Source organism: Stegostoma tigrinum, chromosome 27, assembly GCF_030684315.1.
Source record: "Stegostoma tigrinum isolate sSteTig4 chromosome 27, sSteTig4.hap1, whole genome shotgun sequence".
Taxonomy (NCBI): Eukaryota; Metazoa; Chordata; class Chondrichthyes; order Orectolobiformes; family Stegostomatidae; genus Stegostoma; species Stegostoma tigrinum.
Window position 1 is genome coordinate 32,273,260 of NC_081380.1, and position 114,129 is coordinate 32,387,388.

General features: G+C 40.1%; 1 protein-coding gene across 3 annotated transcripts; it reads right to left on the reverse strand.

Moving 5' to 3' along the window:
• Positions 1-2,861: 2,861 nt before the first annotated feature.
• LOC125464528 (carboxypeptidase D-like) lies at positions 2,862-66,742 on the reverse strand. 3 transcript variants are annotated; one of them, XM_048557006.2, is made up of 21 exons: positions 66,036-66,741; positions 62,871-63,128; positions 45,730-45,872; positions 41,252-41,418; positions 39,455-39,801; positions 38,365-38,556; positions 37,398-37,565; positions 34,646-34,755; positions 30,420-30,522; positions 26,125-26,267; positions 23,959-24,128; positions 22,496-22,798; positions 21,461-21,656; positions 16,170-16,305; positions 15,151-15,300; positions 14,208-14,303; positions 8,560-8,621; positions 7,817-7,948; positions 7,088-7,273; positions 5,276-5,378; positions 2,862-4,779 (listed from the first exon to the last, which is right to left on the reverse strand). In XM_048557006.2, the coding sequence occupies exons 1-21, from the start codon at positions 66,643-66,645 to the stop codon at positions 4,553-4,555; spliced, it is 4,002 nt and encodes a 1,333-aa protein (XP_048412963.1). In that variant the 5' UTR covers positions 66,646-66,741; the 3' UTR covers positions 2,862-4,552. The 3 variants fall into 3 exon arrangements, with proteins under 3 accessions (XP_048412963.1, XP_048412962.1, XP_048412964.1); XM_048557005.2 differs by having other exon boundaries at positions 8,560-8,624; XM_048557007.2 differs by lacking the exons at positions 2,862-4,779; positions 5,276-5,378 and having other exon boundaries at positions 7,135-7,293; positions 8,560-8,624; positions 66,036-66,742.
• Positions 66,743-114,129: the final 47,387 nt, after the last annotated feature.

Here is a 114,129-nt window from a genome sequence, read left to right on the forward strand (position 1 = left end):
AGGCCCGAAACGTCAGCTTTTCTGCTGCTAAGATGCTGCTTGGCCTGCTGTGTTCATCCAACTCAAAAATTAGTGATAACAAAGTGTAAAGTAGCTGTTAGCAGTCATGGGAAGTTCCCTTGTCATTCCCACCACAAACTTCAAATGGGATACTCACTTCAGACAATACGATCGGTTAGCACAACGATTAACCATCAACAACAGTCATTAACCTTGACTGTTCATGGCCCATAAATTGCTCAGGCACAAATTCTTAAACTTCCACAAACAATATAGAAGCTTTACATAAAAACTAGTAACAGGAGTAGGCTATTTAGCCCCCAAGCTTATTCTGCAATTCAGTGAGATCATAGCTGAACTGATTATGACCTCTACTTCACTTTCCTGCAACACTTGTACCCTTTGACTATCAATCAAGAGTCTACCTTTGCCTTGAAAATATTCAAATACCCTATCTTCTGATCTCTTTGGGACAGAAGTTTGAGAGATTCATGACCTTCGGAGAGAAACAAACCTCTCTTATTTTAATCCTACTTATTTTAAAACTGCATCTCCTAATGCAGGTAACTATAGGCCAGTTAGCCTAATAATCGGTTGTTGCGGAAATAGCAGGGTCTGTTATTGTGGAAGAAATAGCAAGATATTTAGGAGAGCTTAACATAACAGAACAGTCTGCATGGTTTTATGAAAAGCAAAACATGTTTGACAACTGTGTTAGAGTTCTTTTGAAGATATAACAAACAGTCGATAAAGGGGGACTGGTAAATGTAATATATTTGGATTTTCAGACTAAATCATATAGGGGGTCACATAAAAGGTTAATGCACAACATATGATCTCAGTATTGAGAGCAACATATTATAATGGATTAAGGATTGGTTAACACATGACAGTCAGCTGGGTTAACGGGTCTTTTTCAGGTTGGAACAACAAAAATAGCAAACAGGCATCGTGATCAGTTCTAGAATCTCAATTATTTATCTATATCAATGACTGGGGGTGGGGAGCAGGGTGTAATGTATCCAAATTTGCTGAAGATACAAAAAAAAAGGTGGGAGGGCATGTTAGGATGAGGAGAGGAGGAACTGCAAGGTGATAGGAGTAGGTTGAATGAGTGGGCAATGGAGTTTAATGTCAGGCACTATGAAATCAAACTTTTGTAGGAACAATTAAAAGACAATTACTTAAATGGTGAAAGACTCCAAAGGAATACATTTCCAGAGGGATATGGGTTCTTTTTTGCAATGAACAAGGTTAGCTTGCAGGTGCAACAAATAATCAGCATGACAAGAGGAATTTTGGCCTTATTGCTAGGGGTTGGGAGTTTAAAAACAGTGCAGTCTTGTTCCAATTGTACAAAAGACTAGAGAAACTACATCTGGAGTATTCTGTAGTTTTGGCTGCCGTATTTAATAAAAAGACATACTGGCATTGGATGTAGTTTAAAAAAAAAATCACTGGGCTGATTCCCAGGACAAAAAGGTTGACTATCAGAAACAGCTTTTAATCATTAGAGTTTCAAAGAATGAGCTGTGATGTTATTGAAACTCAGGAATGTGAGAAAGTACGACAGAGCAGATGCTTCAATGTTTCCACTCATGGGAGAAATCAAACCAGGAGACATTTACAGAAAATGGGTGCTCTCATTTAAAAATGAGATGCAAAGGACTCTTTTTCTCAGAGGGTACAGAATGTATGGAATTCTCTATCCCAGAGTGTGTAGAGGCGAGATAAAGATATATGTTAGCAATATCAGGAAGTTAATGGCTATGCTGAGTTGGCATGTAAAGGGAGCTTCGGCTTGGGGCAGATCAGCCATGATCTTGTTGAACAGCAGAACTGGTTTCAGGGGCCAAATGGCCTCCTTGTGCTCCAGTTAAATTTCTACGTAAAAGACAACATACCATCAGCATTGCACTGAACTTCAATTTCAATAAATGTTTAAAAGCTCAAAACTTGGCAATATAATAATACTGACAGTTTGAAACTGGTTGAATTAGATAAAGGGTATGCAACTAAAATTCGATAGGAGTGCAGCAGATCGACAGCACTTTATACACTCCATCCAATTTCAACAATGTTATAAAATACACCAGTTTATTTCTCCAGTTTAGCTTCAGTGAACAGCTGATCTAAAATTACATTGAAACAAAAGGACATATTATTCATTTCAGTTTACTTGGCGCAAATTATTTTTGGATCAATTTAGACTTTGTTTTATGATCAAAGATATTACAGTATAAAATCAAGGTGAAAAAGGTCAGTTTTGAAAAAAAACAAAAAGTACATGAAAAGAAATGACACTGTCTCTAGAGCACCTGATTGATCAAAGGACAGTTTTAATCCATAGCTAGTCTGCATATTCTGATTTTATTGTGTTTGACTTATAAAATTGTATAAGAAATAGAATTGAAAAAGTAATGCTTAAGTTATTTGTAAAATCTACAAATATTACTATAAAACAGAATTTGACCAATAATTCCTAATTAGTGTTAATTTAGGATCAATGTAGTTGCAGATTTTTTCCAGCAAAACACAGAAAAGTTCTAATCATGCCTCGCAATAAATATCCAAGTCAATAATTCATTTTAGGTTCCTTGAATCAGTTGAAACAGGTGGCTTTTCTTAAAAAATGATTTTTGATACTTCATTATTGGAGATATTTTCTCCAATTGATGCCATGTCACAATAATAATGATTAGACAGTACAAAGAAAAGCATTTATGACTCAAAGTCTTCTCTGCTTTGTAATCATGCACTTTGTTACTTTGCTAATTCCATGTGAAATTTATCAAAAGGGAACTAAGTGAAAGATGCCAGCATTGTTTAAACATTGTGTACACCACCATAAACAAGACATGTGCTAGATAAAGCATTTATTTTAGATGCCAAAACCTTTCACTGAAACCCAGTGACATCACCACAAAATGAAAGAAATATGAAAAATTTAAGGCATCACAGCATATACTCAAGTACACAATATTGATAAAATGTCCTGTGCAAAAAGTACAAATGAACATGATACTAACCTTCTGAAGTGATCTTCCAAACACAATGGAGCTGACAAACTCAAGTACAATGAATCATTTCTTAATAAATTGAATAATATCTAATATGAATTAGGTGTTTTTGGCAATGCTGTATTTCTGGTGATCATATACTGTATTTAGGCAATTCAGGTGTACATTCAGTGGCACACACTGAAAACACACGTACAAACATTCACACATCTATATAGAGTTTTATTATTCTATGACCCTTTACCCACATTCAATGCATCTCTACAATATGTTGAAAAAAATTTACACCAAGATCCAGACTATAAAAACTATGAAAAATATGCTTCAAACAGCATATGATAGGACCATAAATTCTCATTTCAATTCTCAGTAGTGACCTCTACCATCCTGATTCAAATTAAACAAATTCACTGCCTCAGTAAAGGTATTTCATAATTTATATAATAAAACAGCACCTTGAAAATTAGATGTTCAGTTTTCTAACATTTTGTAATTCCAATTGAGAAGTCTCCAACCGTAAAATTATCCAGTGTGCATTGAGAATAAATTCAAAAATAAAAGGATAACCAATGACAAATTTGAAGATGCCATTTTCATAAATGGCTGATTTGGTTTTTGTGCCCTCTGTAACCTCTGCCTACTCGTTGTATACTCCCACCCCTTGCCAAAATTGTCTGCTTCTTAAATGTATATAGCCTAATGGTAATTACTGAGACTGCATTTTATGTAAAAAGGACATAGCATTGACAATTTTTTTTTTACATTAGTTATTCAAATTACAAATATCAATTACATTCATTTTATTTGCTTGTTGTATTTTATGGAGGAAAATACAAATAAAAAAGGGGATATCAAATTTTTAAATTAATGTCATACATTTTTGGAGAGGGATAGGAAGGCAAACACACACAGCACTTTCCCTCATTTGTAACACTGGCAAGATTCAGGTGCAACAAAGCTGCAGCATACCTTCGGTTTAAAAAAAATTGTCCACCTTTTAAAATTAGCATGTGCAACCCAGACAAAATGGCACAGTAGCAGCACTGCACAATTTGCCTTCACTCAACTTCTTTTGGGAACTTTGTTCATATAAGATACAGCAAAAATAAATGAACAATTGTTTTGAAAAGGCGGATTAAGCACACACATTTTTCTTCTTAAAAGTGGGGAGGTGAAAGGTATATTGCATCTTTAAATGTTGGCACAGTTTTTAAGTACTGTCAGGCAGAGGCACAGATGGTAGATATGGTACAATAATATTCTTCATGTAGTTGACCCTTAATCAGAACATAACATCAGAAGTCGGTTCAAGATGTGCACAACAGTCAGGTGATGGTGCAAATTGCCATTCCTCCTTGTAGCATCTACTCTTCCAAAAGGACAACTAAATGTATAAGGAAAAACATCACTCCAATACTTCCCAACGTGCAGCAGATCAGGCAAATCCTCTATTAGGGTTAATGCTTATTTGTTCATTTTACTTGGCAAAAAGGTGAACATTATTGCCAATCCAGCAGAGCTGGCTTGATACGTTAATGTTTATTAATATACAGAGTGTCATCTTCACTCTCTGTTTCATCCTGAAATTCACTGCTAAGAAGTGATTTCTTTGATCCCATTGACATCATTCGGATTTCATCTTCATATTCATCTCGATGCTGCCTCAAACGATGAAAGCCATCTTTTTGGTGATTGGACTTGGCAGAGCAAACACACCAAACGATGCAAGCTGTCACAATTATTGCAGAAATGGTTGCACCTAATGGAAAAGGTTAAAAACATTCCTTGTTTCATTTCCCTCATTTTGTAACATTATGAAAGCTAGAATATCAAGTATTCAACATATACATTCACATATGATGGAGAACAGACACTACTATTGTGTCAAAAATAATTTAAACATTAAATGCAGAGATTAATAGAATATGGAAATTCCCTTGGGTTACAAATTTTAATATAAGCCAAGGTAAATGCACACAGTTAAGCAAGCAAGTCAAAACTAAAACAATTGGCTTGCTAACTTCAATTTTGCCACACTTCCACAATAAACAGTGGAAAAGGTAGACGTTTCACGGGACTGTGGAATAATTTCTAGTGTTTAACTGAAAGGATATCACAAAACTTAAGTTAAGTTTGATCAAATTATTAATCTTTGATGATCGAAATTTTAAATTAGTAGTCTGTACAAACTATAGCTTACTGTTGATAGAAATCTAAGCACAAATAACTCAATGCTGCCTCACATCAATTCTTACCTGCGGCTGTTACCACCAGTTCTCTGGGAAGGCCAAATAATTTATTATCCAGCTCAAAAACAATTAGTACAGAGGTGGCAGCTTCGTAAGAGGATACATACACCTATTACATAAAAATTTAATTAATACAGTTTTAATTTTCAAGCACAGCAGAAGTGTAAATTATATTGCCTAAAAGTGAAAAGCACCAGAAAGCAAGTCTCTCCTGTAAATCATGAGGTCATTTAAGGTTTGAATAAATTTTAATATTAGAATATATTGAATGAAAAGGAAAGCAAGTACTGTACAGAAAATCTGAAAAGAAACACGATGCATGTCTCAAGTCTGTGAAAAAGAGACAGTTTAATATTTCAGGTGCAAATGCTCAGATCCTGACAATCAGCAGTTTAAAAAAATACAAACATTCTGGTCATTAGCATCGCTGGCAAGGCCAGTTAACACACTCAGTGCTGTCAAGCAACCAACTCTCGATGCACTGATCTTGTGAAGGAAGTGTGATATCGTTCTTAAATCAAGATGGATTGTGAGTCAGAGAGGAATTTGCTGGTGATATACCCATGTGTTTGCTGCCCTTGTTCTTTGAGGCAATAAACATCTAAGTATGGAAAATGCTATTGAAGCAGCTTTGGTAGCTGCTACAGTGTATCTTTTACGTGGTATACTTTACTGGCAACGTGCAGCAATGGTGAAGGGAGGGTCAATCAAGTGAATTCTGAGGAAGGGTCCTGGGACCCAAACATTAACTATATTTTGTCTTCACAGATGCTGCCAGACCTGCTGAGTTTTTTTCCAGGAAGTTCTGACTTCGGTGTTAATCAAGTGGGTTACTTTGCTTGAATGGTCTCAAGTTGAGTGCTGTTGGAGATGCACTTGATGCAATCACAAGTCAGATTTGCGCACATAGATGCAAGACAGGCTTAGAGTCTCAAGGTGAATTACTTGCTGTAGAATTTTAAGTATTTGACCTTTCTCATAAACAAAATGTTTAGACGGCTGGAAACCCCTCCGCTACAACCTGCTGTGATTCAAGACAGCCGCTCACTGTCACTTTTGAGGGCGATTAGGGATGGACAATAAATGCTGGCCCTGCAATGAAACCCACATTCCATGTCTTAAGAAATCTGTTGTCTAAGAGCATCTTGAGTAAACTGAGCTCAGCAGCTATAATTAGAGAAAAGCGGATATGGCTTAGTGGTATTATCGCTGGACTGTTAATCCGGAGACACAGATAATGTTCAGGGACCTGGGTTCAAATCCAACCATAGCAGATGGTGGAATTTGAATTCAATAAAATATCTGGAATTAAGAGTCTGAGTCAGGAACACCACCTCCAAGCTCCCCTCCAAGTCACTCGCCATTCTGACTTTGAAATATATCGCCGTTCCTTCACGGTTGTTGGGTCAAAATCCTGGAATTTCCTCCCTAATAGCATTGTGGGTCAACCCACAGCAGGAGGAATGCAACAGTTCAAGAAGACAGCTCACCATCACCTTCTCAAGGGCACCTAGGAGATGGGCAAGAAATGCTGGCCAACCAGCAATGCTCACATCCCACAAAATGATTTGAACAAAAAAAAATGATGACTGTGAATCCACTGTAGATTATCAGGAAAAACCCATCCAGTTCCCTAATGTCCTTTAGGGAAGGAGATTGCCATCCTTGCCTGGTCTGGCCTATGTGTAACACCAGACCCACAGCAATGTGGCTGACTCTTAGCTGCCCTCTGAGCAATTAGGGACGAGCAAATAAATGCTGCCCAGCCAGCTACACCCTCATCCCATGAATATATAAAAATAGTCTTAGATCTTCTACCTGCTTGCGCTGATGCTGGTATCCTGCTGCAAGTGCATCAACATGATGTGACCCCGGAGACAGGAGAACATGGAAACGGCCCGTCTCCGAAGTCAGAACTTTAACACCTTCATTCAGAATAATATTTGCATTTGAAATTGGATTTCCAGCTTTATCAGTCACCCTTCCGCGTAAGCCTTTATGAACCTGAGGGAAACAACCTCAGTCTAGAAAATTGACACAAATTACTTAAAATAACCTTCGATTACATTAGGAAAACTGAAAACTCTAATTGGAAAACAGCTAAACATATTTTTTCCATAATTACACTTAAATTTATCATGCTGTTAATTTATATCTATTGAAACTGGAGAATGTATTTTAAAGTGATTGTGGATATTTTGACAATATAATTTCCCTCCACTATATAAAGATGGGAATACCCATCCTTTTTCCTTAATGGACTTCACATTCAGGTGTACAAATTCCATTTTCGTATTAATTTATGTAGATCACAATTGATGCCAACATATTCAGGACACTTTGGCATGCAATTTAATTAACAGAGACAACTGCGCTAGCTTAGCACATTTTGAGAACTGCCAAGACAAATACTGAACAGAACAGATCAATAAATAAGAAATACCTGTACAAACAGAAGCGAATGTCGCGGGTTGAATCATCAGTGGTTGGGGCAGTATGGCAACAGATACCCCTGAATTGATGAGGTATTGGGCAACAGACGCTTACCTCAACAAGCATACTGAGTAAAGATTTCTTGTTCTCATTCCAAATTGTAGCAAGCTCTTTGACACGTGGGAAGTTACAACAGCCCGTGTAAACTGTGATTTCAGGACAGTGACCGTATGTTACACTAAAATCCTAGCGAGACAAAAATTAGAAAACAAATCACTTTATGATACGTGTTAATGAAATTATTAAAATGTAACTTCTATCTGAAAACACAAATTCTATTTATTTCTTGCTGATGAGAATTCTAACCACATAGAAGGGAGACACCGGCTCAAACCAACAAAACTAGGCTTTGTAGAATCTCAAATTTCAAGTGTGCTTTTACTATCGGTTGGACTTCATTTGGAATTTTAGCTAGCATCACAATTCCTATTTGGAGAATTAAGTCCATTTTTCTCTTCACAGCTTGTAAGGGAGTCAATTGGAGTAGCATGGACAATTGAATTGTTGTATTCTATGACTGAGAAAGTCCAAAATATCACTTCAAAAGGTTTACACTTTATATTGCAGGATTCTGTACAGTTTACTTAATTTTGTGGAGAACCATGCTTCAGTACTTAAAATAATATCACTGACATAGTTTCAACATGCAACCAGCCATAAGAGGGCACTACAGGAAAACAGCATGGCACCTGCTTCTGCTGAACTAATCAGGTGTTGATTGTAAAACTAGAACATCTGCCAGATCGTCACTTACACTTCTGACATTGGATTAATCATGACTCATACTTAATACCCACCTTCATGCTATTCATGTGACCATGCCATTGTGCACCACGTACAATGCCACCTGGGATGTCTTCTTCTGAAAAGAGATTAAACCAATGAATGCTGTAAACTTCAGATACCAGAAGCAAATTGAAATAAAGTACACAGCTCACCTATCAAATTTCACAATGTTCAGTTTGAAAATTGTTTGAGAATAACTGAAGTGATCAGAAATGAACATTTGTAAGATCACTTGAGTTAGGAGCAATTTATTAGCTTGGACAGAAGACTGGCGAATGAACAGAAAGCAGGAAGTTGGGAGAAATAGATCTTATTCTGGTTGGCAAGATGTAACTAATGGAGATTACAGGATCTGATTGTCAGGCCTCAACTATTTACGATCTACGTTGATGACTTGGATGTAGGGATGGTAAGTACTTTACCTAAATTTGAACAGAATAATAGCACTTTGTCAATGTATTTGTACAGAAAAAAGTGAAAACTTTAATAAGCCGCTAGCACGACACCTAAAGCAAAGGCAGAAGTCATAAGAAGAAAAACAAGTAAAACTTCATCACAGTTCAATTAATAGCTCTTGGGTTCAGGGTACACAGGAAGGCTGGGCTCAAAATGCCATGCAGGGCTGAACTGAGATCGTCTTGGCTATACCATAATTCTGGGCCGCTGGAAGCCACCGCAGTGCACCACATTAAAAGCAGGTAGGGTACCATAATAAAAGGGAAACATTTTTTAAAAAGCATAGAAAGAAAAAAAATAGCAAAGTGGACTGAGTAGATTTGCAAATGGCATTAAAGTAGGTAGGAAAGTAAGCTTGGAATAAAGAAATAAGAAATTTATAAACGGATCTGGACCAGTTAGATGAATTGGCCAAAATTTGGCAATGATGTTAATATGGAAAAATGCAAGATTATTCATTTTGGTCAGACGGATAGAAAGGCAACTTATTATCTAAATGGAGTGTTTTGGTGCAAAGGGATCTGGATGTCCTCATGCATATTCATGGAGTAGTAGTATGCGGATACAGCAGGTAATAAAGAAGGCAAATGAAGTTTGGCATTTATTGCTAAGGGAATACAGTATAAAAGTGGGGAAGTGTTGCTGCAACTGTACAAGGCATTCGAGAGACCACACCTGTAGTATTGTGTACAATTTTGGTCCCTTTGAGGGGGGACGTAGCTGCACTGAAGACAATTCAGAGGTGGCTCACTAGATGGATTCCAGAGATTGATCGGCTTGCCTTATAAAGAGAAATCAAAGAGCTTAGTCCAATATTTTTTGAAGTTTGGAAGAAATGAAACATGTAATTGTGGTATATAAGATGCTAAAGGGATTTATGAAGTCGATGTAGGGGGCATGTTTCCTCATTAGGGGAACGTAGAATAAGGTCATATTATTAGGATAGGAGTAGCAGATTTGAGAGATGCCGAGGAATTCTCTCAAAGAGTCATTAATCTGTCGAATTCACTAGCCCAGAATGTTGGGGATGCTGGGACGCAGTAAGTTTAAGGAGGATACAAACAGATTTTTGATTTGTAATGGTTTGAAGCGTAATGGAGAACAAGCAGGAAAGTGGAGTTGGGGCTGAGATGAGGCCTGACATGATCGTATTAAATGGTTCGGCAGGGTTGAAGGAAAAATTGCCTTCTCCTGCTCCTAGTTCATACTTTCTTGCAGCCTTACCGCAGCAAACTCTTGCTAACAAATAGCCCAGATAATAGCAAATTTTAGCAATGCAAACCTTCCTGTCTGACTCTAATAGGAATTTCCCCTTTGAGTGCATTAGGATTAGCAATCTTAACCTTAATTTAAAAAATATTTCCATGCTTATACAGTTTGTACTAAACCTCTGATATAGAATGTTTTGTCAAGTTTCCAGATCCATCTCAGAATTGACGTAAAGCTTGCATCAATTTTATTGTCTCTGTCATGTAGGGGAATACAATTAACTCCCTGTCATACATCTTTGAATGTAAAACCATGGTGATTGATTTATTTTTCCCCTTGGTGTTTATCAGCACAAAAAATGCAAACTAATCACATTTTATGCCAATCACCAATGTACTGTGGAAACTGGGATTTGAGGAGTGCATCTAGAGAGAAGTTGACAGTGATAACATTTTCTAAATACACTGGGGGATTAGACAGCAATGGAATTCTCTAGGGTTGAAAATGTTGTAATTAAGCTTCTCCCATGGCATAGTAACACATTTCAACAGTCAGACTTTGTTGGCCAACAGTTATCAAATCTCATACCCCATACTGTTTTTTGACAATCATATACAACACGAAGAAGAGCTCTTGTAGCACAATGGTAGTATCCTTAGCTTTGAGTCAGAAGACACTGGTTCAAGTCCCAGCTGTTCCAGAGTGTTATATGACTGGGGAAATTATACACACAGCACAAGGTAAAAAGATTCCAATCATCTTTTTTTTAAAAAAAAAAAAAATCGCTGACGCCAATCAAAAATCACTTTTTGAAACACGGAATCAAAAAATATTCTTTAGATTTTAAGCCCATGTTTACTGGGTAACTAGTTTACCCAAATTTAATTGCAGGGGAACAAACACACAATTTCAGAGGACCACAGAACTTTGAAACACTTTCGCCTTTGTAATCAGTTCGAGTTGCAGAGTCTTAACACCACTCAAAAATTTGTAAATATTCAGCACCAGATTTTCAACATCTGCAAATATGTTGCTTTTGGTTTATGTCAATTTAATTTCACTTCTACAGCCTGCTCTGTCATTCAACAGGATCATGAACAATCTGACATTCCTCACTTTCATATCTTCTCCAAGACCGTTGATTCGCCAACTGATCAAGAATTCCTCAGTTTTAAACATACACAAAGACTTTATCCCCGCAGCTGTCTATGGCAAGGAGTTCCAAAGACAATCAACTCTCAGAAGAAATTCCTCCTCATCTTACTCTTAAATTGACGCTCTGTTATTCTGAGACTATGCCCTCAGGTCCTAACCTCCCCCATAAGGGGAAATCATCCTCTCAGCATTTACCCCGCCGAGCCTCATAGGAGCCTATGCATTTCAGTAAGATCACGTCTCATTCTTCTAAACGTCATTGCATACAGTTAAAGTCATACAGCATGGAAACAGACCTTTCAGACTAACCGGTCCACACCAACCATGCTCCCAGACTAAACTAGAGACCTGTCCACATATTCCTCCAAGCCTTTCCTATTCACACACTTGTCAAATGTCTTTTAAACGTTGTAATCATACCTGCATCCACCACTTCCTCTGCCAGTTCATTCCATACACAAACTACTGTGTGGAAAAAAAAGTTGCCTCTCATCTTCTTTTAAAAATCTCTTTCTCCTCTCACCTTAAAAACATACTCCCTGGTTTTGACCCCCATCCTATGGAAAAGACCTTATCTACACCCTACATAATTTTATAAATCACTATAAAAGGACACCCCCAAAGTTCCAATCAACTTAGCCTCTGCTCATAAAACAATCCTTCCACACCATGGATCATACTAGTTAATCCTCTCTGAACTATTTAATTAATGCTTTGTTCTCCCTTCCAAATGAACAACTTCACATTATATACTCCATTGCCATCTTTTTGCCCACTCACTTAACATACCAATCTCTCTCTAGACTGGAGATAATGGGAACTGCAGATGCTGGAGAATCCAAGATAACAAAGTGTGGAGCTGGATGAACACAGCAGGCCCAGCAGCATCTCAGGAGCACAAAAGGTGACCTAAACCCTTCATCAGAGAGGGGGATGGGGAGAGGGTTCTGGAATAAACAGGGAGAGAGGGGGAGGCAGACCGAAGATGGAGAGAAAAGAAGATAGGTGGACAGAAGTATAGGTGGGGAGGTAGGGAGGGGATAGGTCAGTCCAGGGAAGATGGACAGGTCGAGGAGGCGGGATGAGGTTAGTAGGTAGGAAATGGAGGTGCGGCTTGAGGTGGGAGGAAGGGATAAGTGAGAGGAAGAACAGGTTAGGGAGGCGGGGACGAGCTGGGTTGGTTTTGGGATGCAGTGGGGGAAGGGGAGATTTTGAAGCTTGTGAAGTCCACATTGATACCATTTGGGCTGCAGGGTTCCCAAGCGGAATATGAGTTGCTGTTCCTGCAACCTTCGGGTGGCATCATTGTGGCACTGCAGGAGGCCCATGATGGACATGTTGTCTAAGGAATGGGAGGGGGAGTTAAAATGGTTCGCGACTAGGAGGTGCAGTTGTTTACTGCGAACCAAACAGAGGTGTTCTGCAAAGCAGTCCCCAAACCTCCATTTGGTTTCCCCAATGTAGTGGAAGCCACACTGGGTACAGCGGATACAGTGTACCACATCTGCTTAATATGGAAAGTCATCTTGGGGCCTGGGATGGGGGTGAGGGAGGTGGTGTGAGGGCAAGTGTAGCACTTCCTGTGGTTGCAGGGGAAGGTGCCGGGTGTGGTGGGGTTGGAGGGGAGTGTGCAGCAGACAAGGGAGTCACGGAGAGAGTGGTCTCTCTGGAAGGCAGACAAGGGTGGGGATGGAAAAATGTCTTGAGTGGTGGGGTCGGATTGTAGATGGCGGCAGTGTCAGAGGATGATGCGTTGTATCCGGAGGTTGGTGGGGTGGTGTGTGAGAACGAGGGGTTCCTCTTGGGGTGGTTGTGGCGGGGGCGGGGTGAGAGGGATGTGTTGCGGGAAATGAGGGAGGCACGGTCAAGGGCATTCTCGACCACTGCAGGGGGGAAGTTGCGGTCCTTGAAAGACGTGGACATCTGGCACGTACGGGAGTGGAATGCCTCATCCTGGGAGCAGGACCGTTTCTATTCTTGTCACCTTGTCTTTGTATTTTTGTGTCGTCTGCAAATTTGGCTACAGTGCATTCACTTCCTTCCTCTAAGTAATCAATATATATTGTAAACAGTTGTGGTCTCAGCACTGATCCCCGTGGAACCCCACTGGTCACAGGTCACCAACATGAAAAGCTTATGTTCTAGTGCATTTCTTTCATTTCACACATTTTTTACTGATTCTTTGTGGAATTTCCTTTTGTGCTTACAATATTAGATTGCCGATATTAGGCCACTATATTAGATCCCAAATCTTGCTAGTTGGATGTAGGCCAGGAAACCACAGTGAACAGGAAGGCTGACAGGGTTCAGTAGCCAAAGGGAATATAAACAGGAGAGGCGAGGAAACAAGCTGGATAGGATATCCTGAATTCATACAGACATTCATATAAACGAGGAGCAGGCCGCTGTGATGGTGGTTTTCAACCCTTCTTTTTGCCTACTCCTGATAATCTTTGACTCCTTGGTTAGCCTTAAAAGCATTCAATGGCCTTACCTCCACTGCTCCGAGAAAAAGTTCCAAAGCCTCACAACCCTCAAAAGAATCCCTTCTCATCTCAGCCCTAAATAAGGCATCCCTTATTTTTAAAAGTTGTTTCCCAGATCTAGGCTTTCCCACAAGGGAAAATGTCCTGTTCAATTCCATCAGATTAAAACATTTTAAGATTGTAGGCAGGAAATCTGACTTAAATCAAAGCTTTCTGAAAAAACTTGATCTGGGGTTACAAAATACATGATGGCTTGTCAATATTTTCAATGTTAATGCAAATTTTTTTGATTTAATTTGTGCAAAATGAAAGTAATAGTCAAACCAGAGTTAGATATTGTAGTAAATTCTCACCTGTGTTATTAGGACAACCTGGATGACCCAAATGCATTTTGGGGTGATTGTTAGAATACACAGTTGCCAAATATTTCAGAGTTTCCTCATTTGCCACTATCGAGAAAACAGATCATGTCCAATGCAAGTATTAGAGGAACAATGAGGTAGTTTTCTACTTTTACAATACACAGCAAAATATTACTGACAAAACAAGAATTTTTGCTTTTCGTCTCACAGCCCTTCAAATGGATTTTTATTGCAAATACTTATGAATATGCCATCATAAACGATTACTGATTACAGATTTTTCTGAATGGAAAAGATGTCAGATCTCCCATTTATAACCAGATTTGGCTCCTTGCGCCTCACTGTTTTTTTATTATCACACATTCAACAATGAACCGTAAGAAAATAGGTAATATCGTGTGCCTCATACCTTCATAATTTGTTTTATTCAAATATAATACTCTCGCTAAAGATTGGTTGGGGTTTTGTAGAAAAGATACAAACAAAGTTACAGATTATAAATTAAAATGGTAAACAGTTATGTAGATGGGAAAAGACATTCTGGAACAGAAACTCCAGGACTCCAGCTCTGATAGCTTTGCAGCTAATACATACACTTCAGGAGGAAATTTGGCACTGCATTCAAAGTCATCATACTTCATTTACTCTTCTCACCTTTCATCTATGTAATTTAATTGTGATAACTAGATGAACTCCAGCCAATACTTTTTTAAAAAAAACCTCATTAGCTTGTAGATATTAAAACTAATTGCAACTTTCCCCTATTTCAAACTACTATAAGAGCTTGCCCAAAGTAACCAAACCCAAAACTATCCGGTTTAGTAACAAAATAACTTTACAGAGTTTACACCAAGAGAGTATTCAAATTTTCACTTCTTGGACAAAGTAAGTTGAATTTGATATAGAATAAACATGGGGTATAATAAATACATACCTGTCTGTACAGGCTTATCATAAGGATATGTGGTGAGAAGAGAGCCACCATCCAAAACAACAGATAATACAAAACCTTGGTTGAGGATCAGTTTCTCGACTATCGCTTTAGTCTCAGGTTGCATCTCCGAGAACTTCTCAGAGGAGTTTCCTGGTAAAATGCAAATATTAAAAGATGATTTGTAATGCAGTCTTCAAGATATCCAATTCCTAATCAGTCTGAGAGAAAATGCCACTAGCACTTGTATTTGATTTGATAAGAAACAATGAAGAATCATAGTACCCCATGTATAATATTCAAAATGATGTACTATGAACTAAAGAATGGTTTAAGATAAATATAGTGAATTTAGCACATTAATTTTTGAACAACACAAATGAAAAGCTATGTTAAAATCCAGGATTATTCAGGGAGTTGAAACCAGCAAGATAATTCATTTGGGTGATATGTTGAGTTTAAAATTAAGAATTATTTGGGGTAGATAACAAGTATTTCTAACAAATTAAATTAAATGTATTGAAAAAGCCATCAATTTAGGACTAAGCCTTCATATTTTTTTCCTTCCAAATATGTGAACCCAACCTGTTCAGATAGATTATGAACATAGTTGTGGGTTGAAACTGACTTTGTGGTTCAGAAGTAGGGACTCTACTACTGTGCCACAAGCTCCCATTCTTCAGTTTTGTTGCAATACTGACATGTTAATTAATAACTTTGCCGAATAACAGAAAACATCATTGGGTTAAACAATTTCTCCCTTGGCTGAACTTAAGTTAGTTAGGGTAGAGTAGTGATGAGCAATGATCCCAAAGCAAAACACATCTCCATCCTAAGCCAATGAGCTAACTTTGCTACTTGCTAAACACAAAATATAACAGCATGGATACGTTACAACAATATGGTTATGACAGGGACAAAATATGGTTTGAAACTTTAGTTTCTACGCAGAAAGTGATCCAAAAATCAGTACTCTGAGTCAGTGTTGGGAATAAAACAGCTGCCAGTGCTAATACATTTACCCATGAAATCACTGTTCAAATCTTTTCCATTTACATTGGTCAGCCCAATTTTGGACGTACACTGCCCCTCTTGGGCAACTTCTCTACCATCTGGGTTCACTGAAGGTACAATCACAATCTTTGTCTCTTCAATCAACTGGAGAGAAAAAAAGTTTTAATTTAGCTTTCATTTGCTGAGACAATAAATCTTGAAGTACAAAGCTTAACTCTCAAGCATACTTTACAACAATCATACTTGAAATATGAACAAACTGCAGTTAACTTGTGTTCAAAATTTTAGATTAATAATTGAAAGACAAAAGCCAAGAAATTAAATCTGAAAACTACTTGTGACTGCAACAGCAAGTCACATTACATTTTTAGAAGTTAATACAAACTTGAAATTAAATATATAAACCATCTTTAAATGTTTTCAGAGCTGAACTTTACTTATGTGCACGAACATTCAAGATTCCAGTGCCTGGTGCTTACAGTTATGAAGTGTAACGGTCGCATTCCATAAGGTTTTGTTTCAGTTTAAATCAGAATATTCTAACGTGATTCAGAAACCACAGATAGAATCTAATGGTTTTCACCTTTCACACAATCTTGAATGCACCTGCACTGGCTGCATGGATTTTGATTATTAAACTCAGCTTTAGCTCCTTATATCAAAAGTATCAAATTTTCTTTTGCTGTACACTGGACAATGGCTGTGCTTGAAAGGACAATTATGAACAATAGTATTACATACCATTTTTTATATGTTGGATTCATTAGCACTTTCACCATCAGGGAATATGACAGCGATGGTCACATGTTAAAGGATACGACTGCCGTATTGCCACTGTATACTTCATGTTATCAAGAATTATAAAATTTTGCAGCAGGGGAAGAGACCCTTTTGTCTGGACTGACTTATTAATGCAATTAAGGATGCCTCTATCATCATTAGAGGCAGCAAATCCAAGATTGTTAACATCCTACAAATGAAAAGATTGCTCTTCAGTTTCCCTTCTTTTGTGCTTCAAACTAATGCGGTCTGTGTTGACAGATGGATTGCTGTGATCCCGTGCATCCAAGCCTCTCAATTTTTGATTAGAGTGTATCTCTCCTGAGCCTTAATGTTCCAAAGATAACAGCCCCAGCCTACTCAATGCTTTCTCCTGACTAAAACTTTCCTGTTCTGGCAATATCCTCCCAAAATCCCATGTACCACATTTCTAACTGAAATCACATCCTTCCTGTAAAATGGCAAATCACAAGCACACACAGTGTGCTCTAACTAATGCTTTAGGCAGTTCTAGTATACTTCCTTACTCTTAGTATTGCATGTTTCAGCTAATAAAGGAAAGTACCTTCAGCAACCTTATCTGTGGACACAAAAGGTAACACTGCACTGCTCCTTTACAAGTCTACTGTGCTACTAATTTTGTGTATTCCTGCCCGGTTTTCAATCCTCAAATGCATTTGTTCAGTTCTCAAGTTTTCTGTCCACCTGACCCAGCCTATTGATACCTTCCTGTAGTCTAGGAGGTTTCTACATACAACAGTGCCAATTTTTTTTTAAACTGTCTGCAAACTTGTTAAATCAGGCCCTGACACTTACGTCTAAACCACTGACTGAAAAACAAGCAATTCAATGCAGAATCCCACCGTAAAAGAAACTTTCAATCACAAAAATACCCATTAATGCTCTTTGTTTTCTGCCACTGGACCAACTGTGTACCACTTTGTCACCTACTCATTAATCCTCTGTACTTTTATTTATCTCACTGGCTTTAACAAACCCAAATAAAAGCCTACCTGGATTTTAGGAAGGCTGTATATCAAAGGGATTCTCATCACACAGCCTCAATTCATCTCTCTTGTACCCATTCAATATTACTAGGGGCAGCACAGTGGCTCAGAGGTTAGCACTGCTGCCTCACAGCACCAGGAACCTGGGTTCAAATCCATCCTCAAATGACTGCGTGTGGAGTTTGCACATTCTCCCCAAGTCTGCATGGGTTTCCTCCCACGGACCAGGGATGTGCAGATTAGGTGGGCTGGCCAGGTTAAATTGTCTGTAGTGTTCAGGGATGTGTAGCTTAGGTGGGTTATAGGGGGATGGGTCTGGGTGGGATGCTCCAAGGGTCAGTGTGGACTTGTTGGGCCGAAGGGCCTGCTTCCACACTGTAGGGATTTTATGATCTTAACGTTATTAATGAGTTCATTAAAGTGAACACACAACAGCAACATGAGAAAAAGAGGGAAAAACTGATAATGCTGGAATTAAAAAGAATGAAAGTACTGCATCAGGAAAAGAAAACTAACATCAAAAACATGTTAACAAGTTGTGGAGCTGGATGAACACAGCAGGTCAGGCAGAGAAGCAAAGGTGACGTCTTGGGTTTGGACCCTTCTTCAGAAAAACCTTTCTAACGAAGGGTCCAGAATTAAAAGGTCAGCTTTCCTGCTCCTCTGATGCTGCTTGGCCTGCTGTGTTCATCCAGTTCTAAACTTTGTTATCTCCGATTCCAGCATCAGCAGTTCCTACTACCTGGAACATGAGAAATGTGCCCTCTGGTGCTTCAAAAAAGTATCTGTAAAGAAAAGAATTAAAATGTTGGCCAGCAAACCCTATAGCGAGGGAGCAAGCGAACCTGACAGCCATGTATGTTCACTGCACATCATTCTGACTGTTGTTGCACTAATTATGGTTATGAAATTTGGCCAAATGGAGAGCCAGAACTCTGCTCGGTCATATCATCAATACCTCACATTTCAGTATATTTGTCTAGGTTGGATTCTGTAGCATTACAACCATGAAAATGTGCAAATGACATAAGGGTAATTAGGAGGTTGCATTTGAATCACTTTGGACAATTTGGATGAACGTGCAAAGGCAGGGAAATGAAGTATAATTTGGATAAATGTGAAGTTATCCACTCTGGGAGCATAAACATGAAAGCAGATTGTCTAAAGGTGGATAGATTGGGAAAGAGGAGGTGCATAGACCTGGGTGGCCTTCTATACCAGCCACTGAAAGTAAGGGTGCAGGTTCAGAAGGCAGCAAAATGTACTTTGACATTGATTGCGAGAAGATTTGAGTACAGGAACAAGGATATCTTGCTACAATTGTACAGAGCCTGGGTGAGATAGCATTGTGTGCAATTTTTGTCTCTATTGAGGAGAGATGCTCTGTCTATGGAGGGAGTGCAACAGAGGTTTATCAGACTGACTCCTGGGATGGAAGGACTGACACATGGAGACACTGGATTGTTTAGGATTATACTCACTGGAGTTTATGAAAATGGGGTGATCTCAAAAAAAAGTACAGCATTCTAACAGGACTAGATAGGGTAAATGGAGGAAGGAGGTTCCTGATGACCTAAGAGTCCAAGACTAGTGGTTACAGTTTAAGGATTAGGGTAGGCCATTTAGGACTGAGTTGAGGTGAAATTTCTTCAGCCAGGATGGTGAGCTCGTGGAATTCTCTGTCATAGAAAATGGTTGAGGCCAAACCATCAAATATTTTCAAGAATTACTTAGTAGCTGGTAGTTCTAGTAGCAGTAGTAGTAGTAGTACTCCTTACTGGTAAGGGGATCAAAGGGAATGGGGAGAAAGCAGGAAGAGGGCACTGAGTTGGAGAATCAGCCATGATCATTTTGAATACAGGACAAACCTAGAGGAATGATTGGCCTACTCCTGTTCCTGTTGTGTGTGTTTCTGGGTATAGTAACACAGATAAACAAATTCCAATGATACTGGTGTTCACTGATAAGTGCATCTTGAGCAAAGTGACAATTGTGTAAAAGCCAAACATTTTAACTATGCATATCTTCCACAGAAGATGCACATTAACGGACAGTTTTTCTTGCATGCTGCTTTGAGCCCAACAATCAGCCAAGTATCTTCCACATACACCTTAGAAAAAAAATTTAACAGAATTATTTTTGCATCGTAGACATTATTCCCAGACAGCATTGTAATAAATTTGTGAATAATTTTAAATTGATAGAACTTTCAACAAATGTCTTGGATCTGCATGTAATTGTACTTAAGCCTTGCAAGATGCATTGATGAGATTTTCCTCCCTTCTATTCCTGAAGAAAGCACTTTTTTTGCCCCCAAAGCATTGTATGAATAATTACGATATCTGAATTCAATGGGTCAGCTTTGAGAAATTGGTTTTTACGATGAGCTCTGAAGCACTTCCTTTACAATGAAAATTGGCAATATTAAATTTATTTCTGAGCCATTAATGGCAAACTACAGACACATTAATATTGTGCCACATAACCGCACAGTTAAGGCACATAAGAGTTTCCACAAAGGATCCTGTCCACAAGGATATGTTGGTACATTAAAAAGAGTACATTTTTCAGAACATGCAAGTCATGAAACTTGATAAATAAAGTCTTTATAGCTGCAGAAATTTCAGCATTCAATTGCATAGAAAGGTATCTACAGTTTTTACTTGCTGCCAGGAAATGATATACAAAATTTTAGCAACTCCTGTCAAGATGTTATAGTCACTGGTGGCTATACATGCGAATGGAAAAAAGCAAACATATGATTTCATTTGGGCCAAAGCTCGACTGCCATTGAGCCAATAAGAGAGGGAATACAGTACAACTGTTAAACAGTTATCTAATGCAGAGAAAATATAATTTTTAAAGCATTCTCCTACAGCAAAATATGCTTAACCAAATACCAGTCATTGCTCCATATGTAAAGTAATTACAGTCACCAAGAACTCCCAAAGTCTAAATTCAAATGTAAATTGCTGGTGTAAATTCTACAGTTAATTTTCATTACATGGAGGGCAAACGTCAGACACCAAGTCATACCAGCCTCACTGACAAGACGCATTACCAACATGCTCACCTGGTCCTCAGCAAAGCACACAAAAAGATACTTGCAACAACTTGAAATTTAAATAATTCTGGTGCCTTTACTATAAATTTATTAAAATCTAGTGACGCTAGACAAACACAGCACTGTCTCAGGATTCTTCTGATATGTAGATCACAGTTACTTCCTGCTTAAAAATAGGTTGGGAGGAAAGATTCAGTCAGTCTGGAAATGTGAAAACACATTCTTGATTAAAGTAAAATTATGTGGATTGAGGTTAAAAGCAATTCACAAACACTGGCCAAAGATTCCACAGAAATAACAAGACATATATGTTGTAGTACAATGTATTACTACTAATTTCAGAAGAAAATGAAACCAAAATTTCTACCAATTATCCATCTTTCATAATAAGTATCTGCTTAAAAATAAGTATTGAAGGAAATACTCGAAATGCATGACAGAATATTACCTTTGTAATGGCTTTATTTTTCCCATAGAGAATACAAAGAAACTCTGCAAATGCTAAAAGCAACTCTGTTCCGACAGGTGCATTTCCATGAACTCCGGCAACAAATTTAATCTTTGGCTCTGCAGGTTCTTTTATGCCAGGTTTATCTGATATTTCCAGGGCCCAAATATGGCGGACTTCTACACTTTGACCCAAACTTCGTCGACATGTAAAGTAAACAAAAAGTTTAGTTCATTTTGGTACAAATATACATAGATTTCCTTGTTAATAAATATCCCAAATTGTAAACAAATTTCATAAAAACTGTCATAAGAACTCAATTCATAAGAATTGTCGTAAAAACCTACTGTTCTTTTGGAAAGGAAATCTGCCAACCCACCTGGAACACTACGACTTTAGACACACCAATATGGTCATGACTCTTATCTCTTCTCGGCAATGTACCTAGCAAGCCACTCAAATCAAGGACAATAAGGAATAGGCAATAAATGCCTCATCAGCAACACATACGTCATGAAATAATAAATAAAACAAACGTAAGTTACACAAACATGATAGAAATTCTGATTTGGCCAAAGAATTTGAAGACATCTGTGATTCCAAACAAATATGAAGGAATTAAAACTTTGCCAAATAGAGATTAAAGACAAGCAAAAGGATTTATTAAATCATGAATTTAACTGAGGTATTATGACATTAAATATTAGGACGAAATGAATTATTCAATCTTTGGTCATCAACTTTAGGGTTCCAATTTTAAGCAAACTGGTAGGAAGGATTGTCCAAATCAAAAATACTACTCAATCTTCCCAAACATGTGGCATAGAGAAGTACTAACATATTAAGCTGTGTAGGTCATAACCATAGACCCAAATGATCATAGGCATTAGGTCATCAATATCTCATGCACTAAGTTACAATATTGTGGGCTATGGTCAACAAGAAGAACATTATGGAGGTAAATTTCTACAGAAACAGCATCTTCAAGCCTGCCCAGAAGTTTAATAGAGTACCTGAAAGAAAAATAATATCCACCTGCTCAATTTGGTAATTGTTGGGTAGTTACTCTGTAATCCACACAGAACTTCAGTCAGGTCTTTATAGTTGTGATAACGATCAAGACTGAGATCAACAAGTGCAGATGAAATTGTATGGTTCAATCCTTCTTCAGATGACAAAGTCTTTATAAGCTGTTGAAACTCCTTCCCAGCTTCTGTTGAGGAGTTGGTCAGTACTTGATCTTTATTGTTGGCATAACGATCTGCAATACGTGAAAGAGTAAAATTGACTTCTACAGCCTCGTCCACAACAGTCACATTTCTCGTCATTGGGATATACCTGCAATAAATGAGGAGAATGTAGCTATTAAAACATGGTAGCATCATTTACCCTGGATTGAATTTTTGAACAACGATTCTGTATATTTTCTTTTAGGCTCAACAGTCCTTACCCTGCCTTCAGTATAAGAATCTTAACAAAAACAGAAATTGCTGGAAAAGTCAACAAAATGATCATTGGACACAAAACATTAACTCTGCTTCCTCTCCACAGATGCTACCAGACTTGCAGAGTTTTCCCAGCAACTTCTGTATTTGTTTATCTCTGATTCCCAGCAGCCACAGTTCTTTTGTTTTTGTTTATTTTCTTAAGATGGGAAATCTTGCTAATTCAATATTATTCACGGTTTCTCAAAAATATTGACAAAGTTTTGCAAAAAAAATCCAGCTGAATTTACAAATTACGAAAAATTATAAAAAAATGAACATATATAGCTCAGAAATACTGAATTAACACCTTTCCCCACCGCATTGTAGTAAGACCAAGTTTAGTTTCAGTTACTATATATTGAAGATACTCGCAGTAGATTGGGTACTTTTTAAACTGTTTTGTCTGGAATATGTGCAGATCTCACTCCTAGCAAACACTTCACTTCGATATCAAAAGATAGTTGAAGCACAATGGTAACTGCTTTCCCTGCACAAATATTGGCTCAAATGAAGAATTATGTATGATAAAGGAAGAGTAGGCCATTCAGCCCCTCAAGTCTGCTCCACTACGAAGTTCAAAGCTGATCATTCTGTAATTAATCACCCGTAGTTCTAGATTCACACATAATTGGGAACTTCCTCCCAACATCAAGACTGATGCTCACTTTGTTAACTCCTTCCTTTTTAAAATATTTTAAAAATCTCTATCTACTTTTATATTTCTAGCCAGATTTCTCTCAGAATAATATTCCCTGTCTCAATCTTTTAGGACACTTGATTTTTCTTTAAGAATTATCCAAAAATTAAACTGAAAGGAAGAGAAGCATTGGAGAAAGCTAGCTAAATATATTAGATTGTTAAGTTTCTAAAAAAAAAATTCAAGTGCTATATGATTTCTTAAAATTATAAGTGCTTCATTGCTCACACAATTACATGACATAAGGACAGTAACATCTTTTGTGCCAGTCTTGGCGATATGATTCACATGCAGCACATTTCATTGTATCATACCCTCGAGCAGAAGCAGTAATTTTATAGACACCAGGAACAAGCAGGCGCCAATAATCTCCATCTTTAGCAGACCTCACTGGATGGTTCACTTCTGCCACAATAATGGTAGCATTGTATATCCCTTTTCTGTTAGTGGCATCAAGTACAAATCCCTTGACACCCTTGTGGACCTAATGTTAAAATATTGTTCAAAAAAACATTAGTTTCAGTTCAAAAGGTAGCAAAATAGACAGTTACCAAATTAGCTACTTCAGCCACCAGAATAATTTTCACAATAAATGATTAAATAACAGCTAATGAGGGAACACAAGAATATTGTATGTTACAGAATTACTGCTTTTTAGCAAATGATTTCAGATATTAATATTGCTGAATTACGCTTATTTTGAAGAATAATTTCAATATTTATTTGCCCAAATCCTAGATTAAGCATCTTCACACAAGAATCCAGGGTGCCGAAGACAGATGGCACAAATATTCCAGATGTAGGTAGCAAAGTATTATGCTTTCCATACGTCCCGTCCAGAGTGAGGCACACTAAGCACCTCACCTCAAATCATGCACCCTGGCTTACAGCATCCATATTAAGTGTAACAATTACCAATTCTCAAAGATCAGGACTTGGAATTCATTTTGGTTATGCTCTACACACTACGTTTATCTGCTTAAAAGCAGATAACTCAGTAAATCAGTAACCCAAGGTAACAAAGTGTGAAGCTGGATGAACACAGCAGGCCAAGCAGCATCTCGGGAGCACAAAAGCTGATGTTTCGGGCCTAGACCCTCCTGAGACGCTGCTTGGCCTGCTGTGCTCATCCAGCTTCACACTTTGTTATCTTGGATTCTCCAGCATCTGCAGTTCCCATTATCTCAAATCAGTAACCCATCCTTGTACGTATCTAAATCTTTTGTAAGGCAATACACATACCCATTAAACTACAGGCTGAGGGAATTTTCCATCTATACTAAGTCAATTGCTACAGTGTACAAGCGATAGAGGGAATGAATAACTATTGTGATGGATGGGGCCCTAAACCAGAAGGAAAACAAACGAAGCTGGCTGTAGTTGCTGGAAATGAGTACTTTCAGCTCCAGGGCATCACTGAAAGAGTTGCTCAAGGTAATACCCTAAGCCCATCATCTCAGCTGCTCCATGAATGAATTTCCTTTCATAAAGGCCACAAGTGGGCATGTTCACAGAAGATTGCTTGAAGTTCAGCACCACTCAGAAACACTTCGGCATCTGACAAGTAATGCAGCAAGATACAATATCCAAGGTGGTATTTTTCACTCAAAAGCCAGGCAATCCTCAATAATCTACAGTCACTCCTTGATATTCAATGGCATTCCCATCACAACATCCCCAAGTGTCTACATTTTAGGAATACCACTGAACAGGAATTCTACTGGACTAGCCATATGAACACCATATCTACAGGAAGAATTCAAAGGTTAGGAATATTGCAGCAAGCAACTCATCCCTGGTCCCCACCAAGGCATATCCACCATATGGAAAGTACAAGTATGGGTTGTGATTGGATGATTGCAGTTCAACACTATCTAGGACAAAGTAGCTCCTAATCACATTTTCAGCATCAACAGTATTTTGCTTGAATACACAACTGCCTCCTCAGATGGATGCAAAGTCCTGTAACACTGTTTCCAAAAGTCATGATATTATTTGCTCAACATATTCCTACAACAGTTTCCATATTTCCTACATTCCAACAGTGGAAACATCTCAAAGCACTATTTGACATTCCACAATCATAAAATGTACATGCTCTCAGTGTCTGCTTGTGGTTCCACCAGGTGCTTCAGTTACCTCCCGCAGTCCATAGATGAGCAGATTAGGTGGACTGCCAGTGGTAAATTGCCCCGCACTGCCAGGGGTATGCAGACTAGGCGGATTAGCCAAGGTAAATATGGGGTTACAGGGAAAGGACATTCTTTGGAGAGTTGGTGCAGACCCTAAGGGCCAAATGTCTCTTTCTGCACTGTAAGGAATTCCATAATTCAATTCTATTTTTCTAAATGAGAAAGAAAGTGTATTTATTTATTTAAATTTATTTAATGACAGCATCAGGGAAGGGTGCAATAAATAATAATCAGCTTTGGACCACTACTTCACTTGCATTCAAAAAAAAGTGATCAGACTTGACCTACCTGTTTTATAAACTGAAGGAGAGACCTTTTATTTTGTTTCCAATACTTGGGCAAATCCGTGGCAAAGGGGAATTTATAACAGCCCAATTCAATAGTAACTTCAAAGCAGTTTGTGTGAAGATAATTCCAGTCCTGCATGCCACCTGGGAAGAAAGTATCTCATTTAACTAAACAGCTCAACAGCTTCCAGAAAGAACAACTCATAAGCAAAATATTTCACAACTAATTTGAAAAGAACGAAGTCCCGAATCAACATCTGCAGTCAATTCTTCATTGAATGGAATATTTGATTAAACCAAAGAAGATTTAACTACTTTTAAAAACTGAACCCATTTTAACTGCCGTATGAATACGTTATACAACAGCTGTCTACATTTAAAAAAGATCTAACTGTACCTTTAAACGATGTTTCCTTTGAATTACAAGTTATCACTGCAGATATCAGGAAAGGCTGAAACGTTTTCCACTGGAGTGTGGGAGGTTGAGAAGTGTCCTGATAGAAGTTTATAATGAGAAATATAGACAGTTGATGGTAGTTGTCTTTCCCAAAGATGGGGAATTTCGTGAATGGGGGTATATTTTTAAGTTGAGAGGAGAGAGATTTAAAAAAGACACGAGGCAATTTTTTTTTTTTTACACTGACGGCAGTTGAGGTGCAGAATAAACTTCCTGATGAAATTGTGGATGTGGGTACAGTTACAACGTTTAAGAGAGATTTGGATGGATATACGAACAGGAAAGGTTTGGAGCAGACAAGTGGGATTAGTTTAGTTTGGGATTATGTTTGGTATGGACCAGTTGGAAGGAAGAGTCTGTTTCCATGTTTCATAACTCCAAAATGGGGTAAGGAATGGAGATAAATATATGATCTACCATGAGAGTAAAAATATGGTAAGGAAACCAACAGGGCTAAAAAGACAGTAGTGTCCCCAGAGCCTGAGGGGATCCATTCCAGGGAAGTAATATAATTAATAGATGTAGTCAATGTTAGTAATGTTCCTAGAATCCTTATATTCTGAAAACAAACCCAGAGGACTAGAAAACTGGGAATCTAGTATCTTCGTTTATAAACAAAGATAGATAAAAATATAGGTAACTCAGCTAGTTAGCTTAACATCTGCTCTTGAAAAAAAATGTTACAGTCTACTATAAAAGATGTAATAGCAGATTTTTTAGAAATTTGCAATGATCAAGTAGTGTCAGCAAAGCTTCATGAAGGGCAAATTATGCTTGACAATGATTAGAATTGTTTTTAGCAAGTAACAAGCAGAGTAGAGAGAGGGGAAGCATGTATTTGGATTTTCAGGATGTATCTGGATTTTCAGAATGCATTTGATAAGACACCTTACATTAGACTACTTAGAGTGTGAGATGGTGGAGACAGTATAGTAACATATTAGTTAGCCAGTCTTTTAGCCAAGACAAGAAGTTGGGATGAAGAGTCATTTTCAGAATGGCAATCTGCAATTAGTGGGGAGCATAAGGGTCAGTGCTGGGGACACAGTTAGTTAGGATACATATTAGTAATTTGGATGAGTGAGGTGACTGCGTTATAGTGAAGTTTGGGGATGACAAAACAGAAGCGGGAACTCAAGTGATGAGGAATTTAGGTAAGTTAGGCAAGTGGTCAAAAACTCAGAAGAAACCCAAAAGGTGGGAAATGCAAAGTTATACACTTTGGCAGGTAGAATAAAGGAGCTAAATACTATTTAAATGGAAAAACACCACAGAAAGCCACAGATTTGGGAGTTGAAGCATAAATCTCAAAATGCTAGCACAAACTCAGCAAACAATAGGGAAGCCAAAGGAATGTCGGCCTTTTTTTTAAAAACAAAGGAATGCAGTTTAAAAATAGAGTAGTCTTGCTAAAACTATACAAAGCAGTAGACAGACCAAGGATGGAAAACTAAACAGCTTCTGTATCCTTATTAAAGGAAAAGCTACATTTGTACGGAGGCAGTCCAGAGAAAGCTCATCAGGCTAATCCCAATTATGAAGGGACGTCTTATGAGAGGAGATTGAGTAGGTTGGGCATGTATTTATTGGCATTTAATGAGATTTAACCTTGTTGAAACATACAAGATTGTTAGGTGATTTGACTGATTAGATGCGGGCAGTTTGTTCCCCCTTGTGGGAGAGTATAGGACTAGAGGGATCAATCTTAGACTAGGTGGTTGCCCTCTTAAGGCACATACAAGGAGAAATTTCTTCTGAAGTTAGTGAATTTGTGGAATTCCTTACTGCAGAAGGCTGTAAAGACTGGACTAAAGTATACTCAAGGCTAATCCAGCTTTCTTTGTTCCGCATCCTCTGCAAAAACCGAGTAGTAGAGGATCAGTGGAGGGCCCTAGCCCTCAGGAGTGAACCATTGCAGTCAATTTCACATACTGTAGTTTATTTCGGCACACAAGTGATAAATAGGTGATGAATGCTTTTATCTTTGCATCTATCAGGCAACTGAATGCTGACTAATCATGGCCAGGAGATTAAAGCGATGGATTAGAAATTCACTGAGTCTCCCCACGCAGATACAAATCTTTCATGCTGTAACAGCAGAGTCCCTACCTCTGGGCCAGTGGGTCCAGGTTCAAATCCCACCTGTCTAAAAGGTATGTCCAAACACACCCAAGTCGATTAAAATAACTAAATATCATGCAGAAAGCAGTTGCACAACCTTTTAATTCACCTTATGGGCTCCTTTCCTGAGGACAGCGGCAGCAGCATAGAATACACAACCTTTGATGCAATAACTGAGTCACTGATTTGTAATTGGATAAAATCCAATTATAAAATACACAGGAAGGACATCAGTATTTATAAAGAAAACAAACTGTTTTAAAGTTTTGGATGTGGAACAGCAAACAACTCTGGAATTATTTAGACTCCTGGCCTTGGTCAATCAAGACCATTTTGATGGCAAGTAAATGCATTTGGTTTTATTAAACTGTTTACTATTTTGAGTTAAAAGTATCTGTCAGTTAACAGTTGTATTTTGCAACAAGTTTAAAATATGAAGTGTCTCTTTTTTCATTAGTGTTATCATTTAATTTATGCCATTGTGACTGCCAAGGTAGTAACATTTCAAAAAACAGATCTTTTGTCCCTGGCATAGGCCGTTCACAATGGAACTAGAGTCATAGGATTTGCTCCGGACCCTTAGACAATAAGTTCTGAATAATTAAAAAGAGAAGTGTTTATGTTGGTATGTACACAACGTGTGAATTAGGTTCTATGTCAATATACTAAAGTGTAAAGCAATAGTATGATTTCTTGATCCAAAGAAAAAGGCCATGGAGCCAAATAAGGGATTTCATCTCCAAGTCAGTTTGACATTTACGTAAATGGTTTTTATGAGAATATAGGAGCATGGTTAGTAAGTTTGCAGATGATACCAAAATTGGTGGTATAGCAGACAGCAAAGGTTATAAGATTAAGAAGAGATTTTGATCAATTCAGTCAATGGGGCTGAGGAGTGGCAGATGGAATTTAATTTGGATAAATGAGAGGTATTGTATTTTGATAAAGCAAACAGGCACAGCACTTACACAATTAATGGTAGGGTCCTGGGTAGCGTAGTAAAATGGAGAGATCTAGGGGTTCAGGTGCATAATTTTTTGAAATTTGTATCACAGGTAGACAAGGTGGCCAAGGCAGCATTTAGTACGCTTGCCTTCACTGCTCAGACCTTTCATGTAGGAAATGAGATGTCATGCTGGGATTTTTACAGAACTGTACAGGACATTGGTGAGGCCTCTTCTGGAATATTGTGCGTAGTTCTGATTGCCCTGCTATAGAAAGGATATTATTCAACTGGAGAGAGTTCAGAAAAGATTTACCAAGATGTTACTGGGAATGGAGGGTTTGAGTTATAAAAATAAACCGGAGCCTTTATCACTGGAACGCAGGACGTTGAGGGGTGATCTTACATTTGTTTATAAAATTACAAGGGGCATTGATAAGGTGAATAGTAAAAAGGTCTTTTTCCTCAGGTGGGGGAGGTCAAATCTAGAGGGTAAATTTTTAAAAGGTGAGAGTAGAAAGATTTTAAAAATGGACATGTGGGACACCCATATTTTTAGAAACAGAGTGTGAATAGTGTGTGGAATGAACTGCCAGAGGAAATAATTACAATGTTTAAAAGAGATTTGGAAACGTACATGAATAGGAAAAGTTTGGAGGAATATGGGCCAAATGCAGGCAAGTGGGTCTAGTTAAGCTTGGGAACATGGTCAGTGTGGACTAGCTGGACCAAAGGATGTGTTTCCATGCCATATGATTCTATGAAAGCTTCTTACCTGGTACGTTATACCAATGGGCACCGTTTGTGATTCCTTGAGGAAAATATTCTTCCGGATATATATTTTTACAAGGATGACCTTCAAACATTGGACTGTTTTCCTAAACAAAAATGAAACTGATTAACTAATTAAATGTACTGCAACTGGATCACAAACTTACGAGCTTATTTCTTCATTAAATTTCTCAAAGTTTATTCTTGCCCCAAATAAAATAACCTCTAGGTTGATGGATGGCATTAGACACCAAAACGAGATGTCTAACCCATGGGGAATTTCAAGTATCAATTACTGTCAAGTCAGGTAAAAGAAATCTCAAAAAAAAACACCACCACTATAATTCTTTTATCATTCCCGCTCATTAGCCAGATGATTGGAATGTAATAAAAATTTATCCAAGAAATCCAAATATACTCTTTCATAAAGGATAAAAATAAAATTCAACTTTTTACATAAAACAGAATGTCATTTATTCTAAAAAGCAAAAGCATTACTGCATTCAAAACACTATTATAACCAATGTCAGCTGAAAACTGGAGTACACAGTTGACAGGCCTTGTGCATTAATGCTTCGTTACAAATATTTAGGTGTATTAAAGCAGTATTTTCATGAAAGAGCTGTCCTTTGAAAAATTTCTCAAATAGGGCAGCCAAATCATTGTTTTATTCAAGTAAATATGCAAAGTCCACAGATACTACGCAAATATCACAAAGGGTCAAATAAAAGGAGCTTTTGTCAAAAGAATTGTGACAAAGAATTACAAGTTGGCAAATATTCCAATTTTATGCAAGGGAAATAAATGACAAAATTATCAACTGGTTTGGTAAATGGCAAGTTTCTATGATATGTAAACGGGGATTGGGGGGGGGGTGGAGAGACTGGCAATCAGCATGCTTAATTAATGCTATACTCAAGTTGAAGTGCAGGATTGAACAGACTGGTTTGAAAACTTCAATTCAGATTAAATATATGTCTCCTTGAGGCTCTGATTATTTGACAGAAAAACAAAAATTATTCAATTTCTGGGAGAACTTATCTAATGTTGTGGTTGATTGGCTCGCCAAGCTGGTTCCTTGTTCCGCAGACGTATCATTGCTCTGCTGGGTAACATCAAGTGCAGCCTCTGATGAAGCGCTGTTATGTTTTCCCACCTGTTATCTAAAACTCGGGTGTGCGTTGAACTGGGTTACCTTCGCAATGATCTATGTGGGGTCTAGCTTTGCGTGTTTGTGGATGGTTTTATTAGTGGAGAACCAAGCCTAGGAATACCCGTGCTTGTCTCTGCTTCGCCTGTACCAAGATCCTGGTGTTATCCCAATTGAACTGGTGGCTTTCCTTATCCGCGTGGATGGAGGTGAGTGAATATTGGTCGTGTCTTTTTGTTGCCAGTTGATGCTTGTGTACCAGTGTGGTTAATTTCCTCCTGTCTGCCCAACATAATGTTTGTCGCAGTACTTGCAGCGAATTTTGTACATGACATTGGTGCCGTCCATTGCGGGTAGCCGGTCTTTGGTTCGGGTTAGCAGTTGGTGTAGGGTTGATGTGGGGTCATGTGCTACTCTGATGCCCAGTGGTCGTAGGAATCTTGTGGTCAGTTCAGATGTGTTCTTCATGTAAAGGTAGTGCGATGAATGTGTCAGGGTGTGCAGTATCTTCCTGGTGTTGTTCGTGTAATAGACATTTTCTGCCCCAGTTTTTCAGTTATCCAGTGTCTTTGAATACTCAGAGGAGTTACTTTTTTTGGCATAGTTCTGTGCTGCTGCATTGTGTTGTTGCCCATTTAAACAGTGCTCTCACGCAACTTCGTGAGTGTGTGTGTTAGGGTGGTGGCTGTTGAAATTCAGTACTTGGTCAATGTGGCGGCTTTCCTGTGTACCTTTGTTAGGAATTCCCAGTTGGTCCTGTGTTCCACCGTGACATCTAGGAATGGGAGCTGTTTGTTTTTTTAACCTCTTCATTGGTGAATCTGATCCTAGTGAGGGTGTTGTTTATTAGTTTGTGAGTCTTCTCTAGTTTGGTCTATTCAATAATGACAATGGTGTCCTTCATGTATCATGTGGATAGTTTAGGTTGGATAGTGGAAGGGCCACACTTTTGAATCTCTGCATCACCACTTCAGCTATTAGTCCGGAGACAAATGATCCAATGGGTGTCCCATGGATCTGTTCATATATTTGGCTGTTAAAGGTTAAGTGGGTAGAGAGTCATAGATCCAGTAGCTTCAGCACATTGTCTGTGGTCATTGTGTCACTCGGGTCTTGTTCCTGTTCAAGTAGTTTTGCCAGTGTTTCTCTTGCTAGTGGTACGTCTATCGAGGGGACGAAGTAACGTCAAATGATACCACGGTCTCGCTGTAGTCTATTCTTACAACCTTGATGGAATTGAGGAACTCTTAGGCTGAGTGGATTGAATGGGGTGGCTTGCTGATGAGGTGCTTTAGTTTCTTTTGTGACTCCTTGGCTAATCTATGTGATGGGGTGCCTGGCAGGAAGACTATGGGTCTGAGGAGTACTTCCTGTCTGTGCACCTTCGGGAGGCCACTCTGGTTGAGTCCCTTTAGTGTGTTGAGAATCTTGGTGCCCAGTTGTGGTATCGGGGCTATCTGCACTTGCCAATATGTGTTCTCGAACACTACTAGTGTCTGTGCTTTTGAGAGGTAGTCCTGTTTGTTTAGTATTACCATCATGAGCCCTTTGTCTGCTGGTGGTATTGTGATGTTTTCAGTCATTCTAGGGCGTTCCTTTCTGATGCATTGAGTGTTAAGTTCACTTTCTGGTCAGCATTGGGATCACTGTCTGTCTTATGGCTTGTTGTGTTTCTTCATTCATGCCATTGATCTTCGGTGTGGCTAGGAATTCTGTTTTGTTGATGTCTCTGTGGCTGTAGTTGAGTCCACAAATTGGAACAGCCTTCTCTGTGTCAGTCAGTTTCCTGTCTGAAAGGTTTCTTATCCAGGTGACTGCTCTGTTGTCATTCTGGTAGGTTAGTTTGGCTAGTTTTTCCTGAAGAATCCTTCTTTTCTTGGTTCTTGTGGTCTGTTGACTGATGTCAATGGCTCATTCAAGGTCCGTCATCCAGTCTTGGTTGGTAGTATCTTGGAATAAAGTTTTTTGGTGCGTAATTTGTCAGCCATATCTGTGGAGCTGGTTGTGTGTGTTGTTGATCATTACCTTCACCATTCTGAAGCTGTTGTGTTCTGCTGTCCTCTGAACTTGTGGGTTATTGATGGGATGGGGGGCTTGTACCTCATGCTGCATGGTAATATCTGGTTCCTGAGGGATCCATGTACAGCTCTGTCAATGGGTGTAGCTTTCCCATTTTCATGCCAATTTGAGTGTGCTTCGCCTGTAGGTCTCTAAGGTTTTAGATTAGATTTATAGCTCGAGTTGTGGATGTTGTGGTTGGTTGGATCACCGAACCGGTTTGTTGTTTGTCTGAACTGATCACAAGACTCCTATGACCATTGGGCATCAGAGTACCACACAAACCCACATCAATCCTATGGTCAACTGCTAACCCAAAACAAAGATCCGCTACCCACTATGAACAGTGCTAATGTCATATACCAAATTCTCCGCAAGGACCACAACAAACATTACACATTGGACAGACAGTAAGGAACTTAACCACAAGGGTACACAAACATCAATTGGCAACAAAACGACACAATCAATACTCACTCATCTCCATCCACACGGATAAAGAAAACCACTGGTTCGATTGGGACAACAGTAGGATCCTGGGGCAGGCGATGCAGAGAAAAGCATGGGAATTCCTAGAGGCCTGGTTCTTTGCTAATAAAACCATCCGCAAACACGTAGAGCTATACTCTATATAGACACTCCATTGTGAAGGAAAACCAGAAGGAAGTAGCCCAGCTCAATGCACACCTGAGTTAAATAACAGGCGGGAAAACACAATAGCGCTTCATTGGAGGCTGCACTTGATGCTACCCAGCAAAGCAATGAAAAGGCTGCGGCACAACAAACCAGCGCGCTGAGCCAACCAACCACAAACATCCACAACCCAAGCTACAAGTCTACTCTAAAACCTTAGAACTTATCTAAATATAAATGACATGGTTGTTACATAAATGGGTGTATTCTCAAAAGATACAGTTTGTAATTTTAAGCTTTAAGTACAACTTTTGCCCAGATTTTAGAATTAAATCTCAAAGCACAAACAACCTTTTCAAACATAAAATCATGCTAATTAAATCAGGTACCTTAGCAAAAGAAAGTGCCAACTGCCGGAAAATGGCATCATCCGGTGACTTACTGTATACAATAATGCCTTCTGCATCATCATCATAAGGGTAATTCACTACCAGGGAACCTTTCCAAAACAAAAGAACATAAAATGTTATTGCTCCTTCTAATATCACAAAGTTAGTTCAAATTAAAACCTCAAAACAATACAGTTTGCATAAATATCACAAAGACAACGTTCATAGCAAAAACAAAACAGGTTGTATAATAGCCTGGAACTTGCGTTGATAAAAACTTTTCTCCATTCTAACCTCCACACTACAAAAAAAGTCAATTTTCAATACTTAAACCAATTATTTCTTTGGAATGGAACATTTTTAAATCAAACTAGAAGTAAAGGGTGAAACAAATATTTGTTTTCGCATCTAGTGGCATTTAGTAACTCTGAATTGCCATGATCTGCTATTCTCATTAAAAAAAGTACTTGAATTCCACCTTCAAGGAATGGTATTACCACATATCACTGCATTTCCTCTTCAAGTTTCCTGTTTTTCTAGACTCAGTGAGATCAAATTGTGCACAAATGCTTCTTATCTACCTTTTTCAGACATTTGCAAAGCTTGATAAGATTTTGAAACTTATACACAATCAAGGTTTATGTTAATTAGCTTATGTTAATTAGCTTGATTATGTTAATTAGCTTGATTATGTTAACCTTCAATACATTAAAATGTCAAGGTGTCCAGTTAATTTTAATCTTTTAAGCTAACAATTGATACATCAATGCTACCTTCTACCTGTTAGAGGTAGCAAGAAGTGCAGATATCAGAGTCAGAGACAAACACTGAGCAGTTGGAGGAACACAGCAGGCCAGGCAACAGAGGAGCAGGAAAGTTGACGTTTTGGGTTGGGACCCTTCAGAAATGGGGAGGGGGAAGGGAGCTGGGAAATAAATCAAAAGAGCAGGGATGGGGTTGGGAAAGGGAAGTGCAGGTAGGAATTTGGGGCGGGGGGCAGGGGGGGGGGAGATTGGTCAGTGGGAGAGAAGATGGGCAAGCTGTTTCAGGTCAAGGAGCAGGGATGAGACCAAGGGTTAAACATGGGATGAAGCAGGGCGTGGGGACATTTTAAAACTGGTGAATTCCACGTTTAGGCCATTGGGTGGTGATTCCCGAGGCAGAATATGAGGTGTTACTCCTCCAGTTTGCAGGTGGCATCATAGTGGCATAGGAGGTGGCCCAGGATGGACATGTCACCCAGGGAGTGGGAGTTGGAGTTAAAACGATTGGCAACCAGAGTGTGTTGTTATTTTTCACGTATTTACCGCAGATGCTCTACAAAACGGTCTCAGAGTCTACGCTTGGTCTCACCGATGTAGAGGAGGCCACGTAGAGAGCAATGATTACTGTAGACAGAGTTGACAGATGTATAGGTGGACCCCGATCTTATAAGAAAGGTTTGCTTTGTGCCTTGAATGGTGGTGAGGGGGAAGGCATAGCACTTCCTGTGGTCACAGGAAACGGTGAGGAGTTTAGTGGGGAGCGTGGAGAGAGTGGTCCCTACAAAAAGAAGATAGTTCCCTCTCTGCTCCTATCTCTTTGGTCTTGGGGTCAGATTATAGGTAGCAGAGAATGATATGCTGGATTCAGAGGTTGATGGGGTGATACGTGAGGACAAGGAGGATTCTGTCTCTATTTTTGTTGGGGGGGGGGGAGGAAAGGGGGAAGGAGGTTTGAGGGCAGAAGTGCAGGAAATGAAAGCGATGCGGTTGAGGGAATTTTTAAATCACCAGAGGAAACTGTGGTCCTTGAAACAGGAGGACACCCAGGGTGTCTGGGAGTGGAACGGTCCATCTTGGGAGCAGATGTAGAACAGGTGGGGGAAATGGGAATAGGGGATTGCATTTTTGTGGGAAGGTGAGCGAGAGGAGGGGTAGTCCCGGTAGCTGTGGGAGTGGGCTTGAAATAGATGTCAGTTGAGGCAGACAGGTCTGGGAAGGAGAGGGACGTATCGGTGACAGAATTCACCAGGTTTAAAAATCTCCCCACCCTCGACCTCATCCCATGACCAACCCTCCCTCTCATCCTCATTTCTCGACCTGACACAACCTGTCCATCTTCTCTTCCATCCATGCACCCCTCCCACCTCAGCGACCAATCCCCACCACTCTCTTCCTGCACTCACCTATCACCATCCCACATACCATCCCCAGCTCCACTCCTTCTCCCTCTATTTCCCAGCTTCCTTCACCCCCTGCCCCCCACCCCAATTTTGAAGAAGTGCCCCGACCCAAAGTGTCAACTTTCCTGCTCTTCTGATGCTGCCTGGCCTGCTGTGTTCCTCCAGCTCTACATTGTTGGCTCTACCTTCCATCTTATCAACTTTTCTAACAGTATTTTAATGTTGCTTCCACATGCCAGCCCAGTCTCCCATTCTTTGACCAGATTATGACCAATTAAAACAAACAGTCATCACCTGAACACGTGTACATTGCGGTTTAAGAGTATAGCACTTCATGTGTTTGGTGAGTCTGATGGCATCAATTCTAAGAATTATTTTGTCAGTGGTAAACAAGAGCTGTTTGGACAGAGAACCATATAAACAGAAAAGACAGACAAAGAGCAGAGTGGGACACCAGTGATTAAGCACAATTTTAATAGACAATTGCAATAATTTTTACTGAGTTTTGACATATACTAATAAACTGTCTAAAAAATCTGGTCGAAACTAATCATGCTCCCAACACCAGACAAGAAAACAAGTACCTACCACCATGCAAATTAGCAGACAACACAAACGGAATATTTTGTAGCCAACGCATAACAGCTAGTGTTTCTGGCTGTCGTGGGTCACGGATTGGAAAGAATTGGTCAGGGAAGTTGCGATTGAGATCAAGGTTGTTACTATTATTTCTACCAACCACACCATTCATATCCCCTGCAAGTTGAAGCAGAATTTTTATTATAAGAGATGTGCAAGACACATTTCACCTTTAGTATAATATAATCTGAAATGAAGGCACCAACATTATTGGTTGACTACTGGAACTCAGACCATTTGGGAAAATAGGAAGTTAAAATTGATCTTTCCCTGGGCATGGGAAACCACAATATTAAAGTTACCAGAATGGAAAGCTGTTTCCAGATTTGCTAAGAAACATGAAGTTAACAGCAACTGATTTGTGTTCAATATTTTGGATATGTTTTTATGTTTTGAAAGCGCGAGCTAGTCATATTTTATACATTATAATACCAGAATTAAAATGAGTTAAAAAGTTGTTCACCACTTTCAATAATCTATGCTCTTAAACAGATTTTACAGATACAGGAGTCTTTGAATAAAAATCATTTGCCACAAAGTTTTACCTGAAAATCCTTACAAGGAAAGATGGCACAATTTTCTTGAGAGTAAAATAGTAAAGAAAGCTCAAGTGGGAGCTAGTAAAAACACTTGTAAGAAAACAACTAGGGAGGAAATAGTCTTATTCCAATTCGGCAATCAGAATTAAACATCAACAGTATCATGAACATATATGCAGTTCTTTTAAAACAGAATACTACTGGAGGACGTGGCAAAATAACAAAAAAGGTGAACACTGTAGGTCAGACATTGGAACTCATTACTGAAACACTAGAGATTGGATTGTTTAAATAAATTCAGGAAAAATACATTTAACTGAACATTCCTCCTTTCCCATCCTCCCCCAAGAACTATTGTTTCAAAATCAAAGTATCACCTTCTGTTGCCATCTCATATCCATCAGGATTCATGGAAGGCATGATATGGATTCTTGTATTAGTCACCAAACTGGTCACTTCTGGATCAGTTCCAAAGTTGTTACAAAGGTACTCAATAAGGTTCAGGAGCAGCTCTCGGCCGACAACCTCATTTCCATGCATATTTCCAATATATTTGAATTCAGGCTCACCTAAATTAAATAAAGCATTTATGCACTTTGCATGATTTATTCTTAAGATCACATTTTAAATATATACAGATGTGACAAACATCCTTGCTATAAAAAAAAATTTGCTGTACACTGCAAATGCACTATTAAAACAGTGCAAATTTGACCCATTCACAAAGGGTACTTTTAAAATTACAACCCAATCATGAATGGTAGCAAGAAGTCTGGTTGGAAAGCATTAGCCGATTGTGGGGACAAGCTATCCCAGTTTCTCCTCAAATAGTTGCTAAATTGCACATGTAAAACCCAAGTTAGCAGGGCAGATGGGTAATAAAGCACAAAATACAGCACTTATGTGGATGCAATTAAAAATTGCGCAAAATAATCTTGGGCTCTTCATCAAATTTCTCTTGACAAAGCACATTCAGCGAAACAAGATAAACTTGACGAAATGATCATTCATCCCTGGCAAAGGGCTTGTCAGATTATGCTGACACCTTCTGTTAGAATATAAAATAATTTAACGTAATTACCAAGCAGCTTTCATTTCCAGGTCAAAATAGGATAATGCAATCTTACTTAAAACATATAAGCCAATAGGTATGATGTCAGACAGAGTGGAGGTATGGCTTGTTTACTGGACTAAAACAAATGCTAAAAATGAAACAAACATTCTGAACTTTTATAGTCGGCAAGGGAAGACTCTTCAGTCAGCTTTCACTTCACCAGACAGATAAAGAACTCCATCTTTAAACCTGAATTTGCAGGCAACTAATTAAAAACAAACAAACAAAGGCCTGTGCTTGCTACCAATGGTTTTGTTGTTGGAAGAGCTTTTTTTTTTAAAAAAAGCACTCATTGAGCTTTGAAACGTAGGTACATTTAAATCAAATTTTGTACAATTTTCTTGCAACTATACCCATTTCATGTTTGCCTGGATTGTCTGATATTTCCATGACATATAAATTCCTTTGCTCCACTGATTTCCCAACTGTATACAGATGTGTGATCGTTGGATAGTCTGTGGAATATTTCCTTAGCAGGATCTCCATATCTGCATAATTATGGTGCCTGAAGTTTGAAGGTTCGATGGCTCTGGTTTCATGGTCCTCTTCCATTTCTGATACATTTTGTGTTCTGAATACAGTGGAGGTAGTCGTTTCAATGGTGTGATTATCCACAACTCCTAGATGGTGAAGCGTGAAATTAAGTTGTGTGGCTGGGCCCTCAAGCACCTCAATATCGAAGATGGTAACAGGCATATATCTGCGAAGATATGAGCAATACCGCTAGCATTCTTTTTCAAATTTTTAAATTAATGCCTCAATTATCTTACATTATTCCACTTCCAAAAAAGTAACCGTAAAGACCATGTATTTATTTCTGGACAGTCGATTAAAAAACGGAGATATGATTTTAAAACAAGGAGATTATACAAAGAGATACTAAGAACTGCCGATGCTGCAGTCAGAGATAACACAGTGTGGAGCAGGAGAAGCACAGGAGGCCAGGCAGCATCAGAAGAACAGGAAAGTTGACATTTCGGGTTGGAACCCTTCAGAAAAATTTAGAATTTTTCTGAAGGGTCCCAAGCCGAAACGTCAACTTTCCTGCTCCTCTCATGCTGCCTGGCCCACTGTGCTCCTCCTGCTCCAGACTATACGAAGAGATGGCTGCAGTTTAAAAAGAAAATTTTCATCGGAGTACCCTGATGCTGGCATTTTCCCCGAAAGAGAACACACTAAAACAGATAGAACGCAGCCGATGGTCACTGATCTAGGGGAAAATTGCTTGACAACAACTTTGATTCAGGTGGAATGTGGTTTGTGCAGAAAACATCTAGCCTACAAAGAGCAAGCATCAAAAATCACTCTTTCCTGTGTGGAAGTCAAGTCTCCAATAATAGCTAACTGGCTTTCACTAATATTGCTTTGCAAATTCTCTTGTTGAAACAAAAAAGAGAAAATTATCTTTAAAGATTCTGCAAGGAGCAAATTCTCAACTAGTAGATGAAGGACAGCACTAGTGTGAAACAATCTTATGGCAACAAAGAACTAAACAAACGAGAGAACTTAAAAAAAACTCATCAACTTCTGAGGTCTGGATCGGCATTATCAAACTATCTTCTTTTTTGTGTCTGTCATATCCTTAATGACCATATCTTATGTCTGTTTGTGAAGGGTATGTTTAAGGGACAGAGTTTAAGCTATATAGTTGCAAGGTAGCAATTCCCATTTCCTTTTCACCACTGGTTTAGGAGAAGTCTTTCATACTAATATTACTTAAGTGCAGAAAACTAGTGAGTGTTTTGACCAGTGTTAGTCAGACAATAAGTTGGTAATTTTGATAACTTGACTACGTGTTTCCCATTTGTGACACCACACAACACATGATTTTGTGCTGTACCTGGCAGGTCATGACAGCACCAAACAAAAATGAACCAGGATTTGGAATCAAATTTCTTGATCCGGCCTTGGAGATACATTATTGCACCTTTGTTACCATGAGGTCAATATCTCTGTCCTTAATACTGTTGTAGATATCCTTGCAACACAGACCGTAGTAGTTCACAAAAGTGGCTTTTTATTACTTTTCAGTGTGAATTATGGTTGGGCAATGAATGGTTTCTCACCAAAAGTCTAGCTTTGTTTGGATTATAATTTGATTAATGGATCAAAAGGAGAGAATCATTAGCCTGGCTTTCAACTTTTCTTACCCTTGTGCAACAACCGTTATGTTGTAAGTCCCTGGTACAAGCAGTCTGTGGAAATCACCACATTTGCCTGTTGTAATATTATGATCAATGCCAGCAACTACAATTGTTGCCTGAGAAATCCCCAAGCCAATAGCATCCGTGACAAATCCTGCGACACCAATATGAACCTGCAAATACAAATTTAAAAAATAAAATGTCTAATTAACTATTCTCATTTGATAGAAGTGAAAAGCAGCTAAACAGATTATATCACACCGGAGTAAATGCACAAAATACTTCAAAATCCAAAATTATCTAGAATTAAATAGATAGCACATTTCACTTTTTTTCTTCTTATCAGATGGCAATGAGTAAAGAGAGTTCGTAATGTCAATTACATTCCCATCTTTGTATTGCCTACTTCAAATACAGGCTGAGGGTACTGGGTCAAGTGGAGTGCTCAGGCTGAAACTGACAAAGCAAGGGCAAGAAGATATGGAGTAATGGAGGTAAAATGGGTTTATGAAGGATCAAGAGTGTGTATGGCTATTCCTATACTAGTAACAATCATTAATATATTAGAATCCTCATTGATTTGAGGAATATTTTGGGGCATCTGGGAGATGAAAGGCACTACAATAATCAGAACCTTAACACCGAAGGATACCATTCAGACAGTCATATTTGTCCTGTCTCTTTGAAATACCCTTTATTTTCAGATCTACATTTTGTCTGCAATCCTATGCTTCTGTCCACTTACTATCTTGTCTGGTATCCTGAAGTCCTGGTAACCATCCTTACCACGATCTTTATCTGAAGATTTGATAATGCACCCTGCACTATCAACTTCAAATCACGGAAACATTTTACAGAAGTTCACGCAAGTTTTGTACAGAGAGAGACCATTCAGCCCATTGTATCTGCACCAGCTCTTCAAATGAGTATCATTACCTAGTGCCAATTTCCTGCTTTTTATTTCCACATTCCCTTGCACATGATTTCCATTCAAATAAACATCCGATATCCTCTTGAATCCTGAACTGAACCTGCCTCAACCACGCTTTCAGGCACTGCATTCCATAACCATAATTATTTGCTTTGTGAAAAGGTTTCCCACATTACACTTGCTCCTTTTGCAAATTACTTTAAATTTGTGCCCTCTGATACTAGATGCTTTTCCAAACAGAAATGCTTTCCCTTCATCTACTGAGCCAAACCAGTCACTATTTTGAAAACCTCCTTCAGCCTCCTTCTTTACACGAGAACAGTTTCAATATCTTCAACATATCCTTAACTCAAATTTGATTTTGATTTTGTCATTTGCATTTTACAGTAAGACAATAATACAGCACATTTCAAATAATTCAAAGGAGAAAAAAGAAGGATACAGCTTTGGAGAGAGACCATCAGTCCCATGTCAGCTCATCATTGATGATGCCTGAGCCACATACCTCTGCCATTGCTTTGCCACTGTCTACAAAGGACCCAACCAACATCAAAGTTACTGATTCTCAGGCTCCATCTTTGCTGGTGGGCCATTATTCCTCTACCAACACCTCGCCATTGACTGTGCCGGACCTACCACATATCTCGCCACTGCGCCCGCCATATTGATGTTGCCATGATGCCCTAATGCCTTTGTTGATTGGGCCCAGAACTGGCAATGTTCAGGTGCTATCTTTTCCCAGTGGGCATACCTTGCTGATATCGTCCCTGCTAATTACTCATAGAATCACGACAGTGTGGAAACAGGCCTTTCAGCCCAACAAGTCCACACCAATCCTTGGAGCATCCCACCCAGATCCATCCCACTATAATCCACCTAATCTACATGTCTCTGAAGACTACAGGGCAATTTAGCATGGCCAATCCACCTAGCCTGCACATCTTTGGACTGTGGGAGGAAACCCAGCACCCGGAGGAAACCCACGCAGACACAGGGGGAATGTGCAAACTTCACACAGACAGTTGCCCAAGGGTGGAATTGAACCCAGGGCCCTGGTGCTGTGAGGCAGCAGTGCTAACCACTGAGCCACCGTGCCGTCCTGTATGGAAACACTGATTCCAGGGCTCACTTGAGGTCCATGCAGAGTCTGCAGTAGGCCTGCCCGAGATCCATGCCTCTGGGCCCGGCAACTATCTTGGAATTTCCCATCCCTGGAACCGTTCTCTTAAATCACACCTGTACTCTCTCCAAAGCATTCACATTCTCCCTCTAATGCCTCAAGGATCGGTTTTGTGACAACTGTTGTTTGTCATTTGTATAAATGACTTGGACACAGGCATTGGTGGATGGGTTAGTAAGTTTGCAGATGACACTAAAGTCAGTGGAGTGGTGGACAGTGTGGAAGAACGTTGCAGGTTGCAGGGAGACTTGGATAAACTGCAGAATTGGGCCGAAAGGGTGCAAATGGAGTTTACTACGGATAAATGTGAGGGGATTCACTTTGGGAGGAATAATGGAAGGCAGAATACCGGGTCAATGGAAAGATTCTTGGTAGTGTGGATGTGCAGAGGGATCTTGGTGTCCATGTACATAGATCCCTGAAAGTTGCCACCCAGGTTGATAGCGCTGTTAAGAAGGCTTACGGTGTTTTAGGTTTTATTGGTAGAGGGATTGAGTTCCGGAGCCGTGATGTCATGCTGCAACTATACAAAACGCTAGTGCGGCCTCATTTGGAATATTGTGTGCAGTTCTGGTCGCCCCATTACTGGAAGGATGTGGAAGCATTGGAAAAGGTGCAGAGGAGATTTACCAGGATGTTGCCTGGTCTGGAGCGCAGGCCCTATGAAGAAAGGCTGAGGGACTTGGGTCTGTTCTCATTGGAGAGAAGGAGGCTAAGAGGGGATTTAATAGGGACATACAAGATGATCAGAGGATTAGATAGGGTGGACAGTGAGAGGCTTTTTCCAAGGATGATGACTTCAGCTTGTACAAGGGAGCATAGCTACAAATTGAGGGGTGATAGATTTAAGACAGATGTCAGCGGCAGGTTCTTTACTCAGAGTGGTAAGGGCATGGAACGCCCTGCCTGCCAATGTAGTTAACTCAGCCACATTAGGGGCATTTAAACAGTCCTTGGATAAGCATATGGATAATGATGGGATAGTGTAGGGGAGGGGCTTAGATTAGTTCACAGGTCAGTGCAACATTGAGGGCGGAAGGGCCTATTCTGCGCTGTATTGTTCTATGTTCTTAATATGGTCCCCCGAACTATACACACACTCCAAAGTGTCTTACACAAGTTCAACATCACTTCCTTGCTCTTGTATGCTATCCTCCTATTAAAATACGGCTACATTCTGCTTTATTAAATGTGTAAACCTGCCCTGCCGCATTCAGCAATCTATACACAGCCATCAAGATCCCTTTGCTCCTGCGCCCCTTTCAGAACTGTACAACCTATTTTATAGTCTTTCAATATTCTTCCTATCAAAATATATTGCCATATGCTTCACTACACTGAACCTTGTCTGTCACCTATCCACAACTCCAACATCTTGTCTACATTTTTTTTGAGGTTCTCCTTTTGGAAACTGAAAGTTTTGGACCAAATTCAAAAATTACTCTGGGAGAACAACCCTCTGTTTGAAAAACATTTATCTACTGCAATCTTTTGTTTCTTATCAGGAAGTCAATTTTATTTCCATACCAGGTCTAGCTCTCAATTCTGCAGACTTTCATTTCCTTAACAAGCCTTCAATATGGCACTTCATACAAAGTCCATGTTGGTTTTCAAATGCAAGTCAATTTGGTCTTTAAATAATAGCTTATAATAGGCCCTCAGCCAGTGATGCTGGTCTGATCCAGCCCATAGTTTCTTCCTTTATTACCCCTCTCTCTTAATTGTTATATAACAGTAATCCTCTCGGGCTCCTGCATAAGAAGTATCCAACAAGGATTAAAAGAAACTATGACAATACCTCTGACTTTACTAAATTTTCAGCATCCCACAAGATGCTGTCCACCTGGATCAGGCAACTTACCAACATTAGGCAATACAAATAAGTCTTCAATATCTACAAACATTTTATTATTAAATTAAATTATCCATTTTAGTTTAAACTTTATATTATTCAATTCCTTTTAAATAATTAAACCTTTGCAATGTCCTCTATATTTACATAGCTACTTCCCTTTGGGTCCAAATCTTTCCTTGGCTAACTTAAACTTTGTTTCAAGGTTCGGTTTAATGTGACTTCCTGTATCAATGCAGTTAACTCCAGCTGCACTTTTTTATTCTACCTCATTATTACCTGGATCTTTCTTAAAAGATGTCTGTCCTTAATTTCTACTTTCTTTACTAGTCAGGTTGCATTAACTAGGGTTACACCATTCCCCTTCAATGGAGTACTTTGTACTTGCACTCTCTGCTATGCATGCCCCTCCACTGCTCTGCAATTGCCTTGCCCAATTTTTTGTGCAAGATCTCTTTTTTAAAAAATGAATCACATAAATTTAAATGTGGTCTTTTTCTCATCATGTTCCCTTAAATTACCTGCTCCATTAGGTTTAGCAGAGAATCACGATTTTTCTCCCATTCCTCACTAAGGTTAGAGGCCATTGGGTGTTTGCAGCAGGTAAGTTCCAGTGTGATTTCAAAACAGTCTCCCTGCAAATAGTTGTAGTCTTGCATCCCGCCTGTAAAATAATTAAAATTATACATCATACAATTACTGGCAACAACAGTATTTTACTTCCCATTCATCATCGTCTCAAAGTATGTCTAAAAGGTTGTAGCTTCACCAATTTCAACATTACACTTAAAAATGAGTTGATATTATCAAGTACAACTTTTTCCCACTGTATTATTGGCATTTTGAAAAGTTTCAGAATTGGCTCAATAGTGGTGTTGATTGCAGCCAGTAGAGACTGCTAATAGATTTATTCCTGAAGTAACAAAGCATGATGTAAATTTGGTGCAACCTGCAATTTGTCCACAATCCTTTCTGCTATTACGTGTCTTTCGTCAACATGAATTGGTTGTGACACGACTGATGAATAGGGGAACATTTGTAAAACGTGACCATTCAGATGTGTGTGTTGGTTATTATACAATTCAATCCCCAACAGTTAGGCAAACAATGTTTACACCAGTCTCCGCATTGATGTCACATGTTCAGTTGACTCACATGCTTTGTATAAAAAGTGCTTTTTGAGAGATACTCCGTAATTTTCAGGTTTTTTGGCTAATTTTGCTGTGTTACTCATAAATATGGGAGGACAAAGTAACAAGAATGTTTACAAGTAGCATCCTGGTGATAAAATTGTGGGTGGTGGAGGTAAAAGAAACGCCATAATACTTGGAGAAACTAGATTTATGAAGCATTTTGAATATAATGAAAGAACATGTGATATTGTTTGTGCAATAGGAATAAAAGGGGTCTACATTACACACCACTCAAGACAATGCCAAAAAAATTAAAGGAAGCTGTATTGCTGGAACAAGCCCAAGTGCTAGCAGAGATCACAGCCAAAGGAACTTGAGGAGATGAAGCGGCTAAGTGCATGGATAGAAGATCTAACATAAAACAACATGATCTGGGCACCAGCTTTCTCACCATACAAGAGAAAGCCTTATTAATTTATGAAGGCGTAAAAGAAAAAAAGCTGAAAATCCTGCAAATGTTCCTGCCTTTGGTGCTAGTAGAGGTTCTTTCACTGGTTTTAAGGACCGCTATGCTTTTCATAACGTAAGGTGATGGCAAAACTGCAAATGCAGATGAGGAACGTGTGATGACATTTCCTCCCACAGTGAAAAAAAAAATTGATTAAGGAAACAGGCTATAAGTTAGGAGAAATTTGCAATTTTGATGAGACAGGTTTATACTGGAAGCACATGCCATCGAGAACCCACATTTCTAAGAATGAAGCACACTATCCAGGGCTTTAAGGTTGCGAAGGATCGAATGACTGTGCTATCCGTGGAGACTTAAAGCTTAAGCTTGTGGTGTACCACTCTGCCAACCCGCAAGCCTTGAAAGGTCACCTTAAGTCTACTCAAGTTGTCTACTTTAGGTCAGTCAAAGGAGGTTGGATGACAGGGCAATTTTTTTCTGACTTTATTATCAATGTTTTTGAAGACTTTTTAGAAACTATTGCAAAAAAAAAAGAAAAAATTGGATTTCAAGACTTCTTTCATTCTGGATAATGCGCTGAGCCATCCTCCCACCGTTGATGTTTTCAGAAATCTCAGCAAAGTCCAAACTCCAAACACAGCATTTCTCCTTCAACCCATGGACCATGGTGTAACAACAGCTCTTAAAGCTTATTATTTAAGGTGCACATTGAAGAGCTACTGAGGGGGATAATAATGGCTGTGTTCTTCAATTTCGGAAAAGCGCTAAGATCAAAAATGCTGTTGACATTGTTGTGGAGGGCTATGGCGCTATCAGCAAGGACTGCTTGCATGCACTTTGGCGGGAGCTTCTCCCAGATTTTATGCATGGTTTTAAAAGCTTTGAACTGTCAAGAGTGTTCCGGAATCAAGGAATATTGTGTTGCTCTTGCAAAGCAAGTTTGATGTGAAGAAGGACAGAGTGAGGGTGTTGAAGAGCTGCTCAAGTCACATTGTGAAAACCTCTCTACAGCTTAAGGGACATGGAAGCTGGAGATGAAGACGAAGTCTAGGATGCAACACCACAAGGACTTTCCACTTCTTTTGTCTTCTGTCCTGAGGGAAGTTGAGAAGCAGTTGCAGCTCTTAGAAGACAATGATTATCATGCAGAATGCAGTAGAATAACAGTTTATGGAATAAGGTCATACTTGGCACCCTATGAACATCTTTGAGAGAAGAAAAACGACACAGCAGCAAAAACTAGATGTCTTTTTGAAGCCAAGCCCCAAGAAACAGAGCCATTCACTTCTGGATTAACTGGTGTTCATCCCAATCCTGCAACCACATACGATGTTGATGATGATGACCCTCAGCCCTTGTTTTGACAACTCAGCAACCTCAAAAGCACCCTCCTCCCCCATCAAGTTATCTTCAATTTTTTTTCAACGTAAGAAGTGTTAAACTTACTGTATTATTTCATTACTGGATATGAACTTGATATTTAAACTGTGCTATCTTGTGTTAGGCTAACGAATGGTTTCAATTTTAAGTAATATTTTTAGTGGTCTGCCCCAACCCTATTTTTTCCAATAAGCCCTGTTATTTTTATTGTACCAAAGCACAACGATCGCATTAAAGCAAAAGGGTCTGTATTTCAAAAAACATGATTTTACATTTTCAAGTACTGAAAATAAACAAGCGTCAAATCAAGCCATCTATAATATGAAGCTAAGTAGCTTACCAAACCAATAGAAGTTGAGATTTAATTTTTTTTTAAAAATACAAAAATAGTTCATTTTGTTTACAAAACAAAAAGTGTCAATCCCAAAATTATAGAAACCAAGGTTTCCTAGGCAACCTACTTGCATGTTTTATCAAAGCTTGAAGAGACCACTGTCCTAACATTTTAATTTGACATTTGCCACAGGGAAATGACTTCAGTCACTGTGCCACAGAATTGTGAAATGGGACTATAACTAAGATACAAGCAGTTCCAACACCAGCCAGAAGCTGATTTCTCACCAAAACTATAGTTAATAGCTAGAGAATCACTAGATCATTTCAGTTTGAAAAAGAAACTTCCAGCAATTAAGAAGATGAATAACTGAAAAGAAAAATAAAGTCTGATATCCAGAGATTCTTTTTCATGCAAGAAATAACCCATGGAACACACTTCTAGACAGAATGGTAGGGGAAACAGTATTGACACTACCTTAGAACTAAATGGGAGGAAGATGGACTCTGTCTAGGTGAATTACTGTTAATTACATTAAAAATTCCTTTGTGAACATTGCTCACAAACCATTGGTTCTGATGACCTGCTGGTTCAGTAAATGATTTACAGTTGGCTCTTGTAACAATTGTTGTGACTGCGTGCCAAGATTTCGGAGTTTGTTTTCAGCTGAAGCAATAAACCTCTACATTCCCTACTCTGAAATTCATTATTTGTAGGTTAAAAGTAACTTAATTTTCTCCAGGGCTCATATATAACTTTATCTAACTAAATCTATTAGTCTCTGAAGTAAATAATTTGTACCTTGGTAAAATTTGCAAAGAAAAACACATCAAACAATTAAAATACAGCCAAAGGCAATTATTAAATTACAACAACCATTCATGCATAAAGTGGTGAAGTGGAAAAAAAACTTAAGGTAGAATGCATCAATCAATATCATAACATGCAACTACGTACCACCTAGATTCAGTTAGCTTATTAAAAACGGCGATCCTCAATTTAGTGGGCTTTAAACATCCATAACAGAAAGGCTATAGATTACATTCCATAATTTTCGCTACATGTACAACTGTTCATAGAAAGTGACGAACACCAAAGCACAGGCTCTTTCAGCAGGAGTTCGCACTCTGGTATTATGTTTAACGAGGGAATGGCAAAAATAATCTTAACAATTCACAATTGAACAGTTCAACAATTGAGTGAAGCAGAACCACCATAGGTGGAATTTCATTATATTTTCTTTCATTCCCTGGTGCAGTCTCATTATGCTTTTTTTTTAAGAAAAAGAGAGTTTGGTGATTATATCATAATAACTACAGGGTTTTTTTTCCACCCTTGAAACAAAGAATAAATGGTCATTTACTGTTTTGGGATCTCATCAACACAAATCACCTGCCACATTGGCCAACATATCAGCCAAGGTCACTACAAATTATTAACTTACATATCATAGAAGCATAAGACTAAGCAAACAGCTTGCTGAAAAGGAGAAGCTAAATTATTTTTAATCAAATCGCTTCAGGTCTATTGAAATGGAGGATAACTTTCAAACTGAATTGACAGATACTGCATAACATACAGAAGTAACAAGCCAAACTCTGAGCTATACATGATGCTGCGCAGAAAGTGTTTCATACAGCTTGCAGAATTATAGTCATCCACAGCTTAACGATTATTTATGAAGCATGTAGAAAGTTTTAAATATGACAACCTGCTTGACCGAAAGGTTTGAAACTAAAGATCAAGGAATGTCACTATACATTGGTCAAAATTCCCAAATGTTACATAAAAGGCCAATAGAGAAGTAAATATAGTGTAAAAGAAAATAGTGATTTTAAAACAGTTTTTTAAACGGTTTGCCCCTTCCATTTGTGATTTGTTGTACCTCTATTCCAGGTGTCTTACGTTCACACAATTTTAAATGTGTTTGGGTAAAAACCTACTGCAGATACATGACATAGTCAGTCAATTTCTCATCGTTCAATGAAAAATCAAATGCAAATTCCTTATCTTGCCTCATTCTCACCCATACATTCCTTCAGGAACAATGTAGTATAAGCATGTAGTGTTCACATGGCCAAGCATGGCATTAAATCACAGGAGTGAAAATATTGTTTTCCACCATCAACACTGATGCAGACAATTGTGCCAGGCCTTCGCACTTACTGCAAAATCTGTTGGCATTGACAAATGCACTTCCTTTACATTGGATGCTGATAATTAGGACTGGCATCAAAAGCATCAGTTCGTAAATTGTACTGAGACATAACTGATCAAAATAATGCAAGATTACACTTGATTCTACTTTACTGATGAATAATGATGCAATTTGCCTCTCTGAACAACGATGCAGAGAAGAAAGCTTACAAGGATTTTTTTGTGCGTCTATGTGCAATCAAACTTAACTATCTGAAAATAGAAATCAGTTGGCTCTCCACTGATCGAACTTGGACAGGCTACCCAGCTCTGTGTACTCTAATACAATATTTTCTATTTTGAACAGTGTATTTATTTTAATTAATTGCTCATTTAACCAGGAACAGACTTCATACTTTACTACTCTAATATTCAACAAGTCAGCTTCCTCTACTCCAAACTAACTTTCGGCGCAACAAAATAGCCAAAACATTCTAGGTCAAATCAAGTCCCAGCCATAATTTACCCTTGCTGATAATACAGTGGATCCTGCTCCACATATTGGAAATTTAAAAATGTTATCCAATGATTTTTAACCTCTCAGCGGACTTGCCCATCTCAAACGGTCAGCACTATAAAATTCCCTCTAGCTTCTGTTCTTCAAAACTTTCTCTTTTGTGTTGAGAGATTGTTTTAAAACTTCCCCCTCACAAAAGCTTATTTCCTACCTTTCTGAAAGCACCAATTCATTCCAAAATCAATGAAAACCGCCTTTTGTATCTTCTTCCAAAAGCAAGCCTGCTTGCACGATCTTTGTGCCAAAATACATATCAGGTCAAGTTGGGGAAAAGTAGACAAGGAGGCATCACTCTTAACCCATACTTATCTTATGCACAGATTATATACCTGCAATAGTTAACATTTTTCGTAACATTGACATTTGCACAGTTTGAACATATTGTGTCTCCAGACTCAGTCAGACAGCATGGAAACAGACCTTTTGGGCCAACTTGTCCACACTGACCAGACATCCCAATTTGACCCACTCACATTTACCAGCAGTTGACCCATATCCCTCTAAATTTTTCCTATTCATGTACACAACTAGATGCCTTTTAAGTGTTGTAGTTGTACCCAACTCCACCACACTGATTTGTTTGATTTATTACAGTCACACTTTGTGAAGTACAGTGAAAAGCTCTGATGTGTGCGCAGTACAGGCAGATCATAACACACAAAGATTTTACGGGGATTTAACACAGTGAGGAATACAAATTTTCCTCTGGCAGCTCATCCCAAGCACACATGACCTTCTGCATTAATAAAAAGTTACCCCTCAGATCCTTTTTACATCTTTCCCTTCTCACCTTAAACCTCTGCCCTCTAGTTTTGGACTCCCCAACTCTGGGGCAAAGACCTTGACTATTCACCCTATCCATGCCCCTCAGCCTCCGATGCTCCAGGGGAAGAAAGCCCCAGCCTATTCAGCCTTGTCCTAAAACTCAAACCCTCTTGTCCCAGCAACATCCTTGTAAATCTTTTCTCCACGCTCAAGTTTAACAATATCCTTCCTACAGAAGGGTGACCAGAATGTGGCCTCACCAATGTCCTGTACAGCTGCAACATGACATTACAGTTCCTACAATCAGTGTTCTAACCAATGAAGGCAGGTCTGTCAAATGCCTTCTTCACAACCCAGTCTACTTGTACCTCTACTTTCAAAGAACTATGCACCTGCACGCCTTATCAAAAATGCAACACCTCATGTATCTAAATTAAACTCCATCTGCCACTTGAAACATCAGCCCTTCTGATCATGGATCTGCTGTACTCAGAGGTAACCTCCTTCACTGTACACTACATCTCCAAGACATCTATGATTTTAATTGCTATTTTACTTATGCCCAAAGCATTGTTTTTACATTACACACAAGCACAGGAGGAAGCTAGCCAACTGTACCTATATCAACGCTCTGCAAAACCAATCCAGATAGTCTTACTCTTCTGTGATAATCCTGTAGCCCTAGAAATCTCTTCCCTTGTGGAGCTTACACAACCCTCCTTTGAAAGTATAACTGAATACCCCTGCACCACATTCTCAAAGTAGTGGATTCTAGATTGTACCTAACTGCTACATAAAAGGAAATCTTTCATCACATCATTGTTGGTTTTTCTGCTTATCGCTTCAAATTTATTTCCTCTTGCTCTCAGTCCTTCTGAAAATGGGAACTGTTTCTCTATATCAATCCTATTTAGATCCCTAAGGATTCTTAAGGCCTGTATCAAATCTCTGTTTAAGATACATGCATTTTCACACTTTGGAAGTCAATTTCTAAATGAGATCAATTTCCTACTACTGAAGCATTATCTATACTTCAAGAAAACAAAATAAAAGAATGCAAGATGCTGCTTGGCCTGCTGTGTTCATCCAGCTCTACACCTTGTTATCTTATAAAAGACTGCAAAACACTCAAAGTTTAAATGTTTTAGAGAAAGCGTTCAGACAACAGTAGATCACTTCAATTTCTAACTAAAACAAGCTCAGCCACTTTCAAGGCTGAAATATAGTTGAAGATACTGAAATGGAGCTTTAATACTATTTCAGCATAGGACTAAATTTCTTTCGCTCATTCCATTGATATCTCCCTATCTAAGCATCAGAACCTTAGTGGCTTTTCCCTAGGGTGGGGAGGTTTCAAGACAAGGAAGGTGTATTTTTAAGGCAAGAGGAGAAAGATTTAAGAGACAAGCTGGACTTTTCTTTAAAAAAAAGTGGTTTGTCTGTGTAATGAATTTCGAGAGGAAGTGGTGGATGTGGGTAGTATCAACATTTAAAAGACATTTAGATAAATACATGAATAAGTAATGTTTGGAACAGTATGGGTAAGTGCAGGCAAGTGTGAATAGCTTAGTTGGGGATTATGGTTAGCATGGATTGGCTGGATCCAAGGGTCTGATCAAGGGGCCTGTTTCTGAGCCGTATGACTTATTGTTAAGACGTTCGTAACAAAAAGAGGAGAAAAAAGTATCAACACTTTTTGATTGTTGACTACTTTTATTCCAAGCTGCACAGAGGTGATAGATGGATTTAATGAAGAATGGAAAACAAAAACAGAACCAAAAGATTATGTTGCAGCAGCATAAAACTTCAAAATCAATAGCACAGCTGAGAGGTGTACTCTAGTGAACACTCACATTAAACAAATCAAGGCTTGGATTTGTTATGAATGTGCTGTAGATGGAAACATTACATTTTATAGCACCACAACTCTGTAGCTCCATTCTTCTTTGATAGCATGTTTTGGAGGGAGTGGTCAGGAAGGTAGAATAGAGAGTGAACTCAAAAAATTGTAAATAACAATTTCCATCATTAACCTTCATTTTCAAGTATGACATTAATATAGATGTTAATCATTAAACTTTAAAGAATTAAGCATCAACAGGAAAGGAAGAAAATCAGTTGGCATGAAATAAGATGTTAATTTTTACATTTCAAATTCTAATAAATTTTTATAGCACGTTTATGCTTCTGCACTAGAGATTTCGGGGAATTAATCTCAATCATTAATAATTTTGTCAGTAAGATGAGTATCTGACTCTTCCAAGCTGGCCCATTTTTGAAAGAAGGGTCTAGACCTGAAACATCAGCCTTCCTGCTCCTCTGATGCTGCCTAGCCTGCTGTGTTCATCCAGCTCTACACCTTGTTATCTCAGATTCTCCAACATCTGCAGTTTCTACTATCTCTGGCCCATTTTTGAAAATAGGTTCAGGCTCAGAGGTTTGGGCCATGGTACAGGGTATTCTCAAATGGGTGGTGCCAAGAAAAAGGTAAATCAGACTTAGCAATTGAGTAATCCCAGGTATGCGTTTAAAGATGAGGTTTTTGAACACAAGATAGGCAGATTATGAAAAAATCAGTTCTAAATTTCCAGATTCAGTTGACAGTACTTAATTCAAGGATTCTAAGAGTGTTGATTTCAATTAAGTAAAATGTTAGAAGAACATAGAATAATGTCCTGGAGCCACAGGCCCTGTACTCGCTTACTCCTGGGAGGAGCACCAACCATTGGAGTATTGTTCAAACAAAGGAACCTTGTAACGGAAGTGAGCAACAAGCAAGATAAAAGGGATAAAACAATAGATATTTGTTATTTCAAGGTTTGCCTTTTAGATTGCAAGATTGTTGCCCAAGAGTTTGAGCATGATCCCTGGTTTTGGGCACAGCCTTAATGTTCTATGAAGTGTAAACTCAGCCAGTCATTGACTGGTGAAGATTTATGTGACAGACAGAAGAGATGACAATAAGCAACTTTAATAATATAGGAAATGGGGGAAGATCTATTTGAATTTACAGAATAAGGCAAAGAATATCTATAGTGAAGAATGGTTGAATGAACACATAAGTCAACCTTTCAAGGGACAAGAAATTATTTTTTAGATTTAAAAAAATTTCACTGCTTTGAGAAAGGTCACAAGAGATCAAGATAACATAATACAGGAAATAGATGAGTCACAAAGAATTAAATAAATCAGGCACTGTCAGTATAATGGATATTGGGTGTGCCAATGTATATACTTGTGTAATATTTCTCTAGGACGTGAAGATGCCTGCTGCTCACTGTCCATATTTTTGATGCACACAGTAAAGTAACAGCACTGCCTTGAAGACTTTGAGCTTGGTGCTGGGTTTGGCAGTTTTTGACATCAGTAACCTCATTCCTCAGTTGGCTGACGACTGCACAAGCACTCTGGAGCTTCTGATCAATTTCACCATTAACTCTTTCCCTCACTGAAAGAAATGAGAATTGATCAATGCAGTCCAGTGGCTCCCAATAGATCTTGATAGTTGGGAGACTGCACTGCACTGGAGTAAGCAGGTCGAGGGCCTATGCCTTCAGGACATTTAACCCAAGGTCCATTCTCTTCCAGGCCTCCAGAGTCAAATGGTTCAGAGGTCAGTTTTTGGGCATTTACACCAAAATGTCATCCTTGTACTGCAGCTTAATGACGAAGATTGGTGTTCGTTTGGTTCTGGAAAAAGTGATACAAGTTGAACAGTTTCAGGCTTACTGTGTAGAGAAGCTCTACACTAATGGGGAGCTTCATGCGATAACTCTACAAAATCCTACGAGTTCAATTGCAGTGTAGGCATTCCAAAATCCCCTCTCAAGCCAATACTGATGCACTGGTCAATCAGCTGCATTGGGCAGTGCACATAGTGTGCAAGCCTGACCTGACTTCCAAAACAAGTTCTCTACTCAGTTTTGTCACAGCAAGTAGTTAATTTGAGTGCAGAGAGGACTTCAAGGGTGCCCTCAAAGCCTGCCCAAAATAGTGTAACAACCTCACCAACTCATGAGAACATCTTCTCCAAAAACACCCATAATCGAGCCTAAGTATGCAAACAATGCTCAAGAAGATTAGCATCTGAAATAGGCCCAAGTGGAAGCCAAGCGTAAATAGCAGAAGCAGTCTATGAAAAACTGAGCATCTCAACCACTTGCCTCTTCAAAGACCACCTGCCTCACCTGTGGTAGGGTTTGCAGATCTTGTACTAGATAATTTAGTACCTCAGGACCTACAAGTCTGAAGATAACATTTTTTCCAATCTAGCCTTGAACAACTGCTTAAGGAACAAAAACAAATTTCTAGAAAAAATACTCAGCAGTCTGGCAGCATCTGTGAAGGAAAAAAAAACACTAGGTTAACATTTTGGTCCAGTGACCCTTCTGGAGAGCTGACTGTAGCTAGTAAATCATTGATGTGTGTTGAAGATGGGGGCTAAGTTAATGCAAAGGTGAAGATAGAGTCTAGAGAGAGAGAGACAGAACAACAATTGGGCAGACTGGTGCTCAGGCCCCAATATTATTGAACTCTATACGGGGGCACTCACATTCTAGCTGAAGATAGCTAATCAGATTTAATAAATTTCATTTAAGATGCACTGCCATCCATGTGGATTCAAACATTATTAGAAATCACTTGAACAGAAAGGAGCTTCCACTGTCTACACCATTAGTTAAATTGCAAATATCCTTCAAAGAGTTGCACACAGCTGAACTGTTGCTTAAATCTTAATCTATGCCTTTGTTATTTCCAGACTTGACAATTCCAATACTGCAGAGATAGTAGGAACTGCAGATGCTGGAGAATCTGAGATAACAAGGTGTACAGCTGGATGAACACTGCAGGCCAAGCAGCAGAGGAGCAGGAACGCTGGCATTTCGGGACTAGACCTTTCCATGGCCAGCCCGTCATCTTCTACTGCCATGCGCAAACCTGAGTTTAAATTCAGGGAGAGAAAAGAAGGTTTAGACCCTTGACAGTTTAAGGCAAAGCAGTCAAAGGTAGTGATTAAACCAGAATGTGTGCATAAGAGGCCAGATTTGAAGATTAAAAGAGCTGGAGGAATTTGATTACAGGTGAGGTCATGCAGGGATTTCAAAGCAAGGAAGGGAATTTACAGTTCATTAACGTTTGACCAAGAATACAGATTCTCATTCTTAGCATCTATTAAAGATACTCATCAACACATCGCTCAATGATAATACACATACATGCATTAATATTCCTTCACCTTCACTCTGCCTTTATTCCTAATTAAAGCAGATACCAAGAGGAGAGAGATAATAGGAACTGCAGATGATGGAGAATCCGAGATAACAAAGTGTAGAGCTGGAGGAACACAGCAGACCAAGCAGCATCTTAGCAGCAAAAAAAAAGCGGGCCCTCCACTTCTTCCCCTTCTGCAGGTCCGACCAGTCCCCATCAAGTGACACCCTCATCTGCTTAGCCAAGCCCGTCCTCACCCTCAACAAGTTCTCTTTTGATTCCTCCCACTTCCTACAGACAGAGAGCATGGGCCCAAGCTATACCTCTTTGTAGGTTACGTGGAACAATCTCTCTTCCGTACCTACACTGGCCCTAAACCCCACCTCTTCCTCTGTTACATTGATGACTGTATCGGCACCGCCTCGTGCTCCCAAAAGAAGCTTGAACATTTCATCCACTTCACCAACACCTTCCACCCCAACCTCAAGTTCACCCGGACTATCTCTGACATCTCCCTCACCTTCCTGGACCTCTCTGTCTCCATCTCAGGCAACCACCTAGAAACCAATATCCATTTCAAGCCCACCGACTCCCACAGCTACCTAGAATACGCCTCCTCCCACCCATCTTCCTGCAAAAATGCCATTCCCTATTCCCAATTCCTTCACCTCTGCCGCATTTGCTCCCAGGACGAGGCATTCCACTCCCATACATCTCAGATGTCCTCGGTTTTCAAGGACCGCAACAAACCCAACCCTGGCAGTGGTTGAGAACGCCCTTAACTGTGTCTCCCGCAATTCATCCCTCACACCCCGTCGCCGCAATAACCACCAAAAGCAAATCCCCCTCGTCCTCACGTACCAACCCACCAACCTCCAGATCCAAAGCATCATCCTCCGACACTTCTGCCAGCTGCGAACCAACCCCACCACCAAAGACATTTTTCCCTAGCGAGTTGAGAGAAGATTTGTAGCTCAGGTTGAGTTTCTGGATGTGAGTTTGCTTCCGGTTAGAAGCATGGTATAACCGGAATTCCATCAACAAACACATTGATTTGGAGCCAATCTACCATCCTCTGAGAAAAAGAACAGGAAATGACATCACCAACCCAAGAAAACCTAAACAGATAAATAAAAAGCGGGACATACCACCAGCGCTTCATCGGAGGATCACTGATGTTACGTAGAATGGTGATGAAACGTCTGAAAACTAACCTTCCAGCTCAGCGAGCAAATTCACATCCAGACATTTTTCCCTCCCCACCCTTGTCTGCTTTCCAGAGGGGCCACTCTCTCCGTGACTCCCTCATCTGCTCCACACTCCCCTCCAACTCAACCACACCCGATACTTTCCCCTGCAACCGCAGGAAGTGCTACATCTGCCCCGACACCTCCTCCCTCACCCCCATCCCAGGCCCCAAGAAGACTTTCCACATCTAGCAGATGTTCACCTGCACATCTGCCAATGTGGTACACTCCATCCACTGCAACCGTTGTTGCCTCCTCTACATTGGAGAAACCAAGCGGAGACTTGGGGATCACTTTGCAGAACACCTATGCTCAGTTTGCAATAAACAACTGTGCCTCCCAGTCGAAAACCATTTCAACTCCCCCTCCCATTCCTTAGACGACATGTCCATCCTGGGCCTCCTGCAGTGCCACAACGATGCCACCTGAAAGTTGCAGGAACAGCAACTCGTATTCCGCTTGGGAACCCTATAGCCCAAAGGTAAGAATGTGGATTTCACAAGCTTTAAAATCTCCCCTCCACCTATTGCATCCTAAAACCAGCCCAGCCTGTCCCCACCTCTCTAACCTGTTCTTCCTCTCACCTATCCCCTCCTCCCACCTCAAGCTACACCCCAATATCCTTCCTACTAACCTCATCCCACCCCCTTGACGTGTCCGTCCTCCCCAAAATGACCTAACTCCTCCCTACCTAAACTCACCTCTACTGGCGCTATCAGCACCTCTTTAACTTGTCTGTCTCCTCTCCATCTATCTTCTACTCTATCCGTCTTTGGTCCACCTCCCACTCTCTCCCTATTTATTTCAGAACCCTCTCCCCCTCCCCCATCTCTGATGAAGGGTCTGGGACCAAAACATCAGCTTTTCTGCTCCTAAGATGATGCTTGGCCTGCTGTGTTCATCCCACTCTACACTTTGTTATCTCAGATACTGAGAGGAAACTGGAGGGGAAGAAACTGACTTTCAACCAGAGGGAAGAACTGAAGGAAATACCAAAGTTACAGACTAACCTGTACAGAAATTGACAAAGTCACAGCTGAGGCAACAACCACCAAGGGCTTCTGATAACTCCATTTAAACCTAAAGTTTCTGTACATATTCAGCCAAAGCAGATTAGCTAGATTTAAAGGAAGAACCAAAGTTCCAACTTATACCCCAATATTTTAACTACAAATGTCCCATGGTTCCTCATTTTCTCTCTCCCTCCTTTCTTGAATTATGTTTGCTACTTTCCAATAAAGGGTCATTCTAAAATCTAAAATTCTGTAAGATGAAAACCACTGTATCTACTATTTCAGTAGCCATCTCAAAAGTTTAGAATGTAGGCCAGAGCTTCAACAGATTTGTCAGCTTCTAGCCCAATTTATTTTCCAAGTTATCTTTTTTCAAATTTCTTAATTCTAGAGGTCCGTGGTTCTCCTATTAAGTTTTGTAATGTTTAGTTTTCTACAACAAAGGCTAACGTAAAACACTGTTCATGGCTTTGCCACTTCCTTATTTCCTTCAAAATGCCCCACAGCTACTTTCAATACTTTCTTCCTTTATATTTGCCTAAAGAAGCTTTGCCAATATGCTTGCATTTCTTGCTAGTTTATTCTCACATCCTATTTTCCCTGTTTTAGTATTGTTAGTTGAGGAATAAATACAGAGCACTTCAGGGTAGTGAACACCCCTGCTCTTCAAAAAGTCCTGTAGAATCTTCTGCATCTACTTGAGATTTGAAATGTTAACCAAAAGTTCACCAACAATAGAAGACACAATGGGCACTAAGTGGAGTGTCAGCATAGAGTGATCAACTTACTGAAAATAAAACAACATGCAGCAAAAGTTCAGTGCTTTAGACAGCACTTGAAGAGAAAAGACAAGTTAAAAGTATGGGTGTTCCCTCCCCTTCTCTTTCAGTTGTGATGTTTTCAATTCTGACAAATATATGCAGATAAATTGTCTTTTTTTTAAAACAAAGGTAATTGACTTGTCTATTTCCATTTACAGAGATAACAGCAACCTCACATACAGATTTCCCAAAAGTGCGTCAAGAATCCAGCCTAAGCACAAAATACATTCTATGTATTTTCAACAGGATATCCTGCAACAGTTGTGTGGAAATACAAATGACTCAACTCGCCTCAAGTCTTTTATCTTTGCCCACAATGCACAGTTGTAACTTTGATAATATTTGTTCTCAGATTCTTAAGACTCATTACACACCAGATTACAGTTTAGTCTAGGTATTAGCTCTGGGTTTCAGCAAGTTAATTATTCACTCAAAGGGAACAAGAATAAATTTTAAAAGCAACCTTCTACAATTACCTGCAGGAAGATTGATAGGTGTACAAATGCATAACTTACCTGACTACATTTTAAAGATGTTTTTGCAGAGTACCTGTGACGCTTTCGGAATATTCCTAAGGAATTTATAGCAATGAGTTAAGTTGTGCCAGTGCTGCTACATAATTTTGGAACAAATATTTTTAAAGTATGCATTTTTTGGAGTACAAAGAGATAAACTCCTACAAAAAAGAAGCTTGGTTTCCTAGAAATTCAAACAGTTGAAATGACGTTTACTTTTACAAATCAATGCAACAGATGTAGAATTGATCTGCATATTTGATTCACCAGCAATCCAGTAAAGTAAATCTTGAATTATCTTTTGGACACTTTTTCCAGAGAGCAAAGGAAAATTAAGTAAACTGCATTAAAAGGATGTAGGATGACTCAGTCAGATGTAAGACAGAGTTCCACATATTACAAGTGATCACTGGACTTTTCACTTCAGAGTAGTGAACTCCCCTGATCTTCTTCAAAAAGGCTTGTGGAATCCTTTACATCCACTTGTTATTTAAAATGTTAATCAAAAGTTCACCAACAGTAGAAGACACAATGTGCACTAAGTGGAGTTCAGCATAGAGTGATCAATTTAAAGTCTAGTGTCAGTTCTTCACTGGGGAAGAAATGGGAAAAGGCAGCCAAGATCACTTAAGCACAAGTATATTGGCTGTGATTTGCTGGCCCTGCTGGGACGTTTGTTCACTCAAACTCAAATAGGAGAAAGACAAGACTGCTAGTAGCAATGCAGTATGTGCAAGCACCATTATCCTTTCACATCCAAAATCTAGAGATTATAGCCTATAATCTAAATTGAACTGAGGATTGGATCAATACAGAAATTGTCAAGGAATTTACGTATGCAGTAAATTACCCAAAAAAAACGTCTTTCACCTTGGGTTTCAAGGCAAAGTTAAGGACAGCCATGAAATCACTTCCAGGTTTGAGATTTACATGAACAGCTACAGTTCAGCACAGGTGATCTGACTTTCACAAAACTAGTTCCACTTTACATTAAAGTTGAACAATATGGTGTACCAGTTAGTCAATTATCTTCCACTTACTTAGGATCAAGAGAAGAATTCGGGATTAAAATATTCCCCAAGGGAACTGCATTGTTTTGATCTGCCACTGTCTCTGCACAAAAATGTGAAAAGATGCCATGACATCACTACTTTAAATGAGCAGTGAATTTGTGTGTTTTAAAAACTATTTTCCATTTTTTTGGCACAAAAGCTCCATGGTGTAAACAGGAAAGAAAATAAATCCGCTCAATAGAGCTAATTAGCTGATACTGTTACACCAGGATCCTGTGCAATACTTGACGTAATCCATCTGCCTAATAAACTTTGATCCATACTGAAAATACCTGTAAATACTGTGACAATAATTCCAATGCTTTTCAATTCTTTCTCCCTTCTCTCCTAGACAGATGGAGTTTGTAGTTCCATAGGCACTAGCAGCCTTTGAATATCAGTGAACCAGCAAAACATGAGCAGGCTCCGCAACCACAGGTGTATCACAATAAACTCCAAAAACCTAGATAACAAAGTGTGAAGCTGGATAAACACAGCAGGCCAAGCAGCATCTTAGGAGCACAAAAGCTGACGTTTTGGGCCTAGACTCTTCATCAGACAGCCAAACTCCAAAAACCTGACTGACAGACAGACTGACAGACACAGAGTTATGGGTAGTGAAGAGCAGCGAATTAGTTTCTTTTGCCTTCCTCACAATGTGGAGTACAGAATGTTCCTCCTATATGGTACAGCACAAGTGTATTCTTGTCCACTGAAGCTAACAAGCTTGCTTTGAATACCGTCCTGCCATTCTAGCTCTCATGACGGTATTCACAAATAAGCAGTGAACTCCAAATAATTTGAGAACAGGAAAAGAACAGCAGTGGAATACTAACTGCACTGTAGTTATTGTACCTCTGCCCAAGAATAACCAGAGAGTTTGGAGCTGAATACATCAGTACAAAACATTTTACAGGGTGGTTCTTTTTCTACAGGTTCAGCTGAACCATATTTGAACCATGAAGCACCTCAAATAATCCTCTGTACAGAAAATCAGTATTGAACTCACCTGTCACATCATACCATTTGGCTCCATTTGTGATTCCGTCCTCAAAGGTTTCTCCAGGAGGGTCAATGAGGCAATGTGTCTTGCCAGTTTTCATCACTGGATGCTTGGAAGAATAACTTTTTGCCAGGTATTTAAAAACGTCATCATCAGGGCTCTTACTGTAGTATCCTACTTGCTTGTGAGTTTCAGAACTGTCATATGGATAGCTGGCAACAACAGATCCACCATGGAGATTCCCAGAAGCCACAAACTTGTTTTCTATACGAATAAAAAATTATTAAAAAAATCTTAAAAAGTAGTAAAAGCACCTGCAGATGTGCGAAGTCAATTGCACTGCATTTCAGGGAGTTCAAAACGTAACAGGTAATTGTAAGTGATTTTACTGCTGAACAACAGCTACTTTACCAGATAGCATGTTCCTGTGTAAAATGTTTTTGCTGTTTGCCTTGCATGTTTTCTCCCCGGATTTTTTTCTTTTCATAAGTCAGCTGGAATTTTCACTTACACTTCCTCAAGTAATCTTCTATTAGCTGGTACCATCTCGTACCTCCTATCCCAAGTACACTTGTCACATACTGCTTTACCTTCGACAAGCAACCCTTAGAATAGAGTCACGTTGATTCAGTAGGATTCAGACATTCATATCCAAAGTGAACAGCAATAAGAAAGTGCATTCTCTTCACAGGTAAATCAGTATACTCTAATCTTTGTTCAACCTCTTGAAATATCTTTTGCAGTTTCGTTACCTCTTCTACAATCTGAACTCTATATGGTTGAATAATAGTGAAGATGTACTGGATTTTATCTTGACTATAATTAAATTTAGCATATTTCCACAATTTACTTACATTTCCAAAACCTACAAGACTATAAACATACAAGAATGTAACATGAAAATTCAGACAGGACTTCCTAGTCTAGGTAATCAGGATTTGGCTCTTCATGTCAAAGATACAAACCTCCTGAATATACTTAATCACTCCATAACTACTGGTGTGCTTTCACCCATGTCTCTTTCAGAGTTGACAGCAGCCTTCAAACTGTCAGAATTCCACAGTCACTCCTATCTATATATTTATGCATATATCCTGGTCAAACTGTGCAGGCTTCCTGTGCCATAGATAAAAGAATTCAAAAATTCTTTTAGGAATTGTAATGAATATGCCAATAATCTCATCTGCACATTCTTCCCCTGATACTTTCTCTGCTGCAAGAGACTACTTTCCTGATCCTTACACTACAAGGTCCTCTAGCGTTGTCTCCAAAACCAGCTTACTTTATTATATTACTAACCTGTTCCTGGATTTCTAAAGACTCAGTAAAAAAATCCAATGTCTGGAGTAATACAGTAGTGATGAAACATTGCTGCACAATTAAAACCAAAAATGAACATTCATAATACAGCACAAGAGAGTCAAAACTCAAACTCCTTTTGTTTGTGTATACACAATGTGCTACTACATTTTGTTGATACTATAACAAAGAAATGATCACCTTAAGTGGTATTACTGAACTGAGTCACAAAAACACAGTTCAACAACTAAAATTTTGTAATATTTCATGTACTCTTCACAGCAGATGGCACACAGCATGGGCTGAGTGTGCATAATCAACGGTAATTTCAGTGACTGGAACGAGACCAAGTTTTGAGAAGATTTTGAGAAGAATAAATAGAAAGCGGGACATAACACCAGCGCTTCGTTGGAGGCTCACTGATGATGTTACCTAGAATGGTGACGAAATGTCTGAAAACGAACTTTCCAGCTCAGCGAGCAAACTCACATCCAGAACTGGAACAAGATTTATATTCACCCAACTTCAGTTTATTAAATCACTGTACTATGTACACATATATAGAGAGCCCGTAACAAGTTGCTAGAGCCTTCCTCATCATTATTATTCATCCGATGACACTTGTCCTCTTATGATAGAAATCTGAGGACTTTCAATATTTTACACTGGAGCCTGCCATAAACAGAACAAGAATAACCCATCCAAATCTAGATAAACAAAAACGTCAGCATGCTTACGATAATGATTTGAAAACCAGAGAAGCATTGAGAGAATACAGACAAGCCACATTATAAAATGCAGCCAGAAGACTTTGAAACGGGCTGCACCTTATGACCAATTTGTCTCGTCAGCATCATGTACCCATATAATTGTGCTTTTTTCAATTCAAGAAATGATGGTGTTGCTGGCAAATGTTGCCAGCATTTATTGCCCATCTGCAATTGCCCAATTGAGAGTCAACCACTTTGCTGTGGGCTTGGAATCATATGTAGGCCAGAAGGCGATTTCTTTCCCTAAAGGAGAGCAGTGCACCATTAGAACTTTTTCCCCAACAATCAGTTGTTTCAGAGTCATTAGACTTTAAATCCAGATTGTTATTGAATTCAAATTCTACCATGTGCCGTGGTAGGACTTGAACCTGGGACTCCAGACTAATCATCTAGTGATAATGCCACTCAACCAACACATGCTCACCATATACTTGCACATTACACCTAATGTGGAAACTTCCAAGTGTAGCAAATCATTAATATCAAACTTCAAAACAGAGTGTAACTCAGTTGGATGTTTATCCCATTCAGAGAAATCTATTCTGTGGCTTGTATCATTCAAGATGCACTTTGCATTGGCTTGGTGCCAAACTTTTGCAAAGTGCTTTGGACAAAAAAAAGGTTTCTAAAAATACTAGTTGCCACAGTGACCCCAGATCTAAACAGTGACAACTTCAAATACACGTTTTATACAACATAAATAACAGGATACAGGGTGAAACAGAAAGAGTTTATCCCCATTATTATTGGACAAGTGACCAGGAAGACTTTATCCTGACATGTGGAGGAGAGGGGGTGAGGTGAAAGCTTACTCCCATAATTAAAGAATGAGAGTGAAGAAAAAGAGAATGTGCACATTTATTAGGGTATCACCTCTTCAGTCTGGAGTTGATCCCCACAATTACAGGATGGTGTAGGGGAAATAGTTTAGAACCAGGATAGATGGATCGGTGCGGCGGGGGTGGTGAAACAGTTCAGCAAGCAATTCCAGCACCAGGGAGTTGAGAGGGCTGGAGGGTGACCCCCGAAATTACAGTATGGGGGGGGGGGGGTAGCGTTTACCTACCAGCGACACAACACACACACACACACACACACACACCTTTAATCCACTTTTCCATCGCGATGACTTCGGGCACATCCTCCTCGTCCACGACCACCGACGCGAACTGATCCAAAAAGCTCCTGTTGAGGTCTCGGTCCCTGGCGTTGTTCCTGCCGCCGTGCTCGCCGCTGCAGTCGCCCTCCACCGACTTCTCGAAGCCGTCGGGGTTCATGCTGGGCATGATGTAGATGTCGGTGGTGTTGATCAGCCGGTCGACCCGCTCGTCCTGCCCGTAGCTCTCCAGCAGGTACTCGATCAGGTAGACCAGCACCTGGCGGGACACCGTCTCGTCGCCGTGCATGTTGCCCACGTACTTGAACTTAGGCTTTCCCGGACTGTCCACACCCGGCGTGGTCGAAATCTCCATGACCCAGAGGGAACGGTTCTGGACGCTCTGGCCGATGCTGAAGAGCCTGGTCAGGGAGCCGTGAGCGGCCGCCAATGCCTTCAACAGCTCGGTCAAGCTCTCGTAGTTGTAATAACGGGACGTGTCAATGGCGACCGGAGCCGTCCGTCCGCCGCCCGGCAAGAAGGCAGAAAGCAAAGCCAAGACGCCTAGGCATTCCAGGCACAGAACCCCGTCGAAACGCCGCCGATCACTCGCCATCTTCTCGGACCGTCGCCTGAAACGAAAGGAACGACCGCTCCGACCCGGCCGAAGACGCACAGCCACAACCTAACGCGGCTGTCCTGATTGACACCCCATCCGACCAATCCTCTCCCCGCTCTCCAGCGGGAGCCGATTTCTATTAGATAGAAGACCCGCAATCGCGTGGCGTCATGTTTAGCTGCACCCGCACACGTTCGACGCTAACGACAGCGCGTCCCTTCTCCACACCTCCTGAGCCGGCCCTTTCAAAAGTTGTTCGTACGCATGCGTGTTCCTCCTTTTTTTCTCAGGTAGACGCCTGAGGTACACCTGAGGTGCCCGAGACTGAGTTTCGTTTATCAGCCCAGGGAATAGTTCCCAGCATGGTCTCCTTCAATATCTTATGGCTGTTAAGCCAAGGGAGTAGGTGGAAGCCAATTCCATCAGTCAATGGATTATAGGATTCTGGTAAAACTTGACATGTGCCACATATGTGGTTGTAGGATCCAGATCATCAACCACAGACAAAACCCCTAACTAATGACACAGAATTCCCTAGGGATAATCATGCTCATTAGCCAGTGATCACCGGCGACAACTTTGATAGGTGATTATGAGAAATGTTGTACTCTCAGGTGATTAAAATTTTAGCTCACAGGTGATCATATATTTTTTTTCCAGCAGATGTTGTCAATGCCTGACACCTCTTAATCCAAAGGACTGTATTATCATTTGGGGCAAATTACTGAGATGAGGTGACTGGGAATATTGAGTATATGTTTCTGTGCAAAGTTCAGTATGTGTTTCAGAGATGTTGAAGCAAAGGCGTTTTGAAAGGTAAAATAATCACAAGAGACAACAGACCATCTCTCTATATACTAAGTGGCACGTCATTATGTAGTATGAGGGGAACCACTCAGCATCAAGAACAGGGCAAAGCAAGAAGGCAGCCCTCCATGAACTACCCCAACTGGCACAAGAATTGAATCCACAACACTGATGTTATTCTGCACCACACTGTTGCCATCTCACCAACTTAATAAATTATTCCCTGCAAAAGAGTTTGTGCTGGGATAATTAAGTGCTGCGTATTGACAAACAATACTAACACAAATGTCAAAAAATATGTTGGAGCGAATTAATATGTTTTTCAGTAGAGTATCGCACTGTAGCTTTATAATTTCTATTGGAAGGTCCTCTGCTATCTCATGTACAATGACAGAAAATGGCATATTGAATATTGCAAACTTTCCTTCACAGTTCCTGAAGCCATAGTATCATTCTTTTAATTCCTTTCATGCAGTTTCCTCTAGTACCGTGACATTACATCACATGGAAATTTCAAGGACGGATGTCATGTAACCCTAGGAATGGTGATTCTTTGCTAGCTGAAGCTTCATCTCTAAGGCATCAGTTTTGTCATAGCATTCTATCACTGTTTGATTCAAACTGTGCATTCACTATTGAGTAAGTTTAGGTCATAAATTTGTTCATGAAACCATTTGTTGTCCTCGAAGTTTGTCAGATTTCTGATGCTTAAAAAATCTGATCTCACCATGCAATTCTATAGAGAAATTCAACACATCTCCTAGATATAGTCACCTAACTCCAGAATGATATGGTATTCTATTGCTGATGTTGCAATCTTACAATTGCCAGTATTTCAAGCTTTATATCAAATATAATTTGTGTCTTTAATGAAATATCCAAAACATGAAACATTACCAAAAATTTGCTTCTTTAGACTTGTTGTAAAATGCAGCGAAAACAATTAAACATTTGATTTGGGATTGTTAGTTTGAAATTTGATTTTCAAATTACCACATCCACTTTGATGAATAAGTGTATCAAGAGTTATGGGGTGCACGCAAGCGAGTGGAGCCCAGACTACAAGAGATCAGCCATGACGTTATTGGAAGACAGATCAGGCCTGAAGGACTAAATGACCTATTCTTGCTACTAGGTCTTATGTTCTTAACTCCAGCTGAAGTGCCTTTGCTGTGGCCACATTTGCAGCTCTTGTCCAGTCCACTTTCAATTTCTTTGGAGTTCCCCCAAACTGTAGATTGCACAATCTACTGATGTGTCACTTATTGATGCCAATTCTATGAGCTCCCCTGCTCTCTTCAACTCTGCGAATCAATACTGACAGCTGGATCATGTCACTTAGTTGAATGCTTTCGTCAATTGCAATCCCAAAAGCTGTGAAAGACTTTGCTTTGACAATAGTTGACTGTTCAAACTCTCAGCTGAATCATTGATTCTCTCAGTGATTTTATTTCTTGGGAGGTAAAAGCCTCTCAAGAAATAAAAGTTTGCAAAAGCTTGCTGTTTTTTCTGGAGATGTTAGTTCTGCAGCTTCCAGGTTGCAGTTTTTCAAAAATTGCTCAGAGATAATGTATATATTTCATGTGTACTCATGTCGCTTGGCTTAACAGCCACATTCATAAAAAAAATTGATGTGAGGAAAATATTGATTTTTCTTTTTCCATGAACTATGTTAATCTGAAAAATATGCTGTACCATCATTCAACTTTCCTGTTTATAGGGACTTTTCTAAACAATGATCAGCCTTGATATTTACTGCCCTTCCATGACCTTTTGCTGGTTCTGACTTGCATCTCATGATCTCAATCCTATCTTTGTCACTATTTGTCCAACCCAAAATTTTGTTTTGTTCACTCATGGAGTCACATGTAAGGATGATAAGTTTTCTTTCCCAAAGGGCATTAGTGAACCAGAGGTGTTTTTCACCCAACAATTGACAATGGTTTCATGGTCATCATTAAACTCCTAATTCCAGATTGTTTATTGAATTCAAATTCTACTGTAGCAGAATTTGAACCAGGTCCCCAGAACATGAGTTGTGTTTTCTGGTTTAATAGTTTAGCAATAATACCACAAGGCTATTGCCTTCCCCCTCTGAATCTTACCATGAACTTCAAACATTATCCCCCAACTACCCACAGTGGTGACCAGCAAACCTCAGCCTCCGCTGATTGTCAGATGCTGAAGTGCTAAATTTCCTGCTCTTAGTGTGACAGTTTGGCTGATGGAGTTACCAGGACGTCATACATTACAAGGTTTTGCTGTTGCTGCTGATCAATGTTTTGTATCCTGAAATAAACTGAATTCTGTTTCAATCTCATGGAAATTTTAGATTTGCTTTCAAAACCAAATGCCTATCTGTTGACATGTCAAACAAGTAATTATGCCAAGCATGCAGTTGGACATGAATCTATTGCAACTATGTGTATCATCACAAATGTGTCAGGAAGGAAAATAATTTAAACAAGTAGTTTTTGCACTTGTGGAGTGAGTAATGTTCTGTAAGTCATATGTTGATAGAGACCTGAATCTCTCTCTATCTCTCTCTGCTTTTTTTTGATCTTTGAACAGTGAGGATGTCCTTTTTGCTCCTGATGCCCAGGTATTAAATGTTTTGATTTTCCTCTACTTTCTTGTATTTTGCAACCTTTAAATTTACTAAAACTGTTTTTGAAACCGATGACATACAAATGTTGCAAAGTTCTTGCTATTTAAATAATGAAAACTTAGTAGATGTAAATTAAAATAATTTTTGCATTACCAAAATGCTGAGTAGAAAACATATTGAGTAGAACACCACTATTTCTTACAGTCTGTCCTGCTCGTGAGCAATGCAGTCTGTGAATTTGTTCACTAAAAGTGACTGATTTCTGTCACGCAATTCAGCAACTACTTACCCTTGAAGTAACTACATATTTAGACTTATACAGTTACATTTGAGGTGGGCCCTCATTGACACATTTGTGGATCATGGGAGGAGGAGATTCCAAATTCAAAGTTGATCAAGTTCACAATTTCTTATGAGTTTTCCACCAGATGCCGATCATGAGACAGAGCAGGACCTCCATGTTAATATTGCTGCTTATATGAATTACAGGGTAATCTGGAGGAAACCAAGACAGAGAGAAACCCAAAGACAGATCTTTTTTATTTGAAAAGTGCTGATATGTCAGTGGCACACGGGAAATATGAATGGACCATCACAAATGTTGCTGTGTGGAGTTGGTTTTCCTTCCAGGATGTTTCACTGCACCATGCATAGAGGTTTGAGGCCGATTTTCAGTCATACCCCTCTGTACAATATCACTCAGTAATCTGGGGTGACTCCATCCCCAATTGTGCCTCCCTTCCAAATGTAACGTTATCAGTTGATCCTGCTTTGGGCTGAGCAATCCAACTTTGAAGTGGCCTCTACCAACATGTTTTAAAATACAGATTTGACACCAAGGGCAGGACTTTGTGTTTTTAGGTTGGAATCTGGCTGTTGGGGTTTAGCGTGGGTCCCAGGCCAATGCAGTGTGTGGAGCAGTGAACAGACATCAGCATTGCCTCTGGATGGATCAATTAATGCCAGTCAGCACCCTAAAGAACTGTGAGAGTGTTTTCACAGCATCAATAGGAGGCCCTCCAAAGTGGAAGGATCTGCAACCTGCGAGTAAAGGAGGAGGGGAAGAGAGGGTCCTTTCATTTTGATGTACCCTCTCTGCACTTTGAAAACTTCTAAGAAAATAAACAATCAAAATTTCTGGACCACCAAGGAGAAGGGGGACCCCACCACCTGACAATCCAGGGCCACAGCTTTCTAAGTCTGTTGCAGTGTTCTTTTAATTTTCTTAACAAACTAGTGGTGACTTTATAGAGGTCTATAAAATCATGACAGGCATCGATAAGGTAGATAGTCAACAGCTTTTTCCCCATGGTAAGGGAGTCTAAAACTAGAAGGCATGGGTTTAACTGAGAGAGGAGAGATACAAAAGGTTCAGTGGAGCAATGTTTTCACACAGAGGGTGGTAAGTGCCCAAGGTAGTGGTAGAAGTGAGTACAACTTTATTTATTTAATTAATATATTGTCACTTGTACGTAGGTACAATGCAAAGTGGATAATGTCTGCATGTATCAGCACCATCTTGGCTTTTTATCATTTAAGAAACACTTAGACAGGTATACGGATAGGATAGGCGTGGTGCGATATAGAAGAAATGCAGGCAAATGGGACTAGTTTAGTTGTGAAAACAGGTAGCATAGACAAGTTGGGCTAAAGGGCCTGTTTCCATGCTGTAGACCTCTATGACTCTACAACTCATGTAGATATTTTAACCAACCTGTTCAGACAAGTTATGGTGCACCTCTGGTGCAGGTGGGACATGAACTTGGGCCTTCTGGTCCAGAGGTAGTGGCACTGCCCTGGTGCCACAAGCACACTAACAAGCTCCTGTATCTGGCCCCTGTAGGTGGATAGCAATTCCACCCTCATTCTGGCTGGCAGGGTGATGCTGGCAAACCAGTGCAATGTCTGGTGGCATGCCCTGCTATTTGGCAAAGGTCATTGCCTCAATCTACTGCTTTTCACCATTTCTTTTGTGAATCACTTTCTTTTTATAATTAATGTTTTTGATTACTTTGCAGGAGCAATGTAGAAAACATTAGAACTCAAGTCACCATCTCACTCTCTTCTATGCTTATTTTGCCCTGTTCTGATTTAGACAAAGCAAAACGCACCTGAATGCAAAATACTTTCTTTCTTGCTTAACAACGCAGTTTAATATAGAAAACCCACATGCAAACTGCATCCCAGTACTCTACCCTCATATTTAGATCTCAGTCAATATTTCACATTTTTCACCGACATCAAAAGTCAAAAGCATGCTTTTAAATTTTCATCTTGTGGTGTAATCCAGAAATCATGAAAATATTTGTGTATTAGCTTAATGTCTTAAAAATATTCCAGTGAATTTTTGAGATCTGCAGATAACTTATGGATCACGATATGAAAAGAAGTAGCTTATGCAGAATAAAATGACAGTTTTGTCATGATCTGTCTATTTTTAGACAATTGCTGATTCACTAAAGTTGGGCATATGAGAGCTACCTCAAGATTAAATTTACATCTTGGTTTCACAAGTCGTAATTCGCTCTTTGAAAATAGGAGAGTTCCTGATGCTGCATTGTATAGGAAGCGATTTATCAAAGTAGATGAGTCATGACAAGGTGATATAAGGATTCTCACACAATGGGATATTATGCAATTTTTAAAATAAAAAGTTATTGAATAGCAGTAGAATACCTCATCTGTTCTGAGCACAATTTTGGATGAATTCGGCAAAATTATCTCTGATCAAATTCCAAAGGTTGACAGTTGGCTGGTTTTCGCAATGTTGAAGGCCCCAATGCGAATGATTTTAGACAGCCTTAAAACAGTGTTAAACCCATATAAATAGAATTGAAGTATGGGACAATCATGGTGTGATTAATTAGCAGAACAGACTTGGGGGATTAAATGGACTGCTATTGTTCCTATATTCCTAGGCTTACATTTAAAATTAAAGTGTAACACCCAAACTAGCATTGCTAGAATGGTAAAAAGAAAAATACCACCCAGCTGCTGGTTGAAACATATTGAGAAGGATAAATCAGAAGTGTTTCACTCTATGCCTCACCACACTGGTCTTGGCTTTTGGGATTTAATGCTGAAAGACATTAAGACATTAATATCCATTGGCGTTATGGTGACATACTCCACAACAAATTTTTATAAGATTGTGCAGTTTTATTACAGCTAATAAGCTCAATGTGAGAGTACTTTTTCCAACTTATACACCAGTTAATTTTGAAAAGAAGGGCTCAATGTATCTGTTAGAAAACTTCTGTAATCTATAATCTCAAGCGCGATTACATACGCATATTTATTGTTAGCGAGTTTTGAGAAGATTATTGTGATGAAAGTCCACGGTTGTATATTGTTATTTAGAAATTGGTTTTAGAGTTGAACCATGTAAAGCTTTAACTTTGATTTGTATTTTTATGTTGTGTGCATTCAGAAAGGGAGAGATGTTTTAGCTTCCTTCAGGCTTTTTTTAAAAGATTAATTTCAAGGTGTCTGAAGTTTGTTATCATTTTTAATGAAGGTTTACAGGCTTTGGAGTAGAGCTTCAGGTAAACAATTCAATGCATTAGAAACAAGGGTGAAAGTGAAAAATTGTATCTGTTTCCATGCTGCCACTAACAATGTCAGTTTTGAATCATTCATTATTAAAATTTATCAAGAAATGTATTGATACGATTGAAACGGTCATGATGCTTGTTCACACATTTTTGTTGTCCTTCTTGATTCAATATGGTGCCAGACTGGTGTTACTTTGACAATAAGAACTAACCTATAGTCACAACTCAATTGCAACTTAACAGTATGAACTTCTCCATTAAAGTTGGTTGAGTTGTGGATAGTCCAGAGGGCTGTTCTAGGTTACAGAGGAACATTGATAGGATGCAGAGCTGGGCTAAGAACTGGCAGATGGAGTTTAATCCAGAAAAGTGTGAGGTGATTCATTTTGGAAGGACAAACTTGAAAGCAGAATACAGGGTTAACAGAAAGATTCTTGGAAGTGTGGAGGAGCAGAGGGACCTTGGGGTTCATATCCACAGTTCCCTAAAAGCTGCCTCCCAGGTGGGTAGAGTTGTTAAGAAGGTGTATGGTGTGTTAGCTTTCATTAATAGAGTGATCAAGTTCAAGAACTGTGACGTTATGCTCCAGCTATACGAAAGCCTGGTTCGGCCACATCTGGAGTATTGTGTCCATTTCTGATTGCCTCATTACAGAAAAGATGTGGAAGTGTTGGAAAAGGTGCAGAGGAGATTTACCAGGATGTTGCTTGAAATGGAGGTAAGGTCTTACGAGGAAAGGTTGAGAGAGCGAGGGCTTTTCTCTTTAGAATGATGAAGGATGAGAGGTGACTTGACTGGGGTGTATAAAATGATCAGAGGTATAGATAGAGTAGACAGCCAGAGACTTTTTCCTAGGGTGGAGGTAGCTATTATGAGGGGCACAGTTTTAAAGTGAGTGGAGATAGATATAGGGGAGACGTCAGAGGTAGGTTCTTTGCTCAGAGAGTGGTAGGGGCGTGGAATGCATTGCCGGAGAGGGTGGTGGAGTCGGACTAATCAGGGGCATTTAAGCAGTTATTAAATAGACAAATGGATGATCCTATAAGGTAGGGGTGGGGATTAGATAGACCTTAGGTTTGGGGTAAAAGTTCAGCACAACATCGTGGGCAGAAGGACCTGTACTTTGCTGTACTGTTCTATGTTCTATGTTTTAAAGTGCGATGGGACACTTCTTACTGGAAACAATTATGCCATTAGGTTGCTATGATGTAAAAAAAATAGCCAGAGGCAAGCTGCTGTTTCTCTGACTCCGAAGAATGATACTCTAGAAATTATTACAAGCAAATGCTGTGCCTTATTGAGTTGGCGTAAATGTTAGTGTAATTTTAAAAATGGAAGGATTGAAATCGGAATTGGGAAATGCACCAAGAGCTTTCAAAATTATACACTACAGTTTCAATCTCCATTCTGTTTTTCTGAAGTAAAGGGAGTGGCCAAGAATTTAGGAACAAGATGCTCTTTTTTTCCCTTTCAGCTGAATATTTCTAACTCTGCATCAGAATTAGGGGTTAGCTGATAAAACAAAGTACCAGTTCTCTGCTAGTTGATGTACTGTGGTGATAAGTATATCTGCACGTATACATTGGCACTGGTTCAGAGCACCGTCATTTGGATGTTACATCTATTTGTTTTGTTACTGCAGTAAGTTTTATTGCAGCTCTTACTTGATTAAACCTGATTCCGTAACAGGTTGTGCAAACTGAGAAACAAAATTAAATAGTTTTAGTAGTGTATTGGGTATTACATGAAAAATAGCTATAAAATCTTTTTAAAAAATTCTTAAATGGATTACAAGCTTACGGGACAAAACCAGAATTTGTTACCTATCACTGACGCCTTGAACTCAATGGCTCTCTATGCCATTTCAAAGGGCACTTAAGAGTTAACCACATTGCTGTAGGTATGGTATGTCAAATTAGGTGAGGACAACATTTCACCAAAAGTCTTAAGTGCTACACTTAGTCATAGCTTCAGGAGTTTCATGGAAGGTTTCATCCCTGAGTCCAAGTGAGTTTTCTCACACAGTTGTCCTCTCCTTATCTCATGATATATATGTGTCACATCCCCTGTACTCTGCTTATCTCATTATATATGTGTCACACCCCGTCTATAGGCTGCTCTGCAGTGTGCTTACCAGAAAAAAACTGGACACGGCTAGGAGCTTCTGGGATTTCCACCACTGTGTCACATTTAAATCTCAGGCCAGGAGTTGCTCTCCACTGTTGCAGTATGGGAAGGTTGCCCCTGAAATGGCCAGCAGAGTTACGTTAGCACCCCCATTTGCTGACAGGAATCTAGAAAGAGATCCTGGTGAATGGGATGGAGGAGAGGTGGGCTGTTCTCTTTCCTTGGGACCACCAGTGGAGATCACTGCACCAGGCCCTGCCAGCCTGCTCTGAGGTTGCCACCTGGATCAGTGCAGTGGTGCACATTGTCCAGCAATGTCACAAGAAGGTTAATGAACATCTGTTCTCTAAGGGTAAATGACAATATCTTCTTTCTAAGACCTCACACTTGCTCAAACATTACTACTTCAACAATCTCCCAGTGAGGCTCATACTCTGCTACATCCACTATTGTTTTCCCTCACTGTCTCTCTGTGGCCCTAGCCCCACAGACTTGTAAGCTGAAAACCCTCTGATCCACTTCTACACTCACTCAGGATATCTCACTAACGTTCCTCCATCTGCACTGGCACCAACTGCTGAGCCAGCAACATTCATCTCACTTAGTGCCACCATTTGTCTCATTCCAGAAGAACGCATCCCACAATCAACTGAGACTACTGTCTCCTCATTCCCAATAAAGAGAATCCTTGACCTCACAGGAGAGGACACTGACTGCTGATGTGGAGATGCAGAATATTCAAGGGAAGAAAGTAAGTTTAATTGTCAAGTACCGAGCTGCTCTCCCATTACTGTCGCTGTGAATGTAGTCAAGGTGGAACTGAGGATTATCAGATCAGCCATAAACTCATTGAGTAGCAGAGCAGATGCAATAGGCTGAATCATTATTCAGGGTTGTGTATTGTTTAAGTAGCAACTTTATTACTTTATATTTATTTGAAAGTTATGGGTGAGCTAACTTACATATCTTCTAAAACTAAAGAAGACTTTAGTCCTATCCATTTAGTAAAAACAAGAAATGGGTGCTTTCAGACTTTAAAGGGGCTTTCTATGAACTGTATGAAATTTCTAAGCATAACTGGATCACCACACTCCATTCCACCTCAGCAGTATATTGTTCTGTCTGTATGTCTCTCCTTTTACTAGTTTTCAAGTGCTTCCCATTCCTCACCCTTGATTTCTGAGATAATTTATGGTTTTATTTAATTATTATAACAGAACATGGTTAAAGGCTGGGGCAGGAAAGAAAAGGGAGTCTACAGGATAGGGCAGAAGTATAAACAAATTATGAAAAACTAAAGAAAGAACAAATCATATTTTAATAAAGAGCTACAGTGCATTAGATTCTAGGAAGAGAGTAAATATTTGTGTACAGTCAAAAGGTTTGCACATGATTTAATGACATTAACATTTTACAGTGAAAGCAAAACAAAATTAATATAAGTATTTATGTCAGATAGTTACATATATTATTTAGATTGGTAGCCTGACTCATTGGTAGAGCTTTCAACACTGTGTCGGAAGGTTGTGGGTCAAAATTCTCTCCAGGCAGATATGTGACTAACCTGGGCTGATAGTTGAGTATATTACAGGGGGGATGCAGCATTGTTGGAAGGAACAACCTTGTTCCACTTTAGATTGATCTTGCAGAATTGCATTGACTTTTTAAATGTTTTTGAGCTGCGTGTTAATGGTTACAAATGATAGCGACTGCCTGATGGCATAATAATAAGGAAAAAATTTTGCTGCAACATTTTCAACTGGGTTGGCCAGTTCCTTCAGTTGCTGCTACAGGGTGATAGAATGATTATAAGTATGGAATACTTCTGCTTTAAGTCTGTGCATCAATTTCCGAAGATGCGTGTTAAGTGTTGAAGTATTGAGTCAGTCACTGTTAAACACAGCTACTAACATTTGTTCAGGTGTATGTGACAGATGGCTGGCACCAACTGCAGAAGTGTGGGGTATTCTGGCCAATGCTACTTAAAAAGATGATCTCCTCATTCGCATTTTTTCTGTTTATGGGACTTACTGTGCATAACATGGCTGCTTACAGAACAACAACATCTGCACTTCAGAAATATTCTGTTGTCTGTGAAATGCTTTCACAATGTCCCGAGGACATGAACGGTTTTATATGAAAGGAAACTCTTTCGTCCATTTTCGTAAACTTGGAGTAATGCAGATGTTGGCACCTTCCACTTAAGGGGCCTAGTTCATGCCATCGCCTCCATTTTTATGTAGCTACCACAACTTGTACATGATTTCTGACATGCAATAAAATATATCTTGTTTAACATTCAGTAAAGACTTGCTTATGGTTGTTCCTCTGCCATTGTAAACCAAATAGGCACTTACACCCAGTGAGGATTAGTGGGTACATTCTATCTACAATGTCAAGGACCCAGAGCTATTAACTTGGATGGATGCTAGGTACAAATCAGTTTTAGGGCTTCAACATCCTTTACCTTGCCATGTTCAACGATTTGATCGGCGCTTCCCTCACTGTACACTTTCCACCAACTATTAGCACCAAGGGCCTGCCTGACAGATAGCTGTGGCAAGTTGAATCATTCCCACTCTTGTAATAAGGGATATGTAATGATTGCCACAAAATTAGCCAGCTGGCCCTCATAGAATATGAGTTCCCAGTTTGGGACCGTTAAGCTGGTGCAATCAGGGAGCCCTGGATGACGGATATAAGCAGAAGTGTCAGGGGTTTTGTTCACTCTGAGCGCTGGCTGTGAGAAAGCTGGACCAGTGTCAAGTACTACACACATGTAAATAAAGGGTGACTTTGTGACGGCGTACCAGCCTGTCTGGAATTATTTCAGGATGGTTCACTAATATTGAGATTAAGGTACATCATTAGAATAAACAAAACTACTCTAAGCCTGACTTGTGCAAAATACCTGCTCTGATTTACACCCAAGACACTGATAGTGTCTGCCACAATGAGGAGTATCAAATTCACTGGAACTTTTTTCAAAATTGACCTTGCAGTAGTAAACACTTTACGAAATCGCAATATTTGATAGAATCCAAAGTTAAAAATTATAAGCAAATGTTTTACATTATGAATTCCAAGCCATCCCTGTTAACTGGGTAAAATTAAAAATGTCGCCACTATCTAGGTCAGGAAACTAGTCTTCAAGTAAGCACTTGGCATTTAGGAACATATTAACTTCAGTGGTTGAATTCAAGTTTCATCGCCATAGCAACACAACTTTTTACAGAGCTTATGCATAACTAAAGCCTGACCTAGCTTCAGTAATAATGCTTGGTAAGAGGCCACAGTTGATAACACAACTGGTGTTCCAATGGAATCAGTGTTCATGGAATCAGAGATAACGGGAACTGCAGATGCTGGAGAATCCAAGATAATAAAGTGTGAAGCTGGATGAACACAGCAGCCCAAGCAGCATCTCAGGAGCTCCTGAGATGCTACTTGGCCTGCTGTGTTCATCCAACTTCACACTTTATTATCAGTGTTCATGGAATGTTTTATTTACAATGGTCATGTATTGCAATGGTTATGTTATAGCTGTTCCAAATGAATGGTTGTAGACTAGTATCTGCATCACACCTCTTATCATTTTTTAAAATGGTGTGGATATTCTCTATTTTTATAATGTAAACACCAGGATTTTGTACCTGTGTATCTTTGTACCTAGCTTTATAACAACGGTAATGCTGATGTTTTAACTTAATTTCTTCATTTTCTAATTCATTCCAGAGATTTTGTATCTAGATATCTTTGCACCTAAGATGGCACTGGAAACAGTGACTTTGTACACTTTTCATTGTGCTCATGTATCCCTGTACTTGAGTACAGGTGACAATAAATCTAATTTTAGTTATATTGTATTGTAGACATAGTTTAACTTACACTACTCACAAGTCTAGCTTTCAAGCTCAAGATTTGCTGCATGCATGAGCAGTTTTCTGGGTTTTGTTTAAAAAAGTTACTTAAATTCTTTCATTCATGCTGATTTACAAAAGTCTTGATAAAAAATTTGATAATTGATTAACATGTAAGCCAAAAATGGCCTGGCTGGAACACCAGTGTTTTATCCTCAGGATACTCTTGTCAAGGACTCTGTGTCTCTATCTCCCAAGGTATTTTTTATAAGAGCTGAGATGGGGATAGTCACTGAATTAAAAGAAAAGTAAATTCTTCATTCTTGTTGATGTCAGGGGGCATTGGACAATGGATGCAGCCAGGCAGTAATCCACTGGAAAATTGGGTGAGAGAGGGCAGTAAGCAAGATGGTTGAACAGTCAAAATACTTGAACAGGCGCTCAAAGTTAACTCACTCAGAGATAGTACGAACTGCCGATGCTGGAGTCTGAGATGACAAGGTGTAGAGCTGGATGAGCACAGCAGGAAAAGCAGCATCAGAGGAGCAGGAAAGCTGACGTTTCAGGTCTGGACCCTTCTTCAGAAAACCCCTACCCCCACTTCCTACCTACTAGCCTCATCCCCGCCTCCTTGTCCTGTCCGTCTTCTCTCCCACCTACCCGGCCCTCCCTCCTCACTGATCAATCCCCATCCCAACTCCCTACCTACACTCACCTTACTGGCTTCATCCCTGCCTCCTCGACCTGTCCGTTTTCTCTGCAGCTATCTGCTCCTCTATCATTGCCTCCCCTTCTCTCAATTACTTCGGAGCCCCCTTCCCCTCCCCCATTTCTGTCAAAGGGTTCAGACCCGAAACGTCAGCTTCCCCGCTCCTCTGATGCTGCCTGGCCTTGCTGTGTTCATCCAGCTCTGCACCTTGTTATCTTAAAGTTAACTGGTTGTCCACTGAAAAGAAGGGCATGAAGAAATATTTTCAGATTTCATGATCCAATAATCAATGGAGAAATGTAACTGGACATTTTGCTTGAAATTTATTTTAGCCCTCACTATTGTATACCGCTAGATTATTTCTGGGCAGCTGGTTGGCTCAGTCGCTTAGATAACTAGTGTCTTAGTAAGATGAATGTCAACAGCATAGAGTCTGATTCTCATTTTAGTAGAGGTAGATTCAGGGATTGCCTTTGCACCCAACTCGTAGTAAAATAAGTCATTACCTTGGAACACTATCACAAATGATCTGCCTTCAGGCAGAGAACGTAAGAAAGAAGTTTCTTTTTGAAGCTGAGACAGTAGGAGCTGCTTATGCTGGAGAATCTGAGATGACAAGGTGTAGAGCTGAATGAACACAGCAGGCCAAGCAGCATCAGAGGAGCAGGAAAGCTGATGTTTTGGTCCTCCACTCTTCTTAAGAAAAAAATGTTTTTCTGGAGAAGGGTCTAGGCCTGAAGCATCAGCTTTCTTGCTCCTCTGATGCTGCTTGGCCTGCTGTGTTCATCCAGCTCTGCACCTTGTTATCTTAAAGTTAACTGGTTGTCCACTGAAAAGAAGGGCATGAAGAAATATTTTCAGATTTCATGATCCAATAATCAATGGAGAAATGTAACTGGACATTTTGCTTGAAATTTATTTTAGCCCTCACTATTGTATACCGCTAGATTATTTCTGGGCAGCTGGTTGGCTCAGTCGCTTAGATAACTAGTGTCTTAGTAAGATGAATGTCAACAGCATAGAGTCTGATTCTCATTTTAGTAGAGGTAGATTCAGGGATTGCCTTTGCATCCAACTCGTAGTAAAATAAGTCATTACCTTGGAACACTATCACAAATGATCTGCCTTCAGGCAGAGAACGTAAGAAAGAAGTTTCTTTTTGAAGCTGAGACAGTAGGAGCTGCTTATGCTGGAGAATCTGAGATGACAAGGTGTAGAGCTGAATGAACACAGCAGGCCAAGCAGCATCAGAGGAGCAGGAAAGCTGATGTTTTGGTCCTCCACTCTTCTTAAGAAAAAAATGTTTTTCTGGAGAAGGGTCTAGGCTTGAAGCATCAGCTTTCTTGCTCCTCTGATGCTGCTTGGCCTGCTGTGTTCATCCAGCTCTACACCTTGTCATCTTTCTTCTTTTGGAAGCTTTTTGCTTTTATATATAAGCAAATTAGCCTTTTGTCATTGAACTGTGAATGTCATTTCTCACATTTAGAGGTGAACATTAATAGGAAAACGCAATGAGTGTCCGATAGATAAATGTGGACAATTTAAATACATGTAAGCCAGTTTCTTTGTTTACTGTTGATGGACACTCAAGCTTAGCAATATACAGAAAGGGCTGATTAAATTTCCTGAGCTCTTAATCTACAGTAAGGATGAAATTACTTGAATGTGTTAGATTTCATAACACATTCAGGTGATCCAACTATCTTTCCCCTTCTCTCTGAGCTGAAATAAGCTACAATAGAGTTTTTGAAATGCAGAAAAGTCACATTTGTGAATAACGCAAACTGCTGGATGGAGACCGCAACACTTTTGGAGAGGGGTCACATGACTAAGTTTGTGGATAAGCAAGATATTAGATTGGAGCAGCAGGTTTGTCTGCTTTCTCTCTGAAACTTTTCTCAAAGTTGAGAGTTGTAAACCCATTGAAATACCTCATCATTGCAAGCGGAACATGTTAATCGAAGAAGTCATCATTGATGCAACCTGAAAGTTCTTGAGGCATAATTTGAAATCTACTGCCATTGTTTCCAACCTTGATTCAACCAATCAAACCTGAACTAAGTCAAAATCATAGTGCCAATAGCTTGTGGGAAAAGTGACTTTGGGCTGGAGACTAACATTTGAATAGTCTGTGAATAATTCCTTCTTCTGACTGTAACTGTTTCTTGGCATCTTGTTTACGATTACACTGTGTAAAATTTTAATTATTTTTCCTTATTTGGAGGTTGTGTGTGTCAGGTTTCAGAGTTGGGGCTGGGTAGGAGTGGTAATTGCATATGTTTATATGGTTTAAACATTTTGTTAATCACCTTTGCATCAACACTGAAGTAAATTTTATTTGCAATAAACTAATACTTTATTTGTTTCTAAAGGAACCTCTCTGGTTTGTTTCTGGTACTGAGCTATTCACTAATTTTCTCAACTTGCAAAATTATGTCTCGTTTTAAGTTCAAACTTTGTTATGACCATTGGAGACAAGGATCAAGGAACAATTCGGTTCACCCTCCTCACCTAGTTGTAACAAATATTTGTGTGTTTACGACTGCCAATGAACTGGTAGGTAAAATGGGTGCAATTAGAACTGGAGGCATCCTTGACGCACTCAAGTGCAATTACATTTTCCAAAATAAAAAGGTTTCAAGGCAAGTGTGTTTTTATATCAGAGTGGGATAAATCTGAACTTTTAAACTCATTGGGCACTAACAAAGTGAAGAGTGTTGCTGATCATTTGATGGTGGAATTTTGATCAAAGCTGGTAAACAAGAGGTGCTGAAACTAATGGTTAATAATCTGAGTACTGATTTGGGATAACCAGAATACGTTGTAGAACTGTTTCAGAGATAGTAGGAACTGCAGATGCTGGAGAATCTGAGATAACAAGGTGTAGAGCTGGATGAACACTGCAGGCCAAGCAGCATCAGAGGAGCAGGAAAGCTGATATTTCAGAAGGGTCTAGGCCTAGGGTCTAGTCTTGCGATTATCCACAAGTCATTAAGCCAAGGCAAATCCTTTTCTCCATCACCGCCTCGAACTCATAAAAGATGGAAGGGAGAATGAAAAGAAAGTAACCAGCCAGCAGTGAGAAGGGACTGTGGAGAATGCAAAGAGGTGCCATTCTGAGGTCAGAAAGGAAGTCACTGAGTGTTGGAGTGAAGCCAGGAAGCCATCCATTTCCAATGCAACAAGAAATCTTTGTGCTGATTGTTGGAAATGAAATGGTACAACAGTAGCAATGGCACAAATGAATCATATGCCCTTTGAGCCTACTAGAATGGGGAATGTGGCTCATGATTGTCAAAGGAATTCTTCCATGAGCACTGCCAAGTCTGTCAGGTTACACAGGCTTTGTCTCTAAGGGTGAAGTATTCCCTTCTACAAAACAAATATATAAATTCACTTGTTCAGAGAAAATGGGGTAATACTGTCATTGATGGGGGTGATAATACAATTTATTTTCCACACGGTCTGATGAAAGAAAAAACAATTAATAGGGGTTAATCATAGAATTGATGAAACTGCTCCCTTGCACAAAAATTAGTTACAAAGCAATGCAAAAGCAGGGTAGAGGGAAAATTATTCCTAGCTAACCAGCTGAAGAGGTGGATTCTATATGATTTAGCCAGTGTAGACAGTAATAGAGTGATGGCAGCATTGTAGCAATTGCTTGGTCATACTGATGTTGACAAACTCTCCAAAATTACAATGGCTAAACAGGAGAAACCTTTTGCTGATGATAAGCAATTGAAAGAAAAAGCTCATCAATGAGGAGAAGCAGCTGTGGTGGATAGATGTATTACGTAATCAACCTAATCAGGGAGGCAGTGACACACTTCTGAACCCATTAGATGTTTCAGATCTACTTTAAAGTGTTTTACATCCCTTCATTGATATGCAGGTGTTTTCACCAGTTTTCATGAACAAATTAATCTACAAATGAAGAGGCTTTTCTGGTACATTGGTAAGGCCTGTACGCCTGAATTAGATGTTAATGAGAAGAACATGGACTATCAAAGTTATTGTAAAGAAATGTTCACTGTAATGAGCCTGTATTTTCTCTAAGGGTGGGGGTTACCTAAAATATTAACTTATCATATCATTGGCTGGATGTATGCATGCCTTGATCTTTTTGAAGAGGAGACCGGCTACAGTAGCAGCAACGTTCCATTTGCAACTATGGATGTTTGTCTGCAAAACCTGCAGAGGTCATATGACCTCATGTGTATGTGAAAAATGATATTGGACTCGAACACAGAGTCAGAGAGAGAGCTTCCTCTGAACAATGGCCCTTGCCATCTCTAATCTCCGAAATCCTTCTCATAAAGTTTGAAAGTTGTGATTTGATAAAGAAGACATATTCATAACTATAACCTGAGAGTTCTGAAAGTAGAATCCAGAACCTACTCCCTCTGTTTCCAGTTAAAAAGAAGTCAGTCATCAAGGAAGTAATCCCAATGCCAATTAACTTCTGAAAAATGGGACTTTGGCCATAGACCAACATTTGGGCATTCTGTGAATAATTCTCTCTCAAATTTAACTGTTGATTGGCCAAAATATTCTAAATGTATCACTCTGCAGAGTTTTTGCTTTCTTCTCCTAGACCTGGAGGCTGTTGGTGTGTATGAAATAAGGGACGGGCAATAAATGCTGGCCAGCCAGCAAAACCCATGTCCCTCTAGTGAATAAAAGGAAGTGTGTGCAATAAATGTTGGCCAGCCAGCAAAACCCATGTCCCTCTAGTGAATAAAAGGAAGTGTGAATGTGTGCATGTTAATTTTCAAGGAGAGTAGGTCTTTACTTTTACTCAGTTGAGATATTTTCTAAATTGCCTTTGCATTTTCACTTGAGTAATTTTTGTTTGCAATTGACGAGTTCTTTGTTTGCTAGCAAGGGAACCTGGCCGACTTGATTCTAATACTGAGCTACATACAGCCCGATATATTTACAAATGGTAATGTCAGTCACCTTTAAGGTTCAAACACTATTGTTATCAATGGAGGAATGGGACATGGAAAGAAATCAGTTTATTCCACATAATTTTGCTGTAACAGATTAAAGTCATATCTTGAGATAATCTGGTCAGATTTGGGGAACTTCTGAATATGAATCAGATGTTCAGTTATCGCATCACAGCTCAGCAATATAGATTGGTGCTCCAGTGGTAGAAGGTCTCACTGCACTGACTCTTCAGAGAAGGTTGAGGAGAGGGCACTGGCAGTCGTACATAATTGCTACATGGGTTAGACTGAAGCAGTGAACCCAACTGCCAACCAAATTGTGAACCCGTTTAATCCCAATTCCCCCAACACAAAATACCTCACAAATATCAATTCAACCATTTCACAGAATCCCATTGCCCACCTTCATTTAGGACATAGAACATAGAACAGTACAGCACAGTTCGGCCCCCGATGTTGCGCCGACCTATTATCCTACTAAGATCAAACTAGCCTCCATACGCTATCTTATACTATCATCCATGTGCCTATCCAAGAGTTGCTTAAAAGTGTCTAGAGTATCTGACTCCATTAACACCATTGGCAGTGCATTCCACATGCCCACCTCTCTGTGTAAAGAACCTACCTCTGATATCTCCCCTATACCATCCTCCAGTCACCTTAAAATTATTCCCCCTTGTAATAGTCATTTCCACCCTGGGAAAAAGTCTCTGACTATCCAGTCTATCTATGCCTCTCATCATCTTGTACACCTCTATCAAGTCACCTCTCATCCTTCTTTTCTCCTAGCTCCCTCAACCTTTCCTCATAAAACCTGCCCTCCAGCCCAGGCAGCATCCTGGTAAATCTTCTTTGTAAATCTCCTCTCCACCCTCTCTAAAGCTTCCACATCCTTCCTATGATGAGGTGACCAGAACTGAATACAATATTCCAAGTAGGGTCTAACCAGAGTTGCATAGAGCTGCAGCATAACCTTGTGGCTCCTAAACTCAATTCCCTTGCCAATGAAAGCCAACACACCGTAAACCTTCTTTACAACACTATCAGCTTGGGTAGCAACTTTGAGGGATCTATGGACTGGACCCCAAGATCGCTATGTTCCTCCACACTGCCAAGAATCCTGCCATTAACCCTGTATTCTGCATTCAAATTCAACCTTCCAAAATTACTCACTTCACACTTTTCTGGGTTGAATACCATCTGCCACTTCTTTGCCCAGCTCTATATTCTGTCAAAGTCCCATTGCAACCTACAACAGCTTTCTACACTATCCACAACTCCACCAACCTACGTGTCATCAGCAAACTTACTAACCCACCCTGCCACTTCCTCATCCAAGTCATTTATAAAGATCACAAAGAGCAGAGGTCCCAGAGCAGATCCATGCGGGACACCACTGGTCAACCGAGCTCCATTTCTTGTCTGTATTTTAATTGAGAGTGAGAGTTCCAAGCAATGACCAATGTACCAAAACCATAGAATCCCTGCAGTATCGAAGCAGGCCATTTGACCCATGCTAACACTTCAAAATGCCTCCCACCCAGACCGAAACTCATTCCTCTAATGCTGTATTTTCCCTTGACCAATCCACCTAATCAGCACATCTTTGGACTGTGGGAGAAAACTCAAGCAACCAGAAGAAACCCACATAGACATAGGAAGAAACTCCACACAGACAATCACCCAAGAGTGGAATTGAACCCGGGTCCCTGGTGCTGTAAGGCAGCAGTGCTGACCATTGAGTCACCATGGCACTCCTGTTGCAAAATATTGCAAAATGATTACTTTGATCCGAAAGAAAAATTAAGCAGAAACTCAATGATGTAACATGGCGTTAAACACGCATGTATATCTCATAATGCAACAGTGAATCTTAGCTCCACCACTTTTTACAGTCCTACATATTGCAACAACTAACTTCAGCAGGGGTGAAAGCAGGTTGCTCAATTACCTGCTCTGATCGCTATTCTTTGAGATTTGGAACCTGCAATGATCCTGCCAAAGATTGTACCTGTCCTGGCCCTACTGCTAGCCAGCAGGTAAAAGAGCTGATGCATTAAATAGGTCATGAATAGACTAAGTGATTTTGCTAAACTAACTGATCCACCCAAGAACAGGTTTGGTTTGTTCTACTCATGTCACATGTTACTCATTATTTGTTACAATAACAATGAGGATTAGAACAAACACCGTAAGAAGGATGCAGGCAAACTGTAAAGCACCCTTCAATTTACAGATAGGAATATGTGATCTGAATTTCTTTTGTCTTGAGTATATATCGATTTTAATCATTTCTGTAAGTTCAGTCTGATATAAGGCATCATGCAGAAATTACAATTAATCAAGGAACTCGATAACTGCAGTACGAGCTCAGGGGCATGCAAAGTTGAATGGTGAGAAAATTAATTAGGCAGTACATCACACTGTCCAAACCTTTAGCTGCCATATTAAGTTTAAGGTAGAAAGTTCAACAAATGGAAAGTTGGGGCTGAATTTAATACTGCACCGTTGAAGGTTTTAAATGTGAAAATGCGAAATGTGTAGAATGCAGTAGATGGCTTGCACATGCCCGCTCCTTTGTCCACTGCAACCTTATCAGTGGCTGAGTTGGCAGCTAATAGTCTGCCTACCAGTTGTTCAAATGGGCACTTAATGTTCATGTAAAAGCCTCTTCCAGTCTGGACTCTAACTTGTCCAGTAGTAATATCACCTGGGATCATAACAATATGTAAAACAAATACCATGGTTGTGAATTTATGCCTGATGGATGTGTAGGTGAACCTGTGTGTAATGTGGAAGGTTTGTTTGGTGCCTTGAATGGTGGTGAGGGGACAGATGATGGGGTAGGTGTAGCTCCTCTTGCTAGACCCAGGAAGAGATACTTGATTGTTGACATTTCTGGCTGATGTTTGTTCTGGTGAAGGCTCTGGGAGGTTATTGCTAAGTCCAGTCACATGATTATAGCAGCCATTTTGTTGGGCTGTTTGCTGTGTTTTTAAACATCAAAATATATATGTAAAAGCATTTGTTTAGATATTTTTGGCTCCATTGTGACACTGAAATTATTTTGATTGTGACACTGAAATTATTTTGATTGAACCATCGCATAGCCTCTATGGCAAGTGAACTTGAGTAAGGAACTGAAAGCTGCAGATAATACTTTAGATGTGGTCTCAAAAATTGCTATGTGAAATTGTAGTTAGGCATCTTTACTCCTTTGTTCTGAAAGCCAACATATGATTTGCTACGTGCAATGTCTATATTTGTTGGCACAAAGAGGTGAAATCATAGATGGCAAGTCTAATAATTTTATAACAAGTTTATGTCTCAGAATATTGAATTTAATCTTGATCCCTCTATACGGATGAGAAGATGGTAACAACAACAATGTACATTTTTATATCTTAGAAAAGAAACCCCATGGCATTTTACGGAATTATACCCAGAAATGAACAGTGATTTCAAGAAAGGTAAAGCGAGTGGATTTTAAGAAGGGTCTTAAAGGTGGAGAAGGAGGAAAAAAGTTACACAGTCATCCAGGAAGAAAGTGAACGGGCTAGATAACTGAAGGCACAGTCAACTAGAAAGAGGGTGTGTAGGAAGCTAGAGTCCGATAAGAAAGTTCTGGTGCCATTGGGAAAAAATGTTAAACAGGGGTGAGGCCATGAAGGGATATGGGCCAAATGCTGGCAAATGGGACTAAATTAATTTAGGATATCTGGTTATCTAGCCCATTCACTTTCTTCCTGGATGACTGTGTAACTTTTTTCCTGCTTCTCCACCTTTACATTGACAATAGTTAAAGAGAATGACACTATTTATTGACACCATTATAGAATCATAGAGTTGTACAGTTTGGAAACAACCCTTCAGTCCAACTCATCCTTGTCGACCGGATATCCTAAATTAATTTAGTCCCATTTGGCCCATATCCCTCTAAACCCTTCCTATTCATATACCAATCCAGATGCCTTTTAAATGTTGCTATTATACCAGCCTCCACCACTTCCTCTGACATCTCGTTCCAGACACTCACCATCCTCTGTGTGAAAAATTTACCCCTTTGGTCCCTTTTAAATCTTTCACCCCTCACCTTAAATCTATGCCCTCCAGTTTTGAACTCCCCGCACCCCAGGGAAAGACCTTGTCTATTCAACCTAACCTTGCCCTTCATGATTTTATAAACATCTGTGATGTCACCCCTCAGCCTCCAATGCTCCAGGGAATGGAGCCCCAGTTTAATCAGCCTCTCCCTACAGCTCAAAGCCTTCAAAGCTGGCAACATCCTTGTGAATCTCTTCTGAACCCTTTCTAGTTTCACAACATCTTTCCTGCAGCAGGGAGACCAAAATTGTATGCAGTTTTCCAATAGTGGCCTAACCAATGTCCTGTACTGCCACAACACGACCTCCCAACTTCTACACCCAATGCACTGACCAATAAAGGTTAGCTTACCAAACGCCTTCTTGACTATCCAGTCTACCTGCGACTCCATTTTCACGAAACTATGAACTTGCGCTCCAAGGTCTCTTAAAGTTAAATGAATCAGAGGTTTTAGACTGAAGAAACCAGGTAAGGAATTTAAAACATTGCAAACAGATACGGGCCAGACTTTATACATTCTTTAGATCTTCTTTAAAACTTTGTTTGAGATCCTCCTTAAAACTCATCTGCTTTAATTGGGAGACAGTCAAAAGGAAACTGGAGGCTGGCCTGGCCTACTTGATAATTACTTATTTCAGCTGAGAACCGCCCAATTGCTCATGATGGAGGGTGGGCCTAAATTACAAGCCCTAACAAAAATACGTTTTGTAACACGTTTATATTAAGCATCAATTTCATTTTAATTGTGCTTTTAAATTGGGCATATAGAAACCTATAAACTATTTAAAGGTAAAATGGCCTTTACAATACTTTCTTTTTGAGGCTGGGGTGTTGATTCACACGTCATTCAACTGAGGGATGTGGCATCAGGAAATGGGGGTGCAGGCAGCTCAGAGGCACCATCATGCTCTGGAGACCCTACCTCCCTCAGGATCTACAAATCTTGAACTGTCTCCCACTGCAGAAGCTGGAAATCCGAAACAAAAGCATAAATTGCTGGAGAAACGGCGGAGGGAAAGCAGAGTTAATAGTTCGGCTCACTGGACCCGAAATGCTAACAGTTGGGAAAAGGCAGTTTATGTGTGGAAAACCACGTGGGGGAAGAGAGGCCGGTGGCGAGCAAGCAAACAGGTGCAGATGGACCCAAGAGAGAGAAACTCAGTGAAAGGGAGGGATAATGGTAAGCCAGGGAGAAAGAAAAGCTGACAATGGGGACCAGAAGTAGGTGAGAATGGGTGGATTATGTTGAAAGCAGTCCATGTCATGGTGGTGAGTAATGGACATGGAGAAGGGTGTTGGGGTTCCATAGTTGTTTAACTTGAAATTGATCCCTGAAGGCTGCAGCGTTCACAGCAGAAAATGAGATTCTGTTTTTCCAGTTTGCATTAAATTTCACTGGAGCACTGCAGCAAGTGAGAGATTGAATTGTTGGCCAGGGAGCACAGCGGTGTGTTGAAGTGGCAGGTAACTGGAAGCTCAGGAACATTTTTGTGGGCACAATATAGATGTCCACAAAATGGTAACCCCGTCTGCATTTCATCTCCACATCGTAGAATAAATCATATTGTGAGCAGCAAATGCAATAGATTAGATTGAATGAAGTGCGTGCAAATCACTGCTTCACTTGGAAGGTGACTCTGGAGTCTTGGACAGTGAGGAGAGGAGAAGTGAACAGGTAGATGTTGTGCTCACCTGTACCGAGGCTCATCAGCAAACCTGGGCCTCAGGTGGATGTAGTACTGATAGTAGCCACCCAGTGGCACTACTGAGCAATGAGGAGCAGCTAGCTTTTGATTTGACTCCGAGACAATGGGAACTGCAGATGCTGGAGAATCCAAGATAACAAAGTGTGGAGCTGGATGAACACAGCAGGCCAAGCAGCATCTCAGGAGCACAAAAGCTGACTTTTCTGGCCTAAGGGTCTAGGCCCGGAACGTCAGCTTTTGTGCTCCTGAGATGCTGCTTGGCCTGCTGTGTTCATCCAGCCCCACACTTTGTTAGCTTTTGATTGACTGGCAGTTTTCAGTGGGTGGCACTTCTACTTTTGTATCTTTAATCCAGGGAAAGACTAGCCACCCTGACAGGCACTCAATTCAGCAGGTCTTCACAAATCGAGGTGATGTGAGGATTTGCTGACTTTCCAGCCAGTGGCGAAGCTCCCAACAGCTTTCTTAGATAGCACCCTTAGTGTTTCCTTTTGCACAAACACTTCTCAGGTGCTTCTGGCAGCCTACAAAGACTAAGTTCAGCCAAGATGTAAGTACTACTTCCATATCTGGGAAGGATCACTTAATATCTTCGCCACATTCCATTACACGATATGAGAAAAAGCTCAACCCCCACCCCTCTCATTTTTACTTTCCAACAACTATTACATCTCAGTGAACTTTCTTCTCTGTCTGTATGTTAGCTGCAGTAGCATAGTTGGATGCTTTACCGCCTCCCTTTATCCTGAATAGAACTTGAAATATAGCCACATAGAAACATAGGACATGAGATGCAGGAGAGTGCCATTTTGGGCCTGCTCTACCATTCAATAAAATTGGAGGTTGATCTGCTTGTGGTCTGCGTTCCGCTGCCATGTGCAACCCCCTACCCTATAAAAACCCTTGGCTCCCTGGTACATCAAAAATCTGTCTAACGCGGCCTTGAGTAAATTAAAAGACCCAGACTCCAACATAAATGATTTGGATGTGAATATATGAGGTTACGGTTAGTAAGTTTGCAGATGACACTGGAACTGGCGGTGTCATGGACAGTGAAGAAGGGTACTTCAGAGTACAATTGGTCCTTCATCAGATGAGCAAATGGGCTGAGGAGTGGCAGATGGAGTTTAATTTAGATAAATGTGAGGTGCTGCATTTTGGTAACGCAAATCAGGACAGGACTTACACACTTAATGTAAGGTGCTGGAGAGAATTTCCAGAGAGCTTGGGGTGCAGGTGCACAGTTCCTTGAAAATGGCATCACAGGTGGACAGGATATTGAAGAAGGCATTTGGTAGTCTTCCTTTTATTGGTCAGTACGTTGCATATAGGAGTGGGGAGGACATTGGTTAGACTACTTTTGGAAAACTGTTAAATTACTGCCATAGGAAAGATGTTGTGAAACTTGAAAAGGTTTGCAAAAGCTGAACAAAGATATTGCCAGGGTTAGAGGGCTTGAATTATAGGGAGAGGCTGAATAGGCTGGGGCTATTTTCCCTGGATTATCGGAGGCTGAAAGGTGATCTTATAGACGTTTATGAAATCATGAGGGGCATGGAAAGGGTGAATAGCCAATGTCTTTTCCCGAGGGTAGGAGAGTCCAAACTAGAGTGCATAGGTTTAAGATGAGAGGGGAAAGATTTAAAAGGGACCCAAGGGGAAAACATTTTCACACAGAAGGTAGTGTGTGTGGGGAATGAGCTGCCAGAGGAGGTGGTGGAGTCTGTAAAATTACTCATTTAAAAGGTATCTGGATAGGTATATGAATAGGAACTGTTTAGAGGGATACAGACCAAATGTTGGCAAACGGGATTACATCTATTTAAGATAACTGGTCAGCATGGATGTGTTGGACCAAAGGGTGTGTTTCCATGCTGTATATCTCTGTGACTCTACCTTCCAGAGAATACAATTCTACAAAATAACTACCTCCAAAAGTAGAAATTTCTCCCGGCTTCCATTGTAGGAGAAAGACTTCCCTCAGACTCCCATCTCTTATTGTGAAACCATGTCCCCTAGTTTTAGTCTCTCCCATAAGAGGAAATACCCTCCTGGTGTCCACGACGCTCAGTCCACTCAACATTCAGTTCAAGACGTTCTCTCATTTTCCCAAACTCCTATGGACTTAGGTTTAAATTGTTAAATGGCTGCTTTTAAAGAAAATATATCTTCTTTTCAAATAAAAAGATTGAAATAGTGTACATATTCACACCGATGCCCTCTGTAGCTGCAGTAAAACGTTTCTACTTTCATATTTCATTTCCTACAGAATAACCAATAATATCCTATTTACCTTCATGATCATTTGCTGTGCCAGCATAGTAACATTGTGATTCATGTATCAGGACACCCAAATCCCTTTGTTCCACCAAGTACTGCAATCCGTTACTAGGTATACTGCTTCTCTATTCTCACTGTCAAAATGGACAAGCTCATATTTAACCATGTTAAACTACACTAGCCAATTGTATTCCCTCTTTTAACCTATCTAAATCTCCTGGCAGACTCTTTACCTTCACTTGACAACTTACTTTCTTACCGACCATGTTGTTTTAGGCAAATTTAACAACACTGCATTTGGCTCCCTCTTCCAAATCCTGATATAGATTGTAAATATTGATGACCAAGCACTGATCCATGTGATAACCCACTGGTAGTAGTTTGTCAATCTGAGAAAGTCCCATCTATCTCTTCTGTTTGCTTCCTGTTAGCTAACCAATCCTTTTTCCCTACAAATATTTTACCCTACAGCATATGCCCAGCAGCAAACTTTGATGTATCAGTGTGGAGCTGGATGAACACAGCAGGCCAAGCAGCATCTCAGGAGCACAAAAGCTGACGTTTCGGACCTTGACCCTTCATCAGAAGCCTAATAGATCAATTAAAGACAAATTCCTTGTCACAAAGCCACATTGGCTCTGCCTAATGCAATTATGATTTTCTCATTATGGGCTGTAGCATTTACCCCATGATCAATGTTGGGAATGCTTGCCTTTAGTTTTCTGCTTAATTCCTCTTTCCTTTATTGAATACAGATTTAGTATTTGTAAATCTGCTGGAGTCTTTCCAGAACTTAAGGAATTTTGGAAGCAAAGCACTTAAAAACTGTTCCACCAGCTTTTTTAAAACCCCAGAATACACGCCATCTGGTCACGGGACTTGCCAACCTTTAGGTTCTTTAGATTTCCCTCCAGCTTTTCTCTGATGATGACAAATGTTTTAAGTTTGTTCCTCCATCTCACTTCGTAATTTACAAGTTCCCTAAGTATCATAACAAAATATAACACATATTTTGTTTATAACAAAATCATTTCTCAGTCAAAAAAAACAATCCTGAGATTTCAGTACAAACAAATGAAGAGTAGGAATTCACCTGTTGTTTCTTTTAGCCTTTTATTCCTTTCATAATCTTTAAACTTTAAAAATAATATCTTCCAGATACCTTACCATTCCTTCATTCTTTAATCTTCCCAATGCCATCTATTATTAGTATCACCCTGCCTTAAGAAACTATACACACTGCTTGGTTAACTATAGTTTTACTCATCTGATTCATTGAATAATAAGAAATGTCAGAATAGCAGTTGGCCATTCTGCTCACTGATCCTAACCTGTCATTTTGTTAAACAACTCTCATAAGTTTTTAACTTGCAGTCTGTGTTAATATCAACAGTAATGGCTCAGTTTTTCTTTAGTTTAAGCTCCTTGTTACTGATCAGCAATCCCAGCTGGAGTTATATTAAGTTGTCTGAGTTCAGTCAGGCTCAGGCACAGGTTGCATTCACATGTTGGTCCAACAATCTACAGTCTGCAATCGACTGTGGCCAAATCTAATGAGTAAGCAGTCGCTGTTTAGATACCCATGAACCACCTTCAATTCTTTTAAGCTTAACAACTTACAGAGGTGACTGACAGTTGGAGTTTTAAGTGGTAAGGGGGTGTGAGTTTGTTTATGGATTCCAGTTACAGCCTCAAGAATGGTGTCAGATTGGAAATCTACACAGTCCTATGCATCTCAGCGTTTAACCCAGGCTGGTTAGCAAATACAAGGGGAACACTCATAGAACTGTCAAACAAGTAATTAATATATTTGAATCACCAAGTAATGGAAAATTTCTTCCACAATTCTAGCTTTAACAGCGGCATGTCGGTTTGCTTTTTGAACAGAACAGAGTACGTACACTGCAGGAATACTTGTACAGTGAAACTGACGGAAAATGCCACCTACCTTGCCTGGGCTCCTTGCCTCTCGTGGCACTGTATCCAGTGTTTGAGTTCCAATCCCGTGGCAAGTCCCACTTTAATCACTAATATGCCCCAATCGGTTATCAGCACCCCTACAGTGCGCAGGTCTGTTACATTAAGATTCTCCCAATCAGCCAGCATACAGAAACCACCCTCAGTGTTCACACCCTACACCATCAGTACATAATGAGTGCAGTGTGTACCAGCTACAAGATACCGTGCAGCTAGTTGATAAGGTACCTCAGGCAGCATCTTCCAAAACTCTGATCTTTACGACGTTGAATAAAAAGACCAACAGAATGGTCAGAATATTACCATCTGTCCATCTGTAAGCTCCTCCACACTCCCCTGTTCTGGCAAACTGCATACCAACATGTGATAATGGGAACTGCAGATGCTGGAGAATCCAAGATAACAAAGTGTGAAGCTGGATGAACACAGCAGGCCAAGCAGCATCTCAGGAGCACAAAAGCTGACGTTTCGGGCCTAGACCCTTCATCAGAGATCTGATGAAGTGTCTAGGCCCGAAACGTCAGCTTTTGTGCTCCTGAGATGCTGCTTGGCCTGCTGTGTTCATCCAGCTCCACACTTTGTTATCTTGCACACCAACATGTAACTGTATTGCTTTTCCTACATTATCACTGGATCAAAATCCTGTGTATCTCTTCCTCGAAGCATTGTGAATCTGCTTCACATTCTTCAGTTTAAGATCATGGTTCACCACTAGCTTCTTAAGGGCAGTTAGGGATGGGCTATATATCTCAGCCTTGTCAACACTGGTCATATCTCATGAATGAATTAAAAAAAGCTCCTGAGCTGAAATAAATTAGTAGTTTTCATGGGAAACCTATGTAATTTGTACATTGTTGTGAAAAAAACCTAAAAGCTTAGTTTGAACACAGTTGTTCATGGTGTAAGTAATATATTACAGCCCTTCTGAAGGTAATAGTGATTTCATAAGGTCATAAAACAAGAAAAAAAATAAGAAACTAAAAGATTACTAAAACCCATAAGCCAACATTGGAAACTGCCAAAAAAAGAGTGTATTTCACTCTTTTATATAGTTATTGGAAAAACGTCTGCTTATTTTCCTAAAAAAAAGCTTATTGTTTGAAGATAATAGTACTTACTCTCAAAGGTTTTGGTTCTCTCTCTGATAATAGCTTTTGCTTGCTGCTCATCATTTGTGAGTGTCCATTCCATCTATATCCTATATTCTGCATTCTAGGTGCTAATCAATTAATCCATGATCCTGGTGTTATTTGAAGTATGAGACCTAAGTACTATAGAAAGCAGGAGGAGGCTCATGTAGAACAAATATGCTTCTACATTACTTCAGTGAATGCACTGCAATGAACTTCACTAGCTGAATAACATTTTGGGATGCTCTGAGGTAATGAATGGTACCAATAATTCTAAGATTTTCTTTCCTTTCAGAAATCTGGAGGGCCAAATAGCTGGGTTCCGTGCTTAAACTTATTTTAGATAAACTTAGATTGAAACAAGAATGAATTAAAATGAGTTCAGTTGGAGGCAGGATATACTGCTGAGGAGCTGGAGGAACACAGCAGGCCAGGCAGCATCGGAGGAGCAGGAAAGTCGACGTTTCGGGTCAGGGCCCTTCTTCAGAAAGGGGGGAGGGTGAAGGGTGCTCTGAAATAAATAGAGAGAGGAGGGGTGGGGCTGGGGGAATGTTGGTGGGATGGTGATAGGTGAGTGCAAGTAGGCAGTGCTGGGGATTGGTCATTGAAGGTTCTGAAGAAGGGTCCCGATCCGAAATGTCAGCTTTCCTGCTCATCTGATGCTGCCTGGCCTGCTGTGTTCATCCATCTCCACGCTGTTATCTTTGACTCGAGCATCGGCAGTTCTTACTAGCTCTGCTGCTGAGGAACTTCTGTAGTAACAGCGCTCATATGTATCAGTTACTACGGTATAATTTTTGACTTCAATAAGTACCATTAGAACTTGCATGTGGTTCACGCTTTCTTTATTCTTTAATGGAATGTAGGTGTCACTGGCAAGGAAAGCATCTGTTGCTCATTTTTAATTGTGCTTGAATTGAGTGAGTCATTTCAGAGGGTGACTAAGAGTCAACCATATGATGTTGAGTCTGGAGTCACAAACAGGCCAGTTTTTTCTTTTTATTCATTAATTGGATGAAGGCATCACTAGCTAGACAGCATACCCATCCTAATTGCCCAGAGGGCTGTTCAGAGTCAACCATATTGTTGTGGGACTGGACTCACATGTAGGCCAGACCAAGTAAGGATGGCAGTTTCCTTCCCTAAAGGACATTAGTGAACCAGATGGGTTTTTCCAACAATCAGTAATAGGTTCGTGGCCATCATTAGATTCTTCATTGAATCGTTAGTTATAACCGAAACACTTTTGTTCAACGTTCATTTCAAAAATGTTTGTCTTTTATTTGGTCCCTTCAAGAATCACATTGCTTCATTTCTGTGCAATGATGTTGAGTATTTTTCTGATCATGAAGTCCAATTTTGTTTTCAGTTAACATGCAGACACATACTTTCAAGTAGATGGTAATGGACAGTGGTCCAGTGTTGAAACCATGATAGATTTTACTTCTCCCTACCCCGGAAGTAGTAATTAATACTATTCTAACTAAAAGTAACGACGAGTGTCTCCCCTGCACTGCCAAGTGTGGGTAACCCATTGAAAGTCTTTCTTAACAGGAATAAGGAATTGCAAACCATTAGCAAAAACTATACACTAAACTTGCACTTGTTTCTTTTATGTTGTATGCATCCATAACAAGCAGTGCAACAATACGCCAAACATTTACAAACTTTGATTGCACATACACTGTGTGGCTTTCTAGGTCATTTCAGAGGGAGTTAGAAGGCAATCTAACTGCTGTGGGTATGGAGTCACATGTACGCCACACCTGGTAGGGATGGGAGCTTTCCTTTTGAGCTTAAGTGAACCACAATGGGCTTTTACAGCAATAAATGATAGTTATGATGGTTACCACTACCGAGTCTTAGTTGTTCTATATTTCAAATTTATCTTCAATTCCACTAGGTGCCAAGGTGGGATTTGAACCTCGCCTGGACCTCCAGTTAACTATCCCAATTACTCGGCTGCAACACTGAGTAGAATACTCAGCAGACCAGTACGATGCTGGTTTGGGTTTGAATTCTAAATGAAACATAAAATTAAAATATATAAAACTGAGGTTGTTGACTTGCTCACTGAGCTGGCTTGCTTTCGTTCAGACGTTTCATCACCATGCAAGGTAACATCATCAGTGGAGCCTCTGATGAAGCAATGTTATTCTACTCTGCTTGGAATTTGTACTGTCTGGTCTGTTATGGTGAGTAGTGTCATTTCCGATTTTGATCTCTAAGGGTTTGTTTTTGGGATCAAATTCTATACGTTTGCTGATTGTATTATGAGTGGAGAACCGTGCCTCTAGGAATTCCCATGCATTGTTTATACCTGGCTTGGGCTACGATAGTTACCTTGTCCAAGTACAGTGATGGCCTTCATTGTCTGAGCGTACCAATATTCAGGAAAGTTGTCATGCCATTTTGCTGCGAGCCTGATGTTCGTGTATTCTGACGACTAGTTTCCTTCCTGTCTGTCCCGTGTAATGTTTGTGGCAGTTGTTGCATGGTATTTTGTAAACTACGTTGGTTCCGCATGTTGTGGGAATGGGGTCTTTAATCATTGTGAGTGTATGTCATAGCGTGGCTGTGGGCTTGTGTTCTACCATGATTCCTATGGTTGTAGGAGTCTCGTTGTCAGTTCTGTTATGTTCTTGATGTTGGGCAGTGTGGCCAGCGTGTTAGAGGGCACTGTGTACTCTTGTTGCTGTCTGTTTAGTAGGCACCTGTGAACAAAGTTGCAGGGATATCCGTTCATAGCGAGTGTTTTGTATAAGTGCTCTTCCTCTTTCCTGCATAGCTCTGGCATGTTGCAGTGAGTGGCGACCCATTTAAGTAGTGTCTGAAAACAGCTTTATTTGTGGACATTGGGGTGGTTGCTGTGGAAGTTGACGATTTGATCAGTATGGGTTGCTTTCCTATATGGTATTTTTGACGTTACAGCTTTATTCACATCAATTGACATCCCAATAGCCAAAGAAACATTGGCCATATTATTAGAATGAAGACCAGCAGCTCCATCAGCAACGACAACCTACTCAAATGGCTAGACCTGTGCCTCACCACATACTTGGTCTTTAATGGTCAAGTATACAAACAGATCAATGGTACACCAATGGGGGTCACCCATCTCAGGACTCATTGCAGAAGCAGTCATACAAAGGCTAGACAGCACCACCCTCCCCTGCATTCAACCTAAACTATGGATCCGGTACGTAAACAATACATTTGTCATTATTAAATGCAACAAATTAGAACAGACCCATCACCTCATCAACAGCGTATTTGCAGGGATTAAATTCTTGAGGGAAGAAGAGAACAACAATCAACCTTCGTTTCTAGATGTTAAAGTTGAGCAAATGACCAACGAGGAGTTCCAAACCTCAGTATGCAGGAAAGCAAGCCACACTGATCAAATCCTCAACTTCTGCAGCAACTACTCCAACGACCACATACGAACCTGTATTAGGACACTACTTAAATGGGCCACCACTCACTGCAATATGCCGTCACTACGCAGGAAAGAGGAAGAGCACTTGTACAAAATCTTTGCTATGAACGGACATCCCCGCAACTTCATCCACAGGTGCCTACTAAACAGGCAGGAACAGGAGAACACTGTACGCCCTAACACACTGGCCACACTGCCATACATCAACAATATATATATGACAAAACTCCTAAGACTGATAGGAATCATGGTGGCCCACAAGCCCATAGCTACTCTACAACAAACGCCTCACGATGTATGAAACTATCAAAATAATAGTTTAATTTCCTTAGAGGTTGTAATAACTGCAGACGCTGGAGTCAGAGGCAACACAGTGTAGAGCTGGAGGGACACAGCAGGTCAGGCAGCATCAGAGGAGCAGGAAAGTTGACGGTTTGGGTTGGGGCCCTTCTTCAGAATTTTCAGACCTGAAATATCATCTTTCCTGCACCTCTGATGCTGCCTGGCTGATCATCCAGCTTTACACTGTGTTATCTCTAGTTCAATTTCCTTGTTTTGGAATTCAAATATGATTGGCTGTGATCAATTTAGAAGGTTAAATTCTCCTATGGTTTAGTAAATTAAGTGAGGGAATAATTAAACTACACACGCCAAGAAGGCATTAGGCTCAGTTTGGGATTTCCGATGTGTTACCAATTGCTTGGAGGTTGGCTGGTTTGCAAAACAGTTTGATGTCAACAGTGTGAGGTTAATTCCAGCACCAGCTAAGGTTACCATGACGATCCTGCCTTCCCAACCTTACCCCTCACCTGAGATGTGGTGATACTTCAATATTCCCCATGACTAGATCAACTGATACATTATAGGGTCAATCATGGAAAAGATAGTTGAGGAATTTACACAAATTAGTCAGTGCTTTCAGTAGTGAAATTGGGAGCAATTGTAGCATTTAAAAAAATAAGTTGCTTTGTACTTATTTCAGACTTATTGTCGAGGGTTTTTTTTCTTTGAGGAACAGATACTGGTTGTGGTTTGTGAACTACATTGATGTTGAAAGTTCAAAATGAGAAAAGAAAACATTTAACCCTTGCAAGCATGTATGTAATACCTTTGTTGAAACCGAGATGATTTTGCCTTAATGTCTTTACAAAGCTTTGCCAAACATTTTGTTCCTATTTCATTAATATTTCATGGTATTTGCAAGAAATAATTCCTTCCCTTTTGGCCTGAGGATTTGGCTGAAATATTTGACTGAACAGAAGAACTTCTAGCAAGGAAGTATTTAAACTGAAAGTGTTTTGAAGTTACATTGAAGAAACCACTCTGTTCTTTCAAACGAAATATCAATGTGTTACAGTGAAGATGCCGAGATAACACAATTGGCTACACCTACTATGAGAGAGATTGTAAATTGTACAAATCCAGCTCAGAATCTTGAAATTTGGTTCTTTCATCTTCACATAATTCTAACATAACATATTCAGTGATACTGTCATATATAGTTTGTTTCCAATTTCCACCTTGCTCTCACCTTCACCTGGTCCATCTCTGACTGCTCCCTTCCCTTCCTCGACATCACTGTTTTCATTTCTGGCAATAGGCTGGCCACCAATATCCGCTGCAAACCTACCAATTCCCATGGCTACTGCGACAATAAATCCTCATACCCCACTTCCTGTAAAGACTCTATTCCACTGTCCCAGTTCATCCATCGTTTCTGTTCTGAGATAACAAAGTGTGGAGCTGGATGAACACAGCAGGCCAAGCAGCATCTTAGGAGCACAAAAGCTGGCGTTTCGGGCCTTGACCCTTGGCCTGCTGCATTCATCCAGCTCCACACTTTGTTATCTCGGATTATCCAGCATCTGCAGCTCCCATTATCTCATTGCTTCTGTTCTGATGATGCCACCTTCCACAGGGGTGTCTTAGAAATGTCCATCCTTTTCCTCAGCTGAGAATTCCCTGCCACTGTGTCCGACAGGACCCGTAGCTGCATCCGACCCATTTCCCTCACTGCTGCCTTCCCCCCTTCTCTTCCTTTCCACAACAGCGATAGGGTCCTCCTGGTCCTCACTTCCTACCTCATCAGCATCTACATTCAAAGGATTATTATTTGCCATTTCTGAGATCTTCAGACCCACATTCCCCTGACCTCCCTTGTTAGCCTTCCACAGGGGCTGTTCCCTCTGCAGCACCCTGGTCCACTCCCAAAACCTCCCCACACCCCCATGGCACTTTCCACTGCAATTACAGAATGTGTAGAACCTGCCCATTTACTCCGCCCCCGCCCCCCAAACCGCCATCTCCTCACTATCAGAGGCCCCAGATACACCTTCCTGGTGTGATTTATCTGCACTTCACACACAAATACTTTTACTACAGCTAACACACGATCATGGCTGATCATCCAACTCAATAGCCTTATTCTGCTTTCTCCCCATAACCTTTGATCCCATTCACCCGAAAGCGCTATATCTAGCTGCGTCTTGAATACATCCAATGTTTTGGCATCAACTACTTCCTGTGGTAATGAATTCCACAGGCTCACCATTCTTTGGGTGAACGAATGTCTCCCCATCTGTGCTAAATCACCTACCCTGAATCCTCATACTGTGACCCCTGGTTCTGGACACACCCACCATCAGGAACATCCTCCCTGCAGTCACACTGTCCAGTCCAGTTAGAATTTTAAAAGTCTTTATGAGATGCCCTCTCATTTGTCTGAACTCTAGCGAGAACTACCCCAACCTAGTCAATCTCTCCTCACATTTCAGGCCTGCCATCCACAGAATCAAGTTGGTAAACCTTCATTGCACTCCCTCAATAGTCTGCCTGGCAAACAATCATTTGTTGCTGGGATAATGGGAACTGCAGATGCTGGAGAATCCAAGATAACAAAGCATGCAGCTGGATGAACACAGCAGGCCAAGCAGCACCTCAGGAGCACAAAAGCTGATGTTTTGGGCCTAGACCCTTCATCAGAAAAGTGTCTAGGCCCGAAACATCAGCTTTTGTGCTCCTAAGATGCTGCTTGGCCTGCTGTGTTCATCCAGCTCCACACTTTGTTACCTATCATTCGTTCCTTTTCTCTGTATAACTTTATATAGTTCGCTCTCTCTCTCTGTGGGCTCCATTTCCACCTACTTCTCACTTCTTCTACACCTCCAAACTCTCAAACCCCCATTTTCAGCTTATGTAGCACCTTTTATTACAGCTTATGTAGCTGCTATGCATTCTGGAGAAGGCTCACTGGACTTCAAACGTTAACTCTGCTTTCTCTGCACAGATGCTGCCAGACCTATTGAGTTTGTCCAGCAATTTCTGTCTTTGTTTTAGATTTCCAGCATCTGTAGTTATTTGTTTTATTTCATATATAGTATTTATAAAATTTATAGACAAGCAAAACAATATGAAGTTCAATATCATTTTAACTCTGCTACAACGTTGATTGGAATAAATCTTCACTGAGCGATGCCAACAGTAAATAGAATTATAACGACCCAGTTTCAAAAAGATAGGATAAATGGTGCTTTCAATAATTTTGAGACATTTTCTGATTTGATACAATGAAATAAATAATGACTGCAGTTTTTAAGACAATAAATACAGTTTTCGAAGAGCATAGAAAATATCTTATAACGTATAACTGCGTCTTTAGCTGTCAAATCAAAACTTTGCTTCTCGAATTCTCAGCTCCCCTTTGTATTTTTACTGTAGTAACTGTGTTGGCCATTCTATTGACAGATTGGAATAAAAATGTTAAACAAGCCGTCTATATTTCTTGGCCGAGCAGCATCAGAGGAGCAGGAAGGCTGACGTTTCGAGCCTAGACCCTTCTTCAGAAATGGGGGAGGGGGAGGGGGTTCTGAAATAAATCAGGGGAGAGCGGGAGGCGGATAGAAGATGGATGGAGGAGAAGATAGAAAAGAACATAGATGGAGAGGAGACAGACAGGTCAAAGAGGCTGGGGTGGAGCCAGTAAAAGTGAATGTAGGTGGGGAGGTAGGGAGGAGATAGGTCAGTCCAGGGAGGATGGACAGGTCAAGGGGGTGGAATGAGGTTAGTGGGTAGGAGATAGAGGTGGTGCCTGAGGTGGGAGGAAGGGATAGGTGAGAGGAAGAACAGGTTAGGGGGTGGGAATGAGCTGGGCTGGTTTTGGGATGCAGTAGGGGCAGGGGAGACTTGAAGCTTGTGAAATCCACATAGATACCATTGGGCTGTAGGGTTCCCAAGTGGAATATGAGTTGCTGTTCCTGCAACCGTCGGGTGGCATCATTAATCCACTGCAGGATGCTCAGGATGGACATGTCTTTGCGGAATAGGAGGGGGAGTTGAAATGGTTTGTGACTGGGAGGTGCAGTTGTTTATTGCGAACTGAGCGGAGGGGTTCTGCAAAGCGGTTACAAGCCTCCGCGTGGTTTCCCCAATGTAGAGGAAGCCACAACGGGTACAGTGGATGCAGTATACCACATTGGCAGATGTGCAGGCGAACATCTGCTTGATGTGGAAAGTCTTCTTGGGGCCTGGGATGGGGTGAGAGAGGAGGTGTGGGGGCAGGTGTAGCACATCCTGCGGTTGCAGGGGAAAGTGTGGTGGGGCAGGAGGGGAGTGTGGAGCGGACAAGGGAGTCACGGAGAGAGTGGTCTCTCCGGAAGGCAGACAAGAGTGGGGATAGAAAAATAGCTTGGGTGGTGGGGTCGGATTGCAGATGGCGGAAGTGTTGGAGGGTGATGCGTTGTATCCGGAGGTTGGTGGGGTGGTTTGTGAGGATGAGGGGGATTCTCTTTTGTGGTTATTGCGGGGATGGGGTGTGAGGGGTGAGTTGCGGGAAATGTGGGAGACACGGTCGAGGGCATTCTTGACACTGCGGGGTGGGGGGAGCGTGAACTTGCAGTCCTTGAAAAATGAGGACCACTGAGATGTATGGGAGTGGAATGCCTCATCCTGGGAGCAGATGTGGTGGAGGCGAAGGAATTGGGAATAGGGTGATGGCGTTTTTCCAGGAAGGTGGGTGGGAGGAGGTGTATTCTAGGTAGCTGTGGGAGTCGGTGGGCTTGAAATGGATATTGGTTTCTAGGTGGTTGCCGGAGATGGAGACAGAGAGGTCCAGGAAGGAGACAGAGGTATTAGCGATGGTCCGGGTGAACTTGAGGTTGGGGTGGAAGGTGTTGGTGAAGTGGATGAACTGTTCAAGCTCCTCGTGGGAGCATGAGGTGGCGTCGATACAGTCATCAATGTAATGGAGGAAGAGGTGGGGTTTAGGGCCAGTGTAGGTATGGAAGAGGGATTGTTCCATGTAATCTCAAAATCTCCCCTCCCCCAACCGCATCCCAAAACCAGCCCAGCTCGTCACCACCTCCCTAACCTGTCATTCCTCTCACCTATCCCCATTCCCACCTGAAGCCCCACCCCCATCTCCTACCTACTAACTTCATCCCGCCCCCTTTACATGTCTGTCCTCCCTGGACTGACCTATCTCCTCCCTACCTCCCCACCTATACTCACCTTCACTGGCTCCATCCCCGCCTCTTTAACTTGTCTGTCTCTTCTCCATCTATCTTCTCCTCTATCCATCTTCTGTCCGCCTCCCCCTCTCTCTCTATTTATTTCAGAACCCTCTCCCCCTCCCCCATTTCTGAAGGATCTAGCCCAAAACATCAACTTCCCTGCTCCTCCAATGCTGCTCGGCCTGCTGTGCTCATCCAGCTCCACACCTTGTTATCTCAGATTCTCCAGCATCTGCAGTTCCTACTGTCTCCATCTGTATTTCTTATCTGCTTTCACTTCCAAATGAATTTTTCAGCCATTTCTGTGGTCTTGGCAACCACTCAATGCTGATTATAATTTCCTGAGCCTTGCATACTTTTTTTTAATTCACTCATGGAACATTGGCATTACTGGTTAGCCAGCACTTATTGTCAGTCTCTTTGCCCATGCGAATATGGTGGTGAGCTGCCTTTTTGAGCCACTGCAATCCACGTATTCTAGGTAGACTAACAATGCCGTCAAGGAGAGAATTTCAGGATTTGTACTTGGCTGCATCTAGTTGACACCAGATATAATGAGGAGCTATCCATAAAGACTTCAGGCATGGGTTTTGAGTTGTTCTATCTGAACCTGTGTAAAGTCAATGCATCAAGTCCCTCCTGAATTGGCAAGCACACTGTAGAGATAAGCCTTTCAAATGAGCAAACTCCAATTTGGTGGTGAGTTAGTCAATGTAGTTAAAAGTAACTTAAAAGGAGTTGAATTGGCTTCTGTGCTGTAAGGTGAGAGGCTGAGAGGCAGGTGACAATCTAAACAAGCAGGGTCCTGTTCCTCATCACTTCCCAATGAACTTTAATGGGGAAAAGAATCATTTATAGGCGTTTCTGGTTTTTGAATGTGACTTGGCTTTACATGGATGAATAGTCAGCAATACTTACTATTACTGTCAACAATGCAAAAGTTCAGCAGCAATAAAACTGAGGCAGTGCAGTTTGAAACGCTAGAGCAAAGTTCTGGGTACGTTATTTCTCAGATCGCTTAACCATATAAGTTGCAATGTCAAAGCCAACAGAAAACAGGTGGGTTTTTTGGTTTGGACAGCAAGATGGTTCAACTTCCAGAAAGACTGGCTGGTTTCAGCAGAATTAGGCAAATCAGGGGAGGATAATCGACTGGCTTAAAATTTTGCAAGTCACGTGGCTAATCACCTTCTGTATTTTTCGAGTGGGAGTCTGATTAAACTCACACCCAGTAATCTAGGGAGGATATATCGTTCCTTTCGTTTGCAGATTGGGCAGAGAACCTGCCCAGAAACACTTTGGTTCCCCAAGAAAATGTTAATTAAAACTGCCTGAAGTGCTAATTTAAAGTGGCCAATAGTTACTGTTTCATGACATATTTTCTTAAGAGCTATCTACTTTATAACTTTACAAAAAAATTCTTAATGCATGTATGTAATAATTTTGCCTTACACCCTTTAAATATTTTAATCTTAGTTTACTCTTCAGTTCCTTAATAATTATCCTATCTTGCACAGTGATAGTCCATGAGGAGAATGTTTACGAAACGGAGAAAGAACAGAACCATCCTTGTCAATATAATGGAGAAACCAACTCCACAATCCCCTTTCAAGTTTTCAGCAGCATTCTTAAATAAGAATGGCTGCCATCATATTTCTGTGACTCTGCAAATTGGTCTACCATTTACATGGCACGAGTCAGGAGTGTGCTAAAATGTTTTCCATTTGACTGAATGATTGCAGCTCCAACAGAGTCTAACTTGAGAGCTGGATAAAAGCAGCTGGCTTGATTAGCAACCCAACTGCCACTTTCAATATTTACTCCCTTCAACACCCACGCAGTGACAGTGTTGCGTGAAATCTGCACTATGCATCGTGAAGTTTAACGTAGCATAGCGTTGGTCGGACGTGAGTCTCCTTTAAGGCCACGAGTGCCAATTCAATAGCGTTGGTGTCTTGTTTTCTAGCATCTTATTAAATGTCCTGTCCTCATTGCATAGATCACTGTTGTAGCAGTTCTTTGAGGAAAGACCTTGGTTTGTTTGTTCTATAAAGTCAGCAAGGTCACTCAAAGGGCTGCATCTAATTTATTGCCCTCTTGCCTTGACAGGATGATGCCAGGCTATTTTCTTGAAGCTCTGTAACCCGCCTGGCAACGGTACTTTTACAGGGCTTTATACGTTTTAAAATCCTGGAGCTCCACAGAGTAAGAAACAGTACCCAGGACAGAATGGTGAGAGGTTTGGGAGGCCAACGTTACCATACACATGGTGGCTCTTGACCTTGCAGTTGGTGGAAGTCACTTGTTTGGAAGATTCTGCTGAAGAACCTTCAAAGAGTTCCAATGTGGCAGCCAGTAAATCACTCACTACAGCCATGTAGTGAGTGGATGATTTATAAATCCATACTTTTAGCTTTTGCAGTGCATTGAACTGTTATTCTAATCCACTGGCTGCGCCAGCAGACTGCTTTCCAAGAGCAACAGGTGGCCAGAGCTATGGTACTACCACAGAATACTTCTAACACAGGGTTTATTGAGAAGTCACTATTTGTGTGATTTGGTGTATGGCTGCACGTGTAGCTCAGGGTGGCCTGTAACATCAGTTTCTTTCAGAGACCGACTGCTTTTGCAGCCAAGGATGGCCCGGATTACCTTCACCAAACGTTACTGACTTCTGAGACCTGAGCCTATCTCCACTGTGGACCTGTTTTTGTCCGTGCAATGCCATATTAACTAGTAGCCCTCTCCTGCAGGAAGTTGAAGGATTTAAAGTGCGTGACGCTCATGAAAGACACCACCTTGCAGCTGCTTCTTCCCAACCCGCAATACCCCACCACATGACCTACCTCGTACACGATACTGAAACTCTACAAGGTGTTCCTCCAACTGAAGCCACAGCCTCCACATAGCTGCTGAGTGAAAGAGCTACTGGCCTCTGATTGGCCAAAAGCTCTCACTAGAGAGACTTTCCATCCCCAAGGAATTAATTGTCAGACTGCTTTTCTTACCCCTGATTTTACCATTGCCTAATCGTTGAGTGGTGGCTGATCTTCCTGAAAAGGACTACAATCAGACTCTCATTAGCTGGTGAGAACTCTGCCACTGCTAGAGACTCAATGGACTGAAGGGCTTTTTCCAGTATTTTGCTACTTTATGGAAAGAGATTCTGCCCATTACTATTAGGTTACAAAATATGAACGCTGCAATTCAGTTCAAAGCTTTAAACTTCCAAAAAGGTAAGTGCCTTGTCTAACTAGAGATTGTGTATTAGACTCAAGTCATTACAGTCCAAGTTTACATTTAAAACTGGAAGATTTTTAAATTCTGATTGCAGGGACATTTTGTTCACAAAAGAAAAAAACACAAGTTGAATTACATTACTTCCATAGTCACACTATCAAATTGTTCTGCCTATGGTCGAGAGTTTGGTCATAAAGTTTACAGCATTATGTATAGTTAGCAATAAAAAGAACCACAAGGTAGTGGCATTAGCCAACAAACAGCATATGTGCAGCAGATGCTTTTCCAACTTTTGGATGCACATGTAGTCACACGCCTGGTTGGGTGGATTTACCTTGGCAAGGTCTTACAAGAATGGGCAATGTAAAGACCAAACTGTTATCTTCCATTCTGTTGGCTTCTGTGTGATTAATAAGTCAGTTCCTCACATGTACCTTTTGGGCCTATTTCAGCCTGTCCAGGTGAAGGAGCAAACAGGCTCCTCAATTTTTGACCTCCTGAGTTGGGCTCAAACAAGATTTAACAAAGTGAAAACAGAAGCTACAGCTGAATCTTATCTCCAGGATATGAAATTTATCATATGGGTACATCAGAACAGGAGATACAGAACTGATTGACTGATTTCAGTCTCTTGAATTTATTCATTTAACTTGCACAGCTTCTTGTTTACTGATGGTTTCACAAGGCATAGCTAACAGCAGCCAGGTAGTCACTGCTGCCATTTTTAAAAGGTTTTCTTTTTACCCTCTTTAACACTACTTCGGTTTATGGAAAGGATTCTAGAGATATCAAGCTCAGAGGATGAAGACCCCAAAAAAGTCATATTTAGTCACTATCATCACATTACAAAAAACAAAACCATTCTATCAATACCCCACGAACATGAATTATAGAGTCAGTCACACAGCACTGAAACAGTCCAAGCCAAGCATGTTCCCAAACTAAATTATGCTCATCCACCTGCATTTGGCCCATATTCCTCCAAACTTTTCTTATTCATGAACTTATCTTAAATGTTGCAAATGTACCTGCATTCATCATTTTCTCTACCAGTTCATTCCACATGTGAACAGCAAAGAATTTAAAAAGGACAACTGTTTTTAACATTTTCTCCTCGCCTTAAAAAGGTATGCCCTCTAGTTTTGAACTCCCCCACCCTAGGGAAAAGACCCTTGTCATTCACCTATAGCCCTCCTCAACCTCCCTCATTTCAGGTGGAAAAGAAAATCCCAGATTTTGCAGTCTGTCGTTGTAATCTCAAACCCTTCAGTCCTGGCAACACTCCAGTGATTCTTTTCTGAACCCTCTCTAGTTTAGTAATATTTTCTATAACAGGGTGACCAGAACTGGATATAATATTCCAGAAAAGGTCTCACCAACATTTTGTATGAGATTCCCAACTCCCGTGCTCAAAAGGCCTGAGCAGTGAAGGCATGCTTTTTTAAACCACCTTATAAAGTTTCAAAACAAAGGAAAAAAGAAACACCAACACAAAAAAAACACACCATATACTTGAACCCCTAGGTCTCTCTATACGATAATACTATCCAGGGCCTTACCATTAGTTGTCCTTGTCTGTATTACCAAGATGTAATACATCACATTTATCTAAATTAAACTCCATATGCCACTCTTCAGCTTATTGACCCCATTGATCAAGATCTATCTGTAATCTTAGATGACTTTCTTCATATGTAATAAGAACTGCAGATGCTGGAGAATGAGATAACAAGGTGTGGAGCTGGATGAACACAGCAGCCCAAGCAATACCTTAAGAGCAGAAAAGCTGACATTTCAAGTCCAGACTCAAAATGTCAGCTTTCCTGCTCTTTAGATGTTGCTTGGTCTTCTGTGTCCATCCAGCTCCACACCCTGTTATCTCTGACTTTATTCATTGCCCACTATACCACCAATCTTGGCACTACTCACAAACATACTAGCCACACCTCCTATGTTCTCATCCAAATCATTATAGAAATGTGGAACAGCACTGATCCAAGGCCTCCAATCAAAAAAAAACAACCCTCCACCATCCCTCTCTGTCTTCTACCTCCAAGTCAATTTTGTATCCAACTGACAAGTACCTCCTGAATCCCATATGATATAACATTACTAATGAGTCTTTTGAAGTCCTTCGAGTCCCAAAGATAGGCTTTGGAAAATTGCTGCAACAGGTGTTATAAAAATGGAATTATTACCCATTTTAGTGGCTAATTGCATTTAAGTGGCTGTGCTCCTTCCCAATATCTTTTCACAAGTTCAAGCTTTCAGCTCAAACTCTGTATTGCCTGAGAGCTCACCTGCCTGCAGTTCAATATCTTCCAGACAACGACCACAGGAAACCTCACACACCAGAATTTAAGCAAGGCAGCAGGTGCTGTATTTTAGCACCAAGAGCAGAAAATCTGCCCTCAAAGTCTGTGAAAAAGGAAATGTATTGTTTGTTCTTCTAGACAGTTGTGTCACATTTCATTATGTTGTGTACATGTCATTATACTGACACAGAGCTTGACTATTTTAATGTCCTTTTAGAATTAATTTTATAAACTGTGCTTTCATTCAGCAAGCACTACAATATTGACACACTTATATTAATGGATTGTTGTAACCCCCTTAACATGGTGAGAAATGCCTGTGATTGAAAACAATTGTTTAAATGAAGCTGTAGAAATTCATTTTAAACGATATTTAATAAAAAAAACTTAATATGTTGTGCTCATCAAGAATGTTAACATACGTTCAGATCACGTCCAAACAGAGGAAAAATTTCCAATAAGTTTCTATATTACAATTCTGACACCCATTGCGATATTTGCTGGGGCAACTCCAAAACCAAGGAATGAGACTTTCATTAACTGGGCAATGCCTGGATCACACAAGCACTTACTTCCTTCTCAATCAGTGATCAATAAATTATCATTCCCAGAGTCTACAAACGATCCACCTTCTTCAATTGATCTTTCTTTAAAATAGAACCACTTTTTCAAATCTTAGAGATTGTGTTATGATACGAAAGATGTTATGAAAAAGGTAACATGCCTTGAAAGATGGGTGACAACCTCCAGAGTAATGATTCCATTCAAAGTTTGTGCAAGTATGTGCTGGATGGGAAGGATAAACCATACGCCTACATTGTTTTATATTACCTGAATATGCTGTTCTGATACTGGTCCAGTCAATTGAAGAACAACACCCTTCAGGTTTCTTGCTGTTGCTGCTACTGAATAAATAAAGCATCAAAGGACACGGTGGCCGACTTGACTGGCACTTGATCCACCACGTTCAGTATTCAACCCCCCCCAATGCCAATGTTGCACAGTGGCAGCAGTGTGTACCATCTGCAAGATTCCCTCCTCATGAAGGCTCCTTCCTTAATAGCTTCCAAATACTCAATCTCTATCACCTTGAAGGAGAAGGAAATCAGATCCTTGGGAACACCACCTCCTCAATGTTCCCCTCCAAGTCAACACCATCCCTATGTCATTGTTCCTTCAGGGTCACTTTGTCAAAATCCTGGAATCCCTGTACAACAGCCCCGTACACCCTGTTGGTAGCAGTTCAAGAATGCAGCTCACTGCTAACTTCTTCAAGATAATTAGGCATGGTGAATAAATGGCAGCCTAGCCAATGATATTGACAGTCAATGAGTGAATAAGATTAAAAAAAATTCTTTTTCCAGGAAGCAAGCATACATTGAGAGTAATCTGTGTGATTCCACTTTGTTTCCAGGCACCACCAGTGTTGCATTCCACATCGATAGCTCGTTGAGGTCTGATATTGACAGCAGCTTGGAATAAACTATTTAAAGACAATGTTATACAGGAATTGAAAGCAATTAGTCATGTCTGTTTGGGAAAAAAGGGAGTCAAATCTACATGAACATAACTATTTTGACATCTATGTGATAACTGGCTGCTTTATGCCACAAAAGAGAATTGATTACCCTGTGGGAAGAATTTATGGAGTCAATCTGAGGAAAGCTGTGTCTGCAAATAGACAGTCAATGCCAAGTGTAACAAGGAACAAAAAAGTGATAAATGCTTTGGAGGAAAGGAACCTAAAGAATCATCAATAATATCACATCAAAGACCTGAGGGATGACATACTGTATAAGCAAGTAACTCTAGAACAGGTCCTTCGGAGAACTTCGAGGAATAGCACTGCACTAGGATTGAACCTTGAACACACCCCAAGACAGATACTGTTGGTTAGAATCATAGCCATTAGTCCAACATTCCAGTAATAATCCATAATTCCACCGTTCACCAGATAATAGCCAAGTTGAATTGTGAGACTTAAGCGATTTTATTTTGGTTGCTACATGCAATAAAGTCTAAGTCATTGTTTCAGTATTTGATTATGTGCTGAATCTTTTGCTCTAATCTGCAATTAAACTATCCATATACAACATTCACAGTCATCTCTCCCTAATGAGACAGCAGCCCTATAGTCCTCAAGGACTATTGCGACTTTACCTTTACTTTGAAGTAATGGGGAATGTATGTTTTACATTAAGTCAGTGGCACTTCAATCTTCTAAAGTACAACATCACTTTTTGAATTTAAGTGCAACCCAAGATCCCCCCAAATAAAACACAGAATGAACAGCTTTTTTTAAGAGCCACGTATAAATTATTCATTTTTTCCTCTCCTGTCACCAAGCTTCAGTGTGACACCTGTGACTAAACATTATCTGGCAGTGCCTTGAAATCCAGGTTGTAGTTTGAATCTGACAGTCATATACAGTCCATCAAATGGATATCTGAGAGATAGGTACAATACTTGGACTTGATTTTCTTTGTTTCAGAGAGCATGGGTATGTGGAGTCTAAGTAATCCTTCGCTTTAAAAGCACAGGCTAGTGGGGTATGGATATTTTTCTTTGTTCACAGGTAACAAACGGCACTGTCCCTTGATCTGACTTTCAGCTCAATATAACTTTGCACACTTATTGTATCCAAATCGACTGCTTTGTAAATCAATTACCTGATGAAATTTGACAGCCAATCCACTAATGTCTACTTGAAGGAATAGATTTGAGACAAACGTGACAATTTTCTCCAACATGTCTAATTCCTGAAATTACCCGTTGAATTCCTGTTAACTTCTTTAGGTTTTCTCAGTGGAACTATTTTTCTTTGTCCATGATTTTTATTCTAGCATTTTCTCCAAACTCTAGGAGTGTTGCAGTGTTTTATTTTTTAATTCGGAGGACTACAAACATAATTTCAATTTAAATGTGTTTTTTTTTATTGGGATCTGGGTACCACTGGCTGAGTAGCATTTCAGTTCCCCTAATTGGCCTTGAGAAGATGGTGGTGAGCTGCCTTCTTGAACCTCTGCAGTCAACACTATCCAGGTTGACCCCTTAGGGAGGGAATTCCAGGATTTTGACCCAATGACAGTAAAGGAACAGTGATATATTTCCAAGTCAGGATGGTGAATGGTTTGGGGAGGAACTTGAAGGTGGTGGTGTTCCC

What these genes read in the sequence shown, in the direction of transcription:
- LOC125464528 (XM_048557005.2), bottom strand. Translation starts at nt 66,645, where the DNA reads ATGGCGAGTGATCGGCGGCGTTTCGACGGGGTTCTGTGCCTGGAATGC. An exon ending in TGCTAAACCTAATGGAGCAG is followed by an intron (nt 41,419 to 45,729) that starts GTAATTTAAGGG and finishes TTGTATTTGCAG; the next exon opens with GTTCATATTGGTGTCGCAGG. An exon ending in ACCAGCATCAGCGCAAGCAG is followed by an intron (nt 5,379 to 7,087) that starts GTAGAAGATCTA and finishes TTTATGTAATAG; the next exon opens with GTGTATGTATCCTCTTACGA.